This window comes from Melopsittacus undulatus, chromosome 2, assembly GCF_012275295.1.
Source record: "Melopsittacus undulatus isolate bMelUnd1 chromosome 2, bMelUnd1.mat.Z, whole genome shotgun sequence".
Lineage (NCBI taxonomy): Eukaryota > Metazoa > Chordata > Aves > Psittaciformes > Psittaculidae > Melopsittacus > Melopsittacus undulatus.
Window position 1 is genome coordinate 17,430,882 of NC_047528.1, and position 122,265 is coordinate 17,553,146.

Here is a 122,265-nt window from a genome sequence, read left to right on the forward strand (position 1 = left end):
CTAGATAGGGCTTTGAACAACCTGCTCTAGTGGAAGGTGTCCCTGCCCATGGCAAGGGGCTGGAACTGGATGAGCTTTAAGGTCCCTTCCAACTAAAACTATTTTGTGCTTCTGTAAAACATTTGATTCAAGTGATAAAGGCTGGTTTTAGCACAAACAATTTCAGTGAGGCACATCTTTTATGACGCAGAGTACTACAGGTGCTTATTTTTGTGGGTTGTGTCATAGACTCTGAATATATTGCATTATGTGTCTGTTAAAAGTGCCAGTAAACCAGAACAGAATGGATGGAGCAGTCATCGGAATTGAGACCTCAGTCTCATTTAGATATGTACAAGTTTCTCTCATTCTGAAGTAGGCTTCATTTTCAGGCAGCAGAGTGACACTGCAGTGGGTGCCTGCCATAGGCCACCTCAGCAGGAATAACGGGTGCATGGGGCCTTTCACAGACAGCTGGAAGCTGCCTCATGTTCACCAGCCTGTGTCTTCCTATGGGACTTCAACCACCTCTGTGTCTACTGAAGAAACAACACAGCAGGGATGTTTATGGAGAACCAGACCAGAGGTGCTACCTGGTCTGTGATCCCAACCGTCTACAAGGGACGGTGACTGAAGAGTTTCTCCACAGTGACCAAAAGAGCCCGAACTGCAGCAGTCTCCTCTTCAACTGCAGTTATACAGCCACAGTTATGCTGTTTTCAGCTGCAAATCACCTCATTTTTTCTCATCATCCTTGACACTTTAGCTCCGACGGGAGGCTCTGGCTCAACCCTGTGCCCTAGCCCGGTGGGTACCCCTCGACCCGGCTCATCTCCGACCCACGAACGCCGTGAAAGGGAGAGCCCGCTTCCTGACAAAGCGCCGGCAGCAACAGACCCTCAGGGAGGGCCGGGCGGGTGGCTCCGCTGGGCAGGAGAGAGTCTGGTGTGGGACCGAGCCCTCCAGTGCCCGCGGTCCGTCCTAGCGGCGGGGGGCAGGGTGGCGGGGCCGTGCGAGTGCGGGACCGGCCAGCTCTCAGCGCTGAGCGCTCTTCTCCTGCGTGAGCGCCTAAAATGTTCCTGGCATGCGAGGCCAGGGGAGATGCAGTGAGGAGCGGGGCACTTTTCCAACAGCTCCTCCGCCGGGAGAACCAGTGGCACGGCGCGGCTCCGCAGCCCGCTGCTCCGCTCGGCTTCCTCAGGCAACCTGACCGCCATGCAGCGAGGCAGGGTAAGGGGCTGCGGGCCCGGGGGAAGCGGACTGCGGGGTGCTTGGCGGGGGTTAGGCGCCCGGTCCCGTCCCCGCTGACGGTGTCGTCGTTGCAGGTGCTGGCGGCGCTGCTGTGCGCGGCTCTGCTCCCGCTGCGCCCGGAGGCCGTCAAGGCGCACAAGCGGCCGGCGCGGACCCGGACCTGCGGCGAGCGGCCCGAAGAACTGCTGGAGCAGCTGTACGGGCGGCTGGCGGCCGGCATGCTCAGCGCCTTCCACCACACCCTGCAGCCCGAGCCCGCGGGCCGCCCGCACAACGCCAGCTGCCCCGCCGGGGGCCGGCCCGCCGGCGACAAGAGGTTCCGTCTCCCCGTCAACCTGCGCAGCGCCTCTCCCTGGGCTTACAGGTGATTCCGGGGCATCGGGGGAAGGGGGGGCCCAGCCGTGTCAGGGGCCGGGTCCCCGCGGGCTGAGGAGAGCCAGGTCCGCTGTGTGGGACGCCCCGTGCCGCCCTCCCTCGCGCGGTGCCCGGGAGGCTCTGGTCCTGGGGGAGACTGCCGCAGCGGGCAGCGGCCTGGGGGAAAGGCGTTAGAGCGGGCGTCCTGACAGGCAGAGCTAACGTAAATGTGTAAAAACAGCTTGTGTGGGGAATGCAGCTAAGGGCAGAAACGACCGAGGTGGAGCAAGGTGTGAGACAGGGCGCGCACACACCCGGCAGAGCAGACCGCCCCTCAGGAAGTCACTTACGGCAAACTGTCATATGTGAAGTGCACTAAGAGGACCCTCAGCAAAGGAGTATTACCAAGAAAACGCTCCTGGCTCCATAGCACCCCAGAGGGCTCAGGAGCTTTTCACGTGATGTGATTCCAGACACGGTGCTCGTTTCTAAAGTATATCCGGGTACAGTGTGTGTGTCTTGTTACATACCAGCAGAACCGTGTCTTCACTTACCCGCCACTGACACACCTAAGGGCTTGCTTCGCTGTGGCAGCATAGGCGGGAATAAGCGCTGCAATTCTCTACATCTGCGCTTTCAGCCTACGCTTTGGAAACCCGCCTCCCCTCCCCAGGGGCTGACAAGCTGTTTTTAAGGGGGCATAAAAACAACTAAATAAGGCAGATCTGTTATTAGGCTGGTTAGTACACAACACGTTATCTGTTACTAGGCTGGTTAATACACAACGCAAGGGTCTGCACTTACGTAGGGAACTCTGGAAAAGCTTGGAAACCACTGGTCTAGCACACTGAATGCAGGGTGTGATCACATTCTCACTATCAAGTCTGCTGGTAGTTCTGTCTGAACACCACTGGCAGAATTGGGTTTTCTGTTTTCAGCTTTCTATAAAGACTGCAGACAACAGGAAGCTAAAAAACGGACAAACTGAAAAGGAACTGACTTTCTTGCTGCTTTACGTCTATTATCCTTTGTATATATCTTGATGCAGTACTATGTATTCATCAGACTTAAATATCTCCTTGTTAGTGATCTCCAGTAAACATTTATTTTGTGGCGTGGGTTTTGCCTACTTTTAGTTTAAGAAGTAATCCTACTGAGAGAAAAATGGTTTATTTGCTCAATAAGCCTTTCATAAACTAAGTATTTTTAGAAATAGTATTTTTAGTAATACATTTTTTGTAAGCAGACTGAGGGTTTCTAAGCTACCTAAGTGTGCAACAAGCAAGTATGATGAATGGAACACCTACTGTTAGGCTCAGTTATTTGTTATGTTGGTCTTGCCAAATACTAGTGCTATCAGACAGTTGTTCTCCTGGTCTAAAACAGTGCCTGCCATGCTCACATCTTGTTTGGCAGGTACTTATTTTCAGTGGGAACTCTGTAGAGGGTTGCTTCTTAACAGAGATCCAGGTGCTATTTGGAGCCTGGTTCACAGAAAGTTCATTAAAAAACTTTGAATCACTGTTCTTTTCGTCAGAGTGTTTTCAAACAGAGCACAAACCATTCACATTCATCTTGGTGACATCTCCAAGCAGAAATTTTAAAAGGTAGTGCAAAAAGTTACTACATCGTTAAAGGCAAAATCTAATATTTAGGGGGAAAATCGTTTCTGTAGGATGAAGAGGCCTGAGTACACTGTCTAGTGAACAGGTCTTTTACAGCTCTTGCTTGCATTTTTACTGTATCAGTAGTGTGCAATGGGACAGCAATGGACATAGCAAGATGTATAATAACAGTGTAAAACTTTCATTAAACTGCTCATTATGAAGGGTAATGTGCATTTGCGATTACAAGTTGCTGTTTCATAGATTTTGAAGCCAGGTGAAAGCAATACAAACATCTCATCTGACCTGTGGTGTTCACCTCTTTACCCTGGAAGCAAGCTCCCAAACCCTGTGAGAACTACTGCCTGTCTATACAAAGGATACACAACTCTCAAAGATTGCAAGTAGTGACACGTTACGTCTTGCCAATGGGTTAATATCCTCATGAGTTTGACTATGTGAAATCTGTGCCAAGATCTTGCCTGTCCCATTTCAGCATCTCACAGACATCCTACTCTTCAACTTGTTTTCTGCCCCTAAAGAGTTACAGTGCAATTGATTTCTGCTCTGTGCATAAAGGGTCTTTTTTCTTCTTGACTTGCATTTTAATGTCTGTGATACCTCATGCTGTTTCTTTGTCTTCATTGGTGTTGTAGCAGTTCCCATTGTTACCATCTGCAGATTTCATTAACATACTATTTATACTCCCTATTCCAGGTCATTAGTAATAAAGATATTAAGTCTGGCTCTACTTACCTTACCCTGTATATCTCCCTAGGCACCTGCTCCCAGCTGCGTAACACTGCTTCTTGTAATTCTTCTGCTTATATGACTGTTCAGTTCAAGTTAACTGAAAATTTTTCATATCAGCATTTGTGAGAAAGAATCAAATATATTACTTAGAAATCTGTGTATAACATTCACACATCACATATATCCAAGTTTGTTGTTCTATTTCATTATTCATTATTCATGGAAGAATGGATTGATTCAAAGTTCAGCTAGACCTTGTGTGGCTGCTTTCATTGTCTTTGTTCTGTGCTTACTATTTATTTTCTATTACTTGGTCTTTAATTTGGTTATACAAAAGTCAAGACTTACATCATTTTTGGCTTGCTACAACCCAGAGATACAGGAGTTGCACATGTATTGCACCACAGATCCATCTGGTCCATGATCCAGGCAAAAGTTAAGGGAAAAATATTATTTCATCTGTCTGATCCTGAAATTCCATCCTGATGGCCACAGGAGATCAGTATATAACTCAGGGCACAAAGTTCAATCGCATGAATCGCTCTGTACTCTGCAGAGCCATAAAGAGACAGCAGAGTTCCCTGAAGGCAGCTGAGTGGAGTGGAATCTCCAGCATACTGGCTTTGCTCAGCACTGCAGGAAGTTGGTCCAAGAATTACCCATTTTTTTTTTAAAAACAGGGCCAGCAGCAGAAGCTCTGCTGTGAAATCATTGGGCTGACTGTGTGCCAGTGTCTCACATCCATCCAGGAGCTGCTTGTCCTTTCTAGCATTATTATGTGAACAGCCAAACCCAGAAGGCATGGAGGCCATGTAGATGGAGGTACTTGGATGCTGCTGCAGTTCACAGTTGCTTACAGTTGCTTCACGAGAGCTAGTGATACGGGCTGTCCTGTCACCTACAGATCCCTGCCAGCAGCACAGAGTGGGTGCTGTGTGGTAAAACTTAGAGAAGCCATAATAATGGTGAATGTTTAACAGTGCAAGCTCATCTCCAGAGATGCACACACAAGCTGCTGGTGGACAGAAGCCATGATAAAAAGGATTAATTTTAAATGCATGCCTAAGTGTTTGCAGAGTCTGATCATAAAGCTCAGAGTAATGGCTGAAAAATCTGATCCCACGGAAGTCAACAGCACATTTACAGGTTGTGTGATTTGGTTAAGTGTTAAAGGCCAGGTTGGATGGGGCTTTGAGCAATCCTGCCTCATGGGAGGTGTCCCTGCCCGTGGCAGGGGGGTTGGAACTGGATGAGCTTTAAGGTCCATTCCAACCCAAACAATTCTGTGATTGGTAATTCCACTCGTGGTGCTGCAGAACATAGGTGCCGTTCATTAATCAGCTGTATACGTTAGCTTTATTTTTATTCTCTGTTGTTTTAAGGTTATAATAACATTCATAGCTAGTATGTAGGAATATTTAGACTTCTGCAAACACACTTTATACAAATTTAGCAAAAAATCTTCATGTGTATTCAAGAAGTCATTCTCGTTTTGAATTTCCAAATCTCATGGCTTCTGTGTTTGTCTTTGGGGCCTAATCCTGCATTTACTAAGGCTTAATTTAAAGAGATTTAAGTGTCAGTGTTAATCTGATACTGAAATCCCATGTTAGCCAGTCCTTCTCTCAAACACTGGCCAGCTTGTTTTTTCTACTTTTCAAAACCCAGTTTCAGTTTATAAGCATCTTTGGTTTAGTACTCATCTACATAAAATCTTAACAGTAATACAGGCAAGTCTTTTATTACTGATAAAAGCCAAGCTTGTCTGCAGTGCTTTTGAAAAAAGTTACTCAAGAGGGGGGCTTTCCTGTAAATGATACTCCAGTGATTTTCAAGAACCTTACCCAACACATTTTCCAGGATTTAACATTATCATGTGGCACAGTATGCATATCCCAGACAGGCAGCCAAAGGAAAGAACAAGAGGATACAGAACTGCCATCATTTGAGTACTTTTCACTTGAGTACCTATTAATATAGCTCTTCAGAAAAGGACTGTTAGCACTAGGTTATTTTATGCAAGCACTGTACTTACTACCTGTATATTAAACAAAGTAAGTATAATGTGAACAAAAGAACACCTGCTATAGAGAAATAAATGTCTTGCCAAGAGGGAAAAAAAAAAGTTGTTAGCTCTTAATCCTGTAAGTATTTCAGTGTGAAGGGCTGATGATCAGCTTGTCAGATTTCTGATAACATCCAGCTGTTAGCCTAGTGCTCACAGTCATTTTCTGAAGGGTTGGCTGTATTTGCCTGCCCTAGCTCAGCATCTGACCCACAGGATTTAGAAGCTTGGAAACTGTGGAGTGATAATATTATTAAAAATACTACATATGAAGGTAGCAGTACAGGGCAAGACAGGTTAAGTCTTTCCAAGAGTTTTACTTCTGACAAAAACTTTTCTCTTGACTTTTCAGGCTTGGTAAGTAAAAGGCAGGAAGTTTGTTTTTAACTGGGAGCTCTCAAAGCACTCGTAGGGTCATAAGAAAAAGCAGCCTAGAAGTAGTCACACTTCATTAGCAGTTCCAGTTCAGTACAAACCCGCTGCTTGTTCCAGCAGGCCGGCACAGCTCACTGCCCCTGTCATTTGTAAATCAATGCCTTGCCAGTGCAAGGCAGAGTTAGCCCTCCATGCTAGTGACCTGAGTTCTCAGGACAAGGGTAACTCTCATCAAAGGCTGAGCTGCCTAGTTTGCAGCAGTGGCCACAGCAAATGACACCAGGATGCAGGGAACACTTGGGTTCCAGTGGAAAGTTGCACTTCTCTGGTCCTTCACCACTCTTCCCAGCTGCTTCTGTGGAAATGTCTTTCACTACACATAGGATAGAGTCAGTGAAAACTTGGCGCATGCATTTTACCGGTTCATTAACCTGATCAAACATGTTTGTCCTGTTCTAGGAGAAGACATAAGAACATGACATGTGCTTTGGTGTAATGGAGAAGCACCAACCTACAGAAGCTGAGGCTGTGGTCATTATAAGCACAGAGTGATTATGTGCAGTACATGCAAATAGAGGAAACGTGTCACACAGCTGCATTTACATGGCTGATGTTTGTTAGTGGTTCAGACCCAAATCAGTCTGGTTGCCCAGAAAGTTAAACATGAGATTTCAGTTATATGGCCTTTCGTAACAGGTGTGAACTGAAGAACCTTGGGTACAGCTCCAAATTTCAGTGACTTTTGAGTTAAGCATTTAATTTCAGGAGGCATTACTTAGACCCCTTAGCCTTAAATTATGGTATGAATGCAAAACCATGCCTGTATTTTTGACCCATCTTTGGGTTTGGATCCTCTCCAATTCCTTCCAGTACTCACATGATAGAGTAGAGGTATCTACATCAAACTTAGCAATATAAGGTGCTTTTTTATGGAAAGTAGAAAACCACACCACACCATCCTTCCAAAACTCCCTCATTTATACCTGACTTTTGCCATGTGGGAATTTGGAGGGGGAAGTTTGTTGTGGACCATGATTCCAGTGACAGTGTGCTCTTGTTATTACTGAAAACTCTTGTGTTTGCATTCAGAAGTGTGTTCATGCTTTCCAGTAACATCATAAACCAGGTGCTAGAGATAATACAGCAGAGGAAATACCAGTGACTTGACATATGGTGTGTTTAACAATCCACCACTGAAATTATTCACACTTGACTTTGAAATGGGAATGTATCACGGTAGAAAAGCCTGTATTTCACATTCTTCCCTTCTGCTGGCTACCAGACATTTTATTTCACATTGGTGTGAGATCCTGTAACATGAAGGTATTTCCTGGGGAAAGTAAGTGAGTATAAATGGGACAGAGAAGCTTTGTAAAAAAATACCTGCGACACCGCAGATGTCTGGCTGTAAGAGAACTGGTCAGATTTTTAGGAGAGGAAAGCAGATTTCTTAGAAAGACAATATAGATTGTATGGTCACTGGGGGAAGAAAAACTTTTTTTTTGACGACAGGATGATCAAATTTGTGTTTGGCCAAAGCTGTGATTTCCAGGTTTGTTTTAACCTGATGAAATTGTGATACTTCTGAAAAGGGCAGCTCCTTTCTTCCCCCATCTACAGCTGCTTGTTCACACTGGCTTGTTTGTCTGAGGCTCTGTGTATATGTGGCAAGACAGCTGAAGGACCAAAATGCAGCTTTTGATGAAGTTACTATTCAGCTGAATGAATTCCCTGGTCAATCATGTTGGCAGAACATCAGCATCAACCCAGGCAGGAGGGAGAGCCAGGCTACCTTGTTTGGCAAGCGCACATGTTGTTGACTCTTAAGTGACTGCAATCACAGCTCGAGGCAGACTTTTGCTGTCTCTTCCTCAGCTGAAACCTCTTCTCATCTCAGGGACCAGCTGAAGAGATAAAAGGCTAACTACTACTTTGGTACCTAAGGGAGAGGTACAAGCCCTGGGAAACGCAGTGTAAGGATCATTTTTAATCTGTTGTGGTTTTCAAATATGGTTATTTTGAAAATGCTGTAGGAAGGGGATATTGTGTACTCTGTAGTTTGTATCATCCCATAAATAATTATACTGATGACAGGTACTCAATTTATTAATTTTCCTTCTGTAGTTGTCCCAGTTGATCTACTGTGTAGTGGTCCTATCCTGATCCGCAGTGGAGGATGGCTTAAAACCCAGTGCAAGAGTTTTTACTGTTTTCGCAGCACTTCACAGTAAATATGACAAGCTTGAACATTCTCTGGCGTCACATTTCTGTTACTCCGGTTTTTAGCCTCAGCTGCTGTAATTTCCCATCCAAATACAGGAAATGATTGATTTAGTGTGCAAGAAAAAGAATGTTCCGCTTCACTGTTAGGAAAACTTACCAATTAAAGAGGGGGAGAAATACTGCAACAGAGCCTTTGGTAGGCTTGCCATCTCCTCTGAAGGTTCTGAAGAACAGGCTGGGCAAACATGGGCAAGAACATCTGAGCTTGCCTCATGGAGGCATTTGGACTGGGTGACCTCACAAGGTACCTTCATGCTCTCTGCCTGCCAGTAACAGTCTGTAGAGTACTTCTGCTGTGCACTGTGTGTAGTTCTGACCATCTGCTGAGTGGAAGCAAGAGCAGGTGGAAAGGGCAGAAAAGGCTTTTGTGTTACCTGCCAGGTGGGTAAGTGCTTCTGATAACATATGGGGGGGATGTCAGCATCCTCCCAAGGAGGGGAAGCACTGAGAGGCAGCCGGAGGTGCTTCTAGTCTGAATGCTTCTCCAGCCAGAGGTGTCATTCTGCTCTGTGAAGTAGGGCTAGGTTTGTAACAAGTCTGAGAGCAGAAGGTCATCTGGATGAAGCTTAGAGGTACAAAGAGGACAGCTGGCATAGACTTAAAATCCTCTTTTTCTGGAGGTGCAAATATAATTTCTAGAAAACTGACAGCTGTAATAATGTACAAGTTAGAGCCATGCCCAGCAATTGCTTGCAGTATATAAGCAGGGAAAGCAGGTAAAGAACAAACCAACAGATACATCCCTGCCACAATAAGCAGTGTGGCTCTGTGCTGCAGTACATGCACTCCTTGTGTACTTACTCTTTTATTGCCAAAAAGAAAAAAAGACTTTATCAGCTTTTAATCTCTTTGCTGAAAACAATGACGGTAGGTCAGCCAGGATCTGTATGACTTGAGACCATGTGTCACATCTTCATTCTGCATCCTCATAGCAGCCTTCCAGTATCTGAAGGGGGCCTATAGGGATGCTGGGGAGAGACTCTTCATTAGGGACTGTAGTGGTAGGACAAAGCGTAACAGGTTAAAACAGGGGAGGTTTAGATTGGATATAAGGAAGAAATTCTTTACTGTAAAGAATTGTAAAGTGAGGTACTGGAATGGGTTGCTTAGGGATGTTGTGAATGCTCCATCCCTGGCAGTGTTCAAGGCCAGGTTGGACAAAGCCTTGTGTGGCATGCTTTAGTGTGAGGTGTCCCTGCCCATGGCAGGGGTTTGGAAGTAGATGATCTTAAGGTCCTTTCCAACCCTAACTATTCTATGATTCTATGATCCAACAACATCCAGAGAGGAATGATGGAACTTGGACTTTGTTGGTCCAAGCTGTACTTATGTAAGAAGACAGGCCATTAATGAGTAAAGAGAAAGGGTAAAGCAAACTGTAAGACAACAAAAAAGAGAGGCAGTACTGCTGAAGCTTTAGGGCAATGCTTTACTTCAAAATGCAGCAGGGGAAGGCAGAGCATTTACCTAAACGTGGGCATGGGAATGTTACTATTCTCTGGTTAGAGAGAGAGACAATGCAGATGAATTAAGAGAAGGAAATACTGGTTCTGCTTTCAGGAGGAAGGCACCTTTATAACCCCAGTATACTAGGGAGCAAAAGCTATTGCAGAAATAACAGTACAATGTAATTTAAAAAACATGATGTCAGGGCTTCAACAATAATAACATTAACAAGGATTTGTACCAGTTTTTTAAGAAGTAGAGGCAGATCAAAAGTTTGGAAATGCCCAAGTGTCCTTCTTGGTGCCCTGTTTACCCATTCAGTCCAAAATGCAATACTTACTCTGCTGCAGCCCTGAATCTCAGTGTTAGAAAGCCAGTCACTTCGTATTTCAGTGTGCACTGCAGGACCTGATCAGTTTTACAAGTTGTCTGTGGTTTTTATTTTTATTTACAAATAAGAAGGCAGACAGCAACAGTGACAGCTATTTTTCCTGGCAGAGAAAACAAACATTATATAAATGTCTATGGTTAAGTCACATAATAATAATGTTTTCCAGATGAATATATCTATTTTTAGGAACACTAATGAATCTTTATTATTTGCTTCCCTATAGAATTTCTTATGATCCCACGAGATACCCTAAATACATTCCTGAAGCATACTGTCTGTGCAAGGGCTGCCTCATGGGGATCTTTGGTGAGGAGAATTTCCACTTCCGCAGCACCCCTGTGTACATGCCAACAGTGATCCTTCGGCGCACCTCCTCCTGTGCAGGGGGCCGCTACGTCTACACAGAGGATTATGTCACTATCCCAGTGGGCTGCACCTGTGTACCTGAGCAAGAGAAAGAGTCTGAAAGCGTAAATTCCAGCATAGACAAGCAAGAAATGAAGTTGCTGGTAAGCCAGAACAAGCCGTCATCAGAATGAAGAATGTATAAAGTGTCACATTGCAGTATTGGCTTCATATCATTTCACCACGTAAGGAAACTGCACCACAGCAGCAAACACACTGACTTACCTTCTTTTTCTACTTACAGTTATAAGATGGAAAGTTTTGTCCAGTCACTCGCATCATTAGCGATACCAATTCATGTTAAGAACTTCTTTAGTTCATGTAAGTATTTGTTGCAAATTTCAAAGTTTTTTGGTTTGTTTTTTCTTATAGCAGAACACTTTCACTTTATCCTTGCTTAATCACAGTATGTTTTAGAATATGATGCAGCAGTAAGACACATTTGCTATTACTTTAGCAGACTACTGGTTGTACATATTTTTAAGGAATCTCTTATACTCTACTTCTGAATACTCTTATATGAAGATCATATAGCTGCCATGGACATGCCAGTTCAAGCAGTGAAAGGGATCATTTCTCATGCTGGGAGAGCCTCCCTTTATGTTGCATATCTCAACTCCAAGCAGTGTTCTTGGCTGTTACATCCTTGGCTGTTTATACACTACAGCAAGGAAACCTTTGCTGATTTTGAGCCACTCATGAGACAATATTCTATCATCAGTTTGCTATTTTTAAACTTGCCAAATTGCTAAGGTACTAAATAATTGAGAAAAAACATGCTAGAATCTTGTAGAACTGCAGTGGACTTTTCGGGTGATGGACTGTCTCATTACACAGAAAACCTTAACTGGAAAAAACACAGTCTGGGTCCCAAAGACTCTGTATTAGTTTTTATTCATCATTAACTGCCCGTTTTTTGTGACAGAACTGTTTTCTGAACACAGGACAACAGCTGAAAAGCCAAAACCTGTTTCATATTAAAAAAAAACAAGTTAGAAGGATCAGGCTTGATCGCAGGCCCACTGCAGATGAGTGAACAGCCTAAGTCTTGACTTTGAATGCTACAGAAGTCATTGAGGTGACTCCCAGTCAATCCAAACTCATATCCAAGTGATTGATACAATGAGTGTTGCTCAGTTTTCTTTATGCTACACATAATAGACAATCGCCTGCAAACGATGCTAGTCCTGCAGAAGAGCAGTCTTCTATCCTTGCAGCTTGTAGGAACTTGATGGCAAGCCCTAAACAGAACCCCTAAATACAAAAAACTTGCATTTCCAGATCAAGAGACTGAAGGTTGGCTCAGTCTAGTGCTTGAGGATCAGGAGTAACCAGGCATACCTTGCAAAAACAGAACTCCTCAGAGGGCCATATTTGTCAAAGTTGATAAATCTCAGAATCCACAGCAGAGAATGTCTTTTACAGCTGAAGGATCATGACTGCAATACCATTACAAAAACCAACAAACACCATATGCAGCAATGTATCTGCTACATCAAGAATCTCAAAATTGGGCTTAATGCATAGCAGCTAAAGTCCCTACACAAACACAAGCTCCTTTGGAATGTCATTGGATGAAGAATGGAAAGACCAGAATTAACAAGTTATACAGAGAATGAAAATCATATGATAATTCCTTGTCTTGGTGCCTTATTTTGACTCTGCTTTTTATGACTCAGTCTAGTACAACAGTTTTTTTATAGTGCAATCTGCATAGCTTCTTGCAAAGCCTAAAACAACTCCAGAATCCAATAAAAGATTCCCATCACAATGTCAGATTGAAGTTTACAACTGCGTTTCTTTTGCAAATGCTTTTCCACAGTTCTTGTCTTTCAAATTGTGATGCTTCTATCTCAAGGGTCTCCTCAAAGGAGAGTTCAAAGAAGGTCATAAAGTGTTTATACTGCTCAGAGAACAGCTAATTGCCTAGCTGCTGCCAGCAGTGGTAGGTAGTTACCTGGTCTCTGGAGAATGTAAACACTTGCAGCAATTACATCCACTTTTCCTTCCTCCTGGTGTGGAAGAGCTTCTCACCCTCTGAAGAGAGGAAAATGGTAATCAAAGACAGAGGGGCTGAGAAGGGAAACAGACCCACAAACCTGCAGAAACACTGCAAGAGATGATGCTTGCTTAGGCAGTTTAACTTTAGAGGTTCACTATTGTGTTTTTTTTCTACACACACACATTCAGACAGGGTAAAGTTGGACTTTCAAACTCCACAACATGGAAAGCAAAGTCCTCACAGTAAGAAAACCCCAAACAACAACAACAGAAGTCAGGGCACACAGCCTTTAATGTGTAGTAAATATGCAGAAGGGCTACCAGCTACAGCTGTGGACAAACACTGTCCTCCAGCAAAACACGTCTCTCTGCCCACACAGTTCCCTTATATGAATTTGTCTGCAATATCCAAATTACCAAAGCACATAGACTCATTTGCATGATGTGGAGAAAAAGAGTCTCACTTTCTGTGGCAACTCTTGTCCTTCAGGCATAAATTATGGAGTCATTTTGAGGTTTTCCAAGTAACTAGAGCATGTTCTGGGAATTCCTGGGAGTTGCAGGCTAAGATCAGGTAAATGGAACATAACTGGTCTTGCCAATCTAGAAAAACAGATGCTTTAGTTTACATATAACTTCAGGAATTGGATGACTAAAAGGAAAGTACTAGAGAACTACAAAACCTCAGTGGATCAATAGATTATGTTGGCGACCTCCTTCTCTTCATACTGCAACAAGTGCAGAAAGCTTCCTGTGGTTACAAGCAACCTCATGTTATCTTACTCAAAAGCCCATTTTCCTTTTTTAATCCTCGCCCTAGTCTGTGGCAGACTCTTTAGCTGAGCTAATTTGCTTCCAGCTTTCCAGTTAGGTGTCTGTTGAAGCCTGTGTTTGTGTTCTAGCCTGAGCAACTGTTTGATAATAATTTGTTGGTGAACAACTGTTAATACTCAACATCAAGAACTGTTAGCTACACAAACATTTGTTAACCTTCAAAATATCCCTCCATAAACCCTCTCCACATTACTCATGTGGAAAAGGTTGAGTATCAAATGTAGTTTGCTTTTGTTTGGATTTTTTTTTTAAAGGGATCATCACATCATGGATTTGTATCAGTTGCACTTCAACTGTGGTGTGACATTTCCCAGCTCCTAGTCCTCTGGTTACAGCTGCTGCAGCCTCGCCTTTAATTTGCATGGGGGTGAGGGAGGGTTCACTGGAGTTACTTCAAGGCTTCACAAACTGTTGACAGAAGGCAGACATGAAATGCCTCATTGAACCAACTCCAGGCCCAATAAATGCAAACAATTCAAAGCTGAAACTATCTGGCAGCTGCAGCTGATTTCAGAATTTTTTTGTTGTGCCAGGAAAATCTTTTCCTTCAATGAGGTTGTCACTGGAATACATTAGGAGACACAAAATACAGAACAATATGCTTGCTAAAGAGATTATTTTCTTCTCTGTAGTATCATTTAAGATAGGTTAGAAAATTCCTGTTATTTAGGAAGGCTGAGAAAAGACTGAGATGTTAGTTTTGGTTTACCAGAGACATTATGTGAAGGTGTTTGTCTGAACAGGGAGATGTCTACAGCTGCAAGTAAACATGAAATCATGTGGAGGAATTACAGAAAGGGGAGAAAGGAACATGGCTGTGGTGTGCTCAGAAAGTATGAGCACCCATTAATCTCACTGGGATTAGGGAACAGCCACAACTACCTGGACTAGGAAGCAAGAGGGAGATCTAGTCAATCCTATTTTTTTTTTGTTGTATTTTGCTGAGTTGTGGCATGAGATACCACTTCGTTTTGCTGTGCTTCTGTCTGAGGGGGCTGCAGACCATGAGCAGACCCAGAGCAGAAGCAGAGCTCTGATGCTGCTGAGGAGAGGCTTCTGTAACCTAAACCGCAAACCCACCAGACCTGTTTCCCACCTGCCTGCATGGCACTGGGTATGCACCATGCAGGGAATCAGTGTGAAGTGACAAAACTGACCATCAGAGATACCTCCCACTGGTACAGAGGGGTACGGACAGAGTGGTGAAGACAGTTGTGTGATACAGAGATGGGCTAACTGTGCACTATGGAGCTGAGAGCAACACTATTTCTGTCAGGAAGCACAGATCAGACATCAGTGTAGTACCTTGGACTTCATGCAACAGCAGCTCTAGAAATGTTTCAGTTGTCATCTGGGGTGGGGTGCAGTACATTCTTTTTCACCTACAGACATCATCCTGTGCACAGGGCCCTGGTTTCGTCTGCCAAATGCCACGATCATAGCAACAGCAGGGCATCATGATGTCCTGCTGCTGCTGCATGATGCCCATTATTGCAGCCAGGAGGCTGTAGCACATGCGACTCTGCAGTCATAAATGCCAGTGGAAAAGCAGCATGGCGGTAACACTTCCCCACAGCCTGTTCCAATAGAAGGTACACCCGTAAGACACCCACAATAAAGTGAGCCAAGCATTACCTGACACTGAAGGTTTGTTTTCATACTTCTATTACAGAAGAGATTTTGCTGTCATATATTTCTTAAAAGTTACTGCAATGGCATAAAGTACAAACTCACTGCTTTGCAACCTTCTCAGAAACACAGCCACTTCCTTGGAAACAAGCATGGCAAAAACATTTTACCTTTTATCACTGATGAAGGCTGTGAATGGCACCAGTCAAGCTGTGCTTGGGCAGCTGCTGGCACTCACAAGGCTATTTAAGCAAGAGGACAGTGGACAACAGGCTGCTCTGTTGAGTGCATCCGCAGCTTTACATGTACCCTCATTTTCATAACTGTGCATCTTCACAGTGCCTCTTTTCAAAGCTGTCTGCCCTACATGTGAGAAGAAACAGTTATTTGCTTGGTGAACTGAAATTCTCGGTCTAACTGAATGGTGTACTTTCATTTGTTTAAGAAGGGTCTCTGATGAAATTAGGAAAGCTGTCTTGCAATTCTGATACAGGGCCCAATGCACATTTACCAAAATTAAGCAATTGAAGCAATTAAAGCAGCAACATAGGTGAAGCTTGTATTTGATCAGCACATTCTAATTTAGGTGTGTGGCAGAGGAAGAGTATCATCCCTTCTGACAGTCATACCTGTCCCACTTGAAGTCCCTACATATAGTTAAAAATAAGTTTCAGGAGTTCCTGCATTGTCTCCATCTGCTTGATGTACAAGACATTGAGGTAATAAATATAAAACAGTTTATGACTGTGAAGGATAGATTTGTGCCAATAGCCATGCATTTAACATTCTGGTTTGCTTTATTTTCAAGCTGCTTAAGTAAAAGTAATGGTGTAGCCTCCTGGAAAACACCTAAACCCAGCTGTACATCACCTGTGGACTGTCATTTGGGGGAGTATTCTGGCTTTATCTGGCTCAGCAACAATGACTGCTGATTTGAAAAGCTAAAACTCTTATCAGATATGGGCTCTCAGAGACTGTCAGGCGAGCTTGGTCTCCATTCTCCCTGAGAGCTCTTCCTCTACAGCACCTTTCCCATTTTAACAGTACCTATCACTAGTCTGATAGAAACGAAGGCACATGAAAGAGAAAGAAAACTGGTATCATAAAACTCAGGATCATTGTGTGGGGGAAAAGAGGGCAGGAAGCATCACGTATAAAATGTGAGGAGGGGAAAAGCCTTAGGAAGTAAACATCTCATAGAAAATGGGGAAGAGCAGTGGTAGGTTGCATGGGTATTTATGAAACAAGTGTTGTCTCCAGCTCAGAAAGCGTGATTCTCTGAGTGTTGACAGATTATATCCCATCTCTGTTATTCCTGCTCACTTATTTACTCCATCAGACAGGAAAATCTGCATTCAAACAGCAGAAAAGCACAGAAACATGAGTATATACTTCTGCCTTCTTAAAATTCTCATCTCACAAGCTTTAATTAGGTTTATCCTCACCACAAAGTAAATTTCTTAATATTTCATTTTAGGTGATTTATTTTGTAGATGCAGCATTTCTGTAATCTTTTACATAATCCCAATAGATACCTATGATATACAAGTACTTATGTTTTGTATAGTATATTTATAGCTGATAAAACTCTTGAGAGCCTTGGAATTTATGAACCAGCTTTCACCCTAAAATACATTAGAAGTGTAGTCAATAGGATAGCCATAACTGGCTTTAAAAATTCCCAGTTACTAAAAATCTCTACTATCCCAAAGCAGGGTTTTTCCAAAGTGTCATCTATTTTGGCTGAAATTGACTAAAATACAGCCCAAACCTTGGGCAATATAAAATTTAACATTTCTTTATTAGAAAGAATGTGAGTTTATCAATACACTGTTACACCTCAGTGGCTTTGTACGATTCAGCAATTCCCAAGATGCTCCTATTCTACTGCTCTGCAGCAGTCTGTGGAACAGGAGGCGAAGATAAAACTGAGCAATTGGAAAAAAGGCCTGTTCTTGTAACTACAAACTTGTCATACTTGTAAATCATCTTAGCTTGGTATTGAAATCCACTAAAAAGCAGCCACTGTATTTAATCAGATTATGATTCAAGATTTAAAGGACTAGTATATATGGCTCACATTACTACAGAAGTATCTCATAACCAACAGTAACTTAAAGGAAGAACCGAGGAACACACAGCCTGAAGCACTAATGCAAGGACTGGCTCACATGTTGCATTTTTATTTAGCAATTAGTTCATATTCCAGTTCATTTGGCCTGACCAATGTATAGGATTCTTAATGCCAGTAAAGCTCTCTCTAATGGGGAAATCCTTACTGTGCTTTTTTCCAGGAGACATTTGGTTTATACAACCTCAGGAGATAACCTTAACTAGTTAATAGAACAGCCCAGTTGTGCGGGAGTTTTTAAAGTTTAAAAGACACTGTACTTCTGCAAGGAGATGTGTAACAACTTAACACAGCATGCATATATACATGAGTTTGTATGGTGTAAGTGATGACAAAATAGATCTTTTCACAAAAAGAAAGTCTGGGTTTGTGACAAAGCAAGGTGAAATAATAACCACAATATTTTAAAAAGCCAGTCTGGCAACAATAGTGAGAGAGTAATTCTTATCTTACTTGGCAACTGCTAGGTAGTTCTGATGATTATTAAAAGCAACTGGAGAGGCCTCTCCAGAAGGAGACCTATTTTCTCTTCCAGTTATCCTTTATAAAAACATCAGCCTGCTGGGTAATGAATCTGAAAACACATGACACATTCAGAACAAACATGTCTTGAGCCTTTTACTCAGGGAGCATCTCTCAAGATTGAAAGGAGACCGCTGGTCATGCTCTTTCAACCATCCACTAGCTAGGAAGTCACCAGTTCTGATGCAGTGATGACTCTGGTGTCTGTGAGGCAAGCACCTGTGTATTGTTATACACCAACCAGCTAAAATCACTTTGCAGGGGTCACTGAAGAGTCCTTGAATGGTAAAACCTGACAGTTAGAATGAACCTCTAAAAGAGAAGCTTCCATTGTCTAGCACCTGCACTGTTTGGTCCCCATTTACCAAAAATAGTAAGATACAAAACACATTTAAAAGAGAGAGGTGACCATGATTAAAGCTGGCCCAGAAAACAGTACTTGGAGCTGAGTATTTCAGCATTGAGAAATACGGAGTCCCTGCTAAAAAACAGAAAGGAGCATGACTGAAGAATCTGTAGACCTTCTCAGGAGGCTTAATCCAGCCCAGAAACATAATTCACGTAACACCGAAATTCATTGGCTAAATTTCGTGCATGTTTTGGAATAAACTTGCAAATCTTCACACCAAGATTCTTTGCTGCCTGTTCCTCCATGATTGCACCTGCAGCAAAAATAATTAGCATTTGATGAGAAAAACAGTAACAGAATGTCTGGGGTTTTTTTAATAGCTCCTCCCAAATGCATATAAAGAAAGCCTGCTTTTTTTAAGAAAGCAAGGCTTAAAGCAGCTCTACTGTCAGCCCTCTTTGAAAACTGAATCTGTTTGGAAATGACAATAAATCTGAAAGAATGGAAGATGCCCCAAGGAAATGAATGTAAATGAAGTTTCATGAAAGTAGGTAGAAGGTAAGCTCTATATAGAAAACAGAAATGAACTCTATCTTCTTGCTACATGCCAAACAAATTACATGGTAGGGAGCCATGGGAAAGGCAAACAGATTACATATACTCTTCCACTTAAATAAACGCAATGCGGTATTTACAGCTACACACTGAGAAATCACTTCCTTGAGCACCATTTCTCAAACTCTAAACTTAAGGACCACCTACCCATTTTAGGGAAGAAATTGTGAGAACCATCCTTGTACGTGACTGCCATGTGCAATTCAGCAAAGAAGGTTTTCCATGACCACATTCTTCATTTTAGCTGCTGGTTGACTTCCCTCACATTATACTTATAGAGGGGTTTTGTCCTTTTTTTTTTCTGCAAAAGTTTCCTGGATGTCTTCAGATGCCTTGTAGTAAGATTACAGTTTAAGCTTAAACACCATGAGTAAAGCAGATACAGCAAATGCACCTCCATAAAGAAGGCCCTGCAAGTACAGCTGGTAAATTACCTAGTTTCACTGCTCACTAGTTTTTAATCCCTCCTGCTGTATTTCAGTGCCCAGAATCTTCTTGCTTGAATCAAAGTGGCAGAATCTCCCTCACACATTCATTCACATTACAAATCCTGTGTTTACCAGTACGGACAGGTAATGTGGAGTGGAGGCAAGTTTACTTTGCTTTTCTCACTCAGCAAATCATCTTACTCAGCAAAGGCCATTCCAACCTCTTTGTCGTTCTTTCTACTTAGCTCACCTTAGATGCTAAGTACTATGTGGCAGCTGAAGTCCTGTAGCTACTGACATGTTTAAAAACTCACAAATTCTTAAGGTTATTCAGTAAGACATTAACAGTAAGTTGCACCTACCTTTGTCATGCCCAGATTATAGAGAGTGGCCTTTTATAAGAAAAAAATACTTCTGGAAATCTAGAGGATGATCTTATAATTCTTCAAAGATTTACTAAAACTCAAAATGCTGTATGAAGAAAGCACTGACTTCAACTCTTAAAAACCACATAGCTGCAGTTCAAAATAAAGGTTGAACTAAAGTATTCCAATGAAAAGCTTAGGATACATATTCCTCTTTGAAGTAATGATAAATTAGTATTACTGAGTTAGTATTTTTCTCACTTAAGAAAGTTTCATCTTTTGAGAGAGAGGAAAAAATGCTTAATGGTTACCTAATATTTTTATTAACTATACCTGTGCAAAGCAGAATCTTTCCTTTGGTTAAATATTTAATGGTCTCTGCAGTTTTCTGAAGACATTCCTCAGACAGATAGGGTGGATCTGCTATAACGATATCAAAACTGTGTGGCAGGAGATTTTCAGGTAAGTTCAAAGGGTGGTTGTAATCATAGAAGATAAATTCTTCTCCATATACGGAAAACCTTCTGTCATACTCCAGTATACAGACTGAAAAATCTTTACCATCCTGTTCTTTCAGTTTCTGGTATACACTGGGTGCACTAACACATGCTATCCTGAAAAAGAGACATCAACTGAGAATATTCATTTAAAAGCCAAACAACAGCAAAAAACCCAAATCTCTAGCAGTCCTCAGGGCTGCTTTGGGAAAACATTTTAAATATTAGTCCCAGAACATAAGCTATTCATCCTCCATTCTAACAAATAATTACTTTAATAGTAGACTTTTAAGCATTAAAGCCATTATTCAGCCTCCATGCTGCACCACTTAAGCTTAACTACAGAGAAAATCTTGTTTCAGAACAGCAAGGAAATACACTTGAAAACTTAAACACAGCTCCTTACAGAAATAGGAAGAAAACCAAGTTTCTCCATCTGTTCTGCAGAAACATTGTATGAAAACAGAGAAAAGAATTACTAATCATTGATATGCTCTGGAGCTCTCTCAAAAAAGAAAAGATTCACAGTAAACTTGTACAAGGCAGAGCCTACAACGTTCAATGAAATGCTAAGAGGTAAGATCAGGATGAACTATTATTTACACAAATAACAGCAAAGCATTTGTGCAATATCTCAACTGAACAAAGATAAAGTACAATGAGTAATGAATTATACTGCATGCTCTGCCTACAGAGTGGAAACAAAGTATTTACAGAAAAGACATGTTGAATCTCTGATGTAATTATTGAAACCTACCTGCCACCTTTCCCAGCTGCCACAACTGCTTCATCAGCCAGGCGTGATGCGGTTTCATCACTGTACCAAAATTGGCTTAGTTGCTGAGACAGAGAACACACAATTACAAATAACATAAAATCTTTGGACTGTGCTATGTACTGTTAGGTGTGGTGAGTTGTATTTGAAGAAAAACAAAATCCACAACAACTTCTCGGTTCACTAATTGTTAAGCTGGAAAAGTAAGTATTTTTCTGACAGTCTTTTTACCTTTGTATTCCAGGGACATTCAGCAGGTAGCTTACACAATGTGTTTCCAAAGCATTTACTGCGGTATCAGGAAAACCAAGTAATGCAAGATCACTGATCACTGGGTTAGTTCAAACCCACTTTGCAGATGCACAGTATCTATGTGTTCTTAAATTTTTAGTGGAAGAGGAAAAAGGAACTTGAAAAGTGGCAGTATAGAAGGAAATAAAGGGTAAAAGTACTCAATCAGAAGAGATCAGAAAAAGACAGAGACAAACCAAAAATCAGTCTGTCAGAAGAAAAAATAAAAGCATCAAAGCAACCATCCACAAAAGCAGACATAAACCACAGAATGCAATACAATGTGAAAGGAAAGATCACTTGATCTTGTTACTCGGTGCTTGTCTCAGACTCTGAGAAGAATTTTTTCTACCTTCACATAGCAGGCTGGAGTTAAAATTTCCAGAAGGGATAGATGTTTCTGTTAGCGGCTTTATTCCCTCTCCATGTTGTACCCCTTTCCTTCCCCCGACCCCATGTAGGACAGACAAATATATCCAGATTTAACACTAAAACAAATATCCCTAGAATGTTGCTGTCCATGAACAGTTTGATTTTCCTACTCTAAGAACATCTTTGAGTGTTCCCCTTTTAAATTTCATTATCCAGCCACAAAAAAGATTCAGTAAAGGCTACTCTTTCATGCACTGAAGTTCATAGTTTCTTACCCAGTCTTCTTCTATTGAGCCAATGGAATATTGATTAAACCCTTGGGAGGTCTTCATGCCCTCCCTCTGCTGCTGTTCCAAATAGAACTCCTGGAGGGCAGCCAATGTATGGGATGAAAGCTGGGGAATGTCATCACCATCATCATCCATTTTTCTAGATGTCGACTAGAGAAAAAAAATTTAATTAAATTAACCCTTTTCAGTGGTGAACACTTCTAATAATGGCACAGTCCCCTGAGGTACAACGACCTTCACTGACAATACAGACTCAGCCTAACAGCTACCTAGGAAAACCTTGGGACAAGAGAAAACATATTCTCTCTACTTATGAGATCTTAAACAAGTGAGAGGATGATTAGAAATAACACATCTCCAGAGAGAATTCACTAACAGCAGCAATATTGTTCCCCTTCTATACAACACAGATTTGGCTTGTATTCTTGGAGGGAAGTTGTCATTACAGTTCTTAATTTCCTGAATCTGGACGCCTTTTCTGTATCAGGGAAAAAAAAAAAAAAAAAAAAAAAAGGAAAAGGTGTGAGTGGCAAAAAGTTTCAGTGGATTTGGCAAATCCTATAGAAACTGGTCCCTTCCCTCCCATAAATGATAGATGCTGGTCATTCCTTTCCACATTCAAAAGTCACACAATTCTGACTCAAAATGAAGAAACATGGCTTTAACTTTCACAGCATAAAAAGATTTGTCTGAATGCCAGAAACCTTACAAGCAAAAGCAGGCAAGAAACCCAAGATATTTTCCTTAGACAACATTATTTGACCGAACTTGTGTATTTTGTGTGTGAGAACATGGGGATAGCTCGTTTCAAAAAAGACACGGTATTTACTACTATGAAAGTACAGCCCCAGTGCACACACAGAAATACAGCACAGAGACCTCTTGTGCTGGGTTACACCGCATAGGGTCAACTTCACCCTGCTCACCCGGACTGCCAAGCAGCATCCAGGGGGAAAGTTATGGGTCCTTCCCCGAAGAGACAGTGCCACCTCGTGGATCGAAGGTGATGAAAACAGGAAACCTGCATGGGAAAACTACTAGAGAAAACTGGAAAAGATGCTTCTCTCAAGAAACCCATTTTCTCTGCTTCTGATCTAAGAACCAGTGAGTCCACGAGCAATGACTTTAACAGAGCCTGGAAGCAGGCAGATGCCTGCCTTTGTGCAGAAGTGATCGGGAGAACCACATGCCATCTGAACTGTGTGCAACTTCAGAAGCCAACTATGATTTCAAGTACAGCTGCTCAGTTTTTCTTCTCCCATGCCCTGTAAACAAGAACTCCAGAATCCACAACCTCCTCCCTTCCCACCCTTCCCTCTGTGCTGCTCACCCTAGCACAGCTTTCAAGACTTTTTCTAAAACACAGGTGCTCCCTGCTTGTTGGAAAAATGGTACCACCAACCTGTGACATAACCCACCAGAATTCACTGATTACTGTGCTGTTCCACTGACAGTACACACACACATGTGCTAAGAGTAAAGCTCTTGGCTTTTCCAGAGTATCATTTATCTTCCATGAAGACACGCTTAGGGAGTTGGGCTTGTTCAGCCCAGAGAAGAGAAGGCTCCAGGGAGACCTTAGTACCTAAAGGGGCCCACAGGAAAGCTGTAGGACTTCTAAAATGACATGCACAAATAGGACAAAGGTAATGGCTTTAAACTGAAGGAGGGTAGATTTAGATTAGATATAAGGAAGAAATTCTTCACTATGAGGGTGGTGAGACACTGGAACAGGTTGCCCAGAGAAGCTGTGGCTGCCCCATCCCTGACAGTGTTCAAGGCCAAGTTGGATAGAGCTTCAAACAACCTGCTCAAGTGGAAAGTATCCCTGCCTGTGGCAGTGGGGTTGGAACTGGATGAGCTTTAAGGTCTCTTCCAACCCAAACCATTCTATGATTCTATGACTTGCCAGTCAACCTTAAAACAAGGGAGGTACTGCGCTCTGCTCAAGCTTCAGCTCGTGAATGCTTACATGGATCCAAATCCATCATCTCCAGGAGACTGGAGGGGTGACCAAACTAACCCACACAGAGGTGTGGGGGGAGTCTGTCCCAAGCATAGTAAAATCATAAACAGAGAAAGGATCTTTCCTACTGGAAACAATTTTTCAGATCTTTAAATCCTAAGAGTTGATTTTCTGACAAGATACTGGGAGTATTAGCAAATGCACTTTCACAGGAATGACTGGCAGGACAAAGTGTATAAAATGTATTAGTCTAAAGTAATTTAGACACCTACATCTGTTTTGTAGAGTCTTCCAATGCAAATCAAAACTTCTCAAACATCCAAGAGGTCATCCTCAAGTACAGGCAGCATCAGCAGCTTGTTCCCCCGCAATCAACTGGGAAAACCTAAACAAATTCAAGTTTTGAGGCCCAGGTGCCACAAACCAGAATGGCCTCTGAGCACAATAGCCAAGCCAGGGGAGGTCAGAAAAGCAGAAGTGACAAACCTGCATGCTAACCTGAACTGTTTTCTTATGTACTCATGGTTTTGCAGAGTAGGGAAAGAGGGACAAGGCAGCATTTGCGGACCAGGACCAGCTTACCTACCACAGATCTGAGAACAGCTCCACTTCAGGATTAAGTCTGGAGAACTTTCTGTTAACATCCATGGCAAATGGTTCAAGAAGAAAGCTGTACTAGTTCAGAGAAAGGGTCAGTGCTGGTCATTCTTCTATCCTGAAGCATTGATACTGCTTCCTACCCTGAATCATTTTAACTAGTATCATACCCTGAAGGCAGCCAAAAGCTGCTGTCCTGGAAGGAATAAGATAAAGTGAGTATATATGATACCTCCCCCCTCTATCCTCTACCAGACTTTAACCATTTTCCACTATGGGAGTTGTTTCTGCACCTGAAGTGATTTTGTGAATGCAGTTCTCTCAGAGACACCTGTCCAGTATCCCTTAAATTCACATGAAGTTTTTAAATCTAGAATGTCAGCTGGTAAGAAGTTTGGGTTTATGAATAATTACCTTTTATTGCTGTGAAAATGACTACTAACTTCATGCAAATATTTTGTGTATCAGGAAACAAAAGGTTGAGCTCTGACACTCTCTCCACACCACCCTGTGTCATTTCACAGACACCTGTAGGTCAAGGTGTTGCTGAGCTACAAGGATCTGTCAGTGATGAGTTTTCATAGTGCTTTAAAGTGACACAGAAGCGTGTACAGATGAGAGACTTTCAGAGGATTAATGAATGCACAGAACTCCACTGGAATAAAAGAAATAAGATCTGGAGGCCAGTGGTTACTTGAAGGAGAAGAGGAGCATGATGTGTTCTAGCCCAACTCTCTAATAAGCACGGTCAGAGAAGGAGAGTATGCTGGACTCGACCGCTGTTACCCTCTGGCATATGAATGAGGGAACGCTGTCAGCTTATAAAAAAAGGCCCCTTCTTCCTGCTCCCTCATGTGTTTAACTGCTTTGAACACCCACTGTCGGCACCTGCCGCTCGCGCTCTCCTGCTATGCAGGCTCCGCTCCGGGCCACCACCCACCCTAGCGCGGCTGGAGGGGAGCGGAGCATAAGGCCCAACGCTGCTGGGGGATCCGCTCCCGCCCCCCGCCTCAGCAGTCCCGCCGCAGCCGCCACCCGCCCGGCCTGACAGAGAACAGCCGTGCGGACTGACACGCGGCCCTGAGGAGCCGCAGCACTGCTGACACCGATCCCGAGGAGCCGCAGCACTCCTGACACCGACCCCGGCTCTCTCCGCACTCACCGGCCGCCAGTCACCTCCGCGCACGCGGGCCTCTCCTAGCCGGCCACAGCGCAGCACGCCTCCTGCCGGTGACACCGGGCAGGGCGGGGCCGGGGATTCCGGCGGTAGCTCCGCCTTGGCCGCGGGCGGGGCTGGGCAGGCGCGTTCCTACCCCGTGGAATCGCTGTCGCCGTTAATAGGGAGCCTGGGCAGAGATGGAGCCGTGCGCTCCTGCCCCTACCGCGGCAGGGTCACGGCCTCTTGCGGTCTGTGGCGGGTGTCCGCCTGCCCGGGTTTAGCAACCGGAGCGTGTTGCCTGCGGGAACCCGTTGTTTCGCTCTGCCTTTCGTCACTGCGGTGGTTCGGGTGGCGTAAAGAAGAGTTTCCAACGTAAATACGAGCTTCCTAAAAGCAGGCCCTCTGCGCAGAGAGCAGCCGCCGCGCTCCCTCGGAGGGGTCGGGCCCCGGCGTTTGGAGTAGGTAATTCAGCAGATACAGAAGCCGCGGGTAGGGTATACCTCCAGTCAGGCGTCCACCGGTAACCAGCTACGTTAGACTTAGAAATCACGGATGTATCTCCGGTTAGATGCCCTGCCCAGTGTTCAGAAGCCATGAGCTGCTGATTTCAGTACCAGCCTGTTCTTACTGATCTTTCCCTTTGGGTGTACAACTGATCTCAGTTTCTCAGGCTGTGCAGACACAACGTACTTGTCTGGCATTTTGTACCATCTGTTGCTCTAAAACCTCAAGAACTTTCTCACTGTTTTTTTTCATTCCTCCTTTATGAAGCCTGTTAAAAATCATGTTCATAACATCATCTTTTCATGGTTTGGTGACTCTTACGAACCAACTCATCAAAGGCTGCCCATTGAGTTATACAGCAGACTCCCCTCATGTTTTCCAGTTTCCTCAGCAGCAAGTTGAACAAGAAACTGCTATTTTACCTACAACCTGTTGAATCTTTATCTGTTGCAACACTTGCAAAGTCCTAGGCTCAGCACTAGGAGCCTACAGCCAGAGAGCAGAACTATTTCTTGGAAGGCAGAAACACTAAATTCTGGTAACACATTTTTGCAGCATAGCTTCTGAAGGCGGCAGAGAATCAAATTTTCTTGCTACTGCAGGATGTGGGGATAGGCCCCTTTTTCCTTCAGATCCCCATACATTTTACCTCTCTCTCCCCTTTAGAAACGGGTTTGTTTGCTTGAAAGTAGAGAACAGTCTCTGCTGTGATGAGTGATTCCTCCTCACAAGAGGGTTACAGAGATCATATAAGGGCACATGTCTGCACAGGGGCTTGGCCAACATTGCTGAGGTTATGACACCAGATACTACTTTGGCAGCACACAGTTCCAGCCCTCGCCTGAATCCATGTCACAAGACGGTTCTAGAAGGAAAGCTCAGAAGGAGCTCAAGTGACCCTGTAGGAAGGAAAACAGGCTATATCTTGCAATGCAGCTTCTTTGGAATGTGAGGAGAAACAAACCACAGGTACAGGAATACCTGCAAAGGGCAAAGTGCACCCTGCAGGAATTATTAATTATTAGCTTGTTTCCTTTTCTCAATATATATATATTATTTGTATTTTTTTTTTTACCCAGAATGATATTTCTAGTTAAGCTGTCTCCTCTATCCTTTGACTGACAAACCAATGTCACACAGCAGTGACACTGGTGTCTCCAAGATGAATCTGACAACACAGACTGCTGGCACTTTACCAATATATTTGTTAGTACTCTCTGTCCAACCAGATCAGGAACAGAGCATGGACATAAAAGTTTTAAAAAGCACAGTTCTACCCTAGAAAGTAAGAGCAACTTGTTACTTATATGGCTTTTATGTTTTGGTGTTTTTTATTTTACAGTCTATTGTATTTTTAATTTCCTAATGAAAGTCTATACTTTTCAGTTCTCCTGCTGCATATGGCCATAGCCATATGAAGTATAATACATTTTAACTAATATGAAAATAGCTTCTACAATTGGAATTTAATAATCTGTTGCTATTAAGTATAAAAAAATTCCTAATTTTGATACTTTTTGGGCTGCAAACCAACTACATGCTCATTGGGAAGACAGCCAAGCATGCAATGCTCTACAACCATCCAAGGATTACTTTTAATTATTGTCAATATAACCTACTTCTGAAGATGGAAAACAGTATTAGTAGAAATATTCTTCTTGCAGAACTACTTGCAAGTTGTTCTTACTTCATCTTGGTAAGAGAGGCTTACTGCACTCTCTTCTTTCAATACCGAGCTGTTCTACAGGTGCAGGATAAAAAGTGTATTAGAGCCCTGTGGGGTAGCTCTGTGGGCCACAGGCATCACAGCTTCCTGAGACCTTGGCTCACACAGGAGGACAGACTATCAATCAGCCTCTTACATCTTGCAGTCACACTCTGAATTCAAATACAGTTGTACATTTGCATCCTCCAATGGATTATGGACTTCCAACTCTCTACTGCAGATATGCATCTTCTTAGAAACATTACAGTGAGACATGATCACAGTGACTTCTTTCTATTTTGCCAGGTCATGTGGATCCCTTGGAAATAATTTAGGGATCACAAAGAGGGCTGCAGTCTTTAGACTGAAAACCACTCTACTTAAGTGACTACTAGTCACCTAATACCACCTAGTGGTACTGACATTTTAAAAACATTAAAAAATAGCAACCCTGAAACAGAATTATCAGTATCTTACACCTTCATATATTTTAATATCCCCATTGATTTTACTATGCCCTATTGCCCCTGATTTATGCTGTTCTCTCAAAAACTGCCCTAAGATTCATGCTGACATCCAAAGTTTATGGAATTTTCTGTCCAGAGCCTACTCATGGTTGTTTTTGCTCCTCCACCCCCCCAAAGAGGTAATCACTCTGCCATCACAAGAAGCAGGAAGGAAAATATATAAAATATATTTAGCAAAACCAGTAAAATTAAAGTGGAACAGAAAACGCAGTCAAGTAGCAAACATTATGTACAGCAGCAGATTTTACAGTTGTTCCTATACATACCTCTGCACTTATTTCACGTACGCTTTTTAAGGAGAAAGAATAGAAATAAGCTAATGTTAAGAAAGAAAACATTTTTTTTTTCCTGAACAGTAAAAGGGGTTTATTACTGTTTTTGCCTTGTTTTTCTTTTGAAACTCCAATTCAGACTATATATACCTCTAAGAAAAATAAGAGAAGGACACCATTTTCTCAGTCCCCAGAGTAAAATTACACTGTCCTTCTTTTACAGACTATACTGGTATCTTAAATAGTTACACTCACAGGATCTAAACATCATCTGGCCATCTTACGGGATGTAGGTAACAAACATTTTAACCAAGATACAAAACAGGTATCTGATTTTTCCAGCTTTCCTGAGGCTGAGTGAATTGTTTAAATACATGTGCGTTTATCAAAATCCATATTACAGTACATTTTTAACAGTAGTTTGTTAAGAAATCATGAAAGTGCATTAACAGCCTAAAAGCAGGCAAAAAGTACTTCAGAAGAACAGTCTTTCCTTACAGTGGCAGAAGAACGTAAGCCTTCCCCCAGAGCAGTGTTGATCTTGTGTGAAGACATCAGTGATCTTCCTAAAGACTCCACAGTGTGGTGGTGGGGTTTTCGCTTTGGGGTTGTTTTTTTTTTTTTTCTGAGTTACAACAATCATTTGAATGGACAAAATTCCATTGGAAGTGTCAGTGCAGGTCTAAAATTAAAGCAAATGTCCTGACAACCTATTGAACCAAGTTATGAATGAGGATTTCACATCAAAATTCTGTTGGAGTCTAGCAATGACTTTCATTCAGTAAATACCAAACAGATTGGAAGCAGTCTGAATATGCCACAAACCTAAACTGCATAACCCAAAACAGTAAGTTAAAGCAAATCAAACATACACATCTTCACCACCACAAACAGCAAGCCAGACATAGAGAGGGGAAGAAACAAGGAAGTACATCACACCCAAAGCTTTGCCTTACTCTAACTTGCAAAGGGAAGTTTGTCAGAAAAATCAAATCTGATCAACATCTATCTGATGTTAAGGTGAAGAGAGTTTCCGTAAGATTCAAATATAGGTGGGAGCAAAACTAGTGATGAGTTATATCTGTATCAGAGTGGGTAACTTCAGTGTTCTCTTTGGAGACGTAGATTTGTCTGGAATGTTTCCCAAAATATTTTCTTATTCAACTAACAAAACTCACACAGATAGCACTATTTTGGAATTGTGTGAAATGTGATACTTTCTCTTTTCCCCAAAAATGTGTTGTTAAAATGGCAGGTTCTTACTAATCCTTGTCAGGATGATATGGGTTACTAAGTTATGGGTAACACTTGTACTATGGACTTTTCTTCTTACAGATTAGTCTGATTTTTCTTTTTTTCTCCACATAAGGTTGCAAACTTTTCTTCCCTCCTCTTCCAGCTTCCTCTCTGGTTGACCTGCCAGACAAATTCCACTTGGAATGTTGAATTTTCCTACCTTTCTGCTTACAATACATGGCAAATCAGTGAGGAAAAAACCCACCACCAACTCCACCACTCATGGCTGAAGCAAATGTGAGTTTCATATAGGCAAAATGGATGGTTCTTGAGTACACTTACACAAACAAGTGTGAATAAAGGCTTTGTACCCAAATCATTCAAGTTTATTCCAGACCTCGTAATTTAAGGTAAAGCAATATTTCCATTTTCTACATGAAAAACTTTTGGATATGCTGCTGCTGTTAATCTTACTAGCTGCTTCAGGGCTTTCCTCAAAATTACCTTAAATATTGACTGAACTAAACCAGCCCAATATAAATACATAACTGCAATAATTTTACTTCTGAAACAAATAAAATTCTAGTGATACATACAGCCAAGATGTAGAGCAAGCTGTCATCACCATTGCTGTTGCGTAGTTTTACTTTCAGGATTTGTGAAGCATTCCTTTTTTTTTTTTAAGAAAAATGTGAGTGCATGAAAGTAAGAGGGGAGCAACAGATAATAGCTGTTCTTTATCCAACTGTAGCTGTATTATAGCACATTAGTAACTGATGCCTGTAACTGAACTTTTCTGATATACATGAAGTAATGGACTGTCAGATGGCAGTTACATTGGAACACATTACAAGCTTGAAGCCTGAACAAGCTGTGCCAAATATTATCAGAAACTCTTCAAATTAAATCTACACAAAGAAAAATTCAAGACTTAGAACTCAGTATTGCTTTGGGGTAGACAAACACTACCAATAACAGTGACCAGAAAAGTCACCATTAACTTTTTTTGGAGGATCGGTGAAAAGATTAATTTCATTATACATTCAAAGTCACTTCTGGTAATTGTAGTCCAGTGTGAGATACTCCTCTCACACACCTAATAACTTTTTTTTTTCTGTTGATGGATAAATTCATGCCTTGGGTGTCCATGTAAATTAAAGTTACCCCATAAATTACTGCACATTTGCAGTAGCCAAAAAGCACAACATGTGCCCGAGGTTTCATAACATTCCTACTTCTGTTTCTCCCATAAGGAGGTATAACAATGCTATTCCAGGGAAAAAACACAGGTGAGATTTTAGAAAAATATCAAACAAGAATACACACAAATCACACACGGCCAAAACAAAATAAAATAAGTCTTTAGTGGAAAACAATTTTATCCTCCTCCTGCTTATGGATCTTAAAAATACACAAAGTGTTCATTTCAAAATGGAAAATTCAGTTGTGTTAAGGCTTGATCACATAGCCATTGCCAAAGTCTTATTGCAACAAATAGTGAAATATGTCTATGCAACTTCGTATCTCCAACTGTACAGGTAAAACAATACTTGAAATCAACTAGCACTTCAATCCCTGCATTTTTTATATATAAACTCAACATAGTACTGAATTATACATTTAAAATATTTACACACTTGACCAACAGCAGTACTAGCATTTATTGCCTTTAAACTGCATGTTCACTGCACAAAGGCTCATTGTTTTGCCCAATGGGAACAAATAAAAGAGGATAATATTTTTTTCCCCAATTATTAACTCTAGAATGGTTCAATGGGAGACTGACATGTGCCTGGGAATGCTATTAGGAAGGACTTCATCAATTTCAAGTATCAAGCTGTAGTAGATTGAAAAATAACAAGTAGTATCTTCCCCTTGAGGTTGGAAGTCTTCCAAGTCTTTTATAAGAATGGCTTAAAAGGACAGGAAAAGCAGGAAAGGGAGGAAATGGAAAAGCAGATCTACTTTAATTCACTGAGGAGAAGGGAAAGACAGGGAAACCTTATTTCTCCATTGCTAGGGCACCAAGAAATCTCATACTTAAGAAAAAAGAGTTTCGTAAGACAGCCAAGAGCTTAAGGCTCTAAAGCAAATCACACTTCATGATTTGCTTCCTGATTAGTGCTAGAAAGCATTAATCTCATTTACTGCAAAGAGGACACTATCTACTCATATTAAAAGCAAACTGACGGGGGGACAGAGCTGGCTCTTTACATTTTAATTGTTATCATTAGGCTTTGGTTATACTGAGTGACTGGAACTAATATGGGAAAAATGAATGGTTACTTGCAGAAAAGTGTAAAAACCCAAACCAAACTAAAAAAACCTACCACCACAAGTGGCACTTGTCACAAGCAGAGGCACCAAAGCCTGAACAATTAACAACTGTTCTCTAACTTTGTAGACCAGAACTGAGGCACACTGGTGGGGAATCTTATTTAAGAAGCCACTGTTTCAATCAACTGTAATGGAAATAACTACAGTTTACAGCAAGTATTACTGTACTGCAGTAGACCAGTCCTGGGCAATACTGCACCACTGTTGCCTCTACTGAGCATCTACTGGTATGAAAATCTGGTTTTGTTACAGTAAATCTTACACCTCACAAAACTAAAATGAAAACATTTAATATTTACATAGTATCTCAGATCCTCAATGCATTTTATAGGCGTAAGATAATCCTCACAACATCCCTGTGAGGTAGGTAGGTATTATCACTATTTTAACAATGACAATTCTTAGCAACTTTCCAAAATGGCCATAGAGGATCCAGTAGAAAAACTGATACAAAATTAGAGGAGCCTGGCTCCTACTCCTGCGCTTATATTCATCAAGCTACTTCCATAAAAAACACCCCTTCGTACGTATTTAACCAAAACTGAAATTACAAGAAAAATGCTGCTAGTTGTATTTTTTACAGATCACAAATTACAATTTACCTTTTAAAGAAGTAGATTTTAAATGGACAACTGACTGCTTTGAGCAAGCTTATTTTCTAGAACTACATGGCTTAGATATAAAGGGATTTACCCAAGTAAACACTGGGGCTTCAGTGAGTGCTACATGCTATCACAGAGATGACTCTGATTCAAACCCCTCTCTTTTAACTACTTGGATTTGGACATGCTGAGAAAACAAGTTTCTCATTCCTGAGGAAAACGGTGAGCCCTTTATCACTCAACAGTGAAACACAAACCTCTGGGCAATAGTTAGCAGATTCCAGCAGTATTCAGTGAAGATACTTAAGGCATAAATGCACATGAAAGTGGAAGTTTTGTGTAGTAGCCAACTTCATTCTGTCCATGTGTACCTGTGCTTTCAAGAATGTCTAGAATTTCATGACCCAACCCAATGATTCATGCTTGCCAACAGCAAACATTACTAGGTTGAACAACAGAAAAGTGTTATACCAGCATCAGATCTAGCTATTACAATGGGGAAGGAGCTGGCAGAATGGGAAAGAAGCTACTTGATTTCTAGTCACAAAATGTCAGAATGGAAACACTTGAGCAATAATGTGTTTTAGCAAAAAACAAACAAAAACCGCAAACAAAAAAAAACCCCAAGAAAACCCTAGGCAAATGTATGTTACAATTGTTACAATTTGTAACAATTTGTTTGAACTGCCTCATGCAGCATTTATAATTCAGTTTGAGTTGCCCTTTTCAGATTCTCCTTCAAAATTCTAGTGAATTTTTGGAACCATTGTTCACTTTGTACAGTGAATGGAAAAACCAATGCAGTGATGCTGTAAAAATTACAGAACACTTCCATGGAGCCACATTGCAGTGTTCACTAAAAATGGTCTATAAGTATTTCTTATACGAGCTTTTACATCTTGATCTACAACTGGGCATGTACAAGTAATTCTTTTTTTTTTTTTGTATAATCCAGCAGCCACCTCTCCAACAGAAATATTAATTAATAAAATATATTCCCAGAGCCTTCTGCAACAATTTCATGGATGTCATTAAATGGAGACATCTTAGCATTTGCCCTAAAAGAAACAAAATGGCATGGAAAGATCCTCATTGAATATAGGAGAACAGAAGAAATATTAAGAAACAAGAAAGGAAGAATATTATCTAACATAACATCAAGCAGGAAAATTACAAAACCAACCCTTACTAGGACAGTTTCCCTTTACCATGTAATATTAATTTAAAATGAAGGGCAAAGGAAGGTTTTAAAGCAACCTTCAAAACTAGTTTTTGAAAGTCAGTGTTCATACTTTAGCAAGTCTCAATAGTCAAAAGATGCCCCCAAGGCTCTGATCTCACCTACTGTGATAATGGGCCTAATAAGAAAAGTAATGGGCAAGCACACTCCTTTGTCCTGGATGCTAACTCATTTTATGCTCTCCATTCATCAACCATAATATGCAAGAGGATTTCAAATTTTTAAAGTTAATAAATATTTTTTAACTAGTGAGCCAGCTTTAGGATTAAAAAATTGATAATGACAAAACTAGATACAAAAGAATAATATAACAGTTGAGTTTATCAGTTAGTCATATTAAAAAAAATCTGAAGGTATTTACTCTGATATCTTTGAAGACTTTGGTCTATATATTTGACATTGAGCAAATCATGACAAACTAGCAGCAACTACTGCCACTTATGTTCCCAGGTTTTAATGCTCTTCACCTGAAAAAAACAAGGTTTCAGAACTGTTGCCCTATACAACGTACAAACTCAGAGAAGCTCCAGAAGCACTTTCTAAACACAGCAGAGCCAGATTTAAAAAAATATCAGTCACCAGAACAGTTTAAAACCAGAAGGATCTGCAGGATCATCACCTTCTGTGCAAGTGCACAGCCAAGAAATCTTTTAAAGAAAAGCATTAGAGTTTGAAATAAAAATTGAGCCATGCCCCTATTCTAAAACACTACACAAATAATCTTAGAAATAAAATACTAGCAGGGAAAGTACATTATCTACCAAGTTTTATGGTCACTTTTCAATGTGTAGATCTGCCCTAGCCCAGTTTTCACATGAATTAAAAGAGAACAGTAGAATGAGGAGATGGCATTTTTTGCCTTGTGGATCCATGCTTGAGACAGGTATGGATTTGACTAAAAAAAAAAAAAGCCTTAGATCACTTACAGCACAGTATTACAAATTTATGTCTTTTAAAAAATCTGTCTATTGTGACTAATTCTGAGATGAACACTGAAGAATGGCACAGAATTGCAAACATGATGCTATACATAGCCAAATAAAGGTGTGTACTGCACATTTTATATAAATCTTAAAAACACATGGGAAATACTCAACAGCATAATCTAGCCAAGGTCTAAACAAAAGGACCCACTTCTGCCTCCATGTCCTCCCACAAAAATCAATTTTACTAGACACGAAGGAAACAATTTATGTTTGCTTCAGTTTCCTCTGGCTCATGACTGGAGACAAAGCAGGCCTTACTTTTGTTATTTGTGTGCTGCTCTCCCCTGTTGGTCCACTATACTCAGGGCACTATATTCTGCTGTCTTAATAGCTAAAGTGCTGATATAAAAAACTGAGAAAGAGATGAGCAGCTGGGAGGGCTCTGCATAAGTGAAGCTAGATTCAGCAAACCCCAAAATCCTCCACAGCACTACACATCCCAATCAAATCTTTCTTGACTCAAGTCAAACAAATATGACCCTTGAGTAGAAGGGTTTGACTCACCTGTTCTAGCATAATTGCTTTAGCTAATGCCCCAACTTTAAAAAGTTTGCCAGTAATTTACACCTTTTAAGTTGTTATTGCTTAAGCAAACAGTTCAGTGTAGAAATACATTGCAGTTGTGTGCAACCTGGGTATGAATCAAAACAGATACTGAAAGTAAAACTACACATGAACCTTGCATTAGACGCTCACTCCAAATTGATACATCAACATGAAGGGCTGCAATAGGTACACAGCAGCTTAGTGCCAACACCCTAAACCACCTCTGAAGAGTCAAATCTTGCCTTAAATTTCTTACCTAAAATTTCTTACCTAAAGTATATGAGTGTTTTTTCTTTTAAATTAAGGCAATGAAATGGCTACAGTTCCTAAAGTTCATTTTAGGGGAACAAAAATATACACCTCTTTTTTGAACTTCAGGCAGAAGAACATAATGTAAAAACCTGCACTGCATTAAACATGCAATGTCAGGATGATGTAGAAAAACATAACTAAACAGAAGTTAAAACACCATTTGGTTTTTCTTCCCCATTGGAACACAAAATCAAAGAGAGAAAAAATAAAGCTTAAAATCAGCTAAACTGTTTAGAGCTTTGTATGTATCTGTATCACACTCTAACACGATTTTGGGTAGAAATCTGTATGTTTATCCAGCCACTCATATTTTAAATCAGTGGGGGTGGGGGGAAGGCACTGTATTTATTTTTCATTGTGCCCATATCTGTTTGCACATATATGGAAAACAAATTAAATTCAAATTTTCTATTCATTCTCTCCCACACACAAGTATGACAGATTGCAGCTAACACATAATAGCAGAAGCTGATTCAAAAGTTGACCTCTCCTATTCCACTGTGTTATGTTCAAACTTCCAGGCTCTCTAGAATCTGAGATGGCTGCAAAGAACCTAGAGACAGGTATAAGATTTAGTCAGCATTCAGCATTTCTCAGTGCATTTTGCAGAAAGGGTCTACATTAGGCATAGAGTTTTGTTGTTTATTTTACACAGAGAAGTCCACCAACATTTGCCATAAATTCTTCTAAACTCTTTAAGAAGGCCATCTTCTGCTTACGGTCCAGTGTAGGAGGAGTGCTGCTTGCAGTAAGCTTGTTGAAGGCATCTGCTAACCGCTGGTAAATTACTGGATCTTGTTGAGTTGACAGCAATGTTTCAACTAGCTCTGAATATTCAGTCTGTTAAATAAACAACAATCTTATTAACTTAAAAAAAAGGATACAATATATACAACTTCTTTCATCAGGACAAAAATCCAGAACCAGGGCTGTGACAGAAGACAATCAATACCTCTCTACCTGTTGCCCACTTTCATTGACAAGTGTGCCAGAAGCAACTGTGGCCCCACAGCTTTCACCTACCTCTAAATGAGGTCAAGTCCTTCAACCAGACCAGGCTTTTTTTAAAAAGCTAAAGAAGCCTTCAGAGCTTTTCAGAACACAGTTGAAAAAAGTTCTGAGCAACCAGATCCAAATTTAGTGTTGACCCCACTTTGAGCAAGAGGTTGGATTATAGACCTCCCGAGAGACCCTTAAAATCCAAAGGATTCTGTGATTTCACAGGTGCACAGTAACTAATCACCTTCCTTTAACAAATGACTGTTTTTCAGGTTGTAAGTGGCTAAATGTCATACCTGATGCAAACACACTAATGTGTAGAATGCTTCACCTGCTGCCGTTGTCATTTCTGTATTGTGCTTCTGAAGTACCAGCATATCAAAGACCATCTGAAATCACAAGACTGAAGTAGTTACAGAAATGTAAACTTAACTTTCTATTTTACCAACATTTGCTGCTGAACATCATCTTCACTTTAATAATGAACATGTATTTACAAGGACCCAAAGTTGGTTGTTTGTAATTGGAAAGTCAAGTTCTTTTAGAAGCTGAGTCTTGGCTTAACAGCACAAATTCATATCTCAAAGCACTGAAACCTGCTGATGATTTATGCGTTGTTCAGAGAGAAATGGCATCTCTTGTATTTTATTCCAAAAGCTGCAGATATGCCAGAGAAATAATGAAAAAAGCCTTTGCTCTTTCAGAATAAACCAGCATACTTCCTCCTCAAGTTTTGGAGATTCCTACAGCTCACAGAAAGCCAAACACAGAACAGTTCAGTAAGAACAGTATGATAATTTGAAGTGGAAATTTAGAGAAAAGGGAGAAAGCCATGTTAATAGAAAGACCAATAAAGTGATGCAAGGTGTTTCTCATTCTCTCAGCTTGTCTGATGTATGCTATTAATGAGCAATCAATGTCTGTTTGGTAAGAAAAGATGTCTTAAGGAAAACTGAAGTCTTTACAAAATCAGAAGACAAGCACACATTTCACAATTACTTTGTAACTAATTACAGTTAGCAGGAACCTGGTTGTTAACCAGGTCACTCCAAAATTTGGTGAGACAGAGTGGACGACCTAAAAGGAAAACACTAAATATGAGACTGCATTAAGAAAATGCTTAAATTCATTGCCTACATCATCCCTGGCAGTGTTAAAGGCCAGGCTGGATGAAGCCTTGGGTGACATGGTTTAGTGTGAGGTGTTCCTGCCCATGGCAGGGGGGTTGGAACTAGATGATCTTAAGGTCCTTTCCAACCCTAACTATTTCATTCTATGAAATGACAGCATTTTCTTTCTAGTTCCCAACTGTCATCTTTTTTCTGCCTTTTGTTTTAGCATTCTACCCAGCCTCCAGTTCACATAACTCTGGAAGCATTCTATTTCACAGCTTTCACAGTAAACCTAACTGCTAAAATTGTCAATCAGGTTCATTCTAGAGCTCATGTGCAGAGCATGGATGAATGTGAATTGCATTCTGAGACACTCAGGTCTTTGTTGATTGACAGTAAGTAATTTCCTCCCTTCATCATTCTTTGTACTCCCATCCAATGTCTCCACTCCTTCATGCTCTCTTCTCAAACTGACAGTTTTCTAGGTAACACGTTTCTTACTGTGAGATCCTGATTAACCCAGTCGGATATGATCATTGTTTGGCCTCTTGACACTACCTATATGCAAAAATCCCCCAAAGTAACACAAAATGGATGCCTTACCTTAAGAAAGTGCCTTGTTGCTAGAAAAAGGGTTGTATCTGTTTCTTGTGCTTTTGCACACTGTTCTGCTAATGGTGTTACAGCCTCCAGGCAGAGCTGGCAAACCTCTGAACTCATTCTGATAATGAGTGTTAAAGAATCAAAGTCAGATTTGTGTGAAATTAAACTGTGGTTAAAATTTCCAGTTGTGTCACTAGAAAACATTTTAACTGCTTGTATGTTCCAAGATTTTGTTTTACTATAAAGCTGTTAATAATAAAAAAACAAAAAAAAGGAAGAAAACCAGCAAAAAATTCCAACTTTGTTGTCTTCTTTCATTAGCTGCACGCACTAAGGTAACATAACCCCCTCTGACATAACATTTTCAGAAAGAGTCCCTTATGGTCAAGCTCATCTGTTTCTGACACGTGCCACAGATTAGCGAAAATGGTACACCCATTATGAGAGGGAGAGCCCATTGGCATCCTGACAGGAAATGCTCTGGAGCCAGCCCAGTAGAACAGCAGCAATGTTTTGTATTACCAGCTGAGAAACTAATTCAGGAATGGCTTTGAGATACCAGCTGAAGGCTTAGGAAGTTACACACTCTGAAATGAAGTAATGGAGGAGGAATGGCTGCCAGAAAAAACTTACATGCTAAACCACTTAAAGGCTGCATTCAAGCATCACAAGTGAGACAATTCAGCTAATACTAGAATCTCAACAGACATTCAGCAAAGCTCTCAATCACCGTGAGACTAAGAGTCAATTACTGATATATAATTGTAGATACAGACAGTGACAGAAAAAGGAAAAATGCAAGGAACACACCCCTCCATCCCCCAATTTCAACAGGTTATTATAAAAGCAACTCAAATTTTTAAACACTCGCAAGCTCTATAAAGGATACGATGACATCCCTAACTCCAGGGAGTACATTAGGCTCTTAAAGAGGTCCTCTGGGAGTTGTGGAATTTTCTCAGGGAATATCTCACAGATGAAAGTGATTAATTTGTAATATTGATTACACAGGGATGGAAACTGTTACAAAAAAAATGGCAATTTTAGAATCAATCACATAACTATGTTCTGACATAATTTCCGTCTGTACAGAGACAGAACTGATATGAAGAAGATAATTTTAGTAGACAACTTCAGAAATATTAGAAAGGCTACAACTTTATTAGCAAACACTGTCATACAACAAAAAAAGACTGCTGTAACTAAACAGTTGATGTTGGAGGTCTGGTATCTGTTCTATACAAATTCATGCAGTTTTACTTCAGGTGTAAGCAGGCCTAAGACCTGTGGGCTAAAAGCCTCTTGAGCATTTGGAGCACAATACAGGGGCTCCTTGGGTACATCCTTTGGCTCAGTTTCATGTAAAATGGATGCAGCTCTCACACTCAGCAAATGCTACCTGATGAGAAAGCATGTTAAGAGGGGACAACTGTGATACAATTCAGAAGTGTTCCTCTGATTCGAAGTAGAACATGAAAACAGTGCAACCCAATGAAACACTGCCATTCCATTGTTTCACGTTTTACTGTTCTACTGACAAGCTGCTGCTGTCTATGATATGAAACCACCTGCACTGTAAAAACAATTAAAAGAGTTAGTATTGTTCCCATATTATTATGTTTTCAAAACGAATATGACTGTTTCTGCTTACAACCCTAACTATTCTATGAGTCTATGATTCTGACACTATCAGAAAACAGATTCCACAAGCCACATTTTAGGTTTGGCTAACTGTTGACCTGCATGGACTCACTTTTAGGAGAAAAAAGTTTTGCTTAGGCCCTTTAAATACACTTTTTCTCAGCTTACAATATTTATTTTCAAATAGTACCTAGAACTATGGAACAGTTATTTACATTTTAAAAAACCCAGAAAGCTCAACTTACAGAGGTGGAATGCATATAGGAAGGACTTCTGGGAATTTGTAACTATAAAGCTTTCATATTCTAGCAGCTATGTGTGAAAAATATACTTACCTTCAGCAGATCCTGGGACATTAGAGGCAGAACTAGATTAACCCCATATAAGACAACATCTGCTGCTGATACAGATCTGTTTGTACCTTGCCCAGGTTCATGTCCTCTAAATACTTCATCTGCAGAAAAGATGAAAAATGTTTTATACAAAAAGAGAATTGAACATATTGAAGGAAGAATCCCATTTCTTTATTATATAGACATTTTTAAAAATAAAAAACCCATGAGGTACAGTATTAAAATAGAAACTTAGTGAGTGGAGGCTGCCACATCACTCTATATTTATATTCATTAGGATTAAGCATTTCATTATCACATGTACCAGATGGTATGCTAAAACAGAATGCTTCAGATACTCGGAGGATCCTTTCCATTACAGAACACTGCATTTGTTTCTGGTGATAGCTGCTTCATGCCTGCACACATGAACAGATAGTGTGCAAAATACTACTGCATTTTCATTTACATATGTGTGTGTATATAAACACGAGGAAAAAAAATGCAGAAAATTCTGTAGTCCACACATTGCTGAGTTTCTCCCATTACAGGCAAGATCTACATTTCCCATCAACTGTCAGTGACCTTACTTTTGTAATTCCTGCACTGAGTCAGCAACAGGATGCAGGCAACTTTCAATACATTTGATCTCCTGGCATTACATTTAGGTAGTATTCACATTCCTTAGTTTCATGGGAAGTATTTTAAAGTGTTTTCCATGCAATTAACATCCAGTGTCTGACCTCAAAGAGAATATTTTATGTGGCATTCAGTTGTCCATGCAAGGGACAAAGTCTAAATCTGGTTCTGTATTTGTGTTGTGCCTGTATGAGAAAAAAAACTAGACAGACACACTAAGTTTTCGAGTATGAGACTGTCCTCTTTCAAGAAAAAGCACTGAATAACATTGAAAGAACCTAGGCAGATTCTGTTTGTTACCAAGCAAACTGTATAGGACATGGCAAGATCTGAATAATGAAAATGTATTTCAGCTTATTCAAAAGGGTTTCAGCTGAGCTAAGCTAGAACTAGGAGATTGTATCCACGAATATTGCAATTCTAAGTGACAAATATATGGAAAACAGGCTAGGATTAGAAAAAAAAAATCCTTAACTACACCCACATACCACAAAGCATGTTTTGTGAATGAGGAATACAGAAAACTCTCAAATGTGATGGAATTTTAATGAGCTCAGCATCTCACAAAAGTTGGATTTTGTACTAAGACAACAATCTATCTGCTCTCCTGCAGTCCCCTTCTGACTTCTCTATGGGGTTTTCTGTTATAAAACTGCTGCTACTACATGTTTAGACTTGCAACATTCAGATTTCAAGCTGTTTTATACATGCCCTATTTATTTTATAGGTGCAGCAATAATTTCAGATGCTAGAATACTGTGAAAAGTCCTTCCTTTGCTACTGGCACATTAAATAATAATTTCCATATCCTGATCTAACCAAGTCTAAAGTTCAGCTTTCACTTTACCAGGATTGAATACATGCCCCACAATGTTTAAAGCATGTTATGGTTCAGCAGTTATCAATCCCTTCATACCTGTATCACTGAAATCTATAAATTCTTTTGAGAGAAGATTAGTGAGAAGCTCCATAATAAGAAGGAGGTCTTGGTACTGGTCTTCTTCTGCTGTAACATCTATCCGTTGTCGACCTAGATTATTCTTGGAATATACCTGGAGCAGAGTTAGGCAGGCCTCATACAAGTTCATGGCTTTAGCCTAAAAAACAATGTTAGATAATAAGAAAACCTCCATTGCATAACACTTGATGATACTCAAGATTTTAATTTCAGTTATATAACCACTTTTTTAACAAGTGCACACAAAATCATGGCAGAAACAGCCATCTTAAACAGTAAGACTGCTTACAGCCATTTATTGATGTGCTGGTGATTGAAACAGCAGAACATCACTTTTATCAATTCCTTAGTCTTAACAAAAAGACAAAGAGTGACTGGGGACAGAATGACACATCTCACCAAACTCACAAACTAGATTACTAACAAAATCCCTTGAGGACTCATTTCAGCTACTGAAGTTTGGAGCCACAGTGCATACCCACTTCAGAACAGGTAGGAACTTTCCTAGATGCAAAAGCAAGATTAGGCAATATGCAAAGATGCAAATACACTGCAGTGATTCATGTTACCTATTAACTTCATGCTATCTCTTAATGCCTAGTTTAGGACCAAGGCAGTGTCTCTATGGTATGCATTTGCCACATGAAACAGCACTGCAATTCCTCTAGACTAGCCTTCAGGGAAGGCTGATATGCTTAAAAGACATACTCAACATGGTCTGCACTCTTCTGCCACCCATGCGTAGAACTGGACTAGGGGTGAAGCACAGTTAAAAGTTTACTGGTATAAGAACAGTCTAGATGCCCTACTTTTAATCTTTGCATATATATGATTTTAAAACAAAGGAATGCCTTCAACATGTGCCCATACAGCATCTCTTTATAGAATCTAAAAATCACTACACTCTTTTGTTTAAGGAACAGGAGTGTACACACACGTTCATGTGCACATGCATACACGTGTGCACGTGCACACACACTCTCTCTCACTCTTCCTCTCCTGGTTGTATTTACCTCTCCAAGATAGCAAATTTGTTTATGTGCAACTTCAACAAAAACTTCTATTATGAGATTAACAGTCTCTGGTGTGTTTTTGTATACTTCCATTAATCCAATGCAGTTATTAAGGAAGTCCATTAGGAAATTGAAGAGAATTGCTACATTATCAATCTGGGTAGCTTCAGCAATGCCACAGAGTGCTTCCAATGTAGCAGTGATTTCCTGTTTCACTTCTTCCTCCTGACATATCTGTTGGAAGTTTTCTTGGTTTATTACATTCAAAAATCTCTGCTGAAGTGGCTGAAGAACCTGAAAGTTTTTAGAAAAGTCACATTAAGATAAGCATACTATTATGTGAGATGTGAGGTCTAAGTGATTTAGCAAGCTCATGGGTTGCTTTTCGCATGGCAGTACAAGAATCTATCAATCCCAGTTTCCAAAGGCTCAATTATGTTACTATCTGTCACATTAATGTAAGCTGAAGTGGTAGTGATTAGTAATACTCATTATCCACCATCACCTGCAGGCTGGTTTCAAATGGAACACCTCCATAAATATTTTATATTATTTTGTACTGTTTAAACAAATGACAATGTCTTTCTCTGGCTCACAGTATTTGATTGTCTTCTAAATTCAGTACTGAGGGAAAAAAATGGTACCGTTTATCAATTAAAGCATTAAGATTCATGTTCACAATTACCTTTGTCATAGGATGATTCTTGAGAGTGCAATCTGTTTTGTAATCAGCTGTGTTTGCATCCAATTTAGAAACTTTTATAGAAATAGAAGTTTTTCCCAATTACTTCCAGTGCATTATATTCTTACTTTCCATCACTAATTTCATAACTTTGCTAATAAAAGCAAGTTGTTCTCAGAAGGCCAATGCTTTGCAAACTCATGTAGTGCTTTCTGATCACATTTCAAGTACTTTCTAACACCAACCTTTCTAATAGTAAAATGTCATAAATGGAGTGAGGGCACAAAAAGCTGGTCAAGGCTCTTCATTATGTTCTGCAATAGCTTCTTACTGTCATTACCATTAAGTGAATAATTCATAACACCACCAAATTAAAATATAAGCAAGTAAAGACACAGATCCAATGGAAATTCATAACCTCCTATAATAGTTTCCTTCTGGAATACTGCTATACTGGCTGCTTCATTACCTTCCAGGTAATTATTAGCTATTTCTGTTTAGGTTGTAATGTTTAAGACAATTTTTTTGGCAGCACATGGGTGCCATATAACTACTGACCTTCAGAGAGAATAATTTTAGAAATTTTAATTACGAGATGTTCAAAATCAAAAGTTTAGAATCACCAAATCATAGGCTGGTTTGGGTCAGAAAGGACCTTAAGATCATCTAGTTCCAACCCCCCTGCCATGGGCAGGGACACCTCACACTAGACCAGGTCACTCAAGGCTCTGTCCAGCCTGGCCCTGAACACTGCCAGGGATGGAGCATTTACCACTTCCATGGGGAAACTGCTCCAGTGCCTCACAAATCTCATAGTAAAGAACTTCTTCCTTATATCTAACCTGAACTTCCCCTGTTTAAATTTAAACCAATTGCCCCACGTCCTGTTGCTATGGTTCCTGATGAAGAGCCTCTCTCCAGCACCCTTGCAGGCCCTCTTCAGATACTGGAAGGCTGCTATGACGTTTCCATGCAGCCTTATTCTATACATATAGAAGCCTTCCTGTTATCTCTGACATCCCTGGACAAACTCAATTCTAACTTGGCCTTAGCTTTCCTGACCTGATCCCTAGCTTCCCGCACAATGTCCCTGTGTTCTTCCCAGGCTGCCTGTCCTTGCTTCCACCTTCTATAAGCTTCTTTCCACCCACCCTCCCCATAAGTTTTCTCAGCATCTCCTTATCCATCTATGGAGGCCTCCTGGCCTTCTTGCCCATTTCCTTCTTACTGGGATGCAATGCTCCTGAAAAGCTTCTATAGAAGTTTATTTTGTGTCACCGTAAAATTCACTAAACTAACTTGTTTGTGTAACTTGCTAAAATGGAGATAATAGAAGCATCAAAATATCTCACCTCTGTCCAGTATTGTTGCTTTGTTTCTGTATCCATATGAGCAAAACCTCCTAAAACTAAAGCTTTCATTAGTGTTCTCTGCACAGAACTGGACAAATAGTGAAGAGGAGGGCTTCGCCTTGCAAATTGTTTAGCTAAGTTCCACCAGTTTTCACACTGAATAACTAAGTTTGCCCTAAAAGAGGGAAAAGGAGTTTAATTAAAGATTCACAAAATTGTATGAACAGAGCACATGAGGTTGCTTAGCAGTTGTCAGAATATTTAGCGTTTTTTAAAATTCCTTTATTCTAAGGCTAGATCACCTTTCAATTTTCATCTTACTAATGCCTCACCCCTAAGATTTCTAAAGTACATACTCTGAAAACAGCTCAATTCACATGGGAGAAAAGCAGGGAAGTGCTGTAGCTTTATACACATACACAAAGTTAATGGACATATTGTGTGGATTAAAAGCTTAGTTTCATTATGTCATGATAAAATAGGTTTATTCCAGAACTAGCTCCAGTGTGTTTTAACTTTTTTTAGAAAGTCCTAAAGCATTTAAATACTTAAACTTCAGGTCACTCTTTCAGCAGACTATGAATACATGACTGCATGTACACCTGCATGTCAATTCACAAAAGTAAAACATTCAAGAATTTCCTGCTTCACAGTTTGTTACACCAAAGAAAACTTTGAAATTTGTCTGAATCCACAAAATCCTGCATTTTTATTTTTAGTCTAGTATGTTACAGAATATTTTATACTGGCTTAGCCAGTACCTGAATTCTTAACCCGGAAGAACTTGTTCAACAAAACCATACACAAAAATCCTTGCAGTAAGAGACCAGGAGAGTTTTCCCTTCTCAATGTTTAAGAGTGAGGCACAAAGGTAAGGGGAGTGCACTTCTAAACAATAATAAAAACTAGGTTATGTTTTATCAAATACAGGTCTCACTCCTCACTTTGTCAGACAACTTTTATTATTTTTTTTTTATTCCTAGTATGTTACTAAAGTAATTTGACTTACAGAGACATTAATATGCCATATACCTGCATTACTTTGGCCAAAAAAATTGAAAGGAAGCAAAAGAAGTTTTTTGACTTCCAGAGGTATAGCAACTTACCGCTCTCTCCTTTCCACTAATGTTACTAGTAGTTGTACAGTATCATTTGCAAGGTCCTGCTCTGAACTCCACACTGCCAGGTTACTGATCACTTTTTCTAAAAGGTAACCCACAATCCACTGGGAACCCTCTGTATCAGCACCAAATGCTGTACTAAATGGCAGACTTATCTATAAGAAAAGCATTAAAATGAATGAGTTTTACAGAAGCCAGAACCCCAAAGTGTACGGTAATCATTGTCAGCAAATTCTTTTCAGGCTGTCACTTCTTCCCTACTTTTAATATACACAAATGTTACATAGGCAAAGGCAAAGAATACCTATAACAGAAAAATCTTTGCCAAATTTATCTTGCAATTTTAAGCACAACACTTAAAACAAAGAAAAATTTTATCTATGTTACAAAATCTGCTTTGAACATGTCTAGCTTTGAAGGCCAATGAAAGTTCAAAAGTTTTAAAAATTGGAAGTTCCTAAAATAATCTCCGGAAAGTGTTTCCATGAATTTACGATGAATTTCCTACAGTGATAAAAATTATTAGAAATAATGTTAGCTGTTGATCTAGATTACATCTTGTAAAAGCTTATTTGCATTGCAATTTTTCTGCATCCACTTTCTGCAGATTGTTCCTTCAGTCTATACAACTTTCAGGAAAGATGTCACATTCTGGCCCTGGCACATTAAAATATGATTCCTTGACATTGCCTGTTCTCCTGTTCTTAAAAAAAAAATTCTCAAGAGTGAAATCCAAGGCTTTTATAACAGTTGTGCAGGGGTTTCCTGTCAGCACACATTTCTAACTTTAAAACTCATGATTTATATACATGACTGAGCATAACGTTTAAACAGCTTTCAATCACTTTCACACACCAACACAAACTAAATGTGTGCCTTTCCTAGTTAGTCCATTTTGTTTCTTTACATTGTTTCTTATGGATCTCCTTCTCACATGCTTTCCACTTCTTCCCCAGCTGGTACTTCCACAAATTCTTGGCTCTGCTGTAAGTACAAGCTGAATAATATGATTCCAAATGTTTACAAGCCTAGGGCATACATATTTTTCTCAAGGAGGGGCCTCCTGAAGCATTAGTATTCTTAGTTGCTTCAATAGTGGAAATAAAAGGAGGAGGAGAAGGCGGCTTCTTTCTTGAAAGTTACAGCCAACAGGACCTCCTCAGGACGAGTGGCCTCCTTCAGCCAGCTGGATTACAGTTATTTCGATAAGCAAAATCAGGATCAAGGTCTAATCATGATTAGTGTTGCCCAAATATGATAAGAAGTTGCTGTTTACAAGAATGCACCACTGAAATCATGATATACACAATGAGAATATATAAGAATGGGGAGAGGAAAGTAACGTGACATTAGCCAATGTAATACTACCTTACTACCTTGTGATGGTGTTAGGTATCTAGTTCAGAATCATGACTAGGTTACTCACTAAATCATCCATCAAAGGCAACCACTGTATTAGTAATATACTGTAAGATCTGATGGATAGTAAGGATAGCTTACAAAATGGCTGTTGTCAGTGAGTTTCACCTACTATGCAGCCCAAGAACATGCTATGCTCTTCTGCTATGGCAATGGCTACAAAAAAAACCCAAAAAAAACCCCTAACAACAGGGAAAAAAAAAATCACATTTGCAATGTGCAAGAAGGGTCCCCTAACAACTTTTATTTCTAATTAAAAAAATGAAGAAAACCTCAAGTTTCAAACAAATTCCAAACTAAACCACAACCCATTTAACATTAAAAATGCTTTATTGTTGCACATTTAAAATACGTACACTAACATCTGCATTCACAGGATGCTATTATTGCTAATACTCACCAGTTAATGCATAAAAGTCATATCCTTACCTGATCATACAGCTTTTCATCTACTAGGAGGTAAGTCTTTGCCCAGCGCTTGAGGAACCATACAATATCTTTGCCCATCTGAGGGCTCAGGAGATGCGTGAGATTTGCCCTTATTGCTCTAGATTCTACTTCTGACACTCTTAAAATAGCAGATAACAACCTGAAGATTTAAAATACAATTGAGGATGCCGAGAGTGGTTTTTGGAGAATCAAGGCAAACACTTTCATTTTTCATAAAATACAACAGAAGGAACAGGGTAACACGAAGCAATTCAACTCTAATAAAGTAAAGAGCACCTGAATTTATTGTTTGTTTAAATGCAAGGAGAGAGAGATAAGATAGACTGCCAAACATCATCTAAACAGTCAGAATATACATTTAAAAAATATAGCGATTATCTTTGACATCAAAATTACTGCAACAGAATCCTCAAAGCATTCTGACATTGAGGGAACAAAGCCTAATGGACTACTACTTGGAGTGCTTGAAAAGCTTCTCTGAAAAACTGATCCTTCCTTGCACCATCAAGCTTAGTGAACAAGTGGGTCCTAATTGTGCAGTTTTTGCAGTGTGATGTATACTAGAGAACAAATACAGAAATGTCCAGTTGTTTCTCTCTCTTTCGCTGCTATAGAGAAACAGTCCAAAATAGACCACAATGAGAATACAATCAGTCCATAAAACTACAGTAAATAGTAACTTCTGTAGTCTATAAATTAAATTTGGTAAGAATGTGATAGTGCACAAGGAATTTAGGAGTTGATGGTAGTCTGTTTCTTGAAGATGTTTCAGAGCAATTGCCAAGAAGCCTCAGATCTCTGTGTCTTTAGATCTGATTTTATTCCCATCACAACTGAGGCTCTGCATTAAGAAATCCCATTTGATGGCCACTTCCTGAAGCTTCCAGTAGTATCAATGAGCAGCATTCAAACTTCTAACCATTAGGCATATCACTGCTAATGAAGATTAATTTTTTTTCTAGCCTCTTCCAGAAGAAGAAATGTGAAGTGGATAACTGCTAATCTTGGGTAATCTTCTAATTTTCTGAAGTGCGAGGATTAAAACTGAGGAATCCTTTGTGAGCATCAGTGTTCTGACAAAAAGAAAACAGAAATACCCTGCCCTATTCCTTTTATAGGCTGTGTATGTGACGACAATTCCTCCCTCACTGAGTACAAATTTTGCTGCTACTGCCAAGCTTGGGCAGTAATTCATCTTCAAAGAAGACAAGCTTACTGGTGCTCTGGAAAGCATTTGCTTAAGCTGTATACGTGCTGAATGAATTCCAGAGTATATTATATAAGGATTTTGATCTACCAACTTTATGGTAATTGAAGTAATTTAAGAATTTTCTGTAATAAACAGATCAAAGATAGAGTTTCAATAGAGATAGAAAAACATTTATGTTTATTTCCAAACTTTGGCTCATGTTCTCTGTTAAGACTACTAGGTCAATCCAGTCAATTTCAGCCTTCACACATCTTGACTCAGTTTTATCTGTTTTGATGCCTTACTCTCATTTTTCTTCTCAATCCTCCCTTGGCTCACCTTGATTTGAATATCATCTCTATTTACCCCTGCCTTTTTTTACCCCTCCCCTCAAAAAAACCCACTTATTTTCTGTCTTTTCTTGATCTCTTTTACAGCATTGCCTTAATAAATGTCTGTTATAAAGCCATTCTTATGACTTGTCTTTAATACTAAAGAGACATTTCTTTTCCAACAGTCAGTGTTTACATATTGCTTTTTTACTTTTCAAATTTACAAAAGTCCATTCACATTCTAATTTTGTTTTGCTCTGAAAAAGCATTTAACATACTTATCAGCATGAGAAGCATCCTTACCTAATTACAGAATCAGTTCTGTTGTACCCTGGGATGGAAGAGGCTTTTTCTCCTGGAGATCCCAGAATCTGAAGTGTTGTGTTGATGTCAACCTCAGCTGAATGTTTAATGGAGTATTCCATTACTTCTGGAGGTATTAGCGGAGTCTCTCCCTGAGTATCATTAGCCAAGAGGTAGCCTTACATTAAAAAAGAAAGAGTGATCACAACTTTCTACCCTAGGTTAATTGATGGCTTTTTGATTAGAGAATCTATTGGCTTAACTGCAGACATCACACCAGAATCAAATGTTTGTACAAACCCTGACTAACGCTGTTTATATATGTGTAACTTTACAATCCTTAAAACCATTCAGTAGAGACGACCCTAAAGTGACAAGAAACCAAGACCGGAAAAAAAAAAACCAAATAAACTAAAAGACAAAAAAAAAATTTAAAAGAGAAAAGGCTTTTGTTCACCTCAAAGAACTTCAGCCAATTCAACTACTGAGGGAGGGAAACAAACAAAAAACCCCACATTTTGTTGTCACTTTTTTCTTCTATTATGTGATAAAAGTGCCTTGATTTAGAGCTTTCTCCACTGAGTCCATCTCATTTGGGACTTCTGTTCCATTAACATTTCAAATCTGTTGGAGACTTTCAGACAGCAAGCACATGTGTTGTAACAAAGTCTTTTTAGTGTAGCAAATACAGATCGGGTTAATCATGGGATTTTAACACTCTGGCATCCATACAATTAATATTAATTCCAGCTTTAGTTGTAGTTTTCAGTGTCTGATCTCATAACCATCTGTGAGCTCTGTTCCACAGTTATTCAAAATTGTTAAACACATTCATGTCAACATCTGAGAGCGACTAACACAGATGTTCAAAAAGATCCCATACAATTTCATCAAGTACGTTTTTCCTAACAAAGTATGGATTCTACCTTAGTTGTTACTATGTTTTGCAAACAGATGCAAGATAATTCCATTTAAAAATCAAAACCAAACAGGTTCTAAATTCAAGTTCCATGAAAGAAAAAAATACCAGGATACGGATCATCAGCACTGTGAGATTCTGGAACTTAGTTCTTCGTCACCTCTGAGTAATACCATTATCCTGGTCTCATGTTGTTTCCCTTATAAAGTCATGTGCCCCCAGTCAATACAACTGATATCATGAGCTGATGAATTTCTTAAACAGGCTGACACATGTTAAGACAAGAAACAAAACAACCAATCTATAAGAAAGTTAGTTGTGGGAACTTCCAAAGGACATTACCTCATGTAAAGACTTCATCAATCTTTTAAAGATAATGTTCAGATTACTCAAGACAGATGAAAGTAAAACAAAGACTTCGTGAGTAGTATACGTAAGATGAAGGCATCATTAGGGATAAAATTTATAGTCAATTAGTGGCTGATATACAGGGATTTTTTTTGTCCTGAGGTGTTCCAGCTGCAATAAGAATACCAGAATAAGTACTATTTAAAGCTGTTCACTAACCTGTGACTAAAATAAGCCAATGAATATCCTCATACAGGTCATCAAGCACTTTATTATCAATTGAGCCTGATGCTGGTGAGGCAAGTAACTGCTGCTGATGCCTCTGCAATTGACCATGGAGCCTTGTCACTCGGTCTTCTAATAAACTGTGGATAAATAACAACATAACTTCACTGGTTTTATACTATTTCGGCAAAGTCAGGCTTTTCAAATGTGATGGCTTTATTGATTTGCTTTCATGACTATTTTATTTGTACCTTGTAAGAAGAGGTATACAGTGTTCTGCAGCAATTCTCCCCAGCATGCCTACACTAGCCAACTGGTCACAGAACTGGTCTCTGTCATCTTCCTGCAGCTCACTTATTTCTTCTTCTTCACGAGAGGCCACGCCATTGGCAGTCTTTGGGTATTTCAACAAAATCAGAAGCAACCAGTTAGTATTATACTTGTTAAATTTTACCACTGCCACAATATTCTAAATTATTTTCCTGCTTTCTTTCCATGTTTTCCATCCATGTTTTGCATGGATGAACAGACTCATACTAAATTAGACACAGAATAGTTAAACAGAGGACTAAATGTAGCTTCATATTGTTTTAAAATCAGCATTTCACAAACTCACTAGCAAAATACCCTATTCAGTTAACTGTATATTTGCTACCATTCCCAATAGTGCTTTCAAGTAAAAACATTATCTGTGAAAACAGTCAAAGATAAGAGCTATGAAAACTGATACTTGTTATTAATAGGAAAAGCCCAAGGTGAACAGTAACAAAACAAGCTTCTTTACACCAGAGTTGTTTACAAATCAGATCTGTGGACCATCCACTGTTAGAAGTCAAAGATGTTCTCAGTTGTCTGAGATCTTACATCTTACATAATAAGCAGTATTTTTCATGATGAAATGAAAATAATCACTTTCATTAAAGATTTCCCATAACCCATTTTTTGGGGGTGGGGGAGCTTTATAAAGTAAATGCTGTAAATTCAGGGAAGCAGAAGACTAATAATAATAATAATCATCGTCATCTAACTTCTTGCTTATGCAGAAGTTGCACTGTTTCATTTCTCAAAGCTTGTATCATCTACATTACAAAAACTAATTCAATAATAATCAGACTTTAATCCTTGAAGATATGAACCATGATATGTAGAAATTAAGTACTGATGTTAAAAACAGTTTTAAAAACAGCTCTTAGAGAATCATAAAATTTACACAACTAACAAAATAAAATACACATGACAGTTAAAGCTATCAGTCTGTTTCGTTTCTATGAAGGCTCTGGAAAACTGAATCCACACACAGCTCTTTATCCTAAGTACTTTAAACCCATCTTTTCTTCATGTAACCCAGCAAATCATTCTCTTCTGGCAACTTCAAAGTTGCAGCTGTTTACTGAAGGGTGAGCCTCTGGTCTCAAAGCAGAGACTGAAAGTTCCTGTTACTGCTTTGATATTGAACAAGAAGCATTCTAAAATGCCAGCTGTGGCTTTTAAAAGGTTACCCATGGGATAAATGACTTATCTCACAGAATGACATGAATTAACCTGTGTATACAAGTTATGTCAAGACCGCCTGACATGAGTTCAAAGTTCTGTTGTGAAATATTTCTCACTGGTTTGGCACTGTTATTACCATCTGTTACATATTGGGAGTGCAGAATTAAGTTTTATATGGTGCCTTCTCTAGAATTTAGGAATTCATTTTATCCAAAAGAACCACAAAATATTCTGAGTTTCTTCTAGTCTGAACATGGTCTTCCTACATTTTCTCAGATATTTATGCATGTCAATTACACTTCAAAATTATATTTTAAAGTCTATGAGTGCAAGGTAACAACCATATGAAAGGCTTACAATTTCATATAGGATTTTTTTAGGTCCTTCTCTAGGACCCTAGTCCAGAGAAGGACCTAAAAAAATAAAAAAATAAAAAAAAATTAAACCTGTTACTCAAATGAACTTGCATCTTACTGTTCTTTACACAGATAAAATGACTAAACTCTTGACTGTCTGGACTAGGGTCCTAGAGAAGGACAGTCAAGAGTTTAGTCATTTTATCTGTGTAAAGAACACTAAGATGCAAGTTAATTTGAGTAACAGGTTTAATTTTTTTTATTTTTTAAAGTTATTTCCAACTTTATATTCCTTTATTTCCTCTTCAGAATGAGAGAAACAGACTGGAAAATAGCCACTAAGGAACAAATTAAGCAATTTTTCATTCTCAAAGTCACAAATACTAATTCTACAATAGCTCCCTTCAGCTACATAATACAGTACAGAACAAAAGACATGGGCTAGTTACTATATATCATCATCAAAAACTACCAGTATGGGGGCTTACCAAATTCCTTGTACCATCAGGAGCAGCTAGGTGGCACTGAATGTAGGAATTAAAAACCTGAACAGCATGCTGGGTAAAGAAACCTTTATGGAAATGTTTATCATCTTGTACCAAAGTAAGCCAAGATTCCAGCAACTTATCATATGCTTCCATATACACCATGTCATCTTTGTCAAGCTGTAAGAGATAAAAGAAACAAAAATCTTAGTCCTAAACGACAGAGTAATATACTTATATTCATTATTATTTAAGCAATGTTCTTCTAATGTTGAAACAATTTAAAAAAAGCAGTCGCAAAACCCATCTAAAGATAGCCAAGAAAACAGAATGAATTGAAGCAACACATCAAAAAGGTCAGTGCAGCTTTCGTGCTCACTAGGCTTTAAAAACACAAAGTGCTTAGCTATTTCTCTTCATGTGATGTTCAAAATCAAAACAGTATTAAATTAACCCACTAATGCATGATTACCTAAACACAGAAGCTACCAAGCTTTTACCCCAAAGATGCCAAGCAGCTCAGCTCTTATTAGAAACAAAGAATTGAGCCATTTCTTTTTAACTAGACAAATATGAAATATGTGCATATAGATTTGTATGTATTCCACTATTTCTGAAATAAAGATAAAAGATGATAATTATCTGTTCCTGAGGAAATCGTTGCAACATTGCATGTGTTCAAGAAACCTTACTAAAGGTAACCAGTTTTGATGACGATACACAACTTCCCATTCTATGAATAAACAAACAAACAAAAAAGCACAATTCCAGAGTAAGCCTGCACCTCCAACTGCTTACTCAATTTACTCCAATTGCTTACTACATCATGTTTTAGTTATTCCTATATGTTTCTATGTAGTACGCAAGCTGCAAAAAGAAATAACGTATCTGAAAAACAAAGTCCCAGGTTACAGGCGAACTAAAGAACCCAAATAGCAAAGAGGCTATTTCTTTTTTTAAAAGTATTTTAATGTACCTGTTAACTTTTTGATTTGATGCAAAAATTGAACTTGGAACTACACACCCAACTTCAAATGACCTAAGTGTAACTGTACAGATGAACATGCTGCTAAAGCAGGACATTCCTATCCTCTAAGAAGTCTTCTGAAGTTTTAAACAACAGGATCACACACTCTGAGATAGAAGAGCTCAGTAAAATGATGCTCAATAAAATATTAAAGCGTTAATCGTGCTCCAGACATAAGAATTTCTGACTTTCAGTGAAGTTACAGACATAGCTGGATGAACAGGCAAGGAAAACACTGGCTGGAAAACTGATACTGTGTTGGAAGCATTTCAAGAAAGTTTCACAGCATCATTTTATAACTGCAAAGTAGTCATATTTGCAGAAGGAAGATATGGGGTACACTGATACAAGTATGAAAACAAAAGGTGAAGATGACAAGCAGGGAGCCAAAATCGCATTCAACAGTAACATAAGCCACAAGTTTAGGATGGACACCATATCTTTCTAAAACTTGCCTAAAAGACACATGAACTCAAGGACTGTCATTCAATCCTGAAGTATTTTGACATGTGGATAATACATTTACATATATAAATTACATATAAGTTTTAATAATATATAATAATCCAGAGCATAAATTAATAGAGACATGTCTTTTTATAAACAACAAAAGAACTCAAATCTATACAATTCATAAAGTTAATACCATGGAAAAAAAAGTTTTTAACACTTTATGGTATTCTCATAAGGAAGCTAGGATTAATAAGTGCCTCCATAAATACATGCCAAAATAGTAGAAAGAGTTTATCCTTATTGAACAAATTCGATCACAAAGAAACTACCAAAAATTCCCAATCCTAATTTCACATGAGCTACAGCTGGGCTACCAAAGATGCCACACAGGCAAATTAAATGACATGCTGTAGACTGGGGAGCTAAATCTTTCTGATGGATCCAACAGAAGTAATTGCAGAGACCAGTTCAGCACTCAGACCTTCAGGAGAGGCAAGATAAAAAAAATCAGTAAAAGTCAAAGCAAAAATGTTTAATTTGTCTAGTATGGGAAACATGGGTACTTCTTCCGTTGGAGTCTGATGACACTTAAAACCTCTAAAATTTGCCAAGCAGCAATAAGCTGGAAAGAATTGGAAGCACAGCAGAGACGACTAAATTCAGAATGATCTCTCCCATCACATGATATTGAAAAAATATATCAGGAAACACAAGCTGTGCGTTAAGAGTCATTTTGGGAAAAAAAGCCTTTAATATAATTTTATTTCTGTTTGACTTTTAATCCAACATCCCGTTCATACTCTTCACTAATTCAGATGGAGACTATTTAATTTCTGCTTCTGCATAAGCACTGTTAAACAAGGTGTTTAAACTCCCAGCATTGCTGAAGCTTGCTGCCCTCCACCAGCATAGCTTTTCAGGCGAGTGTTTCAATGTCATTCATCCAACCTCTCCAGCCACAGCAGCAGGTTAATGTAAAACAGCATTTGATATTATGTTTGGACTGGGGGTTTTTCCCCCTTGGTTTAAAATCAGCATTAGCTGCTTTGAAGTGGTTTGCATATTATGGTTCAGGACCTCCTAAGTTTTCATAGCAGGTCTTCAGCTAAGTAGACTCCTTGTGCCTGACAGGGTTTCTGCAGTGCTCGCTCACAGGAGGTATTCTGCTCGCATATGAAGTGGCAGAAATATGGAGAAAACAGCTTTTCCAACCAGCAAAGCTTAGGAAGTACACCTGCCTGCATTCTGCTGCACATCAGATTTCTGAAAAGTTCCACGAATATTATGAGGACTCTAGTGAGGCCAACACACACAGTATTTTACGAAAAGTTCATAATTAACAGACAGTACAAGAGCTCACAGAAGGTCTCACCATAGGCAGTCTAAACAAGAAGCTCAGGAACACATTAACCATGGCTGGGGCATTCCTAAGCCAAAAGATTGTTTTCAGGGATGCAAAGTAGTATATCTACAGGCACAGCATGCAGTATCATTATGCCTCTGTAGCATGTCTTATTGCTTGCACACTGCTAAGATACAAGAGTTATTTTTTTTTTGAAGGACCACCACCAACAGAATTCTGTATCTTCCTAGAAATCAGAGAAACAGCATGAAGTTGAGATGTCTGTGAGAGCTATGACAGAATGGAAGAGGTGGAAGTGTAAATGTTTCTATTTGCAAAGAACAAAGATTCTAGGAGACTGAGAAAATATTCTCTTAAAAAAAAAATTCTCACATTCGCTCTGATGTTGCTGAATCTGAGAACATATTTAACACTGAAAAGACTTTCTTCAGCAAAAAATTACAGGATTATGCAAGTATAGGCAGCCACAGTTTATTTGGATAAATAGCCAGCCATTTCCAAAACAGAGTACCAGACAGTGGTACAAGCTACCATAAGCTTTTGCAAAGAGATGAAGTGTTTTGAATGGCCTTATGTTCAGCACTTTTCATTAAAGATGGCTGCATATTCTAGCTCTCAAATAACAGAGCAGAGGAAAAAGTATTTATTAAAATTATTAAAACATTAATTTAAATGATGAGTGTCTGTGGTTTTGCTCTGTCTTTTCTATAAGGCTTTCGACAGCATTCTTAAATGTGCTAGTAAACATCAAAACACATATTCACTGTTATGCTAAAAAGTCTCAAAAGCAGGGCAAGTTTTGACCAATAAGGTATGGAAATTAGCTGTATTATAGATTCTAAATTTAATCACCAATTTTTTTATTAAGCTATGAACACACTTGGAAGTTTCAGTGAGTGCTGGGTCACATGCAATACATTTTAACCTCGCAACAAAGAAACTAATGCACTTCAAGAAATGCTGATTAACACATCTGTGATCTCTGGTAAAGAAACACATCCACCAGCTTTATAACTAAGTACTTTTATAATTGTTTTTAAATGCAGGTAATTAAGCCCAGTCAATACAGCAAAAATGGCAAAAATTCATACTTTTAAATGATAATGAGGGACATATTGGCTAATAACTTAATAATCACATTTTAAATCGATAGCTACTGTACATAAAAATAATTCAAGTGCAAGACTGTTTGCCTTAATTCTTATGGGCTTTTTCCCTTAAACTAGGTCTCTATAAATTTTTATCTTTGCACACAATTTTTAGAAGAAGACTCAGACTATCCCAACTGCTCTTAAATGTTACAACTGAAGTTTGAAAGAAGTAAACAGAAAAAATCCTCTGAATTTCTGTGCTAGATTTGTTCACAGAATTCCCATTTGAACTGCGTCGGCAATGAAGGGATGATTCAAACAGCTTAAGAGTATGGGGTTATCAACAGATCTAACAGCTACATTAACTCAAAACAGAAGTTCCTGACTCAGAATTCTTGACAGCAGTTAAGTTTGTCTGTCCGTATGTTCATGTAGTCATTTTAAGCTTTCAAAACTAACTCATTATCTACAACAGTTTTCAGAAAAGTCCTACAAGAGCAAGTCAGCAATATTTTTAACTGAATCAATTCTTTCTAAAATGGAAAATATAACAAGTGCTTTAAATCAAAGTCTGAATGATGCACAGTGTGTAATTAAGTTGTTTAAAACAAAAAGAAAATCCTCAGACGTGATTTCAGAAATATCTAGAACAAAACCACTGAATTCGCAACAGTTGTTCATAAAACAGCCAAATTCTCATGTTACTTATGCTTATCACAAATAGGAACAAAAAACCCCACAACAGGCTACCTGCTATTTGAGAGTAGATACTTACCACTTCTTCCAAGGCAGCACTTCTTCCAAAAGAACAGGTGAGGTGTGCAAGGCAGTTAACAAATGAAGAGAAAAGTTCATTTGGAATGGCAGTTAAAATATTGCGAGGAAATACAGTTATCAGGTTGCTGATAATACTGGAAATTCCCACCGCTTCAGAGTCTTCTATTTCAATTCTAAGGATAGAAATAGCAGTTAGTTTTCACCACTAAGAAAAATTCTAGAAGTTAATTGATTTTGTTGGTCTATTTTCAATCAACAAATTATTTCACATTACTTAAGTCCCACCTACTTTAAACTGCCTTCTCTTAATTTCAGTAATTCAACAGTAAGCACAAATTACATCCAGAAATAAGCAAGCCATACCAGTTCTCCACACAGATTTGCTACACTCCAAACTAAAGATTAAAAGATGCCATCTAAATTTAGAGAGGAGGCATACATACCCATTGATAGTATTCAGTAATCCCTCAATGAAGTGTGCCAGGTAATCAACTTGCGAACCTTCATCGGGAAAGACTGGCCCATGCAAAGACGCCAGCTGTGCCAGACACTGTAATGAATCTTGGGCCATATCTGTATCTTCTCTGATTTTTCGATGTACCTTTCAGGAAGTGAGATAGTTAATAATACACAAAAATAGGGTGTTCTTACAACAGTCACATGGCTCTCAATCCAAAAGAGCACACACCAAAAAAAGCTTACTAGAACTTCCATTCAGTCTGAAATGCAAAGGTTTTTACAGCTCTCTAAACCATAGTAAACATCAAAATCATGATTTGGCTCACAAAATTCTAGCCTCAAATTAACTCACCGAAACTAACATTGATTTAAGTCTCACCTACATGTTGAAAATTGAACTGTCTACTGAATGTTACGTCTTAAAGAGAGAAACAGATGCCAGCCAGTCAGACATACTGCTCCTTCTAAAAACAGCAATAATGACAGTCATCTCTATTATGCTAACTATGCCTAGGCTACAGAGTCTTGCTAAAGTTAGTCAACAAGTTCAATTAAGATTATATAGATGCTTCTTTAGCAGAGGTAAACACTGAAGACAGACAAAAATGAATGCATCACTTCCTTGGCAACAACCCTTACATTATACAAGGCCAACAATAATCTTCCTGCATATCTGCACACTGTTATGTCATTACTTCTGCTGGTGACTCTTTCTAGATTCAAATCTTAACTTTCCAGTAATCATATTCTCACGTACTTATTTTAATTGTCAATTATGGATTTAAAGTATTTTCTTAGGCTCACGCTTCTGATTCTTTCACATAAGATATACTGACTAAATAAAACATAGGGTAGCTTTTCCTCCCAGAAGCAAAGTTAGTTAAATTATTTCAGCACTATTACACATAAAAGAACAGTTAAAACACCATTTCCCTGTGGTGTTACAGTTGCAACTTCACCCAACTCATAACTAGCTGGATTAGCTGCATAATTAATCTCTGAAAGATCAAGGTGCAGGAGAAACAAACCCTGCAACAAAAATACCCCTCCTAATATACATCCCACACTAGGCTGAGATTAGATGTGAAGGCTCTCTCTAACATGGCAGTCCTGCCAACTTTTGCAAGGTTATTAAAATTTCTCAGATCAGATACATGCGTATAAATTACTACCATTCACTTACATTATTTCAAATAGCAAACTAATACTACAGGCCTCAACCACTGCAAATCAGGAATCTAAAACCAAAACGGATGGCATACTGCCCTGCCTAGCATTTGTTCAAAAATAATCAAATACAGGCGAGTTTTGGTTACTATCACGTAAAATGGAAATGTATTAAAACAATCCTGCATGTTACTCGAAGCGTTATTCTTAGCATGAGTAAGTAACTGTAAACCAACCCAAGGAAGAGATACCCAACTCTGACAAATTCATACTATTAAACAAGAAAGGGTTAATATGTAACCCAAAAAGTTATTTGCATGTGGAGATTCACAGCTGACAGTAGCAACTGTCTGGATAGTCTAGACAGCTGTTCAGATTGAGTGTAGCTGCTAAGAGTTCTGCCAATGATTTTTTTCACCTTTTCAAAACTGCTGGAACAGATAAACTTGCCGTCAACCCCCCAAAATACATAACTTATTGAAAAATCCCATAAAGCAAGGACATGTATCCAAACCCATATCAGACAACTCTCAAGGAGCGCTGGAGAGTTACACTGACTTTGCTAAAAACAACTTTATCCAAGTTTTGAGCACATTATTTCTCTGCTTTGCAAAAATTAAAATAGGCTGAGAATGCTCAATTCTGAGACTCTAAGAAATGTAACAAGATACAATATAACAGAAAATGAATTTATAAACAAATACATGTTGCTGCTGTAACCTGTAACAGCAAATAGTAACCTGTAGCTCAGCAGCGACTACAAACTTCTTCCAACAGTTGTAGAAAGAACACACTAATTTTATCCAGTTTAATATGTTTTTTTTTTTTAATTACAGAAACTGAGTATTACATTCCCTTTTCCCAACTCTTCCCCATTCTTCCTAACTTATGTTAACTTTTTTGGATTTACTTTGTGCTGAGGAAAGAGTCGCAGAACTCTATGCTGAAACTGGCTAGAAAATTGCAAATACATTATTTTCAGCTGCTTCACTGAGCAAGTGCTTTAAGATGAGCAAACACATAACATTCATTTCATCTTTTTGAGAGCCATTACACTGTATCTGAAAGATACTCTATTACTGCTCATCATGCTTCTTATTTGATGAGTACATATAAAGAAGTATCAAATGTGTAAATGTTTAGATCACTATACACCCTCTACTTCGTCAATGATCATCAGTTTAAGGCAATTTATAGGCAGAATACATATTCTGTAACCTAAGAAAAATACAACACTTCTGTTTGCTTTCATAAGCAAGAAGTTAACAGAATCAGTCCTACCTGTTGCAAAAAGAAGAGTCCAACAAAACTGTTTTAGAACAGGAAGGAGCTGCTTTCCCTGTGGTCTGGACTATGAAAGTTGAAGAAAGAAACTTACTGTAAAGAAAAGCTCCATAACTCGGCTGTCCAGGAGAGTCTCACGCCAGGATTCTGTTGGCTTTAGCATCACATTTTGTGAGGATTCAAACATAGCTATATAATGTCTGCCCAGTTATCTGGTGTCAAGGTCAACAATAACATTCCTACTTGGCTTTAAAAAAATCCTAGATACAACAGGATCCATTCAGAAAGAATGTAATGGAAACAAACTTTAAGCCTCTTCACATACACAGCATAATTCATGCATGAGGCCAAGGAATAAAAGGTATTAAGTATTGAAAAAAAGAATGCTTCAGGAATGTTAGATAACAGTTTGATCATAATTATGAGACATACCATGGTGATACGATCACTTTGATAACCAGGGTGTCTAATGTGACACAGCGAGAAGGGAAAAAAGCAACCGCGATTAACAGGTGTTAAAATTTATGCAAAATAGGAAATAATTTTCTATAAAATTTTCCTGGCAGCTTTTAAAAAGGCCTTATGAGAGCTAATTATAGCTCATTGAAATCTGTATCTTATTTTTCTAAGTAGCCAAATATGCACCACAGAATGCAGATAGGTTAGCCCTGCAGTAATCTACATTTTTTTAATCACAGTGTGAAGAACAAAAGCTTAAGACACCGTAAGGATTGTCATACTAAGCACGTTTGTAAGAGACATGCATGAAAACATGCACACCGTGAAGCCACAATTTTCCTGCACTCATTTCAGTTCTTACCATGTGTTCTGGCATAACTTAATTTACAAAATTCTGCAAATACAAATTGGCAAAAACATTTAAACAAACCGTTATATTCATTCTTTTAGTCTGATCATGCAAAACATGCAAAAACATTTAAACAAACCGTTATATTCATTCTTTTAGTCTGATCATGCAAAACATGTTTACCAAAGATTTTTGAAAGTGATTCCTTCTGTAACACCCCCGATCTGAGCAGTAGTAAAATTGCTTTACCTCAGCAACTTATGCCTTTTTTAAACCCTTCATTATCCTCTCTGATCTCTTTCTAACACAACCATCAGAATAAGTAACAGCATGCTCAGCTGCATGCAATTTACTTACTGGAATGAACCACATTAACTTTTGTACTCTAAGTCAAAAGGTATTAGAAAAAAATGTGTATCAAGATATAAACCTTATATGTCTAGAAGAAAATAAATTTCACAATGGTATCATTCTAGAAAGCAGACACCTTAACTTTTGATTTTTTTTTTCTTACTATAAAGCAAACATCTAGCTTAATATGAATTGTTGCATAAGGCAAAACACACCATTTTAGTTTATTTACACTTGCCTTCTGAGTTCTGCCAAAACCCAAAATTCCTAGCAACAGTGTGCAGAATCACAGTCCAAAAGCGTGACTTTCCATGGCACAGTATCAAGTGGACTTTCACTGTTGCCAGCATGTTTTAACACGTAAGACCAATCAAGGATTTCCATATTAGTGCAAAACACTTCACCATTTTCAAAGTTATCAGTGTGTATTGAACTATACCAATCACAGAATTGTCTATTTTACTTCCATCTGAAATATAGATGTAATGTAAGCAATAGAAAATGCCCTAGTTCTCTCAGATTAAAAAAAAATGAAGGGATGAAATCCTCACATGCAAACACCCTTTTTCATTTGGAACATTTTAGAAAATACAGTATTTTAATTTCTTTTTATTGACAAGAGTGTCCTTTGCTGTAACTCTCCAATAAATGATTGGCTTAGTAATACATCAACATTAGAAGATGATATTAAATAAATTACCAATCTCTGGAAATTAATTTGCTCTTTGCCAAGTTAAGTCTGCAGAGATAAGCTATATAACAATTTTCACGTGGAATTAAAGAAGGGCTCCTTTGCTGTCACTATTTTAACAAGCCTCAGTATTTAGCAGCCCTATCCTGTTATTTTTAGTACCATTTCTCATGCTAATAGACTGATGACACATCTGACAATAGCAGATTTGTGAGCAAAATACCTGTACACTGAATAATACAAATTATGCGTGCAGCTATCATGAAGATCTTACACCCATTTTCCATTATGTACTGGATGTATGCAAATGTTAGCAAAGTTAGCTCTAGAGATGCTTGCTTCTGTGAAACACATCAACTTATTCTGTGCTATAGTTCAGCCTTATTAACAGCAGTCCAGCTATGCCAAACCTGAAAAAAAGGGCACTAAATTATGCAGTACATGGGTGTACATGAGCCAAATTCAGTCTTCAGAAATTAATCTACCCCTCAATATATATAAAGAGACAAAAAGCACAGAACTAGCACAACACTTTTTTGTAACCACTCAAGCTATAACAAAAACTTAGGATAAGCATAGATCAGTCTCTACTATGACATCCTGAAGGGATTTTTGGTTTTGTTGGTTTTATTTTTATTCTTTTTTTTTAATGAAAAACAATTTTAAACCACTTGTGGTAACAAATATCGTTTGTAACATTCCCAGTTCTACTGAAGAATGAGTAACAGTTCACGTTAAGCAACATGAAAATCCAAGCTAGGTAACAACTACTAGAAGTACAGCAATGTTTCACCCAGTTTACAAGTCTGAGGACACTCATTCTTACTAAGAAACTTCTGCTTGAATCAGAACAGATTATTCAATACCATGTACCAAGCTCTACTGAAAAGCACAAAAATATAATTAAGATGCCTGTGTGCATAAGGCTGATATGCTCACTAATTAGTGCCTAGAGAAGAATGGGAGAAAACCATACTGTTTAAGTTGGATTTTATTTTCTCTTTGCCTAAATTTATGTACATAGATATTAGTTCCATGCTTGGCTTTGTTTCATGAGTTAGGAGTAAAAGCAATCTCCTTAAAGTTCTAAATTTGTAATTTTGAAAAAAAGAAAGTTTTATATGCTTCTTGGAGAAATATATTTTAAGAAGAAAACAAACATAAACAAAATTACACATTTTTTTACAATTACCTTTGTCTCTGTTAAAGGAAGGGGCTGATAGCTGAAGATGAGTATCAAAACATTTTTTATCCTAAGGCAGCCATGAGGGATTATAACATTTCACTTCAGAACTTCCCACAAATTCCAGTATCTGAGAACAGGTCCCAGTCTTTATTCCTAGAAGCATCAAGACTTGTCCTTCCACAAAGCTGTAAATTAAGAACTCAAAAAAGCAAAGCTGAGGTTTCCTCTGACAGACCCCGATTCACAAGTGTCTACAGTTGCAAAGAACTACTCAGAAATGGAAGGAAAACTCCTGGAGTGCCAAGGCCCGAATATCTTAATATTCATTTAATCACTTCACCTTTGTTGTTTGGAACATTTTCTGGAGAGCTTTGTGTCAGTCAGATCTGCATTTTACAAATCAAAAACTGCATTAGAAAGGTAACTGCCTGGAAATCTGCCATCCGATGTTATAATGTTAACATACTGATTTTCAGATTTTTAAGATCTCCTCTGGCTTGCTAGCCAGTCAGCTGAACACATGGGATAAGCCTGAGAGCAACTGCCTAAACTGATGCAGAGGCTTGCTGCCCCCTATGGAGAAACAAATCTTTATATAGTTTAATGCTCCCAGCAAATACATTCAGGATTCAGGAAAAGGAACGTATGCTTAAATATTTAATTATTAAACACAATTATTCTTAACTGTCATGAGAATGAAACAGCTACTTTGTGTTGGAGACACTGGACTCAGATTACAGCAACAGGTGTAGGAAGTGCTGGAAGACCCAGCCTAATTTTAAAACTGGTCAATTCCGAAGCTGTGTGCAGTGCACCCATACTAGTACCAAGTCTCATGTTGCCCACCCAAGCGGATTCTGCAACTCCTGTTATATTTTACTGCTATGGTTATACAGCTGGAAGTGTGAAGGATAATCACTTTAAGCCCAACTTACACTTAAAAGCACATATGCAAAGTGACTGCCATGCAGACACAGCTCAAGAGTCACGCCTTTCCATTATATACTCACTGCCATTTAGGAAGCTGATGACAAATCATTGCAAAACTTAAAATCACTGGGTCAAGAGAACAGAAAAGCAAAACACAGGTTAGGCATAAGGAAGAAGTTCTTCACTGTGAGGGTGGTGAGGCACTGGAATGGGTTTTCCAAGGAGGTTGTGAATGCTCCGTCCCTGACAGTGTTCAATGCCAGCCCAGATGGAGTCTTGGGTGACACGGTTGACTGTGTTGTGTCCCTATCCATGGGATGGGGGTTGGAACTAGATCATAGAATCATAGAATAATTAGGGTTGGAAAGGACCTTAAGATCATCTAGTTCCAACGCCGCTGCCATGGGCAGGGACACCTCACACTAAGCTATGTCACCCAAGGCTCTGTCCAACCTGGCCTTGAACACCACCAGGATGAAGCATTTCCAACTTCCCTGGGAAACCCATTCCAGTACCTCACCACCCTTACACTAAAGAACTTTTTCCTTACATCCAATCTAAACTTCCCCTCTTTAAGCTTGAAACCATTACCCCTCATCCTGTCACTACAGTTCCTAAAGAGTCCTTCTCCAGCATCCCTATAGTGCCCCCTTCAGATACTGGAAGGCTGCTATGAGGTCTCCATGCAGCCTTCTCTTCTCCAGGCTAAACAGCCACAACTTTCTCAGCCTGTCTTCATATAGGAGGTGCTCCAGTCCCCTGATCATCCTCATGGCCCTCCTCTGGACTTGTTCCAACACTTCCATGTCCTTATGCTGAGGACACCAGAACTGCACATAACACTCCAAGTGAGGTCTCATGAGAGCAGAGTAGAGGGGCAGGACCACCTCCTTCGACCTGCTGGTCACGCTTCTTTTGATGCAGCCCAGAATATGGTTGGCTTCCTGGGCTGCAAGTGCACACTACCGGCTCATGTTCATTTTCTTATCGACCAACACCCCCAAGTCCATCTCCACAGGGCTGCTCTGAATTTCTTCTTTGCCCAACCTGTAGCTGTGCCTGGGATTGCTCCAACCCAGGTGTAGGACCTTGCACTTGGCATGGTTAAACTTCATAAGGTTGGCATCAGCCCACCTCACAAGCGTGTCAAGGTCCCTCTGAATGGCATTCCTTCCCTCTAGCGTATCAACAGAACCACAGAGCTTGGTGTCATCAGCAGACTTGCTGAGGGCACACTCAATCCCACTGTCCATGTCACCAACAAAGATGTTAAACAAGATTGGTCCCAACACCCATCCCTGAGGGACACAACTCGTTGCTGGTTTCCAGCCGGACATTGAGCCGTTGACCACATCTCTTTGCTTGCAGTCATCCAGGCAGTTCTTTACCCACCGAGTGGTCCATCTATCAAATTGATGTCTCTCCGATTTAGAGACAAGGATGTTGTGTGGGACAGTGTCGAACGCTTTGCACAAGTCCAGGTAGATGACATCACCTGCTCCACCTCTCTCCATCAGTTCTGTAGCCCCATCAGAGAAGGCCACCAAATTGGTCCTTTCCAACCCTATTCTATGTTTACATACACATAAACAGCTCCCCTTCGTAAAGAGAGCCATTAATGGTCTGTTTTCCTCTTCTGCTATTAATGCTTTTAAGATGCTCTCACACTGCCAACTGATTTCAGAATTCATTCAGGTAAACCTAAATGTTTAAAAATCCAATATAACTACAAATACGTTTAGTGCCAACATGATCAAATTTGGGGGATGTGTCTATCTTGGTTTTGCCCAACTTTGTCTTAAAAAGTTGCTAGAAATGATTGTCAAGAAAACACACAGTACTCTAAAAATAATTTCTAAGCTTCAGGGATTTCAAAGTCAGGTCCTACGTAAGAGTAGGTAGGACCTGCTTGCTTAAGAGTGGTAAGTCTGATAAATGCAGCTCTCTTTTGCACTTTCTTATATACAACTATCTAGTTACACTGAATTTTTCTTTATATCCCAAACAACAGCCAGGATGTTACCCCAACCCTTCATCTTCCAGATAAGGACAGACTGCTGCAGTAAATTCAGAATAATCCCAGGCTGCTAAGAAACACAAGACCTAAGGAAAGCAACCTTGTTGCTGAGGGAAATCTGTGTTGTCACTCCTTGGTACAGGTTCAATCATTTCTGCAGCCATGCAATAAATCAAACTGGGGACCCCAATCTGCTAAAGTAAGTTTTCAGCCAGGTGGTTCCCTGCTCAGTATCATGCTCACTGGAGGTGTCAAGGCAGGATGCTCTTTCAAAGGCAATGCCAACTTGAATCATTCCTCAAAACAAGCTTCAAGTTTTCTTGAGGCATTCTATGTGTTTTTCATGCATTTCCATTATGCATAACAGATGCTACCAATCTGGGTTGGACCAAGTTCAAATACTGAAAGTCTGCAGAGCTATATGGTTCACAGAATCTCCCAGAAAGGTGTCTCATTCTTGAGACACTTTCAAAAGAGAGATATGAAGAGCTTTGTTCCTTTAACTGTGTGGCCAAAGAACACACATACTTAAAAAAGTGTTCAGATTAGACAAACGTTTCAGTCAGTTTATGCAATTGCCATCTCACCATTAATTTCAATGGAACAGCAATGATGCATGTTAGTGTAGTGCCTCCCATTGGCTTTATGTAGCCTGTATTTTATGTCCAATACCCTATTCTTAACTTTGCTTGAACACTTGACAGCTTGTCGCCAAGCCAGCAGAGGCATCAAATGCAAACCAAGAAGAAGCTCAAATCCTTTTCATTCATGTAGTATAATCCATATGTTAATGAATAAAGGATAAGTAATTCTATGACAGCTCCTAATGACATGAGTAGACACCTTTCTGTGGATGGAAGACAGTTGGACAAAAACCTTATGTTCTGTTTAAGAACTTTTGCATTTGAGGACATTTATCCAAAGTCCATTGGAACATGGCTGCCAAGAACAGACAAATCCCCAGGTCAAGGAGAAATGAGAAACATCACTGGAGGTAAAAGAATACATATTATAATTACATCCTGACTCCACAGGACATGTACGTCCATGCCAAAATGCACTATACCCAGCAACATTCAGCTCCTTAACTGGAGACTTTGGACATTTGCAATGTTTTAGAAGCAGGATGCTTGAAAGCACTCTTGTGAAGAAGAGGACTGTACCTCTCAGTAGTGATCACCTGTACTTCCTTACTTAGTCAAATCAATGATTAAAAAAAAAGATGGAGTTAGAAGTAGTTCAACCCAAGTAAACAACATTTAACAGCACTGTAACAGCCCTGAAAAAAGAAACCCTACAGAAGCCAACATGCCACAACAAACAACCATGTGTTCATAGTGCAATGTAGGAATCCTGTGTTATTGTCACTTCCAACAGTACTGCCAAAAACCTCTGAAGCATCTGCAAACACCAGGTGAACTAACAGCTTGGGGCAGCAGATAAAAAAACCCGTGTGTTAGAAAAATGAAATGGGAGAAACTGCACATGACTGAAAAAAGTCTCCTAGCTCATCACACCCTGCCTCTCCCATTGCAGGCACTATAAGCCAAGACACTTGAAAAATACTGAATTCCAACTTGAAAGTAGGTAGCTTCTGTTGCTCCAATGAAGTGACTGTTCCAGAATGCATCTTTCATACCAGCAATAGACAATACAGACTTACTACAACTCTTCTATTATGACTGGTGGCAGCACTGCCCAAGACTTTAACAATGCTGTTACATTGTAACAGCACAAGAACTCTTGAGAAGCTGTATGTTTTGATGCAAATATCACAACCTGGTGACTTGAATAATGTGCCTTTTGTTGACGGTCACTGTAGAGTTAATGCACATTTATACTACTTCCTTTTTTTGAGATACAAGAAACTTGCTAAAATGATATACAAATACTGCAGGTTATTGTTATGCTGCAGGGAATACGGGAATGAATATTATCTTGAGAGAGGAAATGCCAGCTAAAGGAAGAAAGATACAATCTGTGGATGCAATGGATCATTTTACTTCATGCTTGGAGTACTAAATTTATGCCCACTGCTTCAGCAAATGTACTGTAAAGATTTGGAAAGAATACCAAGAGGATACCAACTGATCAATCAACACAGCAGCTCTTATGTTCTTATGAAATGTGTTATCTACTTAGAAACTGCAGCAAAGTTAAGTTGCACTACCCACAAGCTATCACAGAATCATAGAACAGGCAGGATTGGAAAGGACCTTAAGATCATCTAGTTTTAACCCCCCTGCCACGGGCAGGGACACCTCGCACTAAACCGTGTCATCACTTACTTTTAAATCAGTCTTCTGAAGGAAGACAGATTTATGCCACAATACAATCAACATGGCGGTGTAAACCCCAGCAGTTCTTAAATCTTCATCAGCTAAGACATGCATTTCTCAAGGCTGATTAAAGCCATTCCAACTTCTCTGAAAACAGGCTGGTACACAGAGAAGGGAGACTCAAACTAGTGCTGTAATTCTTACAGCAAAATTAAATGTCCAGTGGTAGAAAACATATCCCTGGCAGTGTTCAAGGCCAGGCTGTATGAAGTCTTGGGTGATACGGTTTAGTGTGAGGTGTCCCGGCACAGGGCAGGGGGGTTGGAACTAGATGATCTTAAGGTGCTTTCCAACCCTAACTATTCTATGATTCTAACTGCAGCAGAAGTTATGAAAAGGTCTGAAATGAAGCCATGTAAGAGCAATTGAGGCTCAGACTAAAAGTCCATCTGATCTCTAGAAGTTGCCAGAATTTGTCTAACATCTGTAGTACCTAAAGTAGACTAAGTAGCAGAAAACACTGCTGACCTTAAGCAGCAGTATGGCTTGCTCAGCTGTTTCAATTAACACTTATTTACTAGCACCTATAGACTAAATCACTTCATGTTATACAGAGGTATAAATGAAAGCTGTAACTCCCAAAGCTTCACATCTTGCTAGTATGCATCTAGCTCCACCACTTACCCTTGGGCTAGGATAAAGCACTCATGAAGAACTAGAACCTACACTTTCAAACTGTAACAAGATCAGTATTTAAGACTACATCAGAGGTTTGCACAGAGCAAGACAAAGAGGGTACCACCACTGTGCAACACAAGAGCATTTTCCTTCTATATAAGATTAGTTTAGGGAAACAAAGAAAGTGTTCACATATTATCTGAATTCTTACAAATCCCAAATCATCTCCCAAAAACTTTTGTAAGATGCAATAATTTGACTCAATTCTCAGTCTTGTAGGCACATGCACTTCAATGATTGATAGGAGTGGGGTATTTACTTTTAATACATGACACTTTCCATAAAGGCAATACAAATGATACCAGGCTTTACAGATGTGAGCCAAGGAACATCCAGTTTCAAATAAATTTCATTTTTCCTGCCTGCTGCATAATGAACAGAGGCAAAGACAACAGTAACACTCAGATATCACCTTCTAACCATCCAACCAGGAAAGTAAACAAATCCTTTACCATAAATTTGAAGGCAACATCAAGATTCCTGCAGTATGCATAATTTACTAGCAATTTCAAGAGGTTTTAAGAAAACAAGTTTATAAACCAGATGAAAAATTTGGCTCTTGGGAAGTTTGCTGAGCATCTTAGCTATTAAAAGAGGCACTGCAATGTTTCACTGCAAGTGCTGTCTTAACTCTATTACAGAATGTGACTATTTCTGCAATATTTTTCTAGCCCATTTTGGGGGCTGAACTTTTTTGTATCTTTTTAATTCTCCCCCTCATTAAGACTCTTTCTGATTCCAATTTCATCCCCTACTTTCCATCTCCACCTTTCTCTGGACTTTCATAATCAGCACATATCACAAAGGTGTCAAAATGGAAGCAACTGCACCTGTGTAAAAATGAGATGCCACTTCTCTTAGGCAGCAAATACTTTTTTCTCATTTTGAAGTGAAACTACATGTTTTACTATATGAGCATACTCTTCTATAGGGAGTCAGTAGAACATGCACGTTCCCAGATAATGGGGCATTTACCTGCCCCTTCCTCTTCTCTGAGAGAGAAGTAGGACAGATCAGATCTCCACATAAAAATCTGACAGACCTTGGACTTCTTCACCATTTGGCTCTGCACTAAAGTACCATATTACACTTTTCCTCTCCCCTGCACTAACCAGATAAACCATCAACCCATAACTGGTGGCTGCTTTGCCAAACTGGTTTTGCTTTTTATATAAAATACTTTACAACTTTAATGAAGAGCAACAGCAGCTTCTGTATGTAAGCATTTACTAGCAAGCATGGGGGTTACCAAGAGCACTAATGAAAGAAAACATAAATCAAGAACTAAATAAAAGGCTTGTAAGATTTACATTTTTTTCTCCTCACAAAGACTTTACCTATCAGCCAGTAGAAGTGACTTAAGTCAGCTGTAATAAAGGGCCTGACATTAAAAGGATATAATTTGGAGGAAGGAAGTTCCAGCTTAAGACCTGATTGGCTAGTGCAAGATAGCGCTGAAACACTGAAGACATCTGAGCATTGAGGTTTTCCCGTCTGCTGAATTCCTGAAGTACCTCTACTGTGAGCATGAAGATCTGTCGCAGATCATCCTCCTACAGTCAGGACAAACACAATATATTAATAGAGTCAGTCATTAATTCAGATGTTGATTAAAATAAATACTTTACTAAAAAGAAGAGAATTTTCTGTTTTCACCCTATTTTTCATTAAAACACAGAAAAAAATCTGACGTTGTAAGTCAGACCCCCCCATACATATTCGTTTGCCAAAATTACTAGATTGTATTTGTAAAGAATAAGAAATAAAAACCTTCTCATAAATGCTAGTTATTAAAAGAAAAACTTAACAATATGTTTTAACAGCTAGTGGAGGAGAGGGTTGGTCTTTGGCATGAAAAAAAGTTGATAAGTTGTTCCACAGCCAGTTTAAAGCAATGCCTTCACAAAAACATTTCTGCCTGGCCAAACAATACATCTGAGACAACCAGACTACACCATCTGCAATAATATTTTTAAATACATAGCTCCCCTTGGCTTTAAACCAAAGCTATATTTAAGACTATCATTGTTCCAGAGAGTATTCGTTTTGTTTGCAATTGGTAGCCAAGGCATTAAAGAGTCCAACCACATAAAGATCTGTAGCTCTACCATTAATAAAATGGGAAAAAAGGGATTGAACTTTTTCAATAAAAGGTTTTTTAAAAATACATTACCAGCTTTCCTGCAGTAGCCAACACCTGCATTTATAGTATATTTGTCTATTAAATGCTGTTAGGCATGCACTGTACCTGAATGCACTTGGCACAAGAAAATAATTCTGCTTCCAATTGTTAAATTTTGGAAGGACAGGTAGCATATATTATACAGAATTAGTTTACCTGAAATATACGTTTACAGTTACCATGGAACTCCATGCTTAGTCCAATGTTGCTGGTTTTACTCGAACTTGAGAATTCACTCAACAACGCTGTTAAAATGGAACAGGCCAAAGTTTGCTATAAAAAAAAGGGGGGGAAGTAACATAATTAGAATATGTCCAAGAACGTAATACCACCTACATTGTCCTTGAATTTTTTAATTAGCATTTGTCTACAACTAGTACTTCAGTTTCTTTTAACACAAAGTAGAGTAAGTCGAACTTTCAGAAGTATAGCTCCTTGGGTGAACCACCTCTGGAATTGACAAGGCTCCATCTTTACAAAAGAAATTCCAGTACTTGAGCAATACAAAAGCTAGCACCTGTGAGATCATCACTGAAAAAAAGGGAAACAAACTTATTGCAATACATTTCCCAGCCTTGCTGTTCGCCTTCTCTCCCTGTGAACAGTGCTTTACAGGTTTCAAGGAAGATTCAGTTTCTATTTATTTCTATTTATCAAATACTTCAGGCCACTCTGAAGTTCAGTTTAGCCCTTCTTTGCATTTGCTACACTTACCATGTTGGTATTTAATCATGATTGAAAGTATACCACCAAAAGTGACAAAAGCTAGTCAAAAATAACACCATTGACTGCATCTTTTCCCTCTCCCCTGCAAAGAAAAAGGACTATGCAGAAAGCTTTGATGCATGAAAGCTTCTGGATACCTCCCTCCAAAGCACAACATTTAAAGGTAATTTCTGAGGCTTGTGAAGCTACTCTGCTAAAATGACATCTCTGAAGCAATATAAAAATTGGTGAGAAAAAGGCACATTAATTTTAGAGAGACAGATCCATGAATACTGAAGATTTAAGTATCTTTTTCATTCTCAAAATTTATGGTAAGGTAAATCAAATGCTTATCCTAAAATACAACTTAAAAGCTAACTTTCCTTTATGAAACAGACTGCTCCAGCCTTTGTTGCTGCTTTTTGAAATTAAAAACAGCTTTTTTCCTGATGCCAAAGTCCAGTAACCATCATCACCAGTTTGAATATATTCTTTTTAACTGATCACAACACACAAAGGGGAGTAAATACTGTGAAGTATTTACTTCACTGAGTGAAGATGCAAGTAGTACTTTTGAAGTGTGCTATACACTACTGTAATAAGTACTACAGAAAGTGTATACTGATGATGTGAAAATGTATCTTTTAAAGAGATGTTCTTAACAAAAACCTTCAAAATTACTGGCTATCTTCCCAGACTGTTTGGAGCCAAGGTGCCAGGGATGGACAGAGGGATAGGAATTGTTAAAGGGTCATGCATGCCAGCAAGTGTCCAGGGGTTAAACAGAAATATGCACACTACCTCTGAACACCCGAAAGATTAAAGTGGAGATGATACTATTTATGCAAGCTCATACAACAGCTGAGACCAGTGCCATCCACCCACCAACTGCAACATCTTTGTTCAGAAATGCCTCTGAAGTCAGTACCTTGACCCCCCAGACAACTAGTTATCTTAGCCAGTATACACTAAATTAACATTCTTACTTGCTAAATAAGTCCCAGACAGATTGAGCATAGCAGCTTCATGATAATACATGGTTTTCTCTTCTACTGTATAATAAAGCTGTGCACAGTGGACTAGCATACTGTTCTTCAGTTGGTAAATTCATGCTTTCCCATTTTAAAGAAATAATTATTTCAAGTGACTTTCTCATCTACAGTCACTACTGTCACATATCACAAGAAAAAAGAAACATTTTGCAGTGAAAAACAGCATCACACTTTATTCAAGTAAAAAGTGAAATTTTGTCAGTTCTATATTGGACTTGGAAAGATTTTTCATTAGCTCAAACATTTCAGTATTTTATTTCCAAATTTCTGTGTAAGCTATTCACACAATAAGTATTTTTTATTTAGAGAAAACCCATTTGATACAATATAAAAAACAGTGTAGTCTAACATTGAGTTTTAAATCCAACAATAAAAGTTCCATATAAAAAGAATTAATCTGGATTAAAAAACCTCCAAACTAAACCTTCTCCCTCCACCCCCCAGCCCGTCCTCCCCATGTTTGGCTCTAGAACAATGGTTCAGATAAGAATAGATGTTTTTGAAGGAATCATGCAAAGTTGCCAGAGAACACTTCCCAGTTTCATTATGTGCCAGGAGATGCAGAAATCCAACAAGACTGTCTAAATACTTTTAAATGCAGGCTTTTTATTTGATGCTTGAATTACTGACACACTGACACATTTCAGCTCAGAGAAGGCACGATTTACAGACATCATTAGTTGCAATTACAAATCTGTACAGTTTGATGCTCTATGACATACCACAATTATCATGTGGTATTAATGACTACAATAGTAAAACAGGCTGGCTAAAGTTAAGCTGCTTCTGATTTATCATGCTGAGATCTTTGCACCAAACCACCATGGAGGACAAGCAGAGCACTGATGCAGACCACCCATCACTTGCAGTTGACTGCCAGACATTGGAAAATAAATCGTAAGTTCAAGTGACAGCTAAGGAGCAATAGGGGAAAAAAGGTTTATTTCCACTGTGATGACAAATAGTTAACATTAGCTGAAATAATAGATGCTTTTCTCTTTCCAGTTTCTCCAGTGGGTTTATGTGGCATATAACAATTTATCCCTTTCTGTTTGGACAGTAAAGTGCATTCCAGGTTTTGTTTGTGTGCTTCTCTCCTGATTTCAAGGAGAAATTTAAAAAGAAGGTTAAATTTTATGACTGATGGTAAGGAAATCTCTTCAAAGATGTAAAGAGCAATAGATACAGCTAGGCTGATTGAATCCAAGAGTCTGATAAAGCAGCTTGAGCAGTGACCTGTCCTCCTGATTTCAGTAGGAGATATTTCATGTAGTTCTGACATCAGCACCTTCTCTGAGCATGAAAGGACAAGCATAAAATTACTACGTTTATTACTCCCTCCAGCACCCCAGCTCACAGTGAAAACCAGGGAACACTGCATCCCTCTGCTCTCTCTCTCCCACTGGATTCCCAGCATCCCACCAACTCTTTCACCTTGATATTTTAATACCTGGGGTGCAAATCCTGACCCATTCCCTCACCATCCCAAGGGTGCTGTACTCATTTCAGGCACATCCACTTCTGTCACTATCTGCATCTGCGCTTACCCCTTGAATCAACATGGAATTGTAAGTACTCCTGTATATCCAGGTCACCAGAGCAAGAGAAGATCAAAGATTAGATACTGGCCAGTAACTTAAAATTTACTGCAACAACAGGTTGAGAGGAGATTGCTTGAGATTTATTTCCTAGAAGGTATGTGCAAACCCCCAGGAGTTGAGCTTACAGACAAGAGCAGAGGAACACATCAAGACCTGTAACCTGTCACTGCAATGTCAAGCATTTGAAGAGAGCTGCATACAAAACCACCACTGCTTCCTCAAACTGCCATAAGACCTACTGAACTCTTCCAAATACACAGTAATACTTCAGAAACTCTGGTAAAGTAAACTTAACTAAAATTAAAATTTACATTATGAAAATTAACTTTATCGAAGTTTACCTACTAATATTTTGAAATTCATGTTTTAAAATGCACGTTTGTTTGGTATGAAGACACTAAGTACCTCAACATAAATGCAAGCTATTGGAAAGATTTCTAAAATCTGAAACACAACATAATTTCAGATAAACCAATACAGTTGTGGTTCGTGAAATAAAATTACTTCCTTACACATAATAAAATTAAATGCACTTAATACATGTAAAGTTCTGGACTGTAAGTTTTTTGGGGTTTTGAGTTGTTGGGTTTTTTTTAAGGTTAGAAGAGATTAAGAATCCAATTTAGTAATACCATACAGTAACAAGTAGAAAATGCACATGACTCTAGGCATCATATTAAAAGTCAGATCTGAATGTCTATTGCGCAGTAATGCCATTAACTCCATACCAGTAAGAGTACACCTCTGAACCTAGTTTGACTCACTCGCTAGCAATTTCGCTAGTTCTGCCACAAGTACATACCCAAACAATAACCCCATCTAACAAAAAAAAAATACTTCTCTTGTTGAGAGCAGGCTGCCTCTGAGAATAGCTTGGCACTCACCCCAGTTAGCTTTATTACCAGGAATAAACTTTATGAAAGATCGCTATACATAAAATAGACTCTCAGCTGCTCAAACAGAAGATCAATGGGACTTGTGATAAGAGATTAACTTGGCAATCAGACACCCAGTAGTAACATCATTTTAGTGGTTTTCTGTTTGAATTACTTTAGTAAAACAGAGACACTACAGAAAAACCATGCACCATTTTAACAGTAAAAACATTTATATATATCATTAATGAAATTCAGATGCAACTAAATGTAGCTTATTCCTCCAAATGGAATGTACCTCATAACAAAAGTTAAAGCCATAATGTTTGAAGGGATTTCACACTTGTGCCTGGACTGCCCATGGAGTAAGTGAACAGTTTCATTTGTGAGTAGTTAGGTTACAAAGCATCTGAAAGGAAGAAGAGTTCAAATACAGCTTAGGAAAAAATTGACATGTGGTACACCAGCTCTGAGGCGGAAAAGCCAACAGACAAAGTAGAACAAACTACCACACTGAAAATGTTTCCTCTGTTCTGGAAGTCAGAGCAGAGATACAGTGAGGTTTGATTAAACCATTCGTTTTACTACAAAGCCGAAATTATCGTGCAACACACTCGCACCTTCTGCAAGTGTCTATCTACAGAAAAATGAGAAAGTATATTTAAAAGAGTAAGTCTCACCTGAACAGAGCAAATCATAACATCTCCTCTGTTACATTAGAATATGCATTTAGAGGACTTTTAATCTCCATTCATATAATGTAAACTCTGTAACTGAAATAAAAGGGAAGCCACAAGAAGCATTTAATGCTATCCCTAAACAAGCTAATTTTAAGTTGCACAAGAGCAGGAAGAATCAAAGAGTAAATCTATCAGAGGCAGACTCTGCTGTGCTGCTCTTAGGTGATGAAACTCTGTAATAAGAATGTATCAAAAGCAAATTTACAAAATAAATTGTCTAAAGCAAGGCTTCCTTTATAAAGGCAGTAATATACTTCTTCCGTAACTTCCTTGAATAAGCACAGCTGTATTTGCTAACATTTTCAGAGTATTTAAATCCCCAGAATGTAAGCAGCAACTCCAAATGGAAAGGTTAACAGGATGGCCACAGAGCCAAAAGAAATACCATTATGTACAAAGAGAAAACCAGGAGCTGAAGCAGTAGTTTCCAACCAAAGAAAACCTGAGTATATTCTGAAGAAATATAAGCAAGGACCAGGAAGAACCCACTGGATTTTATCTGTTTGATCCTCCCCATATGAGCCAACTAATGGAAAAAAGCTATAGAGCAGGGACAGGATGATAGGAATAGGACCCACAGCTGCAGTTTTGTGCTGTCAGCAGTTAAGGGACTGGCTAGACAGCACAACCCTTTCTTCCCATTCTTCCTCAGCCACAGCGCAAAGAGAGATGACCGGCACCAGGTTAACACACCAAGCCTACAACAGCACAATGGGTGAGACCCTGCTTCTCTTGGGAGGAATGAGGCAATCCAAGGCAGGGATACCCCCAAGGTTGAGCTGAGACAGTAAAAAAAAAATAAAAAAATAAAAATTAATCAATTCCTCACTGGCTCCCTGGGAGCCACAGGAAGATGATCTTGTGGCATGTGAAGCATGCAGGCTTTGGCCAAAGACAGAATGGAAGTAGCAGCCTCTACTAATAACGAAAAGAGATCCAGGCAGAGTTTGCTGGAGCACAAGGTGTAAAACATGCTTTTCTTTGTTTCTCTGGGGACAGGTGAGGTTGTGAAGCAGAAATCAGGAGGGGGGGGGGAGGGGGAAGTGAAGGGCTGAAAACCATTTATCTAGGGACAACATATCCTCCAGGTTCTTGTCTGATATGCACCAGCTGAATCTGCACTCCTACAGTTGTTGCAATCCAAGACTTTCAATTAAATTCAAAATAATTAATAGTAAGACTAGCCATGCAGCTCACCATCAGTATTGCCCATCTTTAAATATTCATCATTCTGACAAATGCTCTTTGGTAGCAGGTGTTCCCTCTCCCTCCACTTTTCCCAGTACTCATTCCTAATCCTTCTTACCCACCTCTGCCTGCCATATATGCCAAATGAGCTGTTACGTGGCGGTGCTGCACAGCAGATCTGCTTAAAGAAGGGAAAAAAAATAAAATAAAGAAAACAGAGAGATTAGAAAGGAGAAGGCTGTTTTTAAGTAGAGTCCCACAGATATCGAGTTTATTTACTGAACATACATTTTCAGAAGGTCAGTACCCCTGAGACAAAGAGGTGCTAAAGATGGAGCAAAGGTCAATAAACTTCTTTAGGACGCTATTCCCTCAAGCCTGTTTCTTTTTGTGTCACCACAGTAATAAAAGAAAGGTGCAACACATAGAAAAGGTTTTATTTCTTCCTTCCCTGTGGGTCTCCAAGGTCTACAGGTGAGGTCCTCAACAAGATGACAGAACTGAGGAAATGAACGGTTCTGGATGCCACACATAAAACAAGGGTCACATATCTTGCCTCTAGATCATGTCCCCTCACTTCCCAAACTGGTTTTTGAAACTGTGCTTTACTGTTAGTGATAATACTGGGAGCTATTAAATTTGAACATTAAGCTGTAATTTCATTGTACTACATCTCCAGTAAGGTAGGCTCTCTTTCAAAAGAAGGATCAGAGAACTTTAAAAGGCACCCTGGTTAATAAAACTACTAAAAATTACTTATGTTTTAAAGTTCTCTTACACTTCTATTAGCAAGTTTTACCTCATATCTGGAGTATTTTCTAGATCCCCAAAATTCCCAAACCAATCTTTAACACACTAACTTAGGTCTTTATAGAGTACTTGTCAGAATGAAGGAAATAGCTTAAATATCCTGGTTTACCATATGGTTTTTATACTCAATATGTCTCAAAAGCAGTAAGGTTCATAGGACGAGGTAATATTTTTATTAGAACAGAAGACACAGCTGAGGGTATAAGGAGAAAAATAATATGTGTTTTTGTTAAAATGTGCAAGTCACAACAGCCTCTCCAAATCCTACCCTACCATATGAGACAGCAATGGCTAGAGAGAGATACAGAAGTAAAATTCCCCTTAAAGAATAAAAATAACAATAAATGCTAAATAACTGTAAGTAGTTGTCTATGCAGACATTATTACTGACATTTCAATTAAGATCAATGCCTAGAGTTTTACTTATTAACATTTCCTACTGTTAGAGTAAAATCCATCCACAGCACATTCCTCAGCAGTTTTAGGTAATCTGATGCATCAGAATCTCCACTCTAGCCCAGCCATGAACACTGAGAAACAGAACAACAGATTTACAGATTTTAAGAGAGATGGAACTTCTAGGATCTCAGAGCAACTCCAGTAGTTCCTGACAAGTCTTGCATTTACAGAAAAAATTAGGCTCCAGGTATGGAGTTTTATAAGAGACTACATTTTACTATATGCATTGTAGATCTTAAAAAACACAGCTTCTGTTGCTTCCCAGTCCAGTGTTAGGACTACAGCTGGACCCCTCTGCATTCGCCTACCCATATGCCAGAAGAAACAGAGGTGTGACCCCTATCCTAATCCAGTTTCAAACAAAATACATTTGATGGTTGTTCCAGTTCCTCCTCATGGAAATCAATCACTTTAGTGGCCAGAATTCTTGTTCCTCTGGCATGGATGACAGACAAATTAAACCAGCTATGCAAATACAAAATATTCTAATGAAAAAGAAAATACCAAGAAATTAAAGGCAAGAACTTGGCCTACAATGTTCTCCAAAATTTTCAAATTGGTGATAGAAAATATGCATTTGGCATTTCAAGATTCACCTATGATACTGTGTCTACTGCCAGAAGCTCTGTCCTCCAGAGATGAAGATTTTTTAAAGCGATCCTAAAATTGCTATTGGAAGGAGATCAGACTCTTCTTCATGAGCAGCAGGATGGCTTGTACTGATGTTACAGTAGGAACCAGGAAAAACAAAACCAGGAACTACAAAGCTAATCCTTGTTCTCCCAGAGGATTACCACCTAAACTCATTTATAAATGACCAGACAGCCAGACTCTATAGTTTGCTTTCCCTTCTCAGACGAGGGTTTCGTCCATGAGATCCATAAAGCTCCATATGGCAGAGAAGTGACAGCAAGATCCAACACTCCAGGTTCAAACCCTGGCTCTAACCACACATCCTTCTTATCCCTGTAGTATTACCTCCCCTTAGTGCCCTGTTATTTCCTTAGCATGTACACTGTGTTCCACTATTAAGAGACTGTTTGATACTAAACCCATCTTTTTCATCTCCTGTCCACTTTCTTCTCATCACTATTCCTCTCCTCCTCTTCTTTCCAATCTGCTTTTTGTTCCTACTTTTTGTTTTGTTTTGGGTTTGGTGTTGTTCCCCCCCATCTCCTTGGTTTTCTTCATTCTCAATAGTTCACCCATCAGTTTTATTCCCATGTCAGTTTGCCACAGCATTATTCAACATACCTTAATGTTCCACCCTCGACGTACATCCATTTCTAAAGGTATTCTAAAATAATACTTGAGAAGTTAAGGTATTAAGCACATCAAGTCCTGCAAAAGGACACATGCAAAAGTACCACCTACATTCTCTGCTGTCATTACACCAGCCTTCCTGACTTGACCGTGACGAGATGTTACTGAAAAGTCCTGAAGATTTCATGGAGCAGGAGTGCCTAACACACACAAAACTAGTACAGATGTCTGACAGGAACTGGGAGGAGGGTTGCAGGGAATGGAAAAGATTAAGTACCTATTTTATAAGACAAGGGCCAGAAAGCTTCAGAGACAGCAGAGAGCAGAAAGCAAGTGGGAAGCAGGTGAGAGACTACTTTGCTTTTTTTAAAAGGACTTTCTATTATAAACTCCTGTAGAAAGTCATTATCAACAGCTAAGAGGCATGTTCGAGAGCTTTAAATATTTTTAAATATGAAATGATCTGCTGCTGACTCCATATGTTACTTCACAGCTGCTAAGTAGAGTCCTCAGGTAGAAGGACACAAATGGATAGGCAGTAGGTCAGAGGGAACATGGAGCAGAAGCCTGGGAAGGATACAGAAAGCAATCAAGAGACTTGACAGAGAATCAGGAGTCACAGGTATGATAGACTTCTGAAATTTGGGTATACAAGGCTGGAGGGAAGAGTGCACATCACATCACAGGGAAGACATGTTAAGAAACTGGAAAGAATCAGGAAGGCACAGAGGGCTGGAAAACATCTGCTGATCTCTCCCAATACCCATAGCCTAGCCTCCTCCCTGAGTTGGATGGAGGCCTGTTTCTATAAATAACTAATGCAAACATGCCTCCAGTGAAGTGCAGAAACACCTGTGACAAGTAAATGGTGGTACATCTTGGATCTTGAAAGCATCTAATGCTTTCAAATCCTGGTGGTACATCTCAGATCTTGAAAGCAGTGCCACTCCCTTAGCTTCATAATATACCCTGAAGCACCCTTAGCTGAGACTTCACACAGCAGCAAGGCAGCCACAACACCATGGTTCCATCTAGCCTGATGGGCATGGTTGTACATTACAGGAACACAAATACAAAACACACCCACCCATATTTGAAAGGGTAGGTGGATATTTAATTTTATTACCTATTTTATACAACCTTTCAAAGCTGTTGTATATTTATATAAAAGGAATACCCTGAACCCCTCAGTGCTCAGTTGTGGCAGACACTGTGTTAACACACAATTTTATTACCATTTCTTATTGCATACACCAAGACCTGTGTCACATGAAGCTGTGCAAATACCAGTTTCTCTTAAAGTCTCAGAAGATTACAAGAAGATTTTTATTAATAACTATTTTATAATTTAAAACCTCATATATACATGGGAGTATGTGTTTATAATCTGCCTGCCAGAGACTAAGACACATACTCTGTGCCTTACAGAAAAGATGTTTCAGCAGCAACACGTCATTTTTTGCTACTGAGACATATTAGCGTACTAGAATAGAAAACATCTTTATATACTCAAGACATTTTCAATATTGTTCTTCAAGCTTGAGCACAAATACTTTGAAAAAACTATGGCGAAATTAATACTTGTGAAGAAAGGAGGTGGATAAAAGGAAATTAAAAACTGAGTCTAACTTGGTCTCCGTATGGTGGCAGTGAGTGGAACTTGGACAGTGAAATACTACCCCTTCCCCCAGCCAGAGCTCCTCTGCAACATGCCCTGTTCTGCAGTAAGGCTGGGATGATACACTTAACAACAGGCAGTTTTAGCTTGATGTATGCTGTTCAGTGTAGTATGCCTGGGTATTACTGCATGGACAGAACACAGCTGTTGAAGTTGGACTATGCAAGAGTTAGTTCAAAGGGGACTTCTCTGTCAACATCCAGGTTTGTATCTACTCTACTTTTGTATCTTCATGGAAAGATCATACAAACTGGAATGCATAAAAATTGAAAACCTCAGCTGTAAACTGTATTTTAACAACAAGGCTGTATTTCCTGGAAAAAAAAACCAAAACAAAACATGAGCTCAGCGTTGTTCTAAACAGATACCCATTTCTATCCAAGTTATACACAACCAAAAGACTAAAATGTTCACCTTAAGCTAAATAACTATGAAATTAAAGTTTACAAGTGTAACTGCAATTTCCATATCACAGAGGGGTATCACTTGTGCTCAAGAGGTGACACACTATTTTTAGGACCATGACATGAGCTGCATTACCGCTGGTACACTTTGATGGAATTTTCAGAGTTAAACATTTGCCACTCACATCTTGTACAACCACTGCTTTAAATGCTCAACAGTGTGATGGGCTGGTTCCCTCTATATTTTTGTTTGTTTGTTTGAGAAAAGCTTCCATTAAAGTTTCAGCATGGAATCTACACACTTAAGTTTTCGTTTGGTAGGAGAAAAATCACCTCTCTTTAATCTCTAGTTACATGCCTCTATTATGACCTATTCTAAACTTATCTCCTGGCATAGCAAACGGAATTTCACTAAATGCATAGATAGATATTGGACACCTTGTTTCCACTTTGAGCTCAGTATGGAAGTTAACACTTAGCCCTAGAAGTATGACATTAAATCAAGAGTAAGTTTTGTGTTTCCATTCCGCAGTTTAGTTCCTCACGCCCCTTTCCCTCCACCTACCCGTCACCCAGAGAACAGCAGAGGTCCATGCCTCTTGCTCATAGCCTGTTCCAACAGCTGAGCTACAGGGGGGTGCAGTACTATACAGAAGGAAAGGGAAGATTGGGTGAAAAGCTGTTAGCTAATGGAAAATCCATTCTAGATCACACTGTCTAATTTATTAAAGAAACACAGAGAAACCACAAAAATCCAGCGGCACTTAAAGCAGCTACTCAAAGAAACCTGTTCCCTAAGAAAATATGGTGTAATTGTGTACCAAAAAGCTACACATACTACTCCTAGTCCCAAAACATTCTTATTCAAAAATCAACAACTTGGTAAATGATTGCTTGAATAGCTATCAACTTCACTATTAATTTTAATTCTTAGGTAAGAGAAGCATGCAAGACTTTACCATCACTAAGTATGTAACTTATGCTGCTAATACAAATGGCTTAAATTTTGAAAAAAAAAACAAAGAAACAAACCAAAATACTTACCACAGTGGGGTTCCCACTGCTGATCAATTGGCTGACTTCATGGAAAATGCTTTTGCAGTCGATTGATTTGTCTAATGATCCCCGTTTCACTATCACTGCTACTGCTAATAGAATCTGCTCCCGAACATACTTTTGAAGGCTGTAAACACAAATAATAATCCTGTGTAAACACAAAAATAATCCTGAATACAAGTGCTCAATAACATTTTCAGCGCAGTTCTTTTTCAAACATTTTGCATGAATTGGTAAGTGAAAGCTGATATCCCTACAGAAGTCAACCAAATGTGAAGAATGGAAGATAAGTTACTGTTGAAATGGTCTTCTACCACTTCCCAAGACTACCTTGGGAAAACCCAAACATTATGCAAATCCAATCTGTTCAGAGATATATTTTTATACTTACTTAGGCCTTTGTAAGACATATGTTAGAAGGAATGTTCGCAGTGACTCAATGCTAGTTTTTTCTAAGAGAATCCATTCTCTTACAACTGCTTCCATTATTGCTGTAGCTGCTTGAAAAAGGACATAGTCCACTTTACTAGTTTCTGTGGAGAAAAACAAAGGCAACTTGGGTATCAGAAGACATACATGTATTTAGCTGGTATGTATTTCCAGCAAAAAAAAATAATGGCATTTACTGTTCTTTATTATTAAATGGACTTTTGTTGCTAAGAGAACAAATAATTTACAACTCAGAAGGGGAGAAAAGAATCAACCAAATTATCAAATGGTCCAACATTATGAATCAGTGACTGGGGAAGAAAAGTTGGCTGCACAAGGAGACTAGGCTAAAGATCAGGAATAAGAATGCTAAACCAACTGTGGAACAAAATAAAAATTATGATGGATTTAGTCCTGATACATTAAAATAGGATTAATTTGACGTGCATGCCAGAACTAAAGACACCTCTATCATTTACATGCTTGCATTTGGAACCAGAAGTGAATAAAATTACATGTATATTACATATAATAATGAGAAACACTTACACCCAAACAAAACATTTATGTTTTATGATCACAGCAAAAGCTTTAGAGACTGGTGCATTTAAGGTTTACTACATCCTGCTCAAGCTCCCACATTTATCTTGAAGCAATGAAAATATAACTCCCAACCACAGTGTAGGAATCACTAGACCTTCTTATCTGAATATGTGATTAATTTGTATATAGATGAACTACAGAAAATAGAAAAAGATGCTACGTAAGGAGGTAACACTCTGTAGAAAAACTTAAAAAGAATATTCAGAAAGGATGCACCCACCAGATGCCAAAACCATAAAATATGAAATGGTGAAACAAAATTACTGAACAAGAAGTGGAGTTTGAGCTATGATGGGCAATGTGCCAGGGCTAAAACTGGGTTTGTTTCAGAAAACCTCAGTCATGAGATGATATGCTTTAAATGACTACAAAACAAACTTCTTCCTCAATTATATACACACAGGTTTGTAATATACATTTCCTTTATATAAAAGTTCCATACTCAAAATAGCAGCAAATTTGCTAAAATGTTTTTAAGTAACTTGATCAGGCTCCAAGTCTAAACCCTACACAGGTAAACATCTTTAAATCAAAATAAACCACTTTTAAATCTACTCAGCTTAATTTGGAAAACTAAATAACCACTTAATTAAGATTAATGCATATGTCCAACACATACAAACTGAGCCAAATTATTCCAGGATAGGAATTTTAATTCTGGCATTTGTTAACTTCTGCTTTTCAAAGTAGACAAAGCTGACACAAAAGGAGAATGCTATTAAAAAAGAAGAGGATGAAATTTCTCCTTCAAGAACCAATCATTACCAACTACAATCATTAACAGTTCAGGCCTCCAGCACCCAGTATAAGCTTATAATTAGTCAGAGTGCCATTATCCTCTACTGAAGTTACTGAAGAAAGGCAGGACAAGTTTTGCCAGTACATTTTACAGCTACAAACTTACAACAAAAGAACACAGAGCCTCATGTTTCCTGGGTTTGACTCCAGTTTTTTTTAAGGAACTGCATGGTTGTGGCTGTTCCCCTTTTCCTTATGCTCATCCTCACTACTGCTCTCCCTGTATTGCTCATACACTCTTCTCTCCAACGAACACCACCAGCATCCTTGTTACCTCCCTCTACCTACATTCTAATTCTTGTCTTGACCTTTTTTTTTCCCCCTCTATTTCTTTATAAAGCCACCTGGTTCCTGCCCATCCTTACCTGCACACAGCCCATCAGCACACTTCAACTCTTCTATTCTTCAGCATGAGCAGCTTGTTTCCCTTCCCTGGTTCCTAATTTCATAATCCCTGCCTCTGCCTTCTCAACTCCCAAGTCTTAACTAGCTGTTCTTTTTGTCCAGGCTGTATAGACACTCAAGAAGCACAGAGTTTAGGGAACAGTCTCTCAGTTCCAGGTCTCAGTGTCACAACTGCCTGCACTGCCAGGAAAATCTTGTCCCATACAGAAGTATACTGTTTTCCCAATGGTGGTAACGTATGAACAGTTTAAGGGTGTAATATTTCTAGACATCCAAAAGGTGTTATAAACAGGATTCCTCCAACCAGCCACATTTCAGAAATAAAACTGTCTGCAATGTAGCATTCATTATTAATGCTACACCGAATTCCCTCTTCTGAGACAATGATGTGGTGATTTAATGAACTTTCATTATTTCTGATTAGTGACATATCAGTTATGACAGACTGAAATGGTCTGCAAACAAAGTTACTCAGTGTGCTCTTTTGCCCACCTAAAAATCTCCAAAAATTAATGTGGAAATAAAAACCATTGATTTTGCTGACCCATAAAGCAAAAAGTGTGATTCCAGACTTCAAGACCAGATGAAGTAGTGCTATAATATATTAAAACCAGAAGAAGCTAATTTGTAGAAAAAAATTTGGTTGGGAAGTGGGTGTAACAACCCTGCTTTATATATCACAATGTAATCTAACAACACAGTAGTAGGCCTGCAATACTGACATCCTAATATTCATGAACTGTATGTCTCTAATCCAGTAAATTTAGAAATAACCATTCAAAAAAGTAGAGTGAATTAAGTATGAAAATGATCATACTTTAAACATAATTCTAATATTTCTGTGATCATTCTGGGGAATTTTTTTGAAAAATAAAAATATGAAAATAAAAGAAGTTGCATTTTGTCTTTTTGGTGTGCCTTCTTTTCCACAAACTTCCAGGTTTTTCTGGCCAGCTTTTACTGAAACTCCTCCTTTGCTTTCCCCGCAGCACTCATATGTAGTGGTACTGATTAAGAATCTTGGATGCTTACTGCTCCTGCAATTTCCAGATTATTTAGCTGCCAAACTCTAACAAGTCTCTACAGTACCTATAGAAACATTTATTATAAGTCTTGTAACAGAACCACACTTACAGCATTTCCACTAAACCCCAAGAAATTTCTGGTACAAGATGATACCTACTTACCTCTCTCTCTTCCCCACAGGTATAATTCCACAGAACTTCAAACCAATACTCTGTTGCTTCTACCAGGTGACAAACTTTCCTAAGTTTTTTTTTTTTTTTTTGTTTGTTTTTTAAACACAGCAGCTGGCTGTTAACAGCAACTTACTAAAACATTCACCTGAAATAAGTTGCCACCATGGAAAATTTCAGCACCAGTGCAAAATTTGGTGTGTTAAAATTGCATTGTTGGTTGATTTAACAGGAAGCTTCAAGCCAAGCAATCACACTACAGGCAGTCCTGTAAATTCCACAGTTTAGACAGTATTACAATAATCAAGTCACAGAGGAAACTGAACTTATGAAATCAGTTTAGGAACTCAGCTACACACCTTACAGCTTTAAAGATGTCAGAAACAAAATCAGAAAGGGCAGCAACAGGCTTCACCCTCTGTCAAAAAGTACCCCTCATCAAAATTAAAACTGATGCTCATATTCCCAGCCGCAGAACAGCAGCAAAATTCCAGTTATAAAAACAGGTACATGCCCAACTTCATGATGAAAACTTACCCAAAATGTGTTTGCAAACAGCAAATGGTGATTTTGATTTTCTAAATGATAAGAATATGTGCTCAGCATGTTGGCGTTGCTCATTATTGACCATGGAAGGTGGTGCCTGAGAGAAAAAAGGAAAAAAAAAAACCAAAAAAAGTTATTTAAGCACTAAAACCTGATTGCAATTGTAAATGTATGAGCAATGTCATGAACTTAAAAATATCTGCCTTGTTGAAAATCAAAACCTAGTATCTCTTAGTAAAATCACCTGCTCTCTCTTGGTCATGGCCTCTTATTACCATTGCATACTTCTATCATGCACATAAGGGTCAATATTGAGACATAATGCAGAGAGTGAATAATTCTAAGTATTGTGCTCCTAAAAATACTTCTGGAGACAGATAAAAGACCTAAATTCAATCCAAATCTTTTTCTACTCAAACAAAAAATCTCTTTGCACACCACTAAATGCTGATACACACTCTCACAGTTGTGGAAATAAAGCACTATTTTTTCTCTGTTCTACATTCGTTTTAAAATATTGACCTGCAGAATAAATTGAAGGGATTAAAAATAAAAGTATTGGCAGTAACATGCTACCCTCTAGTGTTTAACATTAAAGTTGACAACTTAAAGATAGTGAGGAATCTGTCTGAAGATGGGTCAGCCCATTTGGGAATGACTACAGTGATTCCTCAGGTGCTTATGCCCATTCTTTTATATGCCCATCCCCTTGCATTATGAGCATCTTGGCTGCCCAGTTAACACCTGCTGCTCCACTGCTGCTGAAAGCCAGCTCCATGGTGGTTTCTACCTGAAAATCAACCACAGGTAAAGCATGAAACTATGCAGCAACATGGATCATTGTGAGGTGGGATACTGCCTACAGGCTCAAACAAGAGCTAACTGCCTGCACTGCAGCCTCGCTTCATTGGGCAACCCCAATATTCCCTCTGCTGCCCAAGGTAAAAACCCTGCAGAAAACATCAACTGCTCACAACACCACATTGCTCTCCACTTTTGCTGCTAATATCCTCTGATTCCTGCTATTTGGGATTTATCTGAGCAAGCACCCAGCACAAAATATTCTTGCAGTGGACTGATAACACAAGGCAGCGTAAGTCAAACTGGTGTGCCTTTGAGAAAGGAACATGCAAACAGACTTGTTGCATACAAGCTGCAGAACCAGATCAAGGCAAGAGCATAGGTTACTGAACTTCAGCTGAACTCCAAACTCCAAATTCCAGTCCTGGTTCGATTTATACCCACTGCTTTGGGAATAAAAGCACAAAGACCTCAGCAAAAAGATCAAGAGTTTTGTAAATAAAACATAACAAATCTGATTTAATTCTCTCATCCGTGATAAAACACAAGACAAAATAAGATTTAAATATAAGCACATAACATCACAGATTAAAAATCAATAATCTGAGTAAATGAAGCAAGGGAAAGCAGGCTGCTGATTCCTGGATTAGGAAGGTCCTTTTGAACAGCTGTGCTCCTCCTTGCACAGCAAACTTCTGATGCTCAGAACTTTTCCTGTGTAGATATGATGAATGCCTGTGAGGTGAGCAAAGTAAGCAGCACAGGAAAGTGGCTGCAAAGAGACCCAGAATACATGCTCTGTCCCTTCACAAATCCGCTCTGCTCTACAGTTAGTCTGGGGGCAGAACTCCCCAGGACAGCTCTTACCAGCTCTGTGGGCAACATCACAGTGTTTGCCCGTACACCCCTGTGGGCAGGCAGCAGCTTGTGTTACGTTGTGCACGCACATAGACAGTAGTGTGCTTTCAGCTCATGCCTGTCTTTGCATGCTGGGAGCAGCATCTCAAGGACTGACAAAGTCAGCAGGTTGCAGGCAGATGCATGCACAGAAAAGCTTTTACATATTTGAGGCATTACGCACTGCTGAACAACTGAGACGGAAGTAAGCTCCATGGCAGCACCTGAGTCCTTCCAGGACACTGAGGTTCAGTGAACTCCAACCCAATGCAGAAACCCAAACCTTGACTTTTTAAGCAAATGTAAACTTGTGAAGAAGCAGCCTCACCAAATCTGGGCATGTGACACTTCCGAGCTAAAACCTCAGTTCTGCATGCAGCCAGCCATCAGCAGAAACTGTTCTCAGCCTCTCCTTGCTTTCTGCAGTCTGAAGGACAGTACTTCTGTGTGGACTCTAGCTACATTCACTGCGACAGAGCCAGCAGCTGTACTGAATGCCAGGAGAGTAGTTGGAGTAGGTTATCAAAAATGCAGGAATCAACACCTTCACATGCACTTCAGTCAGTGCTATCACAAATAAACCAGACCAAACAAAAAAACAGTCCCCACTTTTCTGCCATTGCATGGGCAAGCATTGGTGCAAATGCACGGAGAACAAGACTGGAGAAGAGATCACTGAAAAGCATCCCACCAAAGGCAGGTTATTTTCTTCTGGATCAGTTCCCTGGCCTGGCTCACCAGAAGCCAGCACAGAAGGCTGTGCTAGCATTATATAGGACATAGCAGCTGGTGATATGCTGCTTTTCTCAGAGCCAATTACCATTTAAAGTGCATTTAATCTACAGCCTCTACTGCAGTGCAGTAACAGGAATACTCTGAAGTCTCTAGGAACACACAGCTTTAGTCAATGAAGTTTCATGAGAACTAAGAAGCAAATTTCTTGAGTTATTTTAGTAACTCTCTGCTATCAAAAGAAGAGATCCCACCCCTCCTGCTTTCACCTGCATGGTCCTGTCACCTCCTTGCTTTATTCCACCTAACAACTAGCCCACAAAAAAAAAAAAAAACAAAAACCCCCAAAAAAACCAGAGGGGTATGGGGGAAAGAGATGACAAGGGGAATGAACACTCTTTTGTTACTTTAATCTTCAAGAAGTCAGACAAGTGCCAGAGCCAGTGCAATAGTGAGAAAAGGAGTGATGTTGCCTTTTCAGCAGCACTGACCTTGCAGCTCACAGCTCTGCAGTCTCATAAAGCCTCACTAATTACAGCCACATTAGAAGGAATCCTTTGGGTGTGACAAAGCAAAACATTTTGGAAGTTTGGGGTAATTTATATTCACACTCCTAGAGCAAGAGCAACAAATCATGGCTACCTCATCTTGAACTAATTTTGCATTAACAAAGAATATTTCAGTTTGTCATTTAGAGATATCTATTTTCAGTGTTCTGTAATACTTAAGGGTACTCTCAGGGACATCAACAGCGAATCATGTCACCACTAAAAGAAGGAAAGCAAAATTTTACAGGAAATATCCCCTTATGCTTACAATAACTACAGAGGAGACTTCTAACTTTTCTACTTCTCTGAAGTCTGATTACAGGAGACCTCTGGCACCCTGGAAACGCACAACACATCATATTCCTGTATTAATTTTAAAAGTAACAATTTTTGTTTCACTTATTTTATTTTAATTGTGCACAACAATACATTATGCAAAACAATACATTACGCACTTAGACCCTCAAAACTGTCCAGCACAGACAAGTGCAGCAGGTGAGCTTTATATAGCCACCAGAGGGAGCTAACAGCTTACAGTCCACTGCCTTCACTGCATGCCAGCAGTGGTTATCTGGTACACTGCAAGTGAAATACTGCTACACTTAGAAGTACTGGTACACTGGAAGCAAAGCTTTAAAAGAAAACGCAGCATAGAATCATTGAATGGTTTGGGTTGGAAGGGACCTTAAAGATCATCTTGTTCCCCTGCCAAGCATATACATTCTGTGTGCACTTTTTGCACCTAAAAAACACCAACAAATAAATCGGCCGCCTCTCAGGAGACAACCTGTCCCAGCTTACATGGGTCTAACAGCAATGTGTACTATTTTGGAAGGACAGGAACTGTTTTGTAAAATTAATTCTAAGTCAAGTTTTGCCTTCCTTGACTATTCGACCAGACAGTTTCTAAACAAAAAAAAAAATCCACATAACTTACATACAAATACCTTTTCTTTCCAGTACAGAACACGATAAAAAGTGGATTCAGCTTTCCATCAGAAATAAGCCTCTCCCAGTGAGTTCGAGGTCAGTACATCCTCTAAAAACCTCCTTCTCCCCTTTCTCATCATTATGAGAATGTTACAAGTAACCATATCACACATGAAGCTCCATCTTCCCCTCTCCCTACTAACAAAACAGGAGGTGCACCAACATTGTAGCAACTGTTCACCTCTGGCAATCTTAGTATAAGTGGCAATCCACTGATCTGAAAAATACAGAATCTTTTTGTGCCTGCAACCACCCTTTTGTACTATGGGAAGATAAAGAAAAGCACCTGAAACAGCAGCACTATTTAATTCCATAAGTTTATATACTACCACTTATATAAATGGTGATAATTCCTCTCCAAAATAAACTATCTTTGTTTCTTTCTGATATAACATAGTTTCCTAATTTCTAACTTTGATTGTCTTTTTCTCTGCTCCTCCCTTGATGGTACACCATCAATATTCACTGATGCTACAAGAAAGGACAAAACAACTGGAAATGATTAAAAAGGCTAAAAATCTGGCATACATTACACAGGAAGAAACTGATTAGCACAAACAGATATTACAAATAATTTAAAATATAAATTCATAGTGACACTCAGAACAGAAAAAAAGTTGGACCAACTGTCATTTGAAAAACACAGAGCTAGAAGACACCTGGTGAATGTACATATGGAAAAATAAGGGGTAAAAATAAGGGACTTGAGGACTCGATTTTGTCTTAAATAGAAGCAGTAATTAGATGCATTTAGTGAATCTGAAGTTACACATACATATTCAGAACAACATGCTTAGTACAAGCATTTCTTACCTCAGTTACATACCTTTAAAAATATATATATGTAATTAGGACTTGTCACAATGGAGAGTGCCAAGCAATGAAGATAACAGAGCCATAAGAAAGGTAGCAAATGGGTTGCAAATAATCACATGCTCTCCTCATAAGATTACAGCTGAAGTCACCATGTGTACACCAATAATAGGCAGAAGAACTAACACCACATCCATATTTGAAGTGGTGTCTGTTTTTTTTGCTCCTTCCCCTGACTTCTAGAAACAGTTTTTGCTTTAAAAAAATAATGAGAAGTATCAAATCTCTCCCCCAGGTGATTCTGTTTGGGCAGTTTCATGTTGATGATCACAGACATACAAAATATAACATTTTTTTATTATATACTAGAAGTGACAATATTTCCTTAATGGTTTTAGATGCCAGAAAATATTACTTATTGGTCACTTGTGGACAGTGACAGTATCCTAAAATTAACAACTTCTGACATTCAAGTGACATTATTATTAAAATCAATAATGGATTAGGGTTTTTATTTAAGTAAGAATTAGTCAACTAGTTTACACTGTTATCTCTGCATCTCCTTTTATAAAGAAAAATCCTCCCCATGATGAGGTATAAACATCATGAAGGATGGGATAAATGGCATTCCCATTTGCTTGCAGAAACGTTTGCTATAGGGAGAGTCTGATTTTTTATAGACTTTTGCTACGGCAAGACAGCACTGAACAAACAGAATTCAGCATCTTCCTACAATTATACTGGGGAAAATCTGCCTGTTAGCAAGCCACAAACAATAGTTATGCACTCCTCCAGACTTTGCTGGAGTCTGCACCGGAGTGTTTTCAGCTGACACCCACACTATTCCCACCTACAAAAAAAGTCCAATCCAAACACCAGTAGGATTATGGAAAGGCAAACATGCCTGCTAAGAGAATTATCTTGGGTTTAAAAAAAGATCAAATTGCTTGTACCTGCTACTACTAAAGCCAAGAAAGAACTTTCTTGCCAAAGGCAATGTTTATGTTTACAAGTAAAGTACATTACAAACTTGACAAGGGTAGAAACAAAAAATCTGAGATTTCTACTGAAGTGTGACTCAAAATCCACCAACCAACTCTCCAAACCAAGCCTCACCAAATACGTAGGGGAGTCTTGCCTTCCCTGCAATCAAGAGGTAAAATAAAACTATTCTAGAACTCTGGTCTGTGGGCTGTTACCAGTTTATGAAAAAACAATTCAACACATCAGTTGTTCATCAGAATGGTGTCTAGACAGCAGAGAGCCTGGAAGCCTAACAGAGACAAGAATAAGAAATTGAATCTCTATCAATATACAAGGATGAGCGCAAGCCACCACAGATGGCAATGGCACCATTGGGCCTGGACTTTGCTGACAGCCACCATCAGGCAAAACATGCTCAGAGAAGCAAGGAATAAAGGAAGCCCAGATGGTTTGCCAACATGTCCCAAGTAGGCAGGGAAGCCAAGAAACAGTGAGGCATATGCAGAGAAGAAAGATCATGAGTGAACTTGAAAAGCATGTGCAGGGGAACACCATGTGACGGTGATAACATAGCTAAGGAGTATGAGGAAAAAAAAAATCAGAGAAAGAGGAAAAAGAAAAAAGTTATCAAACACAAGGCCAAGCAATATTTTTTAACTAGTGCACATACTATATTTAGGACAGCAAAATATATTACTCTACCCACATAAGCAATTGTTTTAGCTGCAACATACTTGAATAATCAAAAGTTATGAAATTTTAACATACAATGCTCTTCTACTAAGACGCATAAGTCCTAAAAACAGATTTCTGTATCTTAAATAATAAAAAATACCTGAAGAGAATTACTCCACAGCAAATTCCGCTATATAGGCAAGTTATACGAAAGAATCAGATTCTCAGAATATGGAGATTCCAACTTTAACTCTACCAAAGTCACATCAAGCAACATGCCCAAAGACCACATTTCCCTGACTTCTGTGGAACTCATGGGCCTCCACTGCAGTTTTAACAGTAACACTTTTCAAGTGTTTAAGTAGGTTTTTTTCCTACAGTGTACCACAGCACATTCAATAGCTGTCATTTGCCTTATTAAAATAGCTAATCAAATAGATCAAATACAGGAGTCAGACACAGACAACTGAATGATTAACCACACTTTTGTTCTCAGTGATTCACTCTACTTCTCTAGCAGATGCTGATACCTAACAATGAAAGGATCCACTCATGAAGCAGATGCCACCAGCCGACAATTCAGGCTACATGAAGATGCTCAGCTCTGCGACATTTCAGCAACTGCTTTACAAGTGGATCAGATGTTCCTGCCTTGGGCACCAGGCCAGAAGGCAGTTTAGACAACTGGTATCCATAGAACCTTCTGCAATCCAATTTAGATCTGTCATTACATTGACTGCCAGAGCCTACTTAGCTTGAGTAATAGCTAAGTTACTACAGAAAACCTAGCTAGTGTAATAAACAACTTCAACTATGTGCCCATTACTTCCCTTGCACTTGTTTTTTCAAATAAACATTTAAGCTAGAACAGTAACTCATCTTCCAACTTAAAACATACCCAGAACATGTCTAAAGATCTATGAGAAAGAAGCAGTAGACGGCATGTGACCAGACCTGCAGCAGAGACAACATGGTGCAGATTTAAGTTTTCCTGAACAAAAACTTCCCTTAAAAAAATGTCTTTCACAAGAATAATTATGATTTTAATTATTTAAACCCCCAGGTGCCCAGTATTTTTCGGTATATATTTGGAACAAATGTGTGACTAATGGAGGAACTGCCTCCTACACATCTACTCACATCTTGCTTTCATGCGGAGACTTAATTGGGGAAAAAAAAGACCTCTTTTTTTTATCAGATTTTGCTTTGTATTTTGGAGCTGAAGTACTTTATTTAGACTTTTGCAAGTAAACTAGGAGATAAATTGTGGTCTGAGGTAAGATCTATTCTCAGTTCTGAAATGGTCTCATATAAGATACTATATATATACATATATATATCTTTTTATATATCTACACACACATTAATTGATTAGGGAGCCAGAGTAAATCATTACCATCAATACATTTTCTGAGGTAAGACTTCCAAGAAAAACAACAAAAACTATCAAGATTTTATTTCTCCACTAACAATTTAACCCTCAAATATAGACTGGTACAGCTTCTCCACTGACATTAGCACTCATTTATACATACAATACATTTTGTGTTCACTACACATGCGTATGTACACATATAGATACATGATTCATGGCAACCACTCTGCAGAGGAACTGCCTCCACTGCTCATGTATGCTTCTCTGCATCAAAACAGGCACCCAAGACCTGCTACTTGAAGAAAAGCAGGTAGAACTTGAAAAGCAAAAAGGAAGAAGATGGAGTCTTTTTTCAAGAAAGCAGGATCATAGAGAAGCAAGAAAAAAGAATAGAGGATGATGAAGGTATAGCCCTCAGGTAGCTGTAGTAGACACTGACAAACAGATGTCCATTGCTGGTCTACATACATATGCAAGCTGTTCACACACTATCAGCTCTGGCTGTTGTCTGTTTCCTCACACAATTCATTTAGAACTTTCTCTTTTGTGACTACAGTGCATATTGCTCAACAAGAATATCCACAAATTCAACTAAACTAACAGGACACTGACTCATGCCATTGAAAAGGCTCTTCTAGAAGCATCAGGTGAACAGGATTGGCTCACACACCATCTACCCTACAAAGGACTGTTCCAACAGAATTTGGAAAAACTACTGAATTCTGTGTATCCCAAGAGCTACAAATCAAACTTGTCAGTGCTGGACCAAACTCACAAAGACCCATATGAAGTAATTGCAAAACCAGCACAGAGAATTATCTCAGAACAATCAAATGTTGATTTGATCAATAATCAAAAATTATTAGTACAATCAAAATCTGGTTTCTTTTAAAACCTTAATGTTTTCTTCATAATTTCTGGGTCAAGAAAAGGTTTCGAACTGGTTTCAAGAAAATTCAGTGTAAAGTTAAATAGTCTTCTGTAAGTTTAGACAATGAAAACCAGGATATAGCAGTAACACAGCAGTGAAGACAAAATGCTTTAGAAAATAATTTGTGTGCTTCATACCCATTTGCTACTGCCATAGCTGCAGTTAGGACACCAGTTTAAGCACACTAACAACCAATAAATCTGAGAACTGTCCTATAATTCAGCTTACGGTAGCCTTTTGGCTGTGGACAGCCAGAGGATGAATGCTGACACAAGGTTAGAGTTCAGACCCTTAACTTACATGTTATTTATTTGCTAATCTCCACATTCACTGTTCTAATGCTTCAAAGCACAAGCAAGGTCTGACCCACAGTTCTGTTGAGCAAAGTAATGTGAAACGCCTCACTGATGGCAGTGGGCAAAAATCCATGCAGAGTCCCTTGAAGTCAGTAAGACCCTACAAAGCAACATGCCTTCAACAGGAATGACATATCATTACTCCAGTTGCACCGGAAGCCTAAAAGAATTTCTATCCTATTACTAAAGAATACAAAAAGGATACAAAAAGCCATAAAGTGCCCTTACTGCAACTGCATTCACTCAAGTCCTGCTCTCCTACTTCCTTCCTCTGTCTCCTGGAGCTGAACTTGAGCTCCTCATCCTGCAGCAAGAAAGGCTGGTGGAAATGGACCAAACTGTCCCCTCAGCTCCCACCAACTACAAGTGCTTCTCTTTTTTCCCTGCAAGGAGGTATAGAAGAAATATGGGCCCTAAGTTCAGGCCCAGTCTGTAGAGAGTGAGAAGAATTCTAAGTCTCAGCATCAACACATACCGCAGCATCTACTGCAGGGTGGATCAACCCATGACAGGACCTGGTTCTCCAAAGACTGAACTCTAGCCAATCCACAGCCCTTGAAATCTTAATTTGCAACTTGATCATAAGATTCAAGTAGTTCATCTCTGTAGCTATAAAACACGGCTTAACAAAAAATGGCAGGATTGTAACAGTGAATTTCAAGACAAAGTTTTAAGTAAAGAGCCACTGTGACCATCCTTCTACTAGACAGCAGATCCTAATAATCCTGGTAGTGGCAATACTCATTTTCCAAAGTGCACAAGTTTGGATGGTCATGATATATAAACTATTTTCAGGCCCACAGTACATGAAATATAGTCAGCAACTGCTCTACTCTAGCAAGAGAAACTTTAATATTATTAGTTTGAGGTCCTCAAGACAGTGAGAAGAAGGTGCAGTAAGCTCACTGCCCTGGACTTCAACACAGCAGACTTCGGCCTCTTCAGGAACCTGCTTAGCAAGGTTCCATGGGATATAGCCCTAGAGGGCAAGGGGGCCCAAGACTCTTGGTTAATATTCAAGGATCACCTGCTACAAGCTCAGGAGTGTTGCATCCCGACCACAAGGAAGTGCAGCAGGAGGGCCAGGAGACCTCCTTGAATGGATAAGGAGATGCTAAGAAAAATTCACAAGAAAAAAGAGGCTTATAAAAGGTGAAAGCAAGGACAGGTGGCCTGGGATGAATACAGGGATGTTGTCCGGGTAGTTAGGGACCAAGTTAGGAAAGCTAAGGCCCACCGGGAGCTAAACTTGGCAAGGGATGTTAAAGATAATAGGAAGGGATTTTATAGGTATGTAGCAGCTAAAAAACAGACTAAGGACAATGTAGGCTCCCTCCGGAAACTTTTGGGAGAACTGGCTACACGGACTTGGAGAAGGCTGAGGTTCTGAATGGCTTCTTTGCCTCGGTCTTCACTGGCAAAGGCTCTGACCACACCACCCAAGTCTTGGAAGGCGGAGGCAGGGACTGTGAAAACTTAAGACCTTGGGCCCACTGTAGGAGAGGATCTGGATCGAGACCAGCTTAAGAACCTGAATGTACACAAGTCCATGGGCCCTGATGAAATCCATCCCCGTGTCCTGAAGGAGCTGGCGAATGAAGTTGCAAAGCCACTGGCCATCATACTTGAAAAATCATGGCAGACAGGTGAAGTTCCCAACAACTGGAAAAAGGGAAATATAACCCCCATTTTCAAGAAGGGGAAAATGGATGACACGGGGAATTACAGACCAGTCAGTCTCACCTCTGTGCCTGGCAAAGTCTTGGAGCAGATTCTCTTGGAAGGCATGCTAGGGCACATGAAAAACAAGGTGGTTGGTGACAGCCAGCATGGCTTTACTAGGGGAAATCCTGTCCGACCAATTTGGTGGCCTTCTATGATGGGGATGCAGAACTGATGGACAGGGGTAGAGCAGTTGACATCATCTACCTGGACTTGTGCAAAGCATTTGACACCGTCCCGCACAACATCCTTGTCTCTAAATTGGAAAGACATCAATTTGATAGGTGGACCACTCGGTGGGTAACGAACTGGCTGGATGGCCCCATGAAAGAGTTGTGGTCAATGGCTCAGTGTCCAGCTGGAGACCAGTAACGAGTGGTGTCCCTCAGGGATCGGTGTTGGGATCGGTCTTGTTTAATATCTTTGTTGGTGACATGGACAGTGGGATTGAGTGCACCCTCAGCAAGTTTGCCGATGAAACCAAGCTGTGTGGTTCAGTTGATACGCTGGAGGGAAGGAATGCCATTCAGAGGGACCTTGACACACTTGTGAGGTGGGCTGATGCCAACCTCATGAAGTTTAACCATGACAAGTGCAAGGTCCTACACCTGGGTCAGGACAATCCCAGGCACAGCTACAGGTTGGGCAAAAAGGAAATTCATGGTAGTCCTGTGGAGAAGGACCTGGGAGTGTTAGTCAATGAGAAAAAGAACATGAGCCAGCAGTGTGCACTCACAGCCCAGAGAGCCAACCGTATCCTGGGCTGCATCAAGAGGAGCGTGACCAGCAGGTCAAAGGAGGTGATCCTGCCCCTCTACTCTGCTCTCGTGAGACCTCACTTGGAGTATTGTGTTCAGTTCTGGTGTCCTCAACATAAAAAGGACATGGAACTGTTAGAACAAATCCAGAGGAGGCCACAAGGATGATCAGGGGACTGGAGCACCTCCCATATGAAGACAGGCTGAGAAAGTTGGAGCTGTTCAGCCTGGAGAAGAGAAGGCTGCGTGGAGACCTCATAGCAGCCTTGCAGTATCTGAAGGGGGCCTACAGGGATGCTGGGGAGGGACTCTTCATTAGGGACTGTAGTGATAGAACAAGGGGTAATGGGTTGAAACTTAAACAGCAGAGGTTTAGACTTGATATAAGGAAGAAATTCTTTACTGTTAGGGTGGTGAGGTACTGGAATGGGTTGCCCAGGGAGGTTGTGAATGCTCCATCCCTGGCAGTGTTCAAGACCAGGTTGGATGAAGCCTTGGGTGGCATGATTTAGTGTGAGGTGTCCCTGCCCATGGCAGGGGGGTTGGAACTAGATGATCTTGAGGTCCTTTCCAATCCTAACTATTCTATGATTCTAGTTTGTGAAGAAGTGTCTTACAGTATCTGTTTTTTCTTGATGTCCAAATTCAAATTATACTTGCTGAAAGAACAGCTATAACGACCCATTGTTGCAAGGGCGGAATTAGTTTTACTCACATCTAGCCTTCTACAGTAAGCATGTCACAGAGATAACAGGACGTCACATGGGTAACCCCCCTACCTTCCTCATCTACAACCCCAACACAGAAGTCAACACTCAATTATAGATTTAAATGGATGTATTTTATTTTCTGAGAGTTTTGGCTTTGCCTGTTATTGCAGAAGTGTTTCCTCTAACCAAACTAAGAAAGGCAGGCAGACAGGACAGCCAGCTTCTCTGCCAGCATCCAGGTTTCAGCACCTCCTCCTCCATCAACCTTGCTAAAATTTCAGAACTCTTTTGTCCCATCATAGTTATTTAGGAGGTGATTAAAAGCAAGATAAGGGAGTTTTTAGAGTTTTCGAAGTTTAACTTTGATATGGAAAACTTATTTGGCTTAGTGTACTTTCAAAATGGCATGGCCTAAACCACATTTATTAATGTCTTTTAATTGTTGGGGCATTAATGAAAACTTACAGGAAGACATAAGTAAACTACATGCAAAACAATACCTGAATCATGTAAGCAAACAGAAATGTAGCTCCAGAGATATAAAATCAAAGTTTAGTAAAAACAGAGACACCGATCAGAGGCCAGTGGAGGAAGCTCATCACTTAAGTCAGCCTGGAGGATAAGGAGAAATTGTGAAACTGAAAATTATTTTATGAAGTTAATAACTTCTTTCACTCAAAACCAGGGAAAAAAATCTGTCCTTTTCTGAATACACCTGAAAAAAGCTCCTTTCCCTAACATTTTACCTATTACTGGCAAAAATGTATCTAGAATTGTACATACTTGAGAAGGTAGGATGACCTTTACTTGCACCTTGTTTCACTACTTCGTTCTGTTCTTGCAGATACAGCCTGAACCAGGTTACCAAAGAAGTCACATATCTCTGTGTTCATCTTCCAATACACAGAGGAGTAGACACACAATACGTATTTTGAGAAATCCTCTTCCCAGAAGCATTTTTTTATGAAGATTTCTTTATTCCACATACACACATTCTGGGGTTGTATTTAGAAGTGATAATTTTGAGACTCCCTTAAAGTTAAGTGTCTGAGTTCAGTCTAAGAAACCTGCATAAATTAACAATGTCTTAAGTTCTGAACAGTCACAAGGCTCCACACACTTACTGAGAAATGACTGTGAAGAAATGCAGTCACAATTATATATTTTATTCTCAGCACTGTTAGAGGGAATGTTACTGTAACACGAACAGGAAAACAGCTCCAGAAACAATATTGCCATTTCTCATTATATTAGATTTTAATATTTATATATGCCCCACTAAACAATTCATTATCCTGAAGCTACCCAACATCTGTTCTTAATCCCACTTTAAACAACCTCACAAAATAAAGGTTTTGCAGCTAAGCCTCCCTAATTCTCTCAGGGCAAAGCATGTTTGGTTTTTGGGTTGGGCTTCTGCTGTTGTTGATGGGTAAGGAGAGCACTATTCATGTTTTCTTCACTAGGGAGGAATGTACATGTTTTGTAAACCTATCTGCACACTTCCTCAATAACAATGCAAGATGTACCCATACAGGAAGCTATCAAAAAATAATGGTTGAAAGAAAAGTCAAATAGCAGCATTATTAGCAGAGCAAACAGTAGAAGTCAGTGACTGAAGAGATGATAAAGTTAAACTAAACGTGAACAGTTAAGGCCTTAATTAAAAAAAAAAACAAACAACAAAACCACAACAAAACATAATTATGATCAATGCAGAAAACACCCAAAGCTCTGCTTGCACATAAGATCAGTGAAGTTTAAAGTAATGCTTTTCAGCCGCTGCTTTAACAATACACAAATTCAGCTTGAAGGCACCTCAAATCAAACCAGCTGCAAAGGTGACCATACATCTCACCCTATCTCCCTGTCAGGACTGCAGTCCTGTTGCAACTGAGATACAGACCCATTTGGGCATCTCCAGTTCCTACATACACATCTATATAAGGAGATGCTGTAGAGGAGTCCCCATGAAATCTACCAGTCACAAACATGCAAAATGTAGCTTTAAGATGAGGGGTGTAACTTAAGAGGAAACTTAACAGAGTTGTAAGGTGAAACCCACAGCAGGCAGGCAGGGTCTACAAATACCAACATCTGGGTAAAGTCATGGCAAGGCAACTGAGGAACTGACTTACGGGCTCACATGATGCCAAGACCACTGACACAAGCCCAAGCTATAGTAGATCACGTTTTGGCAAGTTCATTCCAAAACCTTGAGTACCACCTATTTGCAGAGCCAGATAAAATCAGCAAAAACAGAAAAGCCTTCACTGTGTGCCCGAGGCAGAGAAATTACACACGTAGATCCTTGTTCAGAGAGGATGATGCTTGCCCTCACCTCACCAGCATGAGAATCTTCCTTCTGTCCCCAGCCACGTGGTATGGAGGTATGGCTTCTTTTGTGCTGCCATGTGACAGAAAAGTGGCAGTTCTGCAGTAACCCATTAACAAGAGCTTAATTGAGCCAGTGTGGTTTGTGTTCGTACAATTGTTTCTGCTGTTCGTTAGCTTTTATATTGTTTGCACATCACCACTAAGGCCACAACAATAGTTGGAATATCGTTTTATAATAATAAAGGACGGTATAATTCAATTATGGTTATCATCCAACTGCACCACTGATCTCTGTACAAACCGATGCCTACATCCAGAGCCACAGATGCCCTGTAGCACAAGCCAATGCACCAGCCTCTGCAGTATGCCCAGCTACTGGATTTTCAAACTCTTGTGTTAATGAAGCTGTAACCTTGTTTTTTAATTCTACAAACTACCTCTGCCCTCCTTCACTCCAATACAGCCTTAACATCATTCTACAGCAACACCCTCAAAACACCAGAACTGTAAGCATTACTGTCCTCTCTTACAAGGAAAACAGAATACTTCACTGAAGCACACAAATAGACAACTATCATGTTAACTTTTCTGCAACTCTTCCCATTAATAGATTTCAAAACGCATTTATGAAGGATGCTGGTATTCTTTTCCTTTGTTACAACAGGACACTAAGCCTAAACAGAGATAGATCCTATCACTAAGTTGATATTAGTGACCATGGGCTGCCTCTCCAGAGCTCCAAGATTGTGGCTCTTCCAGAGGCAATGCAGTGATGTATAGTTTCTTCCTCTCCTTCCAGTCATGTTAATTCTTTTCCACTCCTAGACACACATTATTACCTCATGCTAGCTTTGGCAGCTGGCAGGTCCTTCCATTAGCTAGTCCAGCTCACTAAACTAGCAGATAATCAATCCAGTAAAAAAGACAAGTAATGTTTTTCCTCAGCCACTCACTATTAGGCTGGCTGAGGCTTCTGTGAAAACTTAGCCTATATCCATGTCACACTTGCAAGCCTGGGAATCTAGATACGCTTCACTTTGGCCAAGCCTTTTGAAATCCCAGGAATACCTGTCATAAACAGTAAAATTCCATGGCAAAATACCTTTCAGCACTTTTATTTCACAGCCACAAATTACTTCAAGAAAGACTCAGGAGACAATGGCATAAGCCATATTTTCAACACTACTACAGCTGTGCCTCCACCATTTCCACAGCTTGCCCATAACACAGCTCTACTACACAACAGTAAACATTCATAATTTTATCACAAACCATGATAAATCTTCAGCCTTTCTTCACATTCACTTTTATAGTTCTGTAAATTTTCAATCTGGTAGGTATCACTAAACAAGCTAACCTGACTTCTAGAGTAACAAAAGCAATAAAATGTTCATTCACTTGCTCCTATGTTAATCCAAATTACTTTAAGTGTATTTTCCATTAAAAATCCAAAGAAACAAACAAACAAAAAACAACAACAAGTTTGGTCTGAGGACAAAGAGCCTTTATCTGCTACTTCTTAAAATGTTTAACAGCATAATTTGACCAAAGTTTCTTTTAGGAGCATAGGCAAGCCTTTTCATGTCAGTCAAGGTAGCAAAACTGTTTATAATGTAACACAGTGAAAGCCACCTGAATTAAAAAACCTTTCCTCCCTGCATCCACTTCCAAACCCAGACCACTGTGCAGCTACTCAGGTTGGTGTACTACTACTCTATGTCTTGGCAGAGCCGCCACTCATTAAATCTCAGTAGTCGGAAAGTTTGATGTTTTCCTTTTTGGGAGGCAGGGAGGGAGAAGAAGAGAGACCATTTAAAATGTTTACTCCTGCCAGTTTTCCTCTATTTCTTAAAATCCCTATTCGAACAACTAGTCATTCAACAAGATATTTTGACAGACTTTAACAGGATGAAGAACTGAAGATTCGTATCAACATCTCCTACACATCAATATGGCACCCTCCTTTCTATGACACCTCTTCCAGCATGTATGTGTTTTTATGCTACCTATACACCCCACTATGCATCAAAATTGCTCCAAATGTTACTCCATTCCATCTATCAGGTCATTGCCCCAACACTGGCATCAGTTCCGCTTTGGTTTGTTCTGGGGAAGTTGAGGAAAGCAGAAAAGAAGATAGGTACAAAAAATACCATTTTCCTCTGGAAAAATGGAAAAGGACATGGTCATCAAACCCCAGAATTCCACCCCTACATCAAGTCAGGACACAGAAGTGGAGATCTTATATATACCTAATCCAAACATACTTTTTATTACCAAAACAATGCCAGAAATTGATGAAAAGGAGTATTTTACTTAGCTGCTTGTGACAACATCAGCTCAACTTAATAATCAGGAGGATTTATTCTACCTCTCCATAGGGAAAGCTGTTAATTAACTAATGAACATAGATTAACATAACAATGATAAGACTCTTAGGGAGCAGGTTAAAGGGAAGACAGCAGTAGGTAGGGCCAGAAGAATTATCCAGACAGAGTTACAGATTAATGAAGCTCCCCAGCAGACAAATCTAGCAGCAGACACACAGTATTGCCATTGACGACTCAGAACAAAATACAGAAATATGCCAATGAAACAGTGATATGTCAAATGAGTGTGAAACATCATCCTGATTCAAAAGGTGAATATTCCCTCTATGAAACAGCCACAGAAAACAAGCTCTAAGCATGAAGAATCCAATTTAATCAGATGCTATGTCTATTTTCCAAAGATATCGGAATCTCTATCAATCCTCATATTCCTATTCCCAGCTCCTCATCCTTAGTTTGGGTATGCTCCACGCACACTTGTTCTCAGCTCCCAAATAAAAGTTTCATTAGCATACTGCACACTGCACATACTTATCTCCCAAGCTGTAATCTGAACTGTGTGCTTGTAAAAAGCACCAACCACACCAGTTCTTAAAGAAAGGGAGGAAAAACTGTACATACGCATGATGGACTCTAAGTTACTTGGTACCACTCCAGAAAGTGATCTGGATAACTTGGGCATAGTCCTCTGAAAACATAACTTTGCTGCTCTGAATAAAAGGAAATCACAGTGTTAAGTACTATTAGGAAAAAAATACAGAAGAATACAAAAAAATTTACAACCATCTAAAATCCTCAAGTACCCACATCACAAAAGAATGCAGTTCTGGTCAGCCCATTTAAAAACTGGTATAATGAAAAGCTACAGAGGAGTACAGAGATGATTAGGTATGTGGGGAATCTACCACACAAAAAAAATTACAAGAGCCTTCAGTTTAAGAAACAGATGACTGAACGATGCAGCATCATAGAAGAAAAATCAGAACAATGATCAGGCATTTCTTATAATTCAAGAAGGAATTAAATTATCAAACAACAGGCTTTTCTCAAAGAACATAATGTGGGATTTTTTCCAAAATCACCTGTGAAACTCATTACTATCAGACAAGTATAATATAAATACTAAGAAAACAAAAAATATAAATGCATTCCACAAACAACTGGGCAAATTCATGGAAGAAAAGTTGATCAACAATTATTAAACACAATGATGCTACCTCGAGCTCCTGAAATTGCTAATTCAAGTAAGGTAAAATGTACACTAGTGAAAGGATTATTTTTCAAGCCCTTTCTCCAAATCAGCAGTTAGAGACCATCACTGGAAACAGAACTCAGCTGAGCAGACATCTAGTCTAATCCAAAGCTGTAACGTAGCACACAGCTTGTTTTGCTGGGTATTGACGTGGAGGACTTCAACAAATATCACCATTAGAATGATTTATTTGTCTGATTTCTTCCAACAGGTAACCTGCCATAACAAACCAGAGCTAGTTCATCTCTCCCTTTCACCCTTACTATTAGTCATGCTTCAGAGGCTGAAAAAACTGTCCCACAAGACAGATGGCAGTGAGAAACTGAACTTCCTCGTGGAAGGACGATTGTCATCCTGAAGACCAAGAAAGACAGGTCAAAAAAAGCAAAGCAGACAAATTGTTGGGGTAGATGATATAAACAATTTGGTCTTGGAAGTTAGGGATACTAATGTGATCCCTTATGCTCTTATTCTATAAACTTATTTCAACATCTGAGAGGTTTGTATGACCATTGTCAGACTACCCTGAAACCTCCCCCAGAAGAGCAGAATAAGCCACAAACTACAGTAGTTGCTCACAAACTAAGTCTTTGCTCACAAACTAACTCCTTGCTCACAAACTAACTCCTTTCTCACCCTCAGAGAACTCACCACCATTCACAAAACAGAAAACAGTTTACAAACTTAAAAAAAAGAATTTGCTCAAATATTCTTGAACCTGTTAAAGTACCCAGCCATACCACACAGAATAGTTTAGGATGACAGGGCTCTCTGGACCTTGCTTCGTTCAACCCTGCCACCATCCAAAAGAGAACTTGTTTCAACGTTAGATCAGGCTCTTCAGGGCCTTGTTCAGTCAAGTGTTAAACACCTCCAAAGCTGGGAGATCCCAGAGCCTCTCCAGGCAGCCTGCACCACTGCATTCACCAACCACAGTTACTGAGGTGTTGTTTCTTTTTTGCCTTCTCTCATTTCCCTTTCTGAAACTTGTAACTTCTTGTTTTTTCATTGTACACCTCTAAGAAAATTGTACAAGTGGATTGTACAGTGAAGGTATATGATACACTTGAGCCAACCTTACATCTCACTACTACTAACAGTAGTAGACCAGCCCTGTACATGTCCAACAATCTAATTTCAGGCTCCCCCTTCTGGCCTTAGCCCTGCAACCTAAATGGCTGCACAGATAGCCAATTTGTCTTCCTAACCTGACAGAAATCCATTCCCTTCTTTAATTCCTGTGTCAACTCAGCAATATTAATATGTTCAGCAGGGAGAAAATAAAGCTGTAGGTAGGAACAGAGCACCCCTTTTTGGAGGGGTGAGGACAATAAGCTATAACCTGTGAATTTACATTTAGGTGTCACAGCACATCATCTGCTACAAAATTTCAACCTGCTTTAATACACTAATCAATAACTGAACAGTCTTACTCATGCTTCCTACTTCATCTTCTCACCTATGGTATGACATTTACATTTCTTTCCTTAATAATGCAACCTATGTCTTCTGTGATGCATGAAGACAGCTATTAAGACAGTGTGCAACTAATTATATTCAGCATTAATTAGCACCTGAGCTACACAGAACATAATACACAGAAACCCTATACATTTGGTTAGGGAATGCCATGCCAGTTGGAAACGGAGGAGCAGTAAACTCATTTGACTCATACAGATGCTGGTGTATGGTCTTCACCAAACCAAAGTCACAGAGATCACAGGTGTACACCAGCCTGTGGCACTGAAATGCCACTCACCATTTTATGATTTAAGTTACACTACACCATGGAGACCTTACTTGAAGTAAACACCATTTAGCTTTGCTGGAGAGTAATTAAGTACCCAAAAAGCACATACTTCTTTCATATAGGAAATGCTCTTACACACATCAGAGAAAACTGTCACAGGACCAGCTTTCAAAGTCATATTTGACAGCTAATGACAACTCAAGTTTCATCTTTTATAACAATTCAACTTACAGCAAGTTTCAATAATTTCCCAATCTAAGCTTTTTGATTGTTTTGAATCTTTTAACAAAAAACTTGTTAAAAGGTGTTACTGGTAACAAAGGAAAAGCATTTGTATACAGCTACACTTGATGAGAACACAGACTGACTCCAGTTTTCATACACTGAACACCATGGCTTGTAGAATCCATAAAGATCAGCAATTTATGAGATCAGAGCTAGCTTATCTCTTATCTGACATATAAAAAGCAGTTTTCCAAAGGAAAATTTAACTAATCCAAAGCAACAGGAATAAAACAAAACAAAAAAACCCAAACCACTCACCAAAGATACAGAGAGCTTACAGCAACCTATACTTACCCTAAAAGAACACATTCAGGTTTTTTTATTAGCATGTCTGAATTCCTCTAGTCCATTAGTCTCCTCAAGGCTCAGTGTTTCAGTTTCAAATCAAGACAATTATCACGTAAACCACCACCACTCCTTGCTCCATTCTCAGATACATTGCACCACCTTTGACGCCTCCGCAGCCATATGTATTTTGCAAGAACTGCTACTGTCTCAGCTGCCACAGATCTGCCACAAGAAAACCTCCCTGAATCCCTGGCGCAGTTGAAACCTGCTGCCACCTATTGTCAGACCATTCACAGCTCTGCCCTCAGCCATCACTTCAGGTATGGCTCCACTGCAAGGTGCCAGGCTCTACCCAGGACCTCCATTACTTGCACAACCCTTCCCTAAGTACTCAGATTTTCACATAAATACCTTTCTAAGTGATCCCACCAGATCACTTCATCAGTTCACACCCCCAAACTGCCTCACACAGCTACTTCCTGCCCTCAGCCCAAAGCAGACCTTTTACCAGATTTTACCAGTGTAAATTAAATTAAGATCACCACTGTTCGGGTTCTTCCATAGTTGATAGTGAGAAAGAACTGGAGCAGTGCACATAACCCTTTCAGTCTCTGTGGTCCCACATCCGCCTTTGTAAAGCACCTGGTTAGCTGCACTCCTTCTCTCCTCAATCACTCCAAAGACTTGATGATTTTTGAGAAGGAGCACAGAGCAATAACCCTAAACAGTTCTCACAGCTCTTCTACAGCCAGCCCAGTTCAAAGCCCGATTCTGGGTCTTTAGCCTCAGTGATAGCTTCACTAAATATCTTCCTCTGGAAGAGCCATCTAACTAATTCTTGTCAGTTCAGTGCTGCCTATGAAATTTCCAAGAGCATCTGTGGAAAACGGAAAAGAACAAGAAAAAGCTAATGATTGCAGCAAGTCAGTTTTCATTCTGTCATAGACCGAATGGAGAGAGGAAGCTAGGAATTCAACAAGGATCCCAACAACCACATGCCTGCAGAACCAAGACATATTTTTACCAGCAAGTTTAGCACCTAGTCTTCAACAAAAGCACAAATGTTATCATAAGAGGCTCACATCTTTCCATTGTATTAGCACTCTTATTTAACTCCACATTAAATTGCTTTTCCCTGTCTATGCTAGCAAGGCTATGCTAGGGTGGGGATGCCAACACAAGTAACCTTAACTTTTCTAGCACAGCTACAAAACTTTGGAGATGCCATCTCATGTACTATCAGTTTGATAGCGAAAACTACCTAACCGCCAGCTTCCTTCCACACACATGTTGTGTCTCATAATAATACTCATTACAGATTTCCCCTACACAGTCAAACACTGCTGGTAATTTCAGCAACTGCGTTATTTTTAAAACTGAGATACACAGACCTTACAAGAAGGTGCAATAATGTGCAGAGTTATGTTTTCCCAAGGCATGCATGACCCAAAGGCAGCTCACAGCTTAAGATGTATCACTGTTCATATACTTTTGAGAAGCTTTTTTTAAAAAGGGTTAGTGCTTGTTGCTAAGCTATCCAACTTTACTTTTCCATTTGTAAACACAGTCAGTAGTTTTCTGGCTTTGATTTCACAAGGAGCAATACGCATGTATTTTGATGAGAACACTCATGAGCAGAGCTGCCTGCCACTTCAGTGAGGCTGCTTCAGCCAGACATCAAACATAGTCATCCAGGCTCTTGCCATTGATCAATTACGGATACCAGACAAACTTTCCTACCATTTGCCTGGTTCTTCTGAATCCTTTTGATGCCAACAACTTGCAAACTTCATTTCTGTTGGAATCACAGTTTGGTGAGATAAATTTTGTGGGGAAGGTTTTCAGCTGAACATTTTTAGAAGATCTAAATCTGTAAATGACTAACCTGTAAACGACATATCCCAATATACAGCTTTTTATACAAACAACTTTTACAAGGATGCGTGACTAGGATGTTTTAACACCAATGGTCACTACATGCGTTCAGCTCCATTCCACTTCTGCTCTTTGCCGCACGGACTTTCTTTTACACACGGTCATGGAAAGCGGCACACAACACATTCACAGTGGTACGGACAGTTAACTGCTAATAAACAGACCAGGATGCCAAGTGCCATTATCCACTTCGAGGCGGCAGCACCGTGAGCTCTGGCCGCCCCGCGCTACTCCGCTGAAAGGAAAACTCTGGAAGCGAACGGCGCTGGGGGGCACGGCCGAGGTGGCCTCCGCGCTGCCGCTGGTGCCTCACTGCCCGCACCGGGCCGGGAACGCGCAGCGGGCAGGACGCGCCTCCACCCTGCCGCCGCCGCGGGAAGCGCCCCGGGGCCTGGCTCCCGTACCGGGAGACAGTTGCCCGGAGGCAACTTCGGCAAAGGTCTCCGCGGCGGACAATGGCGGTGCGGGGGTTCGGGACACCCCGCCGGGGCGGGAAGCCGGCAGCCTGCCCGAGACGAGGGCAGCGCGGGCGGCACATGGAGGACCGGCACGGCGTGTGCGGCGGGGGCCGGCCCCGGCTGCAAGGCGACAAGGACGAGCCGGCACAGTGGAGAGGATTCCGGCCGAGAAGCGGGAGAAAGCGCACACAGGGCAGCGAAAGCACCGCGCCCCGGCGGTCTGCGCCCGAGCCCCGCGCCGGAGGGATGGCGGCGGGAGGCTCCACGGGCGGCGTGACCGGAGACGGGAAAGGGAGAGGGGAGCTGCGCGGACTGTCCAGGCGCGGCGCGCGCCGCCTCACCATAAGCACTTTGGCCGCGTTCTCCAGCTGGGCGATCACCTCGGGGGCCCCCCCCGCCGCCGCGGCCGCCGCCATCATGGTCTCTCTTCAATGACGCGCCATGCGCTGCATTCTGGGACGAGGCGGCCGCGCAGCCAATCCCAGGAGCGGCCCGGCTCTGCTCGGGCGGGGAGGTGAAGCGGCGGCGGCGCCGCAGCGTGTCCGCCGGCCGCCGGCCGCCAGCCACGGAGGGCCTCGTCGCTGCCAAAGACAACCCCCACCCTGCACGCCACCGGCCTTCCTTCTCCTCTCCCCAGTGAGCCCGCCTGCCCCGCCTTCGGGGCGGGCCCGGGGCACTCGGCGGGACCTGTGGAGCCCCGGGGCGGGGCCCGGCACCGCCCACCGCCGTTTCGAGGCTACCGCACCTGACGGGGCCCGCGGCTGTGCGCGCCCCCTGTGTAGGCAGAGGCGTTGCCAGCTGTTCCCCGCCGGGCTCGGCCAGGGCTGAGGCGGCAGTGGCGGAGGGCAGGGCGGGACCGGGGCGGGAGCCTTGTTCGGGTGTCGCCCGGTTCGGTCGTGTTTCCGAGGGCGGGCCGGTGAACTCGGGCGTTAGCGAGACCGCGGGCGCCAGTCGCTTAGAGGTGCTGGCGAGTGTTCAGTAGGGTGAGCGGGATTAGTCTTTAAATACAGCTTAGAAAGTGATGGGGAGTGGAGAAGCTGGCCAGCGTCTTTACAAGTGGAACTGTCAAGGCTTAAAACTGATCTGAAATGCATTTTTCTTCACATAACTCCATCTTGGAGTCATGTCACGTTACTGGATATGAGTTACAAGACGGCGTTGCCTCTGAAAAATATGCTGGAGAAAACACTGTTGTACACGTGTAGGAGCAAATGGGCTCTGTGCTTGTGCCTGTGTTTCAGTTTGATTTAGGAGTTTGCCTTTTTATAAAATCTGATGGTTTCCACTTCAGTTTGTGCACTGGGGCAGGCTTTGAGCCTTGATACCTTCAGATGAAACTAAATCAGAAGATCTACAAATGCCAAGGGGTCTTCAGTGTGTAGGATTAGACTGGATCCCCACAGTTAGCCCCGTACAGCGTGGACCACTGAGCAGCATCAGATCCACTACACCACTAGCAGTAGGTCTTTCCAATGAGGTTTCTCATCCTGCCAGTGTCAACCTTGAGGTGACATTAGCTGATCTCTAATACTGGATTTATGCAAAGTGTGGGACATACCAGCAAACTGAGCAGTCTGATTCAAATCTTAAAACACAGATTGTTCACCTAAGTTCAGCATAAATGTGCAATGTTTCCATGAAGGTGATACAATGTAATAGCCAAAGGCAGAGGAGGGGATCAAGGAAATGGAATGAAATACAAGTTTCAAGAAATACATGTTTTCTACTCAAAAGAAGAACACAAGTATTTTTCTCCGAAGAAATGACAGCTTTCAATGCTAAAAGGAGCATGGCGGTGCTCACTGCTAGGTAAGTTTAGAAGTAGCAACAGAACCGTGTAAAAGATTGATTTTGTGGTTTACCTAGGAGGTAATGTAATTTGTGCTAAAACATTAAATGTATTTCAGGGTGACATTCAATTCACAGCTGAAGCAGGTGGGGAGATCAGCAGGGCTGCATTGAAAGAAAAGCTGAGTATAAAGAAAATTGAACCAACAGTCAGAGATGGAGGGGTTCAAAGGTAGTGAAAGTGTGACAACACACAAATTCTGAAGTGTGTTTATTGGACAAACAGTACAATGTAAAGTGAGTCTTGCTTTCAAGAACAGTAAGATGAGCTAAAGACTTAAGCATTTGTGTACAAAGAGGTAATATCAAAGAAACCTGAAGAGTATGAAAAAAAGCTGTTTTAAAGAATTCTGTGTTCTGTAAAGGACTACTTCAGTGGAAGATTTCTGTACTTGTAGCTTGCATTCAAAATGAGATTCTTCAACAAGTTCTTCCATATCTCAGAGTTCTTCATTCTCCTGTGGACTTGTGTGTTCAGCAGTACTCTCAAATAGCCATGCGAGCAATAAAAATAAAATAGTGCTCAGGTTGGGGGGGCTCAAGAGGTCTCTAGACCAACCTTCTGACCAGGTTGTTTAAAGGTTAGTCTAACAGGGTTTTAAAAACCTCTGAGAATGAAGAGTGCACATCTTATCTGGACAACCTGTGCCAATACTTGATTGTTGTAATAGTGAAGTTTCTTGACCTTAAATCAGAACCTCCCCATGTGAGTATTGCCTCTCATCCTGCTGCAATGCACATTAGTAGAGTTTTGCTCCATTTTCTTGATGGAGGTGAAGTACCTTCAGGTACTAGAAGGAAGCTCCTGGGTTCTCCTTCAAGCCTTCTGACTGAACACAGTTTCCTCAGCCTTTCCACCCCCTCACCATCTTGTTTGCACTCAGGGCAATTTGTCAATGTCTTTCTCATACTGGGAAGCCCACAGTGTGATGTGGTTTTACAGATGTGATCTAACAAGTACTGAGTAAAGGTGACTAATGATCCTCTCAATCTGCTGGCTTCATGCCTGTAAAAACAACCTAGTATGTCTTTATAAAAGTAGCCTTGCTCACTGCTGTAGCATTCTGCTCACTCATGTTTAGCTTGGTATCTGTCGGGGCCAAATAAAGTGCATGACTGCGTCTTAATTGCCCTGACACCCTGATCGGAGACTTTGTATGTGCAGAACTGTAAGTTTACCTATGCCAAGTGCAGTCTCCTGTTGTCTTGGGTTATCAGTTTGCCTTCCTGAATGTACCTATGTAACATATAGCCTTGTCTCCAGCCCTTTCTCTGATTCTGTCTTCTGCTGCTCCTGGATGGACTTTCTGGCTGGACCCTGGACCTCACTCGTTACCTCACCTTGTCTTGGCCTCTCAAGAAGAGCTGTCACCAATCCAGTCCTGCCCAAATCCTATGGTACTGCACCCTGGCTGGTGAAGGCACTGCCCTGCCTGTCCTATGGTCAGGCTTGGTTCCCAGCTTATCAGCCCTCATGGAATGGCCCTACTCTTGTTGTCCATCACACAGTCCACCAGGACCTCTAGTTTTCCTTCTCAGTCAGTCCTCAGCCTCTACTGCCATGGTGGTTGTTCCATCTCTGGTAAGGTATGACACCTTAGGATCCATCCATCACTTCTCTGAATAGGCATAGTGGTTTGATCAGTCTGTCTTTCCCTTCTCCCCTTGAAGCTGTCTGTCTGAGCATGCTTCAGAAGTAACATGTTCATTAAATCCACTCTTTTTTTTACAAATGTATACACTATGTGTAGACAAAATCTTGCATTTTACCATATCATCATCAGGTGCATATCGCCCTCATTTCCAGTGGAAGGACTGAGTAATCTGCAGTAAAAATGAACATGTTCAAGTAGTTACATATCCTCTCAGCTATATATACAATTTTAATGTTCTTTTGGCTAGCCTTAGAAAAGCTGATTGTTCATTTATCTTGTCAGGGTGAATGCTGAAGCTATTTTTGCTGTTGGCTAAAAAAGATGTATCACATTCTTCCTTAGCACTTCCCTCTTTTGTGGTGTTAATACTCTTAAAATAGCTTAAAGCTTTTGCTGCCAGAAAGAGTGTTGTAGGTAGTGGAGTCTATGCTTCCTGTTCTAGCATTCTTTCTCTAGCTTGCTTTCTTCCACAGCTGAAAACAGCCAGCTAGTGCTAATTTTGGCTAAAGATTAAAATGTTAAGGAAAATAGCTGAAGATTAAATGTTAAGGAAAATGACCTGGTGGTAAATTAGTCATGAATTAGGGTTTTGGGTTTTTTTGTTTGTTTTATTTTGTTTGAAATATGTGTTAATTGGTCCTATGCACACACAGAGTTACACTGTATCTGTTGTAGTCAGGAGCATCTGACAAAGTCTAAGGTAAGCAAATAGAAGTGACAGAGTACTAAGTAAGTTAGACAGGATAAGGAAATAAAAGTCAGTAGGCAACTGGATCAATAGTATGAAAGCACAATGACAATTGGGAACTTGCAAGTGATGATCTTGAGAGGAATTTCTTTCAGCATTGGTTAGATAGCATCTTTTGAAACCATTCTCTCCCATCAGGACATGCAGCTTGATTTATTTCCTGTTCTTAATTCCTTAGTGCTCTTAAGACTGTTTCCCAAATGGTTTCAAGAGATCTCTTCCCACATAGCCTGTGCTTATTATTTCAGTAGATCTCATTTCTCTGGCCAAGACATTCAATTTGCTTCCTTTTCCAACACCTTTTTCCTAACATCTGTCTTCACTGGCTGGATTTCTGCAACAAATCCTGCAATAAATTCTGCAAATAAATTGGAAATAAATTCCTGTAATGCTTTCTGATTAATTACTGGCTTTTTACCAGTGCCTAGAAGTCTGTTCAGAGTAGTGGCTCGAGTACTAGCTGCTCCAGTTGTGGTAGTTTGTGATGCTCATCTCCAGTGACACAGAAGATTTCCTACCAGCATGAACTACTTGACAGGGTCACTTCAAACAATTCTGCTAAATTCCTTCAGACACCCTGGTTAGATTTCCATACAAATGGTCTCAGTTAAGTTACATAGGCTCATAAGTCACTGTTTCCCTCTTGAAGAAAACCTTCCACCAAAATTATTGTAAGCAAGTCTGGTAGCACTGCTCAGTGCTGTTGGTCAGTGCTTCCTATTATGAAGCCAGTTTTCCATTGCCTTGCTCCAAGTTGGGCAAAGTTTAACATTTTGAGAATATAGGTTTCTGTGCAAGGTAACTGTGACAAGCTTAGAGAATACTTGTGCTAAAATGGTAGTTGCTTCTGAGAAAAAAGCTAGAGAAAAATAAAGTTGAAAGATTGAATTGAGGCTTTTGCAGAAAGACACTTTTTGTTTTGAAATGGGCTTAAAGTTTGAGAAAGAGCAAAATTTTGATTGGAAAGTGTCTCTTCCTGTTCCAGATAATCAGTTTCTGTTTGGCCACATTTAAGCTGATAAACCAAGAAGGCTTGTACATACTTGATTTGATAAAGCAAATGTAGCCTGCAATTTCCCTTCTCAGTGACAATTCATCTTAATGTTCACAGAGCATCTCAGAACAGTCCTTTCCCTCACAGCTCTCATGTGTGATTGAACTGCATGTCTCAACCCCCAGAGCATGGTCTGGCCCCTCAGAGCTTTTGCTTCTGGCTGAAGTCTCTGTGATCACCATCCATTTCTCCCTTACTCCTGCTTTCCTTCAGCATGCAGAGAATGGTACTCTTCCTGTTATTTCTCAAAGTCTTTTTAGTGAATAAATTAAGATCTAACTCTAAATCAGAAAAGCTGATGGAGGAACAGCTTGTCCATAGTAGGAACCTTACCTTTCCTGTTGAGGAATTGCAAGATGTATGAAAATGATTAAGCAGATTCTAGGAGCTCTGGGAAAGTACCTGTCTCCCTGGCCATTCTTGCATTGCTCTGGTGAGGGGCTTAACCAGGCTTCATATTTTTGAAGTGTGTCCTATTTTATGGGTCTTGACTTGATTTCTGGGGTGTATATGTAGCATCACTGAAGGTCTACAGCTGCAAGTAAAGACAATGAGAGCTTCATTGGAGTAATGAAAAATACACTTATTTGGTACAATTTGAGTTTCTTCAGGTTGCTCATGCTCTTAATTAGACATTGGCTCTTCAGTTTATTTCTTACAAAGCAACAGTATGCAATGCTGCAAATCTAGATTAGTCATTGGAGTAATTCAAGTTCTCAGTTTCATTAAGAGTGGAGTTCAGCTAGGAATTTAATGTGTTGTGAGTTTAATTGGGAAGAGGTAAAATACTAGGTATTAAAGTGAACAACCTGCATATTGTAAGACTGTTACTGAAAGGAAGGTACAAACCATATTAACCAGTGCTACACAGAGATACAGGGGCTAAGAATGAGGTTATAGAGAACCAGTGCATGTGTAGTTGCACATGTGCGGTACCTGTGACACAGAGCAGTGAACAGTGACAGTGGCCCGGAGCAGCCAGGGCATACCCAGAGCAGTGGTTGAGTTGCCACAGCAGCAGTCTGCAGAAAGGGAATTCAGGAGGACGGCAGGCAGGCAGATGACTGAGTCACGCTCAGTATTTATTAAATTAATATTCTTCCCAACAATTGAGGCACACACCTCTCACTCTTAACTTGGCTTTTCACAAGCAAGACTTTGCATTGGGGTAAATGGGATTGTCTCCGGGAGACAAAATATCAGTAGAAGGAAAAAAAATGTAGGCTAGGTGGACTGTGTTACTAGATCTAGACTTTTGGCATCTTGTGACACTTATTCCTTTGTATTACAAGTTGTAATAGTAAGACCTTAAGCATCGTTTAAAACAAGTGAGTGAACTGTTTTACAGGAGACCTGCTGTATTTGTTTTTGTATCTGCTTAAGTTCCATTTCTTTCTGACTCTGCTTGTCTAGCAACCACCTTGTTGGTTAGCACTTCAGTGTCCCAAGAAAGGGGAGGCTGAATATAACAGTCACTAAGTTTAGCTATTTTGACCTTCAGAGTTATCATTAGGATTTATGACTCATTTACCAGAACATGTTGCTTATGGTTCACATTTGGAAGTTTATCAGCAGTAACTCACACTAAGTATTAGGAAAACATGTATGCTTTCCTTCACACAGCCTCTGTTCTACCTCTGCCATGGTCTTCTGGAGTGTTTGGGAACACTACTACACTCCATGGCAGGATGATAGCTTAAGCTGGCCTGCTTCATCTTGTCTGTATCAAACACTTAAAAATCTTCATGCAGCAGATATCTATGTTCAAGCACACAAAAGGCCAACTCAGATTGTCAGCTTACTGCCTCTTTTATCTCAAGACTGCTGTAAAGGCAAGTTTACCAACACAACTGAGATCAATGCAGCACCAGTATATTTTAGGCTACTGTCTAGTCACTTACATGTTTCATGTGTCATTCACTCAAGATTAAGCCACTCTTTTGATGAGCATAGGCTACAGTCCTGATGCTTTAGTCTCTCTTCTGAAATAGTTCTGTTCTGACCCTGCTCTAAAGATGCCTGCAAAGGGCTTCCTACTTCTAATAGTTTATTCCCAAGGCCATTTGATTAGGAGGTAGCTTTTCCTTCCTCTCAGTAACTTAAGTCACAACCAAGTTCTCACTAGTCCTGCCTAAAAACTGAAGACCTAAGTGGAAGTCCTCAGCAAGATCAGGAGGTAAGACTTACCATCCTAATGTTAGGAAGGCATGAGCCTGATCTGGAGGCTTGACTCTCCCTGTGTGTCACACAGGCATGAAAGAGTGGGGTTTGGAGAAGCCAGCAGGTGAAACATCTGTACTAGCTCACAGAAGAAGGTGCCAAAGAAACCTTTGCAGCTTAAAACACACCCATGCATGAGATTGTTCTACTTGCAGTATTTTGGAATACTGCCTTACTGTTTTGGAGGTTTTCACTTAAGCAGCTCTGACACAAGCTGAGAACTTTTGGCCAAAAATTTTTCTCCTGCCTGCATAAATACCACAGAGTACTTGCAAGTTAGTAATCATCTATCCATTTCCTATTTTGAAGGCAGGCAGGGGAAAGCAAGCTAATAACTCAGCTAACCTGTCCTCTGTACTATTGCCATAGGTGTGTGTCATGTAAAGAAATCAGCTGTAACAGAGAAAGGTCCAGTATTTAGTAGGACATTGGCTATCTAAAGATGGTTAACTTCTGAAGTCACAGCAGAAATATGTAACAGGACTCATCACTTAGTTTCTCTGTATTTCTCTTCCATACACAGAAGCAGCAAGTAGTAGAAAGCATCTGCCCTGTGAGTTACAGATTCTCTGACAGCTGAGGATACAGAGACAGCATGGTCATTACCTAGAACCAAACTGTTGCTTCAGCATGAGTCTCTAGGTTATAAAAGCTCCCTGAAAACCAAATGACAGAGTACAGTGCTTATGCAAGCTTATCCTAAGGGTGACAAGATTTTTCATCTTTGGTATTTCCAGAATAAATTAGACTATTCAAAGGATTTATTTCTCCCCTTCCTTGAGTTATATGGATGAAACTTAACAATGTGACTTAGGAGATGTCTGGGTGATGGGTTTTGTACAAGCTGTGGGCATCACTCTGACCTGCCATGTTTCCAGGGTAGATAACTACTGTCACTGTGGTTTTGAACCAGGGAAAGTCTTGCCTCAATTTTGCACCTCCCTACTGGCTCCTGCACTGCAACACTGCACCACTGCACTGTTGGAAGTGGCCTCCTCTTGCCAGTCTGAGGGGGATTTGCCTGTTTCATTAAAAAGAAAAAAGAAGTATTAATTTTCTTGGTGTGTTGACATATTAGAAAGGTCCTTTAGCAGCTCCAGTTATACCAGATAGTCCAAACACTTTGCAGCCTTATCAGAGATTAGTATTATTCATCTGGGTAGTCGGTGTGACCAGATTTAGAACAGCCTAATGAAGTCAACCAAGAAAAAAGGTTGCATGTCATCTATGAGAACAACATGATAAATCAGAAGTGCCTTACAGTTCTAAGTTTAAGCTGCTCACATTGCAGTTGTGCAGACATAAGTTAACACTGTCTGAGGTGAGTTAAGTTTCTTGTCCTCACATCTCATTGCACAGCTATTCTGGAGTTTGACTTCTGAAAGCTGTAAATCTCTCTGACTTCCATCTTATTTACTTTTCACTGTATTTGCTTGCTGCTGGTTTGCTGGCACAGGAATAGATGTTGTTCTTTATCCCAATTAGATCTTCTTCCTTCTGTATGTTTATTCTAGGTATATTTAGAAAGTTCTGTTGCCCTCATTCTTCGTTCATATAGAATTAGAAGAGGTTTCTTCCCATAAATATGTTCCTTCCATAAACAGTGCTTCTCCTGTTCTGACATGAGTTACTTATCTCAAAAAATGACTGCCAGAATGGTGATATTCCAGACTACATTTTACAAGGGCTTTGCTTTTTCTGTAGCTCTGTTGAAAATGCATAGACCAAGGTTGTAAAATTGATTCCACGAGTTTCACATTTGCATTATTTTAGTGGCTTAGTCATCCCAGAATCACCTGGTATACATACATACATTACAGCAGGAGTTTTAGGGTGTTAATCCCAGAAGTCTTACAGTAAAAAGCTTCATGCCATTTCTATTATTCCATGCATCAAAGTAATTTAGTTTTTCCTTTTACAGTACTGTTAATAATTTTTTACTGGATGTGCCTGGATGCTATTTGCAGATTTCATTAGCATGCTCTACTTTTTGTTCTCAAGCCATTTCTAGAAGTATTAAAATGGGTCTATTTATAGGCTTTCTACCCCTTGACATGCCCCTTTGCAATGCAGTCTATGTGGCAGAAATACCATCTCTTTTTTCATCATCAGCCCTCAGGGACTTCGCTGCAGATTGTCATAGTGCTAGAAGCAGCTTTGCATAGGGCAGTTCATACAAGCAACTACAAAGAAGTTCCTAACCTTTCTAATAAATTCAGAACAGGAATGTTATTTTTCTCCATCTTGCAAGAGGGCTTTAGAAGTCTCAAGCAATTGCATTCAAATTTTAGATAATGTCCCCACCCCATGTGTGTGCCTAACTCCTATTTATTTACCCAGGCCTTCCTAGCAGGAGTTATCCAAGACCCTGAGGCAGACTCTCTGTCAGCAGCTGAGATCCCTGACACTGCTTTCCTTTTTCTGGTATAAGGTCTGACATGGTAGTAAGTGAGTAGGTTGGTGGCCAACCCTGTGACTTCAGTGGGAGAAACTGGTCAACAAATCATTTTGCTGCCACTCTACCTCTGGTATGTCAGCATGGGAGAGCTAAGGCATAAATCTTCCAACCTTTTTCCTTTGGTCCCCCTAGACTTGGTGTTCTGGTTTTGGGAGGTTGATGGACAAATCTCTCAGTTTCTCTTTGGTTTTCCAGGGGGGAATATTGCAAGATCACAGTTGCCACTGAAAAGAAAATGGGAGGAAAGTTATTAATGGATTGATCTTTATGGCTCTAGAAACTTTCAGTGAAGATCCTCTGCTCCCATTTTCTCTCCAGTGCAATCCATTCTGGTTTTCTCTTCAATAATTTCCATTCTAATTACCTTAGGTATCTCTACTTAAGGTTATAACTACACAGATAATTTTCTATGTGAAAATGGAACACCTGATTTTGAATACCAGAAAATTTAATCTGGAATAAAATAATGGTTTGACTCTGTAGCTTTTTGGTTCTACAAAATTAAAGTATAGGTATATAAGCATTCCCAATCTGGATTAGATCTTATATAGGTCTAATACTATACCTTATATTTAGAGGTGACAAGAATGAAGAAGGTGGAAGTAGATGAACAGCTGGAAGATACAAATACATTTGTCTTCAGTGCATGCTCTAATGGTTGAAGATAGGCCTGGAATAAACTATCCTTTCCAAAGACAGGAGGCATTTTTGTGTTAATTTTTGGGTACAGAAATATGCAGCAGCATTGTGAACTTTTGCTATTCTTGCTATGTTTCTT

General features: G+C 39.8%; 3 protein-coding genes across 9 annotated transcripts; 1 reads left to right on the top strand and 2 right to left on the bottom strand.

Annotated features, from left to right (window-relative positions):
* Nucleotides 1-1,074: 1,074 nt before the first annotated feature.
* IL17D (interleukin 17D) lies at nt 1,075-12,672 on the top strand. Its single transcript, XM_031049548.2, has 3 exons — nt 1,075-1,209; nt 1,305-1,594; nt 10,725-12,672. The coding sequence occupies exons 1-3, from the start codon at nt 1,195-1,197 to the stop codon at nt 11,038-11,040; spliced, it is 621 nt and encodes a 206-aa protein (XP_030905408.1). The 5' UTR covers nt 1,075-1,194; the 3' UTR covers nt 11,041-12,672.
* Nucleotides 12,673-17,524: 4,852 nt separating this feature from the next.
* EEF1AKMT1 (EEF1A lysine methyltransferase 1) lies at nt 17,525-25,797 on the bottom strand. 6 transcript variants are annotated; one of them, XM_031049600.2, is made up of 7 exons: nt 25,731-25,791; nt 24,558-24,764; nt 24,244-24,356; nt 21,991-22,155; nt 21,035-21,117; nt 20,114-20,394; nt 17,525-18,685 (listed from the first exon to the last, which is right to left on the bottom strand). In XM_031049600.2, the coding sequence occupies exons 4-7, from the start codon at nt 22,138-22,140 to the stop codon at nt 18,558-18,560; spliced, it is 642 nt and encodes a 213-aa protein (XP_030905460.1). In that variant the 5' UTR covers nt 22,141-22,155; nt 24,244-24,356; nt 24,558-24,764; nt 25,731-25,791; the 3' UTR covers nt 17,525-18,557. The 6 variants fall into 6 exon arrangements, with proteins under 6 accessions (XP_030905460.1, XP_030905459.1, XP_030905461.1 ...); XM_031049599.2 differs by having other exon boundaries at nt 24,554-24,764; XM_031049601.2 differs by lacking the exon at nt 24,244-24,356.
* Nucleotides 25,798-29,316: 3,519 nt separating this feature from the next.
* On the bottom strand, nt 29,317-112,069 carry XPO4 (exportin 4). Of its 2 annotated transcripts, XM_005149754.4 has the most exons (23): nt 111,846-112,069; nt 88,569-88,674; nt 84,992-85,133; nt 84,589-84,727; nt 72,926-73,042; nt 71,987-72,140; nt 61,682-61,794; nt 59,121-59,278; nt 58,676-58,850; nt 53,970-54,146; nt 51,883-52,025; nt 51,626-51,771; nt 50,140-50,317; nt 48,295-48,454; nt 46,432-46,601; nt 45,326-45,500; nt 43,292-43,585; nt 42,237-42,417; nt 40,685-40,803; nt 39,598-39,728; nt 38,709-38,826; nt 37,290-37,382; nt 29,317-36,834 (listed from the first exon to the last, which is right to left on the bottom strand). In XM_005149754.4, the coding sequence occupies exons 1-23, from the start codon at nt 111,921-111,923 to the stop codon at nt 36,637-36,639; spliced, it is 3,465 nt and encodes a 1,154-aa protein (XP_005149811.3). In that variant the 5' UTR covers nt 111,924-112,069; the 3' UTR covers nt 29,317-36,636. The 2 variants fall into 2 exon arrangements, with proteins under 2 accessions (XP_005149811.3, XP_030905374.2); XM_031049514.2 differs by lacking the exons at nt 29,317-36,834; nt 37,290-37,382; nt 38,709-38,826; nt 39,598-39,728 and adding an exon at nt 40,052-40,107 and having other exon boundaries at nt 111,846-111,972.
* Between the last annotated feature and the right edge of the window lie 10,196 nt (nt 112,070-122,265).

Excerpts from the sequence above, each read along its gene's own strand:
- IL17D (XM_031049548.2), top strand. Across the intron at positions 1,595-10,724 it reads GCCTCTCCCTGGGCTTACAG|AATTTCTTATGATCCCACGA; the intron begins GTGATTCCGGGG and ends GCTTCCCTATAG.
- EEF1AKMT1 (XM_031049602.2), bottom strand. The coding sequence starts at position 22,140 with ATGGATGATGATGGTGATGACATTCCCCAGCTTTCATCCCATACATTG. Across the intron at positions 21,118-21,990 it reads GCTCAATAGAAGAAGACTGG|CAACTAAGCCAATTTTGGTA; the intron begins GTAAGAAACTAT and ends TCTCTGTCTCAG. Across the intron at positions 18,686-20,113 it reads AAAGATTCTGCTTTGCACAG|GTGCAATCATGGAGGAACAG; the intron begins GTATAGTTAATA and ends TTTTTGCTGCAG.
- XPO4 (XM_005149754.4), bottom strand. The coding sequence starts at position 111,923 with ATGATGGCGGCGGCCGCGGCGGCGGGGGGGGCCCCCGAGGTGATCGCC. Across the intron at positions 59,279-61,681 it reads TTATGGAGCTTTTCTTTACA|GTACATCGAAAAATCAGAGA; the intron begins GTAAGTTTCTTT and ends ACTTCCTGAAAG. Across the intron at positions 45,501-46,431 it reads TTAGTGGAAAGGAGAGAGCG|GGCAAACTTAGTTATTCAGT; the intron begins GTAAGTTGCTAT and ends TCCCTCTTTTAG.